The following is a 144179-nucleotide window of genomic DNA, read 5'->3' as shown; positions in this document are numbered from 1 at the left end:
AGGCACAGAAACTTTGAGGTAATAATCAGAGAAGAAACTTACAGGGAGGGAAGAACTTTGAGAAACAGTAGTTAAAGTCACAGGGAGTTAACTAAGAGAAAGAGTAGACTGACTTTGGCTTGTCACTGATGATTCTCTCGTGAGGTCACTGGGGTGACCACATGTTCATGAGTACCAGACAAATATGTGTTGAAGTAATAAATGGGTAGTGCTCAAAGAGCTTGATTTTAAAAATAAATTGATAGAAATAATATAAATGCTTTTCTATTTATACACTGAGGGAAAATGAAGAAACACTAACTTGAGAAAAAAGAGCAAGTGCTAAGCCATAGGGAAGAAGCTTAGGGATAGAAATGATTGAATAATTTGGTGATGGAGAAATGATTAATGTTTGCAATAGTTTCTCTGGGAAATGGGAGATGGAACTGCCCAGTGTGAGGTCTAAAGAACTCAGAGCTAATGAGGACCCAGCTGGGATCATGGATTCCATATTGCTAGTGACCACTTGACAGATTATGAAATTTCATGTCATAACATTGTGTAGTTCGGCTGTAGGAGTGGGGAAGGTGGATGGTTGGATTGTTCTAAAACCTGACTTTGCAGGAGATCAAGGAGGCACAGGAGTTAAGGATACTGGCAGAAAAGAGGTTATGTGAATGCATTGCATGTTTTAGTTTGAAGATGGATGACAGCCAAATGAGAAATGTTGATAGATTGAGAGGGGAAAACAAACAAGCAAACAAACAAACAAAGAGTTGAAGGACTGAAGAGCTTCTTCTAGCAGAAGAGGTGTAGTAGTAATAAGGAATTTAAGGATAAAAAATTCTGGTGAAAGAATGACATATGTAACAATATTTCAGATGAAGAACCTTTCCAGATGATGATTTTGTTGAGGAAATTGTCAATAGGAGTGGGTAATAGGAGTTTAGTGGAGAGTAATTGAGTTAGAATTTGAAAGTAAAAGATTTTGAGATGCTGTGTTGGATATGTTTCTACCAAGATGCTGAAAACTCCCAGGATTTAAACACACAATATGTATGCACCAAATAATCCCTTGAAAATGATAAAAAGACTTTCAAGTATTAAACTGCACAGATATTAAATGTTGTAGGAATGCACATTAGTCGCTATAAATGAAATGTTTGTGAACCTCCAGCATTCATATGTTGAAAACCTAATGCCCAAGGTGGGAGATAGTGACTTTGGGAGATGATTAGCTCATGAGGGTGGAGCCCTCATGAATGGGATTATTGCCCTTATAAAAAAGGCCCCAGAGAGCCCCCTGGAGTGAGGTGTTTTATTATAGCAGCCTGAATGAACTAAGGTACTAGTCCTAAGTATTCTAATATCAGTTGAAAAGGAAATATATGTATATATAAATCATAGAAAATATCTGTGTATAACCTTTCAAACTAGAGCAGGAAGAACAACTATTTCAAGAATTTAGTTGGAGTAATGTACATCTTTCCTACAATTATTAATTTATATAAAAATTCTGTAGACTGGTATTTCCCAGACTACTGAAGTTTTTTACCTATTTTAAGTGTAGAAGGTGATTTTAATTACATTTCTAATTTCACCTGAAATCAGTGGAGTTTTATTCAAGTTGCATGGACTATATTATGATTATATTGTATCTTTTCCATAAAGATGAAATATGTTCTGTCATTTTTTTTCACTCAGAGATATTCTAGGAAGATTGAAAAATTATTTTAAAAAATTTCAAAGCTTTTATAAATGCAAAGTTTACTCTATGTGCATTCTTTTCCAGCATTTTACATTTTGCATCTTTATATCCTTACATTTTACATTTTTCCTAATGCCTCTTAAAGCCATTTTACATTCATGCATATGCTGATCATTAAAATGTGTGTTACATTCTAATAACCATCCCTTGAATTTTTCAAATCAGAGGAATAGAATATTAAAATTAAAAGTTATATTACAGATGACAACATGTATTGCTATAAAAGTTTCAAGTATTTTTTTATTCAAGCTTATAATTATTTGACTTTTACCATTTAAATGACTATTGAGAAAGTGGAGTGGAAGATTAAAAATGATCTGATACATTTATACTGCTTAAACAACAAACAATTCATATCACCCAGTAGAAAATTACACCTGTCTTCTTCATAGCAGTCTAGGTTCATGAATTATTCAGATGACGGCCTCGATGCTGTCGTTGGATGGCCACAACCAGATAGAGCCATAGAGGGTAAAGGATCATATTCAATAAGGATACTATTATTAACAAAATAACATTCACCCTTCAACTTCTACTCCTTTACTTCCACTCTGACACACAAATTCATCACACCTTCCTTTATTTGTTAGATCGTGAGAATTTTAGTTCCAAGGATAATTTTTCAAATGTTATCAGTGATTGAAAACAAGTGGTTATAATGAAAGTAGATTTGCAATCTTCAGTGTAGCATTTACAGCTCTGAATGCTATAATTATGAAGCCATCCATGTGTGTGCTTTCATAATATATTATGACAGAAGATTAAATTCTAAGTAAAGATTATTCCCCAGTACAGTAGTGTAAAATATGACTTTTCTCCCTTTTTCTCTCCACAATATTCCAAATTAGAGTTTGGCCAAAAAGAAGTCAATGAGGACTTAAAAAAAAAAAAATCTCCATTCACTTAAAGTAGCTTGTTAGCATTTTCCTTTCTCCTGATGTGTTGCTCCATAACTTTAGGCATTTATAAAGATGTCTACTGTGGGGTAGATAGAGGCATGGTAGTGAGGTAAAGGTCAACACTCCCAACATAAATTCATCAAGCACCCACAACATGAATGCTACCGTAAAGGGGAATAGTTGTATTTTTGGGCCCTTTTACCCACCAGACATTTTAAAACATAGCATTTTTTTTTTAATCATTCCATTTCACATCTTTAATCTAGTAATAAGCACTGCCAAATGGAAAGTGTGGGAAGGCTGCCTTAGGGTTGTTAGAGAATTGTCATTTCACAGATGAGCCATGGTGGGGAGACTGGCTGGTGAGTAACTTCTTTCTCATTGAACTTTCATATGGTACATTGTCTTTTTAGTCACTCATAGGTTTAAAAGGGGAATTCAAAGACAAACTTAATCATGAAATCATTTGGTGTAGAGTGGATTAACTTTCAGATAGGTTTTGAAATGCCCATGTGCCCAAATGCTGGGAAACATCTTCTTCTTATTATTATTTTATTTTTATTTTTACTTATTTTTTTAATTTTTTTGGTGCTCCCTCTCTCCTTCAAAAAATATGGTAAAAATGCTCAGGGGCAGAATGAGGAGACAAACCATTTAAAAGAGAAAGAGAAAAAAAAGAAACTACATATTTCACTGAATAATAGTTCCATGTACTAGATTTTTGTAGCACAGATTTAGAGTTTTCTCTTTAAAATTCACCTTTTTTGATAATATTTTAACCTTGAGAATTTTCCAATTTTATTAAAGAAGATGTATTTGCAGTACCTGCCTCTCTGTCTCTGTGTTGTCATTGTTGTTCACTGTCCCTTGCAGTAATCCATACATTAATTGCTTCCAAACTTGTATTAATAAACAAATGAACCATGTGGTGGTAGGCTTGAAAGAACTCCAAAACTGAAGAAAGAAAACTTTGGTTAGAATCTTATCTCCACAATTGGGAAAACTCGCCTTCCCCTTTACCCACCACACACACTCTCTTCCAGGCTCTCCCCAGCACTCTCTGTCTTCTCTCTTTTCCCCCTTTTCCTCCTAAGGTCACTACACGTGCAAACCCAGCATGCTGAGTGTCCCTGGGTGGGCTGTACCATCTAGTGTCATTAAGAACAAGGAAGCACTGTTCATCCGGGAGTGCAATCAGACACTTTATGTTGCTGCAGCTGTCATCCCAGCACAATGGCTTGCTGCCATCATGGCTGCAGGGGCTAACTTTGGCTCTGGGAGGACTGGCATCTCTGGAAGAACATGGCACCTTGCATTACACAAACCCCTCCCACCCTCCCACCCCCCACCCCCGCCTTGCGCTGGACAGCTGGTTTCAACACTTGGCAGATGGATACAGATCACGATGAGGTATAGACAGTCGACGTTATTTCTCAGTTTGAGGGATTATGGTTCTTTAAATTTTGGAAACTTCACCAAAAGCTGTTTGATCTTCTTGTCTGTAATGAACTAAGACACGGATGAATCAGAGTTTCTAAGGTTCATTGTATGAGTGTTGGCCAGACCCATGTGAAAACTTCAGTTCTCCCCTGGACCCAGGGACTCCAAAGCCTGCTTGAGCTCTGGAGAGACCTGCTCTCTAAGGAGGGCCTAGAGATTTGGAAGACTCATAATCCCTTGGTTCCAGGTTTTCCTCAAATATATAAAATAAAGACGAGAGAGCAGGTATGGAAGTGTTGCTTAGGAAAAATAGATTTAAAGGTCCCACCACCTAGGCACTCATGGACACATGGGTTCCAAGAGAGCAGAGTGGAAACTTCCACAATGGATATTCTTTACGCCAGATGATACAATGTTTAAAAGATAAGACAGTTTCTTTGTCAAAATGATTTGTTAACAATGATAACTTTTACAGAGCTTTTCGCTTGTTATTGATTAAGAGATCCTAGCCTAATCTCTGTGACCTCACTTTAAAAAATAACATACAAGTGTTGGCTATCCCCACAGTCTTAGAATCCCTATGGAGTAATGGTACTTGTTCAAAGACTCTCAAGCTCCATGGGGCTCTTGCATGAGCTCTTCGAGTCCTCTCATTTCCATATAAGAATACTGTATTATTCTAGACTCCACAGGGATGATGTAACTATATAGGCCTTCAGAGAAGCAGTGATTACAAATGAGGCCATAGAGTCAGATGACACAGACACCGCATGCTAGATCAGTAAACTGTCCCCATTCCAGAATTATAGATTATTGCTAAGAAGGAATAAGAAATACATATCTGAGCATCACTACCTGTTTATATATAATGCTATTACATTTTGTGACTATCAGTTGTTTTATTTGCTGCTTATGAAGAGTTGACAGAGGTATATAAGATGAATAATATAAAAAATGTCAAATTGCTTTGTATATTAGGCAAATATATGAATTTTGTTGATTAGGTATAGTATATTTCTCTTCTGGGGTCAAATAATATGCATTTCATGTGATAGGGAAAACAGTTGATATTTCTTTATTTTCCACTTTTTAAAATGTGAAGCAATTGGGTGCCTGGGTGGCTCAGTTGTTAAGCATCTGCCTTCAGCTCAGGTCATGATCCCAGGGTCCTGGGATCGAGCCCCGCATCGGGCTCCCTGCTCCGTGGGAAGCCTGCCTCTCCCTGTCCTACTCCTCCTGCTTGTGTTCCCTCTCTCACTGTGTCTCTCTCTGTCAAATAAATAAAATCTTTAAAAAAAAATAAATAAAATGTGAAGCAATTAAGAGGAGGCTTAATTTGTTCGATAAGGCTAATTTCTGGCTATCTAATTTAAGGAAGCAGGATAATTTTCCTACAAATGACAAAGTAAGTAATTGGGGACAAATTTAATTTTTTTTTTTTACAATAAAACTGGATACTGAAAGAGGAAAAAAAAATCAGAAATGAAATCATTTTGATATTCCTAACATTTCTGACAAGTTACATTGTGGTTCTCTGGAGATGTTGGCTGCGGAGCATTCCAGCAGTTTTGACCCTTTTATTCAGCCTCAATGTTTGCTTTTCAACCAGAATGAATTATGTTAACATGTAGGTACTCTTCAACCAGAATGTCCAAAATGTACTTCCAGAGAATTTGAACCTCATAACTTATAGGTTCAATTTTCTGTCCTGTGGCATAGTGAAAAAAAACAGTGTGATTATGGATGCAAATAATACTTGTAAGTAAAAATTGTACATAAACCCAGCATTCACTATTTGTACCTTTCATTGGAAACTCAAAAATGACTTTCCTGTTCTAGTCAAACTTCCAGATGGATAGGGAGAATGTCTTCTACCAATAATTTTTTTAGAAAACAATGTATTTTATTCTTCCAGCTTTCTATACAGCAGAGGGTACAGCAAGCAAACAATCAGATTATTTTAATTTAGTAATTAAGGTATACATTGTTGGTTAAAGGAAAATTTGCTAAATGGAGATTAGTGTTCATTTGGATTCACATGTACTAATCAAAAAATTTCAAATTTTAAATCAGTGGCAGTAGCTTAAGCAAGACAAACAAGTGAATAAAATTTAAAAGATGCAATGTTTAAAAATTATGAGGCTACAAGGTGTCTCCTAAAACCTAAGTACAGAAATGCAGCCCAAACACAGCAGGAACGGGAGAATATCATCAGGAGGATAGGCAATGTTTTTTTTCCCTTTATTTTTCATCTCTTGCTCTGTCTCTCATCTGCTTTATTTTCCTTTCTTCTTATGGAACAAATTCCTCTGCTTCTCATTCTCCATGACAAGCAGAAGATCATCACCCTACTGTTTTTAATTTACTTCTCCTTTCTAGAAGCTGGGCCAGAATAAATTGGAATACCTTAGCTCAATTTAAAATTCCCCCGAGGAGGAAACTGAGAGGCGTGCTTGGATCAGAGATCCAACCCTGGTGGCTGAGTGGGAGGTGTATTCCTGGTACACTAACGAACCTGCTGGAGAAGGTTACAGGGAATTGGGCCACACCGTCCCCCTCCTCAAATGTCCTTTACTTAAAAGTCAAACATCCTTCCTTCCACTAGGTACAATTCATTTTATTAGCTAGAAAGGTGACTAATTCACACTCAAATTTATGTGAAGCCACTAATCTTAACTGACTTTCTCAGTTTGATCTAAATAAAATGGCAAGCAAACTCCAGTAGGGGGGCACCTGTGTGGCTCAGTCTGTTAAGCAGCTGCCTTCTGCTCAGGTCATGAGGCTGGGGTCCTGGGATCGACCCACATCGGACTCCGTACTCAGCAGGGAGCCTACTTCTCCCTCTGCCTCTCCCCTCGCTCATGTTCTTTCACTCAAATAAATAAATAAAATCTAAAGCAAAACAAAACCCAAACAACAACAACAAACAAGAAAATAGAAGTTAGCATTCTGGTCAACATCTTGTCTTTTTTTTAAACACATGACCCACAAATGGAAGCTTCTCATCATTAATCATTTCATGCATCATATTTTTTTTTTTTAGTTTTCCCATTTTAATTAATAAAGGACATATATAAATTTCAATGAGAAATTCTTAACATTATGAAAAAATTGAATACAATGAAATCTTAAGACTCAGTATAGAATTTCCACTGGGATCTTTGAAATATTGAAAATACTTCATAGATTATCACCATTATTCCCTTTGCAGTTAGTCTTTTTTTTTTTTAATTTTTTTATTGTTATGTTAATCCCCATACATTACATCATTAGTTTTAGATATAGTGTTCCATGATTCATTGTTTGTGCATAACACCCAGTGCTCCATGCAGAACGTGCCCTCCTCAATACCCATCACCAGGCTAACCCATCCTCCCACCCCCCTCCCCTCTAGAACCCTCAGTTTGTTTCTCAGAGTCCATCATCTCTTATGGTTCTTCTCCCCCTCTGATTTCCCCCCCTTCATTCTTCCCCTCCTGCTACATTCTTCTTCTTCTTTTTTTCTTTCTTAACATATATTGCATTATTTGTTTCAGAGGTACAGATCTGAGATTCAACCATCTTGCACAATTCACAGCGCTTACCAGAGCACATACCCTCCCCAGTGTCCATCACCCAGTCACCCCATCCCTCCCACCCCACCCCCCACTCCAGCAACCCTCAGTTTGTTTCCTGAGATTAAGAATTCCTCATATCAGTGAGGTCATATGATACATGTCTTTCTCTGTTTGACTTATTTCGCTCAGCATAATACCCTCCAGTTCCATCCACGTCGTTGCAAATGGCAAGATCTCATTCCTTTTGATGGCTGCATAATATTCCATTGTATATATATACCACATCTTCTTTATCCATTCATCTGTTGATGGACATGAACAGACATTTTTCCAAAGAAGACATCCAAACGGCCAACAGACACATGAAAAAGTGTTCAATATCGCTCGGCATCAGGGAAATCCAAATCAAAACCTCAATGAGATACCACCTCACACCAGTCAGAATGGCTAAAATTAACAAGTCAGGAAATGACAGATGTTGGCGGGGATGCGGAGAAAGGGGAACCCTCCTACACTGTTGGTGGGAATGCAAGCTGGTGCAGCCACTCTGGAAAACAGTATGGAGGTTCCTCAAAAAGTTGAAAATAGAGCTACCATATGATCCAGCAATTGCACTCCTGGGTATCTACCCCAAAGATACAAAAGTAGGGACCCGAAAGGGTACGTGCACCCCAATGTTTATAGCAGCAATGTCCACAATAGCCAAACTGTGGAAAGAGTCATGCATCATATTTTTAAAGTCAAGGTATCAGTCTCATTTAAATTTAACTTATCTTAAATAAAGATGTATACTTTTTTTCACTTTAGTGTCTATTGAATTATTGATAAAAAGCATATTTAGAAATCCATAATAGTATTTCCTACAGTAGTTGCTATGTGTGAAATTTAGACAAATTTCCCTTTATACCCCATTATACGTCTGTTTATTCTCTTGTCAAATAATTCATTGCACCTCAAATATCTCCGAGGCACAATGTGGGGGACTCAAAGTTTCAAAATGGACAAAACAAGACCACATCTACATGGAGTTTATTTTGCAGTGGAGGGTGATGACAATAAAAATAAAAAGTAGAATAGATTGAATAGATTAGTTGGTGATAAGCACTATGAAGAAGCATAAAGCAGGTTAGGGTCTTAGGGTAGCCATGGGGGTGAGAGGCCAGTGTTTAAGATGGTCAGGAACAGCCTCTCTAAAGAGGTGACCTCTGTGCACAGAGCTGAGGGAAGCTGGAAGGGGCAAATAGATCTTTGACATCAGCATGGACAAAGGCCCTAAAACAGGACAGTTTCTGTTGTTGAGAGGAACTGGGACCAGTGTGTGAGAGTCTAGGGAGTAAAGGGAGAGAAGAGCTATAAGAAATGAGGGTTGAGTGAGGACAGGAAGGGGGTCAGGGTCAGCTTTTTGGTACATTGAAAAGAAGCAATTTAGACAATTTCGAGCAGAAGGGATACAACATAACTACTGCTTGTAAAACAGCCTTTAGTGGGGCAAGATCGAATGATGGGTGACTAGCTAGGTCATTACACTAGTTCAGGTTTGCAGGTTCAAGGTGCTGATGGCTTGGAGTAAGTGGAAAGTATGGAGGTTGCTAGCCATTGTTAAGCTCAGATGGAAAACAGATCTGATAGGTTTGGTGTTGAGTGTGAGAGGAAGAGAGGACACGGGGATAGGACCAAGGAGTTTAGCCCGAGCAACTAATAGAACTGAAATTTTCTTACTGAGATAAACTGGGTAAAGAGCAGGTTTTGAAAAAGTGGGAAGCATGTTGGATCATAAGTGGCACTTAGATTTGAAGCAAGTACACACACACCAACTTACTTGACTTGAGAGTCAACTATCTACATTTGTAATAAAAATTTGTAGAAGACAAAATTCAGTACTATAAATAGTAGTTAGCATTAACAGCTATTAGAAAAATAATAACTATTATAATAAATAATAGGATAACTTTTTTTTAAGATTTAAAATGTTATCTGTAATGACACTGCTTAAAGGTGAAGTAGGCTTATGCAGAGTGAGGAAAGTAGTGATTTTATTATGGACCTAAGAAAATACTAATTTTTTAAAAGTTATTTGTTTTATTTTTATCTTTTGCCTTTTTATTCTAAAGGACCTCTCCTTCAGAGTGAACTCAGCCTCTCTTTGCTGATTCCTCCCAATGCCCCAGGCTTTAAACCCAAGTGGTTCTGGGGACAAGGCAGGGATGCCTACTGACAAGAACAGTTGAAGATCTTGAGAGGCAGGAGAGAGTGGTGGGGCATCTGGTGAACTGTAGGGAATTGAAAGGTGTAGTTGCTAGTCAGTTTTAACCCATTATTGCCAATTAGAAAATGAGAGGATGCATTCTAGCCAGTCCTTCTAAATTTAAAAGAGAAGAATAAACCTACATATTTTAAGAAAGCATATAAAATATCTCAATATTGAAATGTAAGCTGAATTTTTAAAACATGGTAAGATCTAAACCCAAAATGCTAAATACAATTTCTAAACGGTTTGTAGCATCTGTTGTAAATTGGTGCCCCTACTCCTTCATAGAACGTTGATTTTCTCAGTGTTATTAGTATCCACTGAACATTAGTTAAAAAGAAAACGATATGGATTAAACACATTCTCATTAATAGGCAGATGATTTATCCCTAAAGGAGAAACTGTGCCTGTTATCCTACGATGATAATGAAAGGAAAGAAATACATAACTAAATGGTTAGCCATTCATTGAACGATTTTATGTGTCAGGTACCACCACGCTAATCTTACCTATATTATCCCTTATAATCCTTAAAATTAATGAACCTAAAAATTAAATGGCTTTCCCAGGGATATAGGACTAGTAAGTAGTAGGGCTGGGCTTTGAGTAAAATTAGTTTATTTCCAAGCCCCACATATGTAACTACTATGCTGTATTGCCTCAAAGAGATTAATGATATACAGTTTCCATAGTATTTTCGCTAAGTTGTTTTACCTAATGTGTAATCCATTTTGAATTTTAACAATGACAATTTTATTATTAGATTATATATTGTTTTCCTGATAATAACTTTCCCCAACTATAGCACCTCCTAGTAATGTAGTAAGGAGTCGGTTTGCTATAACCAAAGGCTAACATGGTGGGGTGGTGAGTATCTTTAAAGGCTTGAAGAGGTTTCCGAACCAGCTGCTTTGATTTAGAGACTTCCAAGCAGCCGTTTTAATTCAATTATCACCTCAGAACCTATGATGTCATTAGAGTTAGGGTCCTAACTTAATGGGCCTTTCTCCTTTGCTTCCTTTTTTTGTAGGCAATAAATTCTACAGACCAAGTTCTTTGGCAGCTGGTGGTACTTGATTTTGTTTACAGGTAAGTAGCTCTGTTTTCACTCAGCTTTTGAATTTTGGCTTTTCCAGGCAAGTGAAATGTGGAACAAAAATGTGGAATTTTCCTTTAGGTAAGAATGTATTCTTCCACACAATTTTTATAGTTGTTTTGAAATGTATTATTATACCAAATACTACATAACAAATATATGTATGTTTAAAAGAATAGTTAAAATTTTCAATAAGCATAGATAGGTACCTACCACCTGGCTTAAGCACTGGAGGTTACTAGTACTTGGAATCCCCATGTGTGCTTAAATAATTTCATCTTTCTCTTTCCCAACTACCATACTCATCCCCCAAGAGATAACCACTATCCAGACCCTCATGTTAATCACTCCCTTACTCTTTATAGATCTACTTCATGTTAATCACTCCCTTACTCTTTACAGATTTACTGACTATGTAGATCTAAATAATACATCATTTACTTTTGCCTATTTTTGAAATTTATACAATGGAATTATTTTGCATTCATTCCCTTATGACTTGCCATTTACTCAATAGCAGTTTTGGAGATTTAGACATGTTGATGCATGTAGTTATACTTCATTTACCTTCATTATCTTATAATATTCCATTGTATGGACCTATTGATCGATTGTATTCTGGATGGACTTTGGGGTTATTTCCATTATTTTGCTACTGTGAACAATGCTGCTATGAGCATATATACACATATGTATGCATGTGTATATATGCATGCATATATATGTATGTAAGTGTGTATATATCCTGAACACATGTGTAAATTTCTCTACTTTATAGAATTGTCAAAATTTCTAGTTAATGGCATTCACAGAGTACATGGGCCATCTTCTACTCTTGCTAGCTATAGATACATTGCCCTACATTTTCACCAATATTAGATATTTGTTAATTTATTGGGTGTGAAATGATATCTTATTTTGGTGTTAGAGTTTTCTCTGGTTAATAATCAAAGTTGAAGATAGTTGGTGTTTTGTTTTGTTTTGTTTTAAGATTTATTTATTTATTTTAGAGAAAGCAAGCAAGCAAGCAGGGGGAGGAGCAGAAGGGGAGAGAATCCTGAAGCAGACTCCCTGCTGAGCGCAGAGCCCAACAACTGGGGCTCAATCCCAGAACGCTGAGATCATGACCTGAGCAGAAATCAAGAGTTGGCTGCTTAATGGACTGAGCTGCCCAGGCACCCCTGGAGATAGTTTTAAAACCATCCATCAAAAACCATTTTCTTCTACCTAAATTACATGGTTTAGAATTTGCTTTAGCAAGCATTTCAAGCATTCAAGCATTTTCAAGCAGGAATTTGCTTACAAAAGCATTTCATCCTTATTGGAAAATTATTCTGCTCTTGTTATTGAAGGATAATTTCATTGGGTATAGAATCCTGGGTTGAAATTATTTTCACTCAGTGTATGTCAGAAAGTTACTGTTTCAATCTTCCCTTTCCACTATTTTCAAGTCATTATTAACCTGATGGTGTTTCTCTGCATAGTCCATCCTTATGAATGTATTTTTAAGACAGTTTCCTCTTTTTTGACATTGTACATTTCCATCAACATGTGTACAGTGTGCACTTTTTATTATTATAATGATTGAATTTTTTGAGTTTTCTAATTTTGAATTTGCTATCAAAAATTCTGAAAATTTCTTTGCTAATTTCCTTAAATATTCTCGTTGCAGTTCTATGATCCAACTTCAGAACTTTAATTATTCATACATTAGAATGTATTAATCTACCTGTTTCCTAACCTTTATTTTATTAAAATCACTTTGTTTCTTATCTCTTTCTGCTCATTTTGAAGAATATTTTCCATCTGTGTTCTCGTCACTGCATCATCTCTTGGTTAATGTATTCATCATATTTTAATTGAAATTTTCATTTAAAAAATTGGGGTTTTTATTTAGCTCTTTTTCAAATCAAACTGGTTGCTTTTAGTAGTATTTTGATCCCTGCTTATATTTTCAAGGTTTTAAACATTTCTTTAAATTTACTAAATTTGTTATTTATTTATTTTTTTATGTTTGACAATGCCAATTATCTGTGGTATTTAAGGGCCTGAATGTGCTGTTAGTTGTTTCTACTGGTTTTTCTCTTATGGGGAATTATTGCCTTGCATGTTTTATGCTCTTTAATCATGAGCTGCTTGTTTTCCATGGACTTTATCTGCGTTGGTGTTGAATTTCTCTAGAGAAGATGTGCATTTGTTTCCACAATCACTTGATGCACTGCCTACCCAGGACCATTTTAAATTAAAGTAGGCTTGAAATTGTTTATTTCATGGTTAGTGGGGATTCACAATGTAAACCTTTAAGTGGACAGGCTTGTATATTCTCTTGGAGAGATGTTTTCTTCCTCCATCCAGAACCAAGATCAGGGTCTGAAGCAAGTTGAGGCAACCTCAGGTGCAAAATGTAAGAACTCAAAGAACTCTGAAACTAAATGCTTTCTTAAGAGAGGTGTCTTGCTTGCTTAGTCCCAACCCTGACCAAATCGATGCAGAAGTGTCACTCTAATGTCCCTTTTGTGTAGCACAGGTAAGCCTTAGGCTTTATTCTGTTTTCTGTGTCCTATACAGTCACTAACACAAATATTCAAAATCTCCAGAGTCATCTACAACCCTCCAGATGTAAGCTGGCTTTGAAAATTGCTTACTGTTCAAAAAAAAAAAAAAAATTGCTTACTGTTCAAAGTTACTCTTTTCACTTGCTCTGTTTGAAAATATTTTTTTAAATAATATTTTAACTGGCATTTTAGTTGTTTCATTTAAGATTGCCATTCAGGCCAACCAGGATGCCATACTCCCAGCAATAAAAATAACATTTTCCTCTATAAAAGTTGTGTTATAACTATATTTTTGAAGTTATTCTTAAAGGAAAACACTGACGAGATATATTACCATACACTTATCATAGGATTGAAAAAAAAAAAGTGAACTTTTTACATTAAAGGAATATACTGAACACTTTATTGTTTTTACCATGGTTTACCAAACCAAATCACTGTCCATATGAATAAGACTCAATCTGTGTTCTTAAAAGTAACAAAGTGGCTATGAAACACCAGTCTGCTCTATGATTAATGAAAATGATTCTTCCATTTACTCTTTCAGGGGGCTTAAATGCAATTAAAAATGAACTTGCAAACCAAAATAAATATTGGAAAAATATGTGAATATTTACTTGAAAAAATGTGAAAATGTGTTATGCATGAACTTAGACCAATTCCACGTGACCTAAATTTGGGGGCCATGTCTTTTGCATCCAGTGATATTGTAATTTACAAAAAGAAACATATATTTGGTCTTTGCTCTGTTTCTGGCACAGAGCTCCAAAAACCCTTGGAATTACTTAAGTGATGAGAACCACATTTGTTATGTTAATGAGGTAACTTTGGGAAGCACCTAGGTAACCTCCGGATGGGGGCTGGTTGCCAGGAAAAGTGACCAGATGATTACAGGATTGAACCTTTTAGTCCCAACTGTGACCTCCAGGGTTGACAGAGGGGCTAGAGTTTGAGTTTGATTGCTAGTGGCCAATGATTTGATCAATCATGCCTACATAATGAAGCCTCCATAAAAAACCAAGAAGGTCAAGGTTCAGAGAACTTCCAAATTGGTGACCACATGTTGGTGCTGGGAGAATGGTGCACTCAGGAAGCCTGGAAGCTCCTTGCCTTTTCCCCATTCCTTGTCCTATGTATTTCTTCCACCTGGCTGTTCCTGATTTATATCTTTTTATAATAAACTGGTAATCTAGTAAGTGAAAATGTTTCTCTGAGTTCTGAGCCATTCTAGCAAATTAATCAAACCCATAGAGGGGGTCTTTGGAACCTCCCATAGGTAGTCGGTGGTCAGAGGCCCAGTTGACAATCTATACTTGTGATTGCTGTCTGAGGTATGGGAGTGGGAGGCAGTCTTGTAGGACTGCAGTGAATCTTGTAGTGGAATCTGGTGCTATCTCTGGATAGTGTCAGAACTGAGTTGAATTGTATGACACCCAGCTGGTGTTGCAGAATTGCTTGTTACTGTGGAGGGAAAACCTCCACATTGGAATTGGAATTGGTGATCAGATTAATAGTTGTCCTCATGACTATTTTCTTGCCTCTTAAATTATTCTTGTTGAATTACCTGAATGAACAAATGCAGCTTTCATAAAGTAAATAATTCCTTCCGATCTTGGCGTTATTTTGCCAACAAGAGGCTAGTGTTCTAATGATCTTCTGACTATGGGCTAACAAATCTTACTCCACAATGTAAGTCTTACATTATTGATATGTTGATATTTAAAAGGAGCTAATGTTTCAGATATGGGAAAACCATGGTAAAAACAATAAATAATATTTAAAAGGAGCTAATGTTTCAGTTGGGACTAAAAGGTTCAATCCTGTAATCATCTGGTCACTTTTCCTGAAAGAGTAAATGGAAGAATCATTTTCATTAATCATAGAGCAGACTGGTGTTTCATAGCCACTTTGTTACTTTTAAGAACACAGATTGAGTCTTATTCATATGGACAGTGATTTGGTTTGGTAAACCATGGTAAAAACAATAAATAATATTTAAAAGGAGCTAATGCTTCAGTTGGGACTAAAAGGTTCAATCCTGTAATCATCTGGTCACTTTTACTGGCAACCAGCCCCCCTTTGTTTATCTAATTATAAAGAAGCTTACTGTATAAACTAATTATTTATTTTTTAAGACCAGCATGGTGACTCTTCATAGGGTCTAAATCGTTCCTTTCGGACTAGTAAATATTGACCTATCTTCAAAAGCGTACTAAACCACCAAAAAACATTGGCACTCAAAAAATCTGCTCCATGTTTTTCCAAATACAAGATACATGAAGACCCTGCATTTTTTCTCTTTACTGTAGATATTTTCCGCATATATGTGTGTTTAATTTGCTTAAAGAGTAAATAAACTTCTGTTTCCTTTAAAGACAGAATCATGATTTATACGACCATTCAAAAGTTCTCTTGACCACTGCCTAGGCACAAACTTCTCAAAAGCCAGATTGTCAAGACATCAGATCTAGTCCCAGCCAAGAATCAACACAGCTCATCTTGTGGCCTGTTTCACTAGGGCAAAGAGCAGGTGCAAGGCGACATTTCTGACTGCTTGTCACCTTGTTATTATTTTTATGAATAGTCAGTGCACAGGAAGTCTACAGGGATCCAAGCCTTTCCTTGAGCCCAATCAAAAGATTAGTGTGATTCAGGCCGAGATTGAATCTGCGTGGAAAATTGTCCATGCTGAGTTCTATTAGAAGGCGCTGCTGAGTGAGATTTGTTACTAATCACAAGGCAAAATTACAGTCTCTTGAAATAAGAATCCAGTAAACAAAATAATAAAAGTCATTTTAATTATTAAATGACAGTGTTACAAATTATATGCCATTTATCAGTGGCATAATGAAATACAGTAAATAGAAAAAAAATCCATATGGTCCACTCACTATAATTTAATTTTGCGTGATGTATTATTGTAATGATTTTTAAAAATGTGACTAATTAACAAATTGCTAATATCCTTCAGCAACCAATATCTATATTTTAATGAAGATGTACCACTTTTATTAACCAGTGCTTCATGCGGACTGAGGGACCCTGAAAACTCTGAAAGGTGTTCTTTACACAGTCCAAGTTATGGGTGCCTAATGATGCTAAGTGATGAATTGCTTCAATTTTAATGGAACAATCAGGGCTTAGCGTTTCCATTATCCTTTTCAACACACTTCCCATCCACGCTATTGTTGTGTTGATTAGCCAGCATTATTTGTAAAGACTTTGTAAATTGTAAGTCAGAGATAACAGGTGATTCTTTGTTGTTCTTTGAAAACCAAACATGTTTGATAATTTTTCAAGTTTGCAGAAACTATTTAAATGTCAATATCATTTTACTAAAAGAATGATGAGCTGTTCTATTCAGTAAAATTGGATGCAACAATGGCCTCTTTCCTAATACTCTTGAGAACTAAACAAGTATAAATATTACCCGGCAATTGTTATTTGTGGTTAAATCTATTTAGTTTAAAGTTTGATCTGTCTGTCTATATATCTGCCTATCCATCTATCTATCATCATCTATCTGTCTTGTTAGGCTCCTGAAATAAAAACTTTTGAGGTGTATATCCATTTTCAGGAAATAGATTGTAATTAAAAGCATAAAATGACCTATTAGTGATTAGTACTTGTTATATTCATGCTTTCTGTGGCAGATAGATGAAGGTCATTAAAAACATACCTCATGTTTCCAAAGCTTTAGTATTTAACCAAAACACCCCTTAAATTAAATACACCCTATTCTCCTCTTAACATTTTAGTAAACACATACTAAATGCCTACTACGTGCCACACTAAAGCCATTTCCCCAAGATAAAAATGTTCAATAATTACCCAGAAGGAATACTTCATACAACTGGAACATTCATTGTCCTAAAGAAAATAATTTTAGTAAGAAGTATTCTAACATTATTGCATTTTATTAGATAATCTCAGAGATTAATTCAGTACCTTCTCACTGCAGGATGTTTTAGAAAAGATATGCAGGGAAGAATGTCAAATGGTAACTGTTGCACACTCTTGAATCCCCCGAAAATGCAACATTTCACTGTCAATCTAAGACATCTATTTTTGGTGGGGATAATATTGCAGTGGTGTTGCTTAGTGTTAAGGCAGGCTGACAAGTAGAGGTTTTTTTTTTTTTTTTTTTTTCCTTTTGTGTTTCTATATCCTAAGTAGACAGCTGATGATTTTTTCTTCCCTCATCCTGTTGAAAACTCTTAGGAAAGTATGCTGAACAGAAGGGAGTTGAGCAGAATTAACTAATGGCAAAATGTTTATAAAGAAAGGAAACAGTATTACTGCCCCATCATTTAGAAAGTTCAAAGCACATTTTAGAGTTGTTTCAGTCTCCTTCTAACTGAGGCACATAATGGAATTAACATAGTGGATTCCCCAAATCAGATCCATCTTGTTTTTCTTTTACACAAGAAAGGGAAATAAAATGCTCTAGGCTGAGAAGCAATGCTGAGATAATACTGAAAGAAAGGGAGAGATTGAAGGGAGAAAATGGGATGGAAAACAGAAGGCTGAATACAGAAGGGGAAGGAGGAAAAAGATGACAGGATTACTATAGTTATGTATAAATTCCAATATAAAACTTCTGAAAATTGACATTTAGAAAAAATGTACAAGTTAAACACACTGGCAATGAAAACCTGGCAAGGCCTAGAAATATTGGCTGCTATTAGGTCATAATAAAAGATTTCATTTACTTATTTGAGAGAGAGTAGTGGGGGGTGGGGAGGGCAGAGAGAGAGGGAGAATCAGACTCTCCACTGAGCAGGCAGCCCACTGCAGGGCTGGATCCCAGGACCCAGGACCGTGACCAGAGCCGAAGGCAGATGGTCAGCTGACTGAGCCACCCAGGCGCCCTTATTCATTTCTTTTTTAAAAATCAACATTATCACTAGTTTTTTTATTTTCTGACTAGGCTATAATAGAATTCATCAAAATTGATTACTCAAATCATTCTGAAGATAATTTTAAATGTATTAGCTTATATTTTAGCTTTTATTTATTTAATTTTTTTAAAGACATTTATTTATTTATTTGAGAGAATGAGAGAGAGAGCATGAGATGGGGGAGGGTCAGAGGGAGAAGCGGACTCCTTGCCGAGCAGGGAGCCAGATGAGGGACTCCAACCTGGGATTCCAGGATCATGACCTGAGCTGAAGGCAGTCGCTTAACCAACTGAGCCACCCAGGCACCCATATTTTAGCTTTTAAAAATCATATCCAAACTACTATGACTTTAAATTCTTTTATTGCATTTTATATTTATGTAAATATAATGTACGTGGCTATGTATGAGCACACACCTTTGGATATTTTTCTCAAGAAGGCTTTTTTTTTAAATAAGTCTCTATCTTTTAAAAAATTTATTTTGCGATCTCCTTGTAACACCTAGAATAATGTTCTAAAGGAAGTATGGTATTTCAATTACTTGAAGTACAAACAACATAGATAATGGCAGGGAGCACTGAGATGGCCCCTAATATGAGCTCCAGTGTTCTAAGCACTGTACGTGAATTGCCCATAAGGTTATTGTCTTCCCATTTTGCAGACACCAAGAGATTAGATAACTTGTCCAGGTCTCATTGCTAGTAACTAGGAAAGCACTCTGGCACCAGGGTAGTTATTATTATCATTTTTTTTTTACAGATATATTAAAGTATAATTGACATATAATAGAAGACCAGATCAATAGGCTTATTAGAAGGATGAACTAAGGTATCTACCATGATTATTTTTGTAATATGGTCAGTTAATAAATGGCTACACTCAAATGGAAAAAAAAAATATAATTGACATATAATAAACTGCACATATTTAAAAGGTACATTTTTTTTTAAAAGATTTTATTTATTTATTTGACAGAGAGAGAGGTAGCGAGAGCAGGAACACAAGCAGGGGGAGTGGGAGAGGGAGAAGCAGGCCTTCCGCCGAGCAGGGAGCCCGATGTGGGACTTGATCCCAGGATCCTGGGATCATGACCTGAGCCGAAGGCAGACGCTTAACGACTGAGCCACCCAGGCGCCCTAAAAGGTACATTTTGATAAATTCTGACATATGAATGTATCTGGGAAGATATCACCACAATCAAGATAATGCTAGTATTCACCACTCCCCAAAGTTTCCACCTACCTGACTGTAATCCCTTCCTTCTACTCCTCATTAACCCGTGCCTCATCCCTGTGCCCAGATAATCTCATTTGCTTACTGTTAAAATAAATTTGCTTTCATTTTCTAGTCAACTCTACCTAAATGCAATCATACAGTATGCACCTTTTGTGTTGCTTCTTTTATTTAGCATAAGTATTTTGAGATTCTTCCATGAAGTTGTGGGTATTAATAGTTCATTTCTGGGCACCTGGGTGGCTCAGATGGTTAAGCGTCTGCCTTCGACTCAGGTCATGATCCCAGGGCCCTGGGATTGAGTCCTGCATCAGGCTCCCTGCTCAGTGCAGAGCCTGCTTCTCCCTCTCCCTCTGCCATTCCCTCTGCTTGTGCTCTTCTGTCTATCTCTCTGTCAAATAAATAAATAAAATCTTAAAAAAAAAAGTTCAGTTCTTTATACTTATGAGTAGTATTGCATTGTATGGCTAGTCCAGTGTTTGTTTACCCATTTGTTTGTTGATGGTATTTTGGAGATTCCAGTTCTTTTGCTACTGTAAATAAAACTGCTACAAACATTCATGTACAAGTCCTCTTTATGAACACATGATTTTATTTCTCTTAAGCAAATATCTAGGAGTGAATGGCTGGATCATATGGTAGGTACATGTTTAACATTCTAAGAATATGTCAAACTGTTTCCAAAAGTGGTTGTACCATTTGACTCTTCCCACCAGCATTACGTGAGAGTTCCAGTTCCTTTACTAACATTAGATATGGTAGTCTTCTTACTTTTAGCTAATCTAATAGGTATGTCATACTATCTCATTGTGGTTTTAAGAGCATTTAATCATGAGTAATCATGCTGTACATTGTTTCACATGCTTTTTGTCAATAGTATATCTTCTTTGGTGAAGTGCCCAAATCTTTGTCTTTTTTTATTTGTTCATTAGTTTGTATGTTTCTGTAATACTGAGTTTTGACAATTCGTTATAGATTCTGGCATCCAAATTCTTTCTCAAATATATGATTTTCAAATACTTTCTCCCAGTCACTATAGTTTTGATTTTCATTTTATTAACAGTGTGTTTCAAAGAGTAGACATTTTTCATTTCAATAAAGTCAATTTATCAATTAATTCTTTTATAGACTATTCTTTTGTGTCATATAAAAGAAGTCTTCATCTAAGCCAAGGTCCTAAGATTTTCTCATATGGTTTTATTTTAAAGTTTTATAGTTTCAGGTTTTACGTTTAGTTCTAAGACACATTTTGAACCAGTTTTTGTATGTGGCATAGTGGGTACCTAATTCTTTTAGCACCATTTGTTGAAAAGAATATTTTTTCTCAGCTGGATTTCCTTTGTATCTCTGTAGAAAATCAGTCGTTCATGTATATATTTCTGGATCCTCATTTGCATGTAACATTTGTCTTTCTTTACAATGATGTCACATTGTTTTGATTACTAGAGCTTTATAATAAATGTTTAAATCAAGTAGTGTTATTCTTCCAATTTTGTTCTCTTTCGAAGGCGTTTTGGCTATTCCAGGACCTTTTGCAGTTTTCATATCGATTTACAATATTTGTCACACATACACACAAAAAAAATCTACCTGGGTGTTTGATTTTTTTGCATATAATCTATAGAATAAATTGGGAAAAATTAATATCTTTACAATATTGAGTGTTCTGAACCATAAGCATGGCATATCTTTCACTTGTTTAGTTCTCTAATTTCTTTCAACAATGCTTTGCTGTTTTAAGTGTAAAGCTTTTTCACATTAGATTTATCCTATTTCATATATTTTGATATTATTGTGGATGACATTTCAAATTTAGATTTCTGATTGTTGTTACTAATTTTTAGAAATACCACTGATTAGTATATACTAATCATGTAGTCTGAAACCTTACTAAACTTACAAATTAGTGTTTGTAGATGTTTTTTGTAGCTTCCATCCCATTGTCTACATAGACAAACGTCACATGTGCAAATTAAGATAGTTGCACTTCTTTTTGTTTCTAATCTGGATGCCTTTATGTCTTTTTCCTTTCCTTATTGAACTGGCTAGAATCTCCAGTACAATGTTGATTAGAAGTGCTAAGAGTGGATATCTTTGTGTTGATCTTAAGGGTAAGGTATTCTATCTTTAAGCATTAAACGTTATGTTAGCTGTGCATTTATTATAAATAATTGGCTCATGTGGATTATGGAGGCTGGGAAGTCAAAATCTGCAGGGTGAGCCAGCAGACTGAAGACCCAAGAAAGCTAATACTGCAGTTCCAGTCCAAAAACTCGGTGGGCTGGTGATCCAGGAAAGCTAGGGTTTCCATTCAAGTCTGAAGGCAGTCTGCTGAAGAAGCAGGAAGAGCTGAGGTTGCAGGGAAGGTTTGAAGGGAGGCTGCTGGAGAAATCTCTTGCTGAAGGAAGCCAATTATTTTGTTCTATTCAGACCTTCAACTTATTGGATATGGCCTACCTGCATCATGAAGAACAATCTGCTTTACTCAAAATCCTTCAGCTTATTGGATATGGTCCTTCAACTTATTGGATATGGCCTACCTGCATCATAAAGAACAGTCTGCTTTACTCAAAGTCCACCTATATAAGTGTTAATTTTACCCAAAAATATTCTTACAGAAACACAGAACATATTATATTTGACCAAATATCTAAACACCCCATGGCCCAGCCAAATTGACACATAAAATTAATCATCAGAAAAGATCCAGAGTTAACGTTCTTAAGGGTTATGCAACACTGATCCCCTATTCCAGGAAGCATGTATATAAGGACACTTTGATTAACATTTAATAAAGTTTATATATTTCCTAAACAGCCCTGTCGACCCTTCAACATTGTTAGTTGATATATGCAAACTGTATAACTCTGTCATCTCCACTCTCCATTCTTCAGCTCCGTCTTCATGTTTCACGTAACTATTACTTTCTTTGTGACTTCCCTGTTGTGTTTTCCAGACTCTTTTTCTTAAAGATTTTATTTATTTTTGCAAGAGAGAGAGCGTGCGCAAACAAGCACAAGAGGGGAGAGGGGAAGAGGGAGGAGCAGACTCCCCTTGAGCAGATTCCTCGCTGAGCAGGGAGTCTGATGTGGGACTCGATTTCGGAACCCTGGGATCATGATCTGAGCCGAAGGCAGATGCTTAAGTGGCTGAGCCACCCACATGCCCTGTTTTCCAAACTCTTACCACTATGTTCCTTTCTGAGAAGACAGATGATGTGGATAGAAATCATTTAGGCAATCCAAGATGCTCCTCACAAGTTTGCACCATTAAAGGTATATATGGTTAGTGGGAAGGCCCTCAAAATCACTGATCATTTTTTGAATTGTTGAAAACTTTATTTTAAAAAGGATAAAATTTTTATTTACTCTTTTCATAGCTACTCCTTCAGAAATGTTTGAATGAACCTACCAACAATACTTTTGGAACTAGAATTTAACAAAAAAAAACTGAGTTAATCAGGAACTCTGCAGATACATTGTTTCTCAAAATTAGGTATTTGGAGGGGGATGATGTGGTGGCATATGCAACTTAATGGTCATGGAGAAATTTTACTATCTATAAAAATAATCATTTAGATCTTACAACAAGGGAAAAAGCAAATTCATCCTACCAAAAATAGGTTGCTCACTGTGATAACAAAACACGTTTATTTCCAAAATGGGAACTTATTTTCTGTCTTAGGCCAGATCACTGCTAGCAATGCTGATAGATGTACATTTACAAAACAAGCATACAAACATAGATATTCAAATTGTTATACTATAACTTACGCTTTGTGGAAAGAAATGAAAATTTAGGCCAAAACATATTTTAATGTTCAGAATATTTATATATAAAAAATGTCCTATTGGCTCTGTTTCTCTGGAGTACCTTGACAAATGAGAAGAAAAATATGTATACCATATACCGTTTTCCCTTTATTGTTTATATATATATATGAATATATTTATATATATATATATATATATATATATATAAATATTATAAGAAATTAGCTTATGTGGTTATTGAGGCTGTAAGTCCAAGATCTGCCAGTGACTTGGGAAGCTAGATATCCAGGAACATCGATGGTATAGTATTAGTCCAAAAGCCAGCAGGTTCAAGAACCAGGAAGAGCCGATATTTCAGTTCGAGTCTGCAGACACACAAAAGCTGATGTCTCAGTTTGAAGGCCATCAGGCAAGAATAATTTTCCCTTACTCAGGGAAAGATGAGCCTTTTTGTTCTATTCAGGCCTTAAACTGATAGATACTGTTCAGCCACATTCTGGAAGGCAATACGCTTTACTCAGTCTACCAATTTAAAGGTTGGTCTCATCCAAAAACACTCTCACAGAAGCACCCAGAATAATGTTTGATCTACAGGCATAACCTCAGGGATATTGTGGGTTTGGAACAAAAAGCGAATACCACAATAAAGTGAGTCAGATAGTTTTTTTGGTCTCCCAGTGCATATACAGGTTCTGTTTATACTATACTGTAGCCTACTACGTGTGCAGCAGCATTATGTCTAAAAAAACAATGTACATACCTCAGTTTAAAAATATTGCTAAAAATTGCTAGCTGCCATCTAAGCTTTCAGTGAGTCAGTCTTTTTGCTGGTGGAGGGTCTTGCCTCCATGTTGAAGGCTGCTGAGTAATCAGTGTGGAGGTTGCTGAAGGTCGGCCTGGCTGTGGCAGTTTCTTAAAATAAGACAACAGTAATGTTTGCTGCATTGATTGGCTCTTCCTTTCATGAACAATTTCGCTGTAGCATTGATGCTGTTTGATAGCATTTTACCCAGGGTAGAACCTCTTTCAAAATTGGAGTCAATCCTCTCAAACCCTGCCACTGCCCTATCAGCTAAGGTCATGTAATATTCTAAATCTATGTTATCATTTCAACAACCTTCATAGCATCTTCACCAGGCATAGATTTCATTTCAAGGAACCAACCTCTTTGTTTATCTGTAAGAAGCAACTCCTCATCTGTTCAAGTTTGATCATGACATCGTAATAATTCAGTCACATCTCCAGGCTTGCCTTCTCATTCAACTTCTCTTGCTGTTTCTACTACATCTACAGTTACTTCCTCCACTGAAGTCTTGGACCCCTCAAAGTCCTCCGTGAGGGTTAGAATCAGCTTTTTCCAAACTCCTGTTCATGTTGATATGTTGACCTCTCCCTATGAATCAGAAATGTTCTTAATGGTTCTAGAATGGTGAATCCTTTCCAGAAGGTTTTCAATTTACTTTGCCCAGATTCATCAGAGGAATCATTATGTATGACAGCTATAGCCTTATGAAATGGATTTCTTAAATAATAAGACTTGAAAGTTGAAATGACTCTTTGATCCATGGGCTACAGAATAGATTCTGTGTTAGCAGGCAGGAAAGCAACATGAATCTCATTGTACATCTCCATCAAAGCTCTTGGGTGATCAGGTGCATTGTCAATGAGCAGTAATATTTTAAAAGGAATCTTTTTTCTGAACAGTTAAGTCTCCACAGTGGGCTTAAAATATTCAGAAAACCATGTTGTAAACAGATGTGCTGTCATCCAGGTTTTATTGTTCCATTTATAGAGCATGGGGAGAATAGATTTAGCATCATTCCTAAAAGCCCTAGGATTTTCAGAGTGGCAAGTGAACATTGGCTTCAACTTAATGTCACCAGCTGCATTTGTCCCAAACAAAAGAGTCAGCCTGTCCTTTGAAGCTTTGAAGCCAGGCATTGACTATAGCTACGAAAGTCCTAGATGGCATCTCTTTCCAATGGAAGGCTGTTTCATCTACATTGAAAATCTGTTGTTTAGTGTAGCCACCTTCACTGGTTATTTGAGCTAGATTTTCTGAATACATCGGCACATACTGCTTTGCCTTGCGCTCTTATGTTATAGAGACGGCTTCTTTCCTCACACCTCATGAACCAATCTCGACCAGCCTCAAACTTTTCTTCTGCAGCGTCCTCACCTCTTTCATCCTTCACAGAACTGAAGAGACTTAGTGCTTTTCTCTGGATTACGTTTTGGCTGAAGGGAATGTTGGGACTGGTTTGATCTTCTATCCAGACCACTCAAACTTTTTCCATATCAGCACCAAGGCTGTTTAGCTTTCTTATCATTCGTGTATTCCCTGGAGTAACACTTTTCATGTCCTTCAAGAACTTTTCCTTTACATTCACAACTTGGCTAATGGGTGCAAGAGGACTAGCTTTGGGGCTATCTCGGTTTTTTGACATGCCTTCCTCACTCAGCTTAATTATTTCCAGCTTTTAATTTAAAGCGAAAGAGAGGAAAGTGTCTTCCTTTCACTGTAATTCTTACAGTCCTCAGAGGATTATTAATTAGCCTAATTTCAATATATTTGTGTCTCAGGGAATAGGGAGGCCTGAGGAGAAGGAGAGATATGGGAGGAGTGGCTAGTCGATGGAGCAGTCAGAACACACACAGCATCTATTGATTAAGTTCACTATCTTATTTGGGTGCCATTTATAGCACCCCAATAGTAACATCAAGGACCAATGATCACACATCACCATCATAAGTAAATAATAACGAAAAAGTTAGAAATATTGTAAGAATTACCGAAACGTGACACAGAGACACAAAGCGAGCAAATGGTGTTAGAAAAATGTCGCTGAGAGACTTTCCTGACACTGCGTTGCCACAAACCCTCAGTTTGTAAAAACTCAGTATCTGCTAAGCACAACAAAGCGATGAAGTGAAGGATGCATGTTGCCCAGCCCATCACACATTCTTTGTTCTGAGACTGTGCGATTCCGTTTCCTCATGAAAATGAAATTCTGGGCACTCAAATAACTAAGCACATAGGAAAAATTCTGAACTCAAATCAGAGTATCAGGATTTTAGTACTCTTGTGCTATTTACTACCTCTGTGACATAAATAGACCTCATCATTAGACTATATCCAGGGTCTTTCTACTTATCCGAGTGATAGGACACTTGAAAACTGTGTTGTAGCCTGAGAAAAATCATGCTTTGGAAATATATTAAATTTAATTCCACTAAATAGGAGCTCTTTTTTTCCCCAATGGACAACATGACTCTATTATAGGTTAGCAAGTTTAAGTCACCGCCACAAGCAAAGCACATCCCTGAGTCATCACAATATTGAAATACATATTCATTTTGGTAGAGTTGTATTATTATACAACTTGCTTGATCATTTATTGTTTACCAGTATTACTAAAAGGCACATGATAGCAGGCATTGAGTGTTTAAGCAAATAAAGATGGGAGAAAAGATAAAATCAAGACCACTTATTTATTAGCTCTTTTTCCTTTATATATTTGGAAAAGACTATTATTTGAAACAAGAGTATCTATTTTAGCCCAGCTCATTGACCACTTGGAACTTAGATTGGAGACAATAGAAAAGATGATTTGTAAGTTGTATTCTAGTTCTCTTTTGAATCAAGTGTCTAATAAAGTAGGGTGATAGAAAACATGAAGTAATTTTGCTTTATAGTCTGTTATGGACACAGTTTCTGAAGAAAAAATGTAGTTCTAATCAATGTAATGCAAAAAGAGAGCACTGAGAAACTCATGCTTTGAATATTCCCTAGAAATTGGTAACTCTAGCTTTACAAATATAAATATTCTATTTTCTCTTTACCCAGTTTCAGAAAGGGGGCTGTTGGGAACACAAAATGTTTAGGTCCAACTTTTTTTTTTTTAAAGATTTTATTTATTTGTTTGTTTGAGAGAGAGAGAGAGAACACGAGCAGGGGGGAGAGGGGCAGAGAGAGCGGGAGAAGCAGACGCCCTACTGAGCAGGGAGCGTGACTTGGGGTTCCATCCCAGGACCCTGAGATCAGGACCTGAGCCACCCAGGCTCCCCTAGGTCCAACTTTTATAGTTAAATGAATTAATTAAAATGTTCTTTACCCCAAATTTCCATTAATTCTTCCATTAACTCAAAGTACGTTTATTACTAGCAGGTGTTCAAATAGAAGGCACCAATAAAAATACAATTAATGTATTTAGTTCATTTATTTTCTCTCTGGTTTACATTCAAGGAGTAGATTTGGTCATTCTTAGATGAAAAATATCATCACACTGGAAGGTAGTTTCAGCTTCCTTATCAACATCACAGGCTACAACCACTTAAAGCGGAGGAGAAATGATCCTTATGTCTGTCGGACTTCCAATTATACCCAGTCCTATCCACTACGGATGTGCCTAATCCCCATGACATTGTCCATGGTCCATGAACATTGAGCAAGCACCATGAGGCTTCTAAGGATGCTCTATCCACTTATTCTCAGGGTGCTTGGAGCTCTTGAATTCTTTACAGCTTACCCATGAGTTTCCAGCACTTACACAGATCTTTTTGCAGCATCTGTTCTTCCTATGCAAAATATTTGTCTGCATCGAGCTCTCCCCATGATCTGTGATCCATCACACCCATCATTTTGACCATCGTTCCTCCTCCTACCTTTCATTTTGCCATTCAAGGGTAGACAGCATTTACTTTTAACTGGCTTGTTTTATTTTGTTTTGCTTTGCAAAAATATCTCTCTTTAAGAAAAAAAAAATTACTTAGCATTTTCTTTGGAAAGCAGCATTTAAATGATGAGTAGCTCAGAATTAAAATACACAAATGAGGGTCCAGCTGGTACAAATAACAAGTTCCTGATGGAGAAATAAATGTGGAAAACTGTGCACTCAATCCTCTCCTACTGGTGAACTAAATTAATAGCGCTCAGGTTTGCTGGCCCTTTTCATTCCTAAATCATTCTTTAAGAAACCCACAAATGGAGTTATAGCATCTTCACAGAAGTCCAGCGGAGCCAGCATGCTGTCTGAAGTAATGTTCTCACCTCTAGAGAAGGGAGTGGGCTTTTTGAAATTAGCAAGGTTGGCTTTGATATATTCTCCTGCCTGCCATGAAAGACTCCACTTCATCTGGCTTGTGTTCTTCCTGCCTGCCTCTGATTGATTTCATGTAATCCTGATGTGCTCTTTGTCATTGCATTTCATGAAGCCAATTTCCTGCAGGTGGTAGTTCATTGCTTTATCATAATACAATGATATCTCGTGGTACCTTTTTTTTTTCTCCAGTCAAGCTGAGGCATTATCTGCAGAGATAAAAATATATATATATATATATATTTTTTTTCCCCTAGATAACATTTTAGATATGTCACCTCATTAAACCTCTCTAAGCTCTTTTGATAGGTTGCAAATATTACCTTGTCCATTTGAAGAATTGAGAAATTGAGACTTTGTAAGTTATACAATTTGCCTCTAAATGGCAGAAAAAGTGTTGGGGTCTTGAAATGGTATCCTAGAATCAAATTCCAACTTTATTTCCCTTTTCCATTGGTCAAGGCCAGACCAATTTGTTCAGGAAATTAGTCATTCCTATATGACAGAAGACATTAAGTCAGCAAAATTTCCTAAATTCTGCCAACCTATATAGATTGCTTCTAACCTTATCATGACTCCAAGATATCATCTTTCATAGTAGCTTATTTAGGACTCTTGCTTACTGAGAACATAGGGAGCAGCCCATAACGGACATATACATATACACAAATTTGCTGTATAATTCACGTTATTATCTTACACTTGTAAAATGAGCATAAGCAGTGTGATATTGCTGTCATACCGTGCTAATATGTATGTCTGAGGTTGAAATTGTCCTGGTAATATGGTCAATATGGAGAAATTCTGTCTCCCCCCCCCAAATATCTAACACATGAAACAATATTACTAGTTTTGTAATATGCGTAAACCAACCCAGTCACTATGGGGGCGACTAGTTCACTTTGATACCCATTAGCTTCAGTTTTTCTGTTAAACTATATGACTATATGATTTCTTTTTTCCTACTACTTCTACTGAGTCAATGCTAGTAGAAAAGCAATAACTTATTCTTTTCATCAAAAGCAAACTACTTGTTCTGGGGCACCTGAGTGGCTCAGTCAGTTAAGTGTCTGCCTTTGGCTCAGGTCATGATCCCAGGGTTCTGGGATCAGGCCCCATGTCCATGTCAGGCTCCCCTGCTCAATGGGGAATCTGTTTCTCCCTCTTCCTCTGCCCCTCCCCCTGCTTGTCTCTCTCTCTCTCTCTCAAATAAATAAGTAAAACCCCCCAAAAAAGGCAAACTACTTGTTCCATTAGCTAGAATTTATAGAACTTAAATGGCTTTATTATAATATCATAGATTCTTTCTCCTAGAGCTCTAATATTCATAGGTACGGTATTCTATGAATTCATCCTATGAATTTATTTATCAGTACATACTTAGAAGCAAATTCTAGGTAATTTGGTGTATAATTGTAACAGTTGGCTATATTGATAGCAACCAAGAAAAAATAAAGATTTATATTTTTTGTTCTACACATTTCCATTGAACAAGTAAAAAAATCCTTAATTATTATTATATTTTACTCCAATATTAATGACTCTGTTATGAGTCGTCAAGACAAATCTTCAACTTCATAGAAAAATTTTGATTTGCCTCCAAAATATATTAGTTCTTGATAAGTGCAAAGATAATACAAATGAATATTGTTACTTCTCTCTTTCATGTCTTGTTTGGTTGGTTGTATGTTTTCCACTGGGTTTGATCTATTTTATTATTTCTTATAATTATGAGTACTCTTACATATTACCAAAGATCAATTAGCCAATCAGTCAGTGTAACATCACCTGATACAGTGGTATGTTTGGATATATTGGATTTTTTTTAAAAGATGAATTTGGGGGGTTATTATGCATTTGTTATTATTATGAATTATCACAAAAGTGTTACTATTAAGTGAAGATTTTGTTATTTTATATGTTAAAACTTCTTTATTTTGCTAGGTTTATTGCCCATTGTTAGAATATCTATTTCAAGAGAAGTTGAAAATGTACAAATTTCCATTTTTTAAAATTACAAGAATAAATAGAATCCCATTTTAGATTATGAGAGGATATTTTTAAAAGAAAATTTGGTGGAGGGAAGGAATCATGAATGCAAAGAAGGTAGAAGAAATGGGGAGAAGAGGAAAAAGGGAGGGAGGAGCTCTCCCAGAGGAGGTCCCTTTTCCCAGGTAGAAGGAAATAATTTATAAGATGAAGTAGCAGCGGGCGCCTGGGTGGCTCAGTTGGTTAAGCGACTGCCTTCGGCTCAGGTCATGATCCTGGAGTCCCAGGATCGAGTCCCGCATCGGGCTCCCTGCTCGGCAGGGAGCCTGCTTCACCCTCTGACCCTCCCCCCTCTCATGTGCTCTCTCTCTCTCATTCTCTCTGTCTTAAATAAATAAATAAAAAAATCTTTAAAAAAAAAAAAAAAGATGAAGTAGCAGCAACAATGAATAAAAAGGCCTAAGACGGCATCGGCCTGAAACTGGTGTGCGTTGGTTCTCTTGAATGTGAAAAAACTGTCCAAGGTCATTTAAGAATTAGAAAAGAAGGGAGAATTAATTTTAACAAGGTAGAGAAAAACTTTTATTTCCCACATTTGGGACAACCTGAAGGAGACAGAACAGAGGCAAGAAGGATGGCAGAGAGAGAGTTGCAAAAGGTCAAATAGAAAATGCTTGGCATTTTTACTGTGTATTAATAATAACAAATATGACCTAGATTCTCTGTGGTGTGATTTTATAATAAGATAGAGGTGAAGTATATGTTACTAACTCCAGGGGATGAAATAGCAAAGGTTATAATAAAAAGAAATATTGGTGGACCAAAAATGAAGAAATTTCTCCTTTTGTTCTATTTTGCTTGTTTGGAATATGTAGTATTGGATAGCTGCTAATTAGACTCAGCAGTTGATATCCATCTGCAAACATTCTCTCTACTAGTCCACTAGGATGTGGACCCGGAGATGAAGTGGAAGAGAAAACAGACATGAAAGATTCCAGAAGGATATATCTTTTCCAGTCTCTCCAGCTAAAATATCTATAACTTTGAAAGCATCAGTATTGATTACCCTTGATCTTCGGCCACTCTCAGCATAGAGGCTATCACGTTGAATTTCAAAGCCTCGCAAAGCTGGAGGAGCCGCAGTATTCCCTTTCCCACCATTTCAATGACTTGTACTTACAAGTCAATTATCAAAGGAAAACATGCTCTCAGACAAGCGCAGGGAAAAGGCACCCAAGTGACCAGGCAATTCCCCTATCTTTCTCTTTCAGTGTGAGATGTTAGCTCAGAGCTTGAGGAAGCCTCTGTCCTTTCTGAGAACACAGCTTCCCTATGTAAGTCATTTGTTTTCTGCCCTAGCCTAAGCAGACCCACCTCCAGCAACTTAACCCACTAAAAAGAAAAAAAGAAAAAAAAGAAAGAAAACAAATACAATCTGTACCTGGTTTTCATGTATCAATATTTTCACATGATCCCCAAACTTGATTCTAAACTGCTCATTATTCCCCTGCATGTTTGGTTAAAATCAATGTCAGGGGCTAACTGCTTAATGTTGATTGGCAAGGCTTGCATCCATTTTTTTGCTGCTTGAGGATAGATTAAATGAGCAGGAACAAGATGAAGAGAATCTTGTGGGGCCAGTCCTTCAATCCATCCAGTGTGTCAGTGGTAGAGAAAGGCCGCGAAGGATCTGACTGTCAATGCCCACTCAATTTTTTTAGTCTCCTCCTATTTCTAAATTATGCCACTCACTTCCTGAAAACTTGAGATCTTAACCCACAACTCAGCAGAAAAGTACTGTTTTGTCTTAATTGTTTTTAAATTGTTCCTACATCCCTTCTGGTTATTAAATTTTATGCCTCTAAATTTTTTTCCAGCTTCAAAATATGTCACCTAATTCTAGTATGTTGGGACTGGGCAGCTATGATCATGTTTAGTCTGTTCTAGCTAGTTTTTATAGTGCATTTTCATCATGGAATGGATGTCACACATTGGTTTGATATAACACAATGGTACTTTGTCACTTTCATTATGCTATTCTTGAGGAAAAATTAGCAAACCTATACATGGAATTTCTTATGTTGAAATATCAATTTTGTATATAAAGACAGAATAATGTGGTCTGCCGAATTTCTACTAAGCATTTTGAGAAATTCTTGTATTCGGCAGAAAAAGAAATGCCGCTGTGGATGAGCCATTCTATAATTAATTACTACTGGTAAGATACCAGCCAAAAGACCAATTATATTTCTACATTACCAGTTTTCTAAGTTCAAGCGTACAAATGTACCATTTTGGTTATCATGATTTCTATTTTGAAATATGATATGTAATGTATTTAGGTTAATTGCAACATCTATAACTTCGAAAGGCATATGAAAATAAGAATGTCTCTTTTTCTCTGTAACATTGATTTTTTTTTCTGCAGTAAATAAGAGATTTTCTTGAAAAGAACCTGTATTTTAAAGGGAAAGGGAGTAAGGTTTATAAACCTGCAATGGAAGACCTTATAGATTGATCTCTGAAGAGAGACGCATGCCCAATAAATACTTCTCTAACATAAAAGCAATTCTCTCATAAGAAAAATTCTGTATTTTTTTGCTAAAAGAGCTATTGTCTCTGCTCTTCATAATAAGAACACAGCCCATTATTTTTATCTTACAACCTTCTTTTCATCTCAGGTAGATGCAGGCTGATTTCATAAGCCATCATTTGAGTATGTGCATTAGAATCTTCAGCACTCTGATTTTATCCATTAAGAGTATGAAAAACCTGTGGGAAGGCTTTAAAATATTTTTTCTCCTTAAAAAAAATCTCTGAGTTCACAACTCAGCTTAATTAAAGAGCTTAATTAAAACCAATAGGGACATTTTTTTTAAAGATTTATTTATTTATTTGAGAGAGGGGTGGGGAGGGGCAGAGTGGGAGAGAATCTTCAAGCAGACTCTGTGGTGAGCATGGAGCTGCCATGGGGCTCAGTCTCACAACCCTGAGATCATGATCTGAGCCAAAATCAAGAGTTGGACGCTTAACCGACTGAGTCACCCAGGTGCCCCCTAATAGGGAAATCTTAAAAAAAATGTTTAATGAAAACTACCAGTTTTGTTTTTCTAAAGCATCTATTTCTTCATGCCCTTCTTTCCTTCCAAAAACACTTAGTGAGAGGATACTATATGACCGGCACAATATGAGGCAGTAAGTTGCATTATTGAGCAAGCAAAGATATTAGTCTAAAAATGATATTAAAATCAGGCAAAAGTGACCTGCCTTCTCAAGGCAAGTCCATACCAACAGGCCCGGGACCACGGCGCTCTTCTCGAGCTGGCCAATTTGAACCCAAGAGTGATTACTGAGGCTTTGTAACGGTTATTCCTTACAAGTTGTAAGTTTCCTTTCTCACGTCTCCACATGGTTCTTCATCTGCAGTGAAGCACTTATTTTATTACATCCATATTTGCCTCAAAAAAAAGCAGATGTTTTCAATACTATTATTGGATAAATTTTGGCTAAATGAAGTCAAAACAAATCCTGCCATTGATCTCTTTGAACTTCTGGGCCAGGGTTACAGTGCTCTGGGGCTTATCTTTGTGGTACAAGGGTATGAGCTCATCTTTCAGAGTGCGTTAACCTCCTTTAGGGGTGCAAAATACCATATGGGACACAGAGAAAGTGCTGAAGGAGCGACAGGTAGTGAATCAGCGTTTCTAAACCCTGTCTGATTTTAAAAGTCACTTGGGGAGACTTAAAAACACAGATTCCTAAGTCTCCCCCAGATCGTCACAACTTCATCTCCTGGGATGTGTCCACAAATCTGAATTTTTGCAAGCTCTCCAGAGGACTAGATTGATCAGGCATGCTTGTGAAGTACTAGTACAAGCAGACCTGAGAAGTTGTCTTAAATACTTTCTGAGGAAAGCATACTTTATAAATAAAAATTTTAAAGTTTGGGCACCTGGGTGGCTCTGTCGTTAAGCGTCTGCCTTCGGCTCAGGTCATGGTTCCAGGGTGCTGGGATCGAGCCCCCGCATCGGGCTCCCTGCTCGGCGGGAAGCCTGCTTCTCCCTCTCCCTCTCCCCCTGCTTGTGTTCCCTTTCTTGCTGTGTTTCTCTCTGTCAAATGAACGAATAAAATCTTTAAAAAAAATTTTTTTTCTTAAAGTTTGTTAGAACTGATGCACCTCAGACCGGAAAGATCAGATTAGGCTTTAAATGATCCCAGTAGAATTTTAGCAACTTGAAACTAAGGTCAAGGCTGTATCTTTTTGACGTTTCCAATGTAATAGGTAAGTAACAATCATTGTACTTTCACAGAAGCGGAGATCCAGAGCCATCCTCTTTCCCATCTCCACTAGGGAGGGAGGGTTGTAGGGTTGTGAGGGTTCCACAAATTAAATGGCTGTCCCCCACAAATTAAAAGAAAAGGCAATTAATTGAAATCTGATGAAAAGTCAAAATGCATCTCATCTGGTGCTGTGGGCTGGGTGAAATAAAGTCATCTCTGGTAAATATTGTGCTACTTTATTTTAGTAAAACAAAAATGATTTATAGTTTAGAAAAGGATTTTGCAAGATACGGGGGAAAACCCCATATCACATACTCAAATCCTGCCAGGAAGAATGTTTATTTCTATTAATATAGTTATGGTGTATTCCCTTTAATGGACATTATTTGGTCCCTTCCAGAGAGAAAAGTAAAGCAAAAGTCCCCAGTCCACTGTCTGGATAGAAAACTCAAAAAGTTTGTTAATCTGAGTATAGTTTGCTTATAAAATATGTACTTCCTTATAAATTCCTTTGAGATGGAAAATATCAATTTTAATAATTCGTTCTTTGAAAAAAGTTAATAATTGCCGAGATACAATACTTTCAGTTTTAGAATCATGTTCCATCATAGTTTGTTATACCCAAATGCATCAGATAAAAATTACTCTTTTTTCTGATACATTTTGAAAAATATTCATGGCTTTCTGTATGCACTTTATATTTCCCACTGTACAAGATTTTATAAAGTTTAATAACTTTGTTCCTATTGCTACTATCATAGACTATATTTTTTTATCCTTTTCACCTTCTTATTATTTTCCTAAGACTATATTAAATCTGCCAGTCTTCATTTCAATTCAAGAACTATTTACTGAGGTTGTGTTAAGTATCAAGACACTGTGCTAAGGTCTCAGGACACCATGATGAGTAAAACAAACCCTCAAAGTACTTTCTTGATGATGGTTCAAACTGAGAAAAATATTCCATGTTCAAAAGCTTTTGGCTTTACACACCTGAAAAACCTTGTCATGATAGGAGCTTAGCATTAAAAAGAACACTTTAAGATCAACACATGAAACCCACATCCACCCCTGAGCATTTGTCCAACCCAGGCTTGAAGAATTTCCTTCAATAGGGACTCCTCCTTTTAGAAAATCTCAGCTGTTACAAAATGACTTCTAATATGGAGCCATGATTGATTTCCCTAAAATGCTGACCATTGGTAATAGTCATTCATTTCAACTAGCATGGAACAAAACATCATCTGTCTTTGATAACCTTTCTGACTTCACAAGCATGTTCCATAAGCATCTCCTTTTGTCACTTACTGTATCAATGTATTATGATTTTTATTACATTTTACTTCTTTCTGTCACTTTATTCTGTTTACTGATTATTATACTTTTTCTTTCTCCTTCATTTCCTATTTTCTAGCATCTGTTGGAATGAATAATTATATTGTTATTACTCATTTTCCCCTTTACTGGTTTGAAAGTTTTATCTTTCAATTTTATCCCTTTAGTGGCTATATCTCTATATGTGTAAGCTCCATAAGGGAGGTAGAATATATCACTCCCAAAATCCACGATCCACCCTCCCTTTCCAGTAGCATTTTTCTTCTGCCTTATTTTGGAACTCCTACATCAAACTAAAAGCAAAGAAAACAATCAACAGGGTGAAAACGCAACCTATGGAATGGGAGAAAATATTTGCAAACCATATATCTGAGAAGGGATTAATTTCCAAAATATATAAGGAAATTTTAAACTTTAATAGTAAAAAATAAAAATAAATAACTCAATTAAGAAGTGGGTAAAGAACTTGAATAGATATTTCTCTGAAGGGAAATGTAAATCAACACCACAATGAGATGTCACATCACACCTTTAGTATGACTATATCAAAAAACCACAAAAGGTTAGCTTTGGTGGGGATAGAGGGGAATCAGAATCCTTTTGCATTGTTGGGAATGTAAAATTGTGCAACTGCTATGGAAAACTGTATGTAGGTTCCTAAAAAATTAAAAAGAAAACTTCCTTATGATTCTGAACTCCCATTTCTGGTATATACCGCCCCCCCAAAAAATTGAAAGTAGAGTCTTGCAGGGGTATCAGCACCCCTATGTTCATAGCAGCACTATTTACAATAGCCAAGACATGGAAGCAATCCAAATGTTTATTGCAGATGAATGGATAAAGAAAAAGTGGTATATACATACAATGAAATATCATTCAGCTTTAAAGTAGAGGGAAACCATGTAATATGTGACTCATGGATAAACCTGGGGGAAATAAGCCAGGCACTGTAGGACAAATACTGCATGACACCACTTATATGAAGTATATAAAATAGTCAAACTCATAAAAAAGCAAGTAAAATGGTGGTTGCCAGAACCTGGGAGAAGGGGACAATAGGGAGTTGTTATTCAAGGTGTGTGAAGTTTCAGCTGTATAAGATAAATTCTAGAGATCTGCTGAACAACATTGTGCCCATAGTTAATAAAATTTGTGCACTTCAAAATTTTAGAGGGAAGATCTTGTGTGAAGTATTCTTACCATAATATACATTGGTTAAGCGACTGCCTTCAGCTCAGGTCATGATCCTGGAGTCCCTGGATCGAGTCCCGCATCGGGCTCCCTGCTCAGTGGGGAGTCTGCTTCTCCCTCTGACCCTCTCCCCTCTCATGCGCTCATTCTCTCTCTCAAATAAATAAATAAAATCTTTAAAAAAAATAAAATAAAAACAACATAGGCATATTAGTATATATATTTTTTGTACTTAGGTGGCATTATCATAATTGGTGTGTGTGGGGGATTTCTGGGAATTTGCGATTAACTCATCACTTAAAAATCAGTTGATTAGATTATCTTTCATTTTCAATTCACATTATTATAATTAACTTGTACTTATAAGTACCGTTGGAATAGTGTAAGAGTATCAGAAGTTGCTTTCAATTATAAGCTTCATATTGTAGCTAAATTGGAAGTTTACTATTAAATTGAAAACACATATTATTAGGAACATCTCATTCTGATGAAGAAAACTGCAATGTGCCATTTATGCTAATCATGTGGAGGTGCAGATGATAAAGAGGAAAGAAATTGTTCTGATAGTTCATACCATGTGTCCTAGTAAGAATATCTTAGCTTGGACTTGCTTTAGATACAGTAACAGCTGCTGGGTCTCTGATTGGGTTTGAAGCTCTCACTCTGACTCCTGCTATGATAGTGCAAGCTGAATGAAGTCAGCAGAGCCACCAGACAAGCTCTCCTTTTAAATTGCTCCACAAGGCTTAGAGCTGAGTGATTGTGATATATATAAGATCTATCATTTATTTCTACCAAATTAACCCCCCACACCTGCTTCCTACCATTCAGTCTGTGCTTCTGTGGCCTTCTGATGGGTAAGTTTTAGCTTTCCTCTGACATTCAGCTTAGTGTCTTATATGGGTATGCTGGTACATATGTTTGTATTCAGAATTTATTGTATATCTTCTTTAATATTAGTAACATTATCTTTAAGTTGAATTGTTATAATTCAAAATAATTAATAAATGTTTGCTGTTCATTCAAATGGCATGAATGGTATAAATAGTATAGGTCTTAGTGGTCAACCTGACCACCAAAAGCTTTGACCTGATGATACCCTGAAAATAAACCATATACTTAGAACCAAGCCCCCTCAGATTTTACTTGAACTCTGTTTTAGCACTCCACAATCATAAATTATCAAGGAAAACCAGGAATTTAGAAGAAACCTAAGAAAATGCCATGAAAGGCCAACAAATTAGATCAAAGAAATTAGGCCTACTGGACAATTAGTGGACAAGAAATTAGGCCTACTGGACAATTCAACTAGCACAGGGAGCATGGTGGACTGGAAAGAGGTTGGTCACTGAAGTTATATCTATGCAGAAAATAGAGACAGAGAGCATGGATTAAATAAATAGAGAATATCAAGGATGTTTTGGAGGAGCTTCATCATTGTGGTTTTGTGATTTCAGTTTTAGTTTTGTGCATTTATTCCTTAAATAAATGGGTCTTGGTTACCTTGGTTTTTGGAAGACTAAGTTTCTGCCTCTACTGTCCCATTTAAAATAACCCCAAGTTTGCGGCGCCTGGGTGACTCAGTTGGTTAAGCGTCCAACTCTTGGTTTCAGCTCGGGTCATGATCTCAGGGTCTTGAGATCGAGCCCTGTGTCTGGCTCTGCACTGGGCATGGAGTTTGCTTAAGATTTTTTCTCTCCGCACCGCCCCCCCCCACTCTCTCTCTCAAAACAATAAATAAATAAAATAAAAAAATAAAATAAAATAAAACAAAATAACCCCAAGTCCCAGGATCAATGAAGTCTTGCTGTAAATTTGCTCTATATCCACAGAAAAACAGAACAAGTTTATTATAGTCAAGACCAACAGATTTAAAATACAATGAGCTCAACTTGAATCATGTTTCTGCCCCCTACAATCATGGGATCATGGGCAAATCACTCAATTTTTTAATTCTTTCATACATAAAATGGGTATGATAATAGATAATTTGTAGAACTCTTAGCAAATTGATGAGATAAGTGATGGTGCTTTATGAACTATAAAAATAGGTTTATAGTTTTATACACTTTATGAAATAGAAGGACAATCTATGGAATAAAATATTTAGTATTCTACAAAAAGAGGAAGTAAAAGGGTTGTTGCACATTGTCCACATGAATCTGCAGAAGCTTTGGAACCTTTATTCTCTGGAAGTCATGAACCATATGGCAAATCACCATCTGTTGGGGATGATAATGTGGCAAAGCTAGAAGGAAAGACTAGCTAATTTTTCAGATTCTTTTCCAGCTTTATATGTTTTTTATATATTTAATAGCATAAAGGTATTTTAATTTTTCCTCTTTGAAGGTAGTTATTATTAAAGGCTGTGAATTAATAAATACCTTAGTGGATGTGCCTTGGTAGAAATAATTTCTGGAATGTCATTTTTTTCCTTTTAAGTTGTTTTCAATATCTAAGTTTTACAAAAACACAAAAAGAATTATTTCCAAAATACTGAACTCTATAGATTGTTAGATAAGAGACATAATGAAAGAAATATACCTTTGTTTCCAACCAGTTAGGGTGGACAGACTCATTCTCATTGTGATCTCAAGCCAGAGCTATGCATTAGCCAAAGCTTCCCCCCGGCCATTACTGTGGATATAGAACTTCAATAAGATTTAGGTAACACAATGAGAGGAACAAACATGACCAAGTACCTGTCAGGGTCATGTTGAAATCCACAACTCCCCAAGACGCAAACTACAACTCTGCATAGTTTGTTTCCCACAAGAATACCAGCTTCAATATCTGGGGTGGGTGGTGGTGAGGAAAGGGACACCCATACTGTATCCAATATTATTGTTTACTAGTATGAATATTAAATGTCCTCAAAGGTCTTTAGCTTGAGTCCCAGTGTCCCAGGTCCCTGATAGGCATTATTTCTTCTCCCTTACAGGTTGCTTCCTCCCAACTGCCCTGATGCTGGCTACTGCATCATTTCTGCTACCACAGTGCCCCTACCATGAACACCTCTCTTTGTCAATTCCCAACCTGATTTGGGATCCCTAGTTAGGCATGCACCTTTCTCCAGGGTGGACAAGGTCTCCTGTCCAACTTCCTAGGAGTCCCATGATGTGGTTGGGTCTTTCCTGGGATTCTGAGTGTCCTGTTGGAGACAGCTCATGGAATTTTCTTGTTGAGCTTCTACCTTGTGCTTTTGCATAAACTCTTGGCCCAATAAGGTAAAATGTCTTTGGGAAAACAACCCCCAAATTTTAAACTCCTTTCCTATATTCTTTCCTCTGGGGGTGGGTATTGGTGGGATCCACTTCCCATTTAGTCCCCAGCATGGGTTAAGGCCTAGTTAAAGCCTATTGTCAAGCCTGTCCTGTCCATTACAGCTTTTCTCCACTGGGTCTTCATATTTGAATCCTTCCACCCCTAACCACCTCACTGCCTCTTGTGTTCAGAGTAACTCTCCTTACATATGTATCTATTTACTCTAAAAATTTATTGATTTATAATTCTACATTTGCTTGTTCAGAGATACCTTGTTTACCACCAACACATGATATCTAATTTATCATGCCCTAGTTTCTTCCCTGGAAAATTGATGCAAGACCCTACAGAAGGGGTGTTCCTTACTGACTTATTAGTTACTATCTCTGATCTAGCTTAAGAATCACTTTTAAATAACACAAATAAAAATTATTTTTGATCATATTGATTAATTTATTAATTTGATAGATATTAATTTAATACCTACCAAGTGCCAGGTGCTAATTTAGGAATAAAAAATTTTTAAGAAAGGACCTTGTTATCTTTCCATAATGTAATTTTATAAAATTAATGAATCCACAGTTCTGAATAAAATCTTTAGTCAATGGGGTTAATGTTCACAGTAAGTGTTCCCTCCCAGCCTCACCCCAGAGCACATATGTCTAGTTATAACTGATATTTTTAGGTCTCCATTGACATTATCAAAATACCTCTTACTTGGTATTTGTAATTACAATCTGATGAAGTTCTGGAGTTTCACCAACTTTTACCAAAGTTTTCAACAAGCGATTGACTGATTCCTTCCAACACTTATTTTTTTTTTGCCCCCAGATCTACTGCCCAGGATGGTAACAAAGCGGCAAAATAGAGTAGGGCAGAACTAAGCTAAGTGTCTGGGTAATACACACAGTTGGACAATTAGTCTTCATACGGTGTCAGACTGGGTTGTGATAATGCAGTTTTGTTGATGTCCCAGTTCTGTTGAAAGAATAGTGCCTGTATTGAACTTGAAAATCCTCCTTGTCTCTTTTCTTGCCAAAATACACACACAATATTAGGGGATATCTTCATTAACATTCACCTTAGCATATAAGACCCATTTCATTTTCATTTTTACTTTCTGACTTGCTTTTAAGTATTTAAAAGAATCAGAAGAATTTAGAAATAGTTTCTGTGCCCAGTTATTCTACATTATTTTGTTAGCTTTTCTCATTATAGTGTAACCTTTTTGGCCTTGCCCTGATAGTGGTGGCTATTCCAAATAACTCCATTTGCTTAGTATTACAGTTCTATAACTAAAGTTGCATGTGTTTTTCTTCTGACAACATTAAAAACATTTCTTTAGCAGACCAATATATGATATTTAAGAATTCTGAAAATTAGTTTCTATAAATCAGTTTTCATCAGTATGCCCTCTCTATCCTCTGTCTCTGGTTTAAGAAATCATGAATGTTTCAATATGTTTGCTTCTGATACCATGCTACAGTGTCATTTCCAATGAACAAAGGAATCAGGGTACTAGGCAGATTTGTTACATTTATTTAAAGAATGAATCAATTATTGACTTTTCTACAGAAGTATAAAATAAGGTTTCTGTGACTAATTTAATGACTAGGTACATACATATACACACAAGCATGCCCACCCCCTAACACACATCCCAAGAAAAGGCACCTAAGTCTTTACCTGAACACAGAAAGAATTAATACAGATCTCTGAAAGCAAAGAAGCTCATGGTGAACTCCATTACAAAAGCCACATTATTCTCACATAAAATAGAACTTGACATTTGGCCTAATTATACTTTTCAAATCTTTAATATTCTGCTTATCATTATGGATATTTAAATAAAGAAAACTACTCTGATACCTTTTGCCCTTTTTATGTTTCACAGTCTTCTTTGAATTAAAGAGGAAATTAAAGTTTTCTCAAGTAGAAGTTTTAATAGATAGATGAATAATATATAAAATTAATAATGCTAAACTTCCTCCTAATATTTTAGAGCCAGCACATTTTCTATTTTAAGAAAAGCATCTATTACTCTTTCTCAAATATCTTTTAAAGAGAATAGAGTAAAAAAATGAGTTATTATGATTCTAGGCAACTTTGAACTTTGACCTATTCAATCCTAATTACCTATAAAAATTCTAGAACTTTCTTCATCTTTTTCTAGATATGGCTTAGTATTATTTTAATGGATTTACACAAATCAGAGAGTAAAGTGCTTTCCAATGATTCATCTCATTGGACTTGGTTAAGTGCACAGGGAAATACTACATTTCAGACTGCCAGTTTGATTTATATAAGAGAACCTAGAGTCACTCACTTAGGTGTTATATTAACTAGACAGCCAACTGAGATCAATGAATTTGGCAGTGTAGAATTCTACAATGTTTCCAAATTTCTATAATTTGTTTTAGAGTTACTGAAATAAGATTTCTTTTATTCTTTTCCAGATTTCAGTTTTTAATTTTTTACCATATGATTTTATTATATACCAGAGCACCATTCTATAATATTTGCAATTTGGGTAATTTTTATAAAAAAATAATAATCTAGATATAACAAGATTAATTAATGAGTGGCTTATGTGATTAAATCATAACACATTTTCTTTAAATATGAAGAAATTATTACAGTGAATAAAAAGTTGGTAAACATTGATGGGCTCAACTAGGTAAGAGTGAAGAGTGATTTTTACCTCCGGGGTATAAACTAAATGTAACCATTTTAATTCACACTCTCTATAATTGGGCATTTATTAGTTTTAATACATAGAAACAATAGATTAGTATAATTTTTGCTTGATTCTCTTTTAAGGTAAAAACATAATTCTTGCCCTGGGGAACTCATTCTTTATCATGGTTTAATTATTTAGTTCTCTATTATGTGTGCCCATACTAATCATTAATTATTGATTATACTTTGATGATTTCTAATTTAACTTTTCTTATGAAAATTGTACCTTAAACTCAACACACCTACAATTATACTTACCATCCTCTCTTACACCTAAAGCAGTATCTTCTACTACCCTCATTGTATGCTTGATGCACCCTTTTGTTCCCATTCTCTATGGCTTGAAACTTTAGAATCAACATACCTCTCCTTCAGAATATCTAAAAATTTGCCAAGACTTACAAAATGTTTCTCTAATCCATCTCTCAAGTATATTTCCTCCATCCACCACTCTCCATTTTCACTGCTTCTTCTTTAGTTTCTCCTTTCTTTGACTACAACAAAGAAAATTAGGATCCCCAATATTGGTTTTACTTAATTATATCAATCCTATATTCTACTGTCAGATTAATATTTCTGAATCACAGTTCAGATGAGTAAATTTGGGTCTTTATGACTATGCCTGAATTTACACCCCTTCATGTGGCTTATACAATGTTTATCATAGTCCTTGCACATAGTAGGCTAATTAGTAAAAATACCTCAAATGAATACATGAATGAATGAATAATGGAATGAAATCTCTTCACAGTAATACATTTGACCATATCATAGCAATAAACATATGGCAGATACAATTATATAAATGCAGATATTATAGAACCCCTTAACGTTTTGGGTTGTTGTTGTTGTTTTTTTTTTTGGCCTTGTTCTCTGTTATGTGCCACCATTGAATATTAAATTCTTCATATTCTTCAAAGCTTAAATTAAATTTTACCTTCTCCTTGATGGTTTCTAAGATTATTGCAAGCAAAGTCAAACTTTGTACCTTTGTATTTTCCTTACCATGTACCTTATCACAGTCTTCCTTGAATAGTTATTTAGGTATGTAATCTGAGTGTTCTACTTGTACTAGTTTTATACATAGTCATATTGACAATAAATTTTGGATTCTACTTCTGAGCACTCACCTCACCACCACAAAAATGGGAACCTTCCTGCAAAATCACTACTACAAATGTATTTCTAGATGTCCCCAAAGATGTGCACACCAAGCTTATGAATGAATCTAGTACATTCCCATTCCCAGACAATATTCGATATGATCTGCCTTTGCTGGTTCAGCTTACACTTACTATCACTTGAAGAAGCCCACTGCTCATTGCCCATTTTGAAAATGATAGTGAGTATATATTTCAGCTTCTCAAGGCTCTCAAAGTTTCTGATCTCCAGGGGTCACATTAGTGGAGGGTCTGGAGCCAAAAATGGAAAGAATGGTTTCTCTCTAATTCTGGGCCTTGCTTACTTACATCTGAGCTTTAATAATGCAGAGATGTTCAAGTACAAAGCCTTTGGTGTAAAAATGCACTTTTTTCTTATAGCCTTAACCCACTCACACCAAGAGAACACTCACCCCGACAAAGGCAAGATCAGCTGAGCTTTTCCTAGACCAAATTATTTTCCAGGACAAACACCCCATGGTCTGGAACATGTCAGGGCTCATGCTATTCCATAGGGAAACCCAGAGCCTCCCGAAGCTCACCGAAACTTTGCCTCCCCTGATTTTCTTTGCAGAAGATGAGGTCCTTATCTCCTTCCCACAGTGTCAGGTTGTTTCAGGATATTTCTCACACTGACTTCACCAGTCAGTTACATCTAGGTAGAGTAATCCTTAACTTATTAACCCACTTCCCATTTCTCCTTATCTCAATGTGTTTTCTCTAGAGACTATGTATGAATAGATGACTATTTCTAAATTAATTTATCATTTCTTTGATCCATACTCTTTCCGTATTGTTCAATTCTGCTCAGCCCTAGTCCTTCCTAATTTCTCCTTTCACCATTTCACCAATGTTTTTTGTCTCTTATTATTCCTCAGTAGACAACATCTTCACCTACAATAGTCTCATCATTGCTTGAAACTTGAAAGGTAAGCACCTTTCTCCAGAGCTTTCATGAATGCTCTTTCTCTTGCCAGAAATGTTCTTCCTTCTTTCTCCACTTGACCCAGAATCTATTAATCCTTGTCCTGTATCAAGCATCATCTTCTCTGTTTTGCCTCTACTAAAGCCACTGCTTTTGATTTCTTACCATAATGCATATATTTTATATTCAGAATGAAAAAGGAAAGTGTGGCAGGGTTTACACTGCTTCTTTCATACTGACTGTGACTTACGATGTGATGATAAGTGCTCATTAAACCAAATGGGGTCAATCCATGATAAACTGACACCTGAGGTGGGAATAGGCCAGCTGCTGGTCTTTTTTCAATGCCTTTCCACCTAACTGTTCATTCATCTTGAATATACTTTCCCCATACTCTACTCTAGCTAATTACAAGAATGTTTGCCTTTTCCTCTCAAACAATCATAGAAATTTCTTCTGTGCTCTCAAGGCACCCTTGCATCTACCTACTGCACTTGCCAGTCTGCTTTACAACTATTTGCTTGTTTAACTCTCTTTCCCTAAGGTCTGATCTTTTTGACAGCAGGGACTGTGTTTTTTCCCCTTGAATTTCCCGGGAAGTAGCAACATATTTGGTAACATAGTCCATACAAGATATGCATCCATCCTTTGCCCAATGCTGAATGAAAATAAGGTATTTTCTAGTGCACAGTTGGATTATAGTATATGCACTGTATTAATATGCTGTACTGTAAATGCATTATTTTGCTTTTTTATTGTGGAGATAAATTTTCCACCTTCTATATCGAACTCAGAGGTGTGAATTTAATAAGTGAAACTTCATGAAAATATAGAAGGGAAAGTGGAGAGCAGATCATGGGGTTAAGGATAGCTCTGGGTAATTGTTTTCTTGTAATGTCCCTCAGGATGCTCCATGTCTTCACATAGCCTCTTCATTATACAATGGTTATCCAGGCAAGTTCCCAGATATAAACTTTAGCAATGATAACTAAACAGATTTCTGATATCTCTTATTTGGGAAGTTATTCTAGAATGGGGGTATTTACAGGTATGTAAATATCATATTTCATTTTGCCTAGACACTGGCAGCAGTACAGAATATAAGGGATGTGACCAGAGCCTGGGGAAGTAAGCTCAGGGGGAGTATTCCTGGCATCAGATGCTGAATTGGATGGCAGTTGGAAGGTCGTCAACAGTTTTAGCCAATAGTTGGTTGTAAGAGGCCTAGAATAATAGCAGGGTATGCCAACAGACAGGAAGAAAGGGAAAATATTGACCCCATGGCATGCAATTCTCAGAAGTCCTGAATGGAAAGAGGAAGTTCACTTCTAATACATGTGCTTAAAAATGATAATCTACCCCTCTTCTTCAAGTTTGAAAACCTATCAAATCAGAGGACTGGAGAGAAGAAATGATTAGAATTTTCATTTCCCTCACAGGCCCTAGAATCATATAGGACACTTAACTAAGAATATAGAAAAATGGCTTCTTTTGAGACAGAAAAGCCATAATTTTAAAATTTAAGTTCTTGGCAAGAAGTGTTTATTTGCATTTTAAGCGATTTTCTGTTAGATCACAAGGTGTCAATATAGTTATTAGGAATCAAATATACAACTTAGATGGACAAATGGGTTCGATTTTCATCCAAAAATTATTCCCTCAGGAGTTTGGAGAGCTCTTTCCATTGAGAAAAAGGTTACTGCCACTTTTAATTATATTTAACTTTGAATTAATATTTTAGAATTACTTTTGGCTTCTAGAGCCTATTCTACCTTAAAACATTTTGGGTAATTCTTATTTCATAGATAAAGTGGAAATCTTATAGTACCAAAGTTAAGGAAGAAAATAAAATCATGAAACTTAATAGCGTGGTCAAAATGTAGATTTACTTATTGTATTAGTTTCCTAAGGCTTCAGTGTCAAAGCCCCACAAACTAGGTGGCTGAAAACAACAGAAGTGTATTGCTTCACAGTTCAGGAGGCTCAAAGTCTGAAAGCAAGGTGTTGACAGAGCCGTGCTCTCTTTGAAACTATAGAGAAATACTTCCTTGCCTCTTCCTAACTTCTGGTGATTTCCTGGCAATCTTTGGCATTCCTTGGCTTGTAGGTGCATCACTCTTATCCTCCAACTTCACAGGACATTCTCCCCAAGTCTCTTTGTCTTCACATAGCCATCTTCTTATGAGGGTACTTATGACTTACGTTAAGTCAGCTTGGCTCAGGGACCTACCCTACTATAGTATGACCTCATCTAACTTAACTAATTGCATCTGCAACAACCCTATTTCCAAATAAGTTCACATGCTGAGGTACTGGGGATTAGGATTTCAGTATATCTTTTTTGGGTAGACAAAATTTAATTCACAATAGTGAAAAATCAGTGGAGCTGATTTTCTCACTGAATTTATAAAGCTCCAAGGTTAATAGTGATATGCATATTCAACACTTTCAGCTGCAGATACAAAGGCTGTAGCCCAGCAAAGGAGCCATATTGATGAAACTAAGGTTCTTTGGGATGAACAAGTTTTCATATTATAGAAAGTTTTTGAGGAATAGGAGGTTCTATATTTTACCTATCTCAGTGCTATAGAAGGAATACACATTCAGTAAATGATTATTTAAATAATATTTCTTTAGATTCATATTGACCATCTTTCTCGTATTTCTTTCAAGGTTTAAGAAAGAAGTGTTCATGCTGTAATTATGACATCTTCTGCCAGAAATAACTTCATATAAAATCTACATGACACCAAACAAGAGGTTACTGTGGGAAGGCAGGTCAAAATAATAAGATTCTCAATCTAAGAATAAATGAATAACGTCTATGCTGCTTTCATTACTTTTGTTCCCAGTGACAAAGATAAAATTAATTATTCAGAGATAGCAAAGAAGTCTGTTTATTGAATGTGACATGTTAGATGCAATTCTGGATTGCAGTATATAGTGATACAAAGATCAAGCAACTTTTGATCGGAATCAAATATAATTTTTAATTGAGTCAATTTATTGTACACGTGAGCTGTATTGAAAATTCTCTCAAATCAAAAACCCAGTAAAGATTATTGTAATTAAAAAGTGAATGTAATAAACTGAATCTTTTGGTTTTTTTTTTTTTTTTTGCTCAGACTTTCTTTAAATAAGTTACATTTTAAATCAGTTATGAATTACCTTTGTTAAAACTTAAAAATTGATTTAATATTAAATATGGCGTTTTTAAAAATAAATTTGTCCTCTTTTTTTTTTACCTCTAGTTTGTTTCACATTCTTCACCTTCATTAAAAAGAATTTATTGATACACTGTGTCTATGTGATGCCATGACATATGAATGAAAGATTTGGTATTTGTCAACCACATGCTTTGCCTTCTTGACACCATCTGGATATTTGGCCTTGTACTTACAAACCATCTGGGTCTGTTACTATACTTTCCACTTTTGATCCAGATGTTTTGGCATTGTGTGGACAAAGCATGTGGTATTGCCTATAAAATGTAATTGCATAAAAATAAATAACACTATGTAAGCAATTAAAGGAGCAACATTTTCCCTTGTATAAATCTGCACAATTTTTCCTTAGTAATATAGTTGTGGAAAGACAGATTTTCCTTGTTATATTTTAAAACTTTAAATTTCATTTCTGAGCAATAAAAAACAAGTATAAAATGTTCTATTTCCAATATTTTAATTTCTAACAGGAAAAATCACAGATTACAAATATATACAAAATATTAATACAAATATTTGTAACTTATAATTAACTTACTAACTGGAATTATGGTATATCTATGGAAATCTGAGTTTAAAAGTAATAACAAAATATTATTAAAGTCTTCCAAATTAAATTCAATGTTATAAGAAAATCATCTTAAGCCATATTTTACAAAAATCTGTTGTAGAAATCATTTATACACACATATATGTTTTCCCTAAACATCTGCTCAAATCTCTAATATAGATACTTATTTTCATTGTTCTAGTACCTATGTAGTTACCATTAGTACCTATGGCACCTACCATTTCTGATTAGATTTGCTTTCAAATATCTGTATTATTTAACACACGAAGGTTGTATATTATATAATAAACAAGCATTTTCAAAAAAGAACAAGATAAAACGTGGATAATCGAAATCTGATAAATATATCCTAGAAAGGTCCTGGAGTTATTTCCAAATTGTTTGTAAGCAAGTGAGAGTATATAATCTTATGAGTCCACAGTGCATTTTGGCCAAATCTTCCTAAGCATGTGGTATGAGAGTCTCATTCAACTGGCTCAGTTTATCCCAGGTGCAATAGATTTAACTCTGGGAAATATTTAGCATGGCAAAGACAAGATTTTTCAGGTCAAGGGAGAAGAGCAGAAAAATAATGAGAAAACTTTCTTCAAATACTTAAGGGTTATAAAAATTAAAAGATATTAGAAATTATATATGTATCCAAGGGCAGAACTAGAGTTAGAATTTTAAAAAAATAAAGTTTTTCTTCAAAACAATGGGAAAACTGCATGACTCACAGGAATGGGCTCAGAAACTCAATTGAAAGTTGGGAACTTGATCAGATGATTGCTCAGTTCTCCTTAGAAAATGTTTAATGTTTTCAGTGTCCAAAATATTGCCCAACACATAATTGATGGTTAGTACATATGTAATGAATAACTGAATGAATCCTAAAGTTATATTTCAGATACCACTGTTCTAATTGAGTCAAGCAGATTTATGATGTTCATCCTTTGGCCATTTGCACCCTCCAGGGCACTCTATTTAATTGAATGCAATCTGAAAGTTACTTTCCAGTTTGTACAAGCAGTGGGCCCTTCAAGAACCTAATTATCTAAGAAAGTCCAGGTAATATGATTTTATGTAGTGGTAAAATTTTGAAGTCTATGTGTAAGACAAAATTAAATAGGCTCACGATAAGCTAAGAAAATCCACCACGTTAAAGACCAAAGTATTGTCACTCAAAGTCCAAGGAGAATTTCTCCTCTGGCACTGAAGTAATCTGTTCAGTTGAGTAACGGATAGAGTAGCTGACTTCCATTTAGGGGACATTCTGAAAGAAAGACACTCATATTTTAAACTTTACAAAGGTACTCAGTTTAGCAAGATGTTCCCAGTCTAGGAGGGTCTTGAGAATGGAGACTGGTGGGTTGTGGTTAAGCACTATGTTCCCTACCGTTCCCATTCAGGAAAGATGCATAGCAAGTGGAAATGACCACATTATATAAACATGAATTGCTATTTCTCTATCTCCTGAACTATATAGTTGAGTAAGCTAAATACATGCATGATAAAATTTCACTCTACTTAGTCAACTTTAAAAAATGTAATTGCCTCAAAGCTATCTACAGCAACTGTACGTGTTGTTCCCAGTTTCAGACCCAAATAACTCCCATGCTCACACAGTCATATTGCTTCACTGGAGTCACCAGGCTACCATAATAAAGTTAGAGTAGTCTCATTTGCAGAAGATTTACAGACTTTATGACCCCTGATGCATTTGAGCTGCAAGGAGAAAGTTTTTCCAAGTCTCAAGCGCAGAAATAAACTTTTTCAAAGGATTACATTTCCAAAACTCCTCTCCCATTAAAATATTCCTTATAATCCATCCTATTTCACACAGACTCCCTCATAATTATAAAAAATCACATCCTGAAAAAAGCAGTAAAGCTATTATGAAAGGACATGCCATGAGGTCTCATCCGGTGTGCTTATTTTCATTTTTTTTTGATATGCTGAGATATTCAGCACCAGCCAATCATCCCTTAAAAGGCTGTCGTCTGGACCAGTGCCCTCTTTACATCTTGTCCCAGGATATATTCCTAAGAGTGGTATGAGTCCTTCCCATATGCATCATCAAAACATCAAAGGAAAGGCAAGCACTAAGCTTAAATAGATCTTACATCACACAGAGAAGTAAAGATTTCAATTCTAATTAACTATTTTCCAATTGCAAGAGAAAACTACAAAATGTTCTAAGATGAAAGGAAGTGCACTGGGCAATACTACAAATAAGAAAAGGCTCCATCCAGATGGGCAAATTGCCCTATTCAAAGAGAAGGAATGCAATCAATTCACTGAGACAGGAGTGAGATTTCCACTGCACAACTTTGCCCTGCAACCAGGGAGACAGACAGTAAAACACTCCAATCTTTTTTGAGTACTTAATTATTAAACTTTTTTATTAACCCATTTATTCAACTATTATTTTTGAAGTCCCTTATACATGTCAGGCACTTGGCAAGCACAGGGAAAACAGATTAAGTAAAATAGATTTGGTTCTAATTTGCAGCAGGCTTGAATAGTTCTAAGCTCTGATGGGGTTAAGTGAATTGGACCAGCTAGTGGTCCACTCCAGCAGACAAAGTCAATATCCTGCTTAGGCACCAAGAATCAATCTAAAAGGAGTACTGTCATTGCTTTTGGATGAGCTCTTTATTCTTCTCTAGAGAAATCCCAAGAGACACATGGATAATTGAAAGGAGCATCCCAAGAATAGGCTCAGGTTGACCTGCAAATATGGCTACCAGTGGAGGATCTCGTATATATTCTGACTGAGTTTATTAGGAGGTTGAATGAGATTGTTTAAGCATTTTTTCCAACGAAATTACAGAGATCTAATTTATATATAATTTTCAACATAATGGTTACTACCACTCACTGAAGAGAAAATTCTCAAATAAAGTATTACTATCATTGTATATGATACTCATCTATTTGAACTGAAACAATGTGCTTTTTTATTTAGGAGTTAAAACTTGGTGATGTAAGGCATGGTGCCCTCAAAGAAGGCACCAGAAGTGGTGTTAGCAGGATCACTGAGATTGGTAAAAAATTGCCTAGTTGGAGGCCATCCAATTACTGTTTGATAGTACAGAACTCTTTTGTATGCTACTTGGTCTGGCTTTGAATCAAGTTGAGTTTCAATTCAAAGTAAGACAAGTCCTTGGGCTGCCCAGATATCACAGAAGCTTATACCTTGACCAGATATTGTGAACATTCTGATAGAGTATTTTGAGGGAAGAGGCATCTTCTTCAGATGGGGAACTGTGATATAATGTTCAACACAAGGCAATGATAGGGAAAATAGAGTGTGTGCTTAGCTGTTGTCTCCACAACCTGACATTGGGCCACCAATGAGAAATAAAAATTACCAGAGTTATGATTCTCTGAAAAATGAAATCTTATCACAATACTGAAGGCCTGCCAAAAGAAAGAGAATAGAATGCTTGAGGACCGCTTCTACATTGCGGTAGGGATCTTGGAAGCTGAAGTTTCTTGGCTTCAAAAGGAATGTTTTTCTGGTGGAGGAAATAATAAAAAATATTGGATTCAAAGTAAAAGTTGACTGCCACCAGGGATGTGTTCCCCCTTGACACTTTCTTTAGGTGTTTCAGAGACTCCTAAAAGGGTGTCTGAATCTGTACATGACCAATGCAATTCTCCGCAGTTATTCATTTAACAAATATTTATAAAATACAGTATGTGTTCATACTGCATCAGGCACATAAATTTTAAGCAAAGAATAAAGCCCAGCCATGTGCATAGTGACTGCTCAAAATTTACTTATTGGTTTAATGTTTTCTGGGTCTAATCTTTCTCCTCTGTAATTTATGGATATCAGTGTTCATCTTACAGTGTAGCTTTTTAAGACCTTTCCTCCCATTGTTGAAGGACTAAGGTGACAGCGAGCACTTGCATAGTCCTCTTAAGCTATTTTAGCAATTTTATGAGAGAAGGTTTTAATTTTTAAAGCTTATTTCCTTTTTTGTTTATTATGTTTTCCCATAAAGAGAATCCATAAAGAAAACAAAAACGAAAAAACTAGAGAAAAAACAAAAATAAAATTTTTCTCCATTGTTCCATCCATAGCAGCTTACTTTTACATTTGTGAGTCCAAATTCCTTGACCCACTTGTAAGATGGGGATAATAATAGGTATCATGGCCCCCCCACTACAAAAATAGGTGTAAGAGAACATTGGGATAGTGTATATCACAGTACTTGAAATGTTATAAAACATTATAGAAAATTATAGAATATTATTGCTCATTTGAAATGCCACAGAAACAAGCAAATGCATGTCAGCGAATGATATGGAATCATCAGGCACTTGTAACCTTGTAACCTCTCTGCTTTCACTTCTGACTCTTCCTGCTTTGCCTATTTCCCATTGCCACCCTGTGCTTCTTTATACAGAAATCCCATACTCAATTTTCAGGTCTCAGTTGAGGTGTCCCCCTTCTTCAGGAAGCTTCCTCTGGGCTGCCTGTCTCTGATGCAGAAAGAACCTTCACTTACATTCCATGGGCAACAGTGCCCAGCTCTATCAGAACATATCAACCCTTAACTCATCATCACTTACCCTTCCCGGGCTCCCACTAGAACGAACGTCAAGTCCATTTTTATCCTCCTGGTGGTTTTGCAGTTACTTACCCAAAATGAGTATTTAGGTTTTTTTTTTTTCCTACTATGCTGCTCTTATTGTTTTTTTTTTTTTTTCAAGATTTTATTTATTTATTTGAGACAGAGAGAGAGAGACCAAGCACGTAATTTGCGGGGGAGAGAGGAGGGGCAATGGGGGAGGAGCAATAGGAGCCCGAGAAGCAGACTCCCTGCTGAGCAGGGAGTTTGACTCAGGGCTTGATCCCAGGACCTGGAGATCATGACCTGAGCTGAAGGCGGATGCTTAACTGACTGAGCCACCTAGGCGCCCCTCTGCTCTTATTGTTTTTAGGGATCCTTTCTTTAGCTGGTTAAAGTTTATGTGTAAATTAGAGTAAAACCAAGTTTAGGCAAGGAGAGAGAATAATGGAGTTTCTCTTACTTTTATAGTGCTTCTCAGTGGAAGAAACCATCATCATCATTACTGATAACTAAGTACATTTATAAAGCACAAGATAGTGTGCTATCTTGCTAAGTACAATACATTTCAAATTTCCATGTTTTCTACAGAAAAAAATTATCAAGAGAAAAGAAGGCAACAGGTTAACCTTAGGATGTTTACTATTTCTTCAAAGTCTTTATAAATCCTGAGAAAGCAACAAAACTCATGTTAATTATTTAACTAAAATTATAATACATTATTTTTATATGCTGTATGTATATTTTATTCTACATTTCTTCTTTTGTAAATCAGCAATGCAATCCTTTGAAACTATTTCTTAGAAGTAGAAACACGGTCTATTATATAGATCATTAACCTATATAACATGTAGATTGCTAATTAAATTTACTATTATGTTTATCCCATGATTATTTGGAAGGTAAATTCTTGAAAAGAAAAACAAATTCCCCAAAACTGCCTTGGTTGTCGCTGGGTAAATATGACTTTTATTTCAAATGCATACAGCTTTCCTAGGAAGGCACTACAATAGCAAATGAGCAATATACTAGCTGGTTTCTTTCATTGAATCATTTTTATGTCTTTCTGGCAGATTGAAGGCAACCAACATTTACTAAAAGGGTATTTTATTTTATTTAATTTTATTTTAAAGATTTTACTTATTTACTTGAGATAGAGAGAGCAAGACAGGGAGAGAACACGAGCAGGGTGCAGAGGGAGAGGGAGAAGCAGACTCACTGCTGAGCAGGGAGCCCTATGTGGGGCTGGATCCCAGGACTCCGAGATCATGACCTGAGCTAAAGGCAGATGCTTAACTGACTGAGCCACCCAGGCGCCCCTGAAAGAGTATTTTAAAAGTAGATAGACTAAAATTGGGTTGTAAAGGGAATTTTATGTCATGTTTACTGGGTCAAAGATTGCCCCCCCCCAAAAAAAAAATCATGTCTACCTGGGACCTCAGAATGTGACCTTATTTGGAAATGAGATCTTTGCAAAGGTAATTAAGATGACATCATAATGGATTAGGGTGAACCATGACAGGGAAATGATGGCCATGTGGAGATGGAATCAGAGAGTGGAGTTATGCTACCATAAGCCAAGGAAAACCTGGGACCACCAGAAGCTGGAAGGGACAAGGAAGGATTCTTTCCTAGAGACTTGTAAGGGAGCGTGACCCTGCCAGAAACTTAATTTCAGATTTCCAGACTCTAGAATTATGAGAATATATTTATTTTGTGTTAAGCCATCTGGTTTGTTTTAAGCCTCCTCTTCGTTATGGCAGCCCTAGGAAACTAATATACCCAACTAAAGAGTTGTGGAGACTTTGACTATGAGATTAGAACCATTATTAGTGTGACTGGCTGCACAAAATAAGTAAGTCAGTAAGTCCATAAATAAATAGGTAATAAATAAATACAGGTTATTTTAGAGAAAGGCTTATGCACCTGATCAAATGGAGAAGGAATGTCTTTCTGGATTCTAAGAAGCTAAATGGTGATGAGGTATTAAAAGAGGGGTACTACGGCTGTGAAGGAAAACCATATCTGTAATCCAGAAAGCAAAATTCAGCTAAGGATTAAATAGGAGCCTTTTGGGCAACAGGGACAAAATATAGCAAACAGAGAACACGGGACAAGTCTGTTACTTTAGTATGTGTGTGATTCTGTGGTGTTTTATAAGTTCAGTCATACATGCAGTGCAATGCTAGTCTTTCATCTCTACAGGCCCTTCCCTTCCTTGGCGAAATGTATTCTTAGGTATTTTATTCTTTTTGATGCAATTGTAAATGGGATTGTTCTCTTAATTTCTCTTTTTGATAGTTTTTTTTTATTAATGTATAGAAATATACCAATTATATATCCTGAAACTTTACTGAATTTATTAGCTCTTAAAACACATCTACATATCAGACATATAACATACAAACTTCCTTTAATCATTTTATCCATTTGTGTTATAAATGATACTTTGAATGATTTGTTTTCTAAGATTTATTACTTTCTCTTTCTATGGTCAAGTTAATATGAACATTTTGTGGGGTAGTTTGAAAATTAGCCCATCAGGATTTTTCCTTAATTCTAGTGTCTTTCAGGAGTATCATTTACTCTAGCATTCTTCCTTATCCTAGCCACTCATCACCCTCAACAATGAGTCTGGTCCATTGCTTGGTGGCACACAGTATGACTCAGAACATGTTTTTTAGCTTCCGATGTGGATCATGAGAAGACAGCCACAGCGTTCCCCAGTGTGTGTTGATTCATGATGACTCTGCTATAGGAAGGGCTAATAATATATTCAACATAGACCATGTCTTGTTTTCGACTCTATCCTCAATGACTACCACATTTGGCCTATTACTTATCAGGTTCTCAGTCAAGGAATGAGATAATTTAAGAGAAGAATTACAGGGTTGACTTTTGTAAAGAGAGAGGAGTGATCTAGGTTCTACTTAGAGTTTTTAGAAACATTATATATAGGGACAGGGGTTTGTGCTCCTCATCAAGATAATTATGTTTTAGCCTATTGGCCTGTGAGAACTAGGTTTGGAAATAGTGCTGAGCTTTGCAGTGTCACACTAGGTAGATATTTTTAACAATGGGATCTAGGCTTGTTTCAAAAACCCTGTGATGAAAAAAGTTATACACTACAGAGTTAGAGCAGAACTCAGTAGTTCCATATTTATCAGTAACTTTATAGTTTAACTCAAAGGTTCTCTTCAGGAACTTGACTGGGGCAGTTAGTTTGATTTTACACTGATAAATGAAAGGTGGTGTCCCAGAAATTCAATATCTACAAGGGGACCTCATCAGCAAGAACAGCAATGAATTAAATAACCCGAATTGAAATGATCTGGCATGGCAGGTATCTTCTATTTTCATTAACATATTTTAGGGCTTGCTATAAAGCACACACTACACTAGGCACTGAGATGCAAAGCCTTCAGGGACTTGGTGTTAAAGGAGGTGTGATGTGTGACAGAATTATAAACAGCAAATTACAGCAATGTGATCATTCATTCATCCATTCATGCATTTATGTCACAAATGCTCATTAACACCTTCTATGGGTCAGACATTTGTACCAGGCTTTGAGAGATGAAAAGACATGGTCCATGCCCTCAAGGAATTCATAGATAGTAAACAAATAATTACAAGTGCTCTAGACAACTACAAAGAAATGCTGCATGCCATAGAAATATTTAGTATGTGAACGAACTTTATCTTGGTGGCTGGGTAAGGTTACCTGGAAGGAAGGCTGCCTAAATTGCGACAGAAGAATACATAGGAATGAAATTTTAGGGAGAGTGTCCAAGGCATAAAGCATATCATGTAAAAGACCCAAGTTTAAGTCGTGTAAACTTATTGAACTGAAATATATTCTATTTGACTTAACTATATATTTTTTAAAGGAGAATGGTGAGAAAGGAGGCTAAGTAGGTAGTCAAATCATACATCTTAAGAAGTTGTTAAGATGTGTTCTAACCTTTAACTCTTGAGATCTTAATCCTAATAAGCAATAGGAAGCCATTACACCAAAGGGGTATAGAATGATCAGATGTACATTTTTAAAATGTCACTCAAGGTGCAGTGTAGAGTCTGAGTTCTAGGGACTTAAGAGTGGAAGGTGGACAACCAGTAATGAAGGTATCACAGGGTGCAGGAGGGAGATGATGGTTTGAACAAGGATAGTGGTGATAAGAAAGAACAGATGGTTTCAAGAGATATTTAAGAGTTAGAATTTAGAAGATTAGTGACAATAAATGTGACAGATGAAAGAGAGAGAGACTTTAGAACAATTCTCAAATGTCTGATGAACAATGGGTACCTGCTGTGTCACTTACTAAAAGAGGGCATATTGAAGGAGGGGACTTTATGGCCTGTTAAAATGCCGGTAAAACATCAGAGTCGTGATCTGAATAGGCTGCTCCGAGCCCACTGATGCAACACCAGTCAAAACTGCCTATAGGTGCAGAGGTAAATTTTCTACTTGTTGTGGAATTGAAGTCTTTCTATTGTTTCATTTCCATCCCTTTCTTCTGTGAAAGCATCTTTCTTCAATTTAGAAAATGTTGCCTTATCACCCCCAAAGCTGCAATGTTTACACTGACCTCACTTCTCTGGTCTAATAAAAAACACCTGGGATTTTTGAATGTGGGAGTAGTAGGTATGTAAGTCAATCCCTCTCTGGTGGAGGTGGACACAGATATGAACCCTGGAGCAGTCGGTCGCCATTGCTTTTGTGCAGAGGTAGATGGTCGGCTTAAGAGAGTGGGCCACGGGATGGGGAGATTACTACTCTCAGTGCAGAGTAGTAGCAGCTACTGGAGAAACCTAAAGGATTTACTGAAGGTTGTACAAGTATTAGTTAGAAAGAATATTAAAAATACAGAAACTGCTTATGGTCTGAAATGAATGAAACACCAAACTTTCTTTAGCCACATTTCCAGAAGAAGCAAAGGTAGACACTATTAATGTAACCACACTTCATGGACTGGCATTACTCGTTCTGTGCTCTATTGATGTCTCCTTGATATATCAAGAAAATGAAGAGCTCTATTCCTGTTCTTTGCTAGTTGAGAAAATTTTTCTCAGCCTGAAGCATTCTTTTATGTAGATCCTGATTTTCGTGGTAACCTGATCCATAACTCTTGAACATAAAAATGAATATGTACATTGTAGTTTTGGGGACTGTTTTACACTGAAAAGACCTCGAGTTGCACTCCAATCATTTCAAGATTCCCACAGACACGTTTTATTCATATATTGCTACTTTTAATAGTTTGGGCTACCCCTGGGCTGCCAGCCTTGCTGGGAATTATCTGCCTTAGAAAATTAGTGATTATTGAACCCAGCCTAGATCTCAGATGACCTATCCAAAAGTAGTAACAAAATCACTGGTTCTGCTCAGCACTAGTATTTATTTAGGCAGCAATGTTAACTGGAAACAAGATGTGCTCTAAGTTAAAGCACATCAGATTTCAGAGATTTAGTCTGAAAAATGAATGTAAAATAAATTATTATTTAGCTTCCAATATTGATTATATGTTAAAATAGCATTTTATATATATTGGGCTAAGTAAAATGCATTGTTAATGTTACACTATTTGTTTTACTGTTTTTAATGTAACTACTAGAAAGATTAAAATCTGTGTCTTAAATTTATGTATCACATTATATTTCTTATTGGACTGTGTAATCAAGTGGCTTTTAGCAAAGGATTAAGTGAAATCAACCACAGATTTTTAAGTATGTGTTGTGGGAAAGGGCGGTCATGAAAAGACTTGTTTTTGTTTTAGAAATTTAGTGATAGAAGCATCATTTAGATAAGGAAAATAACAGAAATAAAGAAATCAGTTACTTGAGTTTTATAAGAGTCCAAGCAAGAGATGACAGGGAACTGAACTGCATTCATGGCCTGGAAGAAAGATAATGGACTTAGGATGTATTTTAGGGTTAGGACTGGGAGCAGCTGTGGTTGAGTCAAATGTTTTGATTAGGGAAATTTGGGGAATTAAGAATGTTACCTCCAGTGTCTGAGTAGTTCAGTAGTATGATAATGTCTTTAATGGAGAGATAAAAGACAAAAAACAAAGTTTTTATATTCCCAAAGGGAGCAAAGGAACTGACTTGGAAGTATTAACAGCAATTAGTCAACTAAAAACCAACTGTCCTACAATAGCTTCAAGTAGTTCACCCCAATTTAAAATCCTAAATGGAGTGAAAAGATTTAGCAAACCATCTAATGAGTTTCTTCTTCCCAGAAGAAGTTTCTGGGAAGAAATTTGTAAAGCAGAAAATTTTCCCTAAGGCAAAATTTTTCTTTTCTTTCTTTCTTTTTTTAATAAAGAAATAACATAAGTATGATATTTAAACTAACTAAATATAATTGTATTATTGGACTTGTAACATCAAAATAGAACCATATAGGCCTATAATATAAAGAAGTTAAGCTCTCACAATGGGTAAGTTAGAAAGGTGAAATAGATAATATGTTCAAAAATAACTGCTTAAAGTCAAAAATTCAAATAATTTCAAGTAATCTTAACAGAATTATTAATTTTATAATTTGTTTCTACTCATTACTATGCTTATTGGTTGGAGCAAATACTATGTTGACACCCAAAATGTAATTTTTTTTTAAGATTTTATTTATTTATTCGACAGAGAGAGTGAGAGAGCACAAGCAGAGGGAGCAGTAGAGGGAGAGGAAGAAGCAGGCTTCCCACTGAGCAGGGAGCCTGACGTGGGGCTTGATCCCAGGACCCTGAGATCATGACCTGAGCCCAAGGCAGATGCTTAACCGACTGAGCCACCCAGGCACCCCCCAAAATGTAATACTGAAAGGAATATTAATTACCTCTTCCATTTATTTAACCAATATTTGTTCTATACCTACTACATGGGCTGAACTTTTGGAATATCATAGTGAGTTGAACAGACTTATTCTGTCTCATGCAGTTTGTAGTTTAAGCTGGGGAGGAAATTCTCTATTTATAGTATATTTTATAAGTGCAATAATGAAGTTGACGTTGCTATAGGTGCACTTAGAAGGGGCATGCAATCCAGAGTTGGAGAGTGTCTAGAAAGTCAGAATGTCCTCTCTAGAGAAAATAACATCTATATTGAGAATCAGAGGAATAGGATTAAGCTTGTTAAATTAGGCTAGTTACAGGTGGAGTAGAATGAGGGCAATGTACAAAGGTCACGAAGAAAGAGAGAACCTGACACATCCTGGATTCAGGAAATAGATGATTTGGTCAAAACATTGAGCTATAATGTTGGGTTGTCATTCACTTTGGTTGGGATAAATGGGAGTCACATTAGAAAGGTCCTTCTAAATCATAATAAGAGTGTCCTCTTAGTTAAAGTCTTCTATTTTCATGTTATGCCATTGGTACTGTTTATTTTTAAAGTACATATTACCTTTTTAATAATAAAATGTCTAGTAAGAAAAAAATTGTACAATTTCCAAACAATGGAGTATTATGTAGCAGCTTAATAAAAGAATAAGATAAATCACCATGTATTAAGTTGGACAGACTGGGGGGAGGGGTAGAGGGAGAGGGAGAGAATCCCAAGCTGACTCTCCGCTGAGTGTGGAGCTGAACACAACATGGGGGCTCGATCTCACCATCCTGAGATGATCACAACCTGAGCCAAAACCAAGAGTTGGGTGCTTAACCAACTGTGACACCAACTGTGGACTTATTTTTAAAGAAAACAACTGGTTGTACCACGATTTGTCTAAAATAAATTATGCTTGTGTGTTCAGAGAAAATTTAAGGAAGGTTATCTACAAACTGTTGGAATGACTACCTGTGGGGAGTGTATTGGGGTGATTTTGATGAAGGAAATATATGTAATCTATAACGATTGAAAGGGAACAGAAAAGAATAAAGAAATATTTATCAATCTTATAGTAAACAAGGAAAATATATAAAAACGCTTTAAAATATGGTAAAATCTTTTATATTATTATTAATGAAATATTAATGGATTAAATAAGCCCATTAAAGACTAAATTGCAAGAAAATTAGAATAGATTTGAAAAATCCAGCTAGCTCGTGTCTACAGGTGACACACGTAAAAAACAAAAACAAAAGTAAAAAGAAAGAATGTGAAAAAAATTTTGAATAGACCTCTAACAAATTTTTGAATTAATTTGCATTAGTAATGTACAGAACTTCTTATAAAGAATACCTCACTGGTGAAATCTACAAACACTTAAAGAACATTTAATTCCAACCCTTCACAAATTCTTCCAAAAAAAAAAAAAATAGAAAATACATTCCAACTCATTCTATGAGGCCAGCATTATCTTTTGTCAAAACCAGATAAAGATATCACATGAAAATAAAACTACACAATTCTATCCCTTATGAATATATATGCAAAAATTCTGGACATAATACTAGCATACTGAATCCAGCAACATATAAAAAGAATTATATACCATGACCAAGTAAGATTTATGCCGGGAATGCAAGTTTTGTTTAACACCCAAAAATTGATCAATATAATACACCATATCAATAGAACAAAGGACAAAAACCAATGATCTTTTCAATAAATGAGAAAAAAGTATTTTACAAAATTGGACACACTTTCATGATAAAAAGATTCAAAGAACTAGGATTTTTGATCTGATAAAAGGCATCTATGAAAAACCTACAGCTTACATCATACTCAATGGTGAAAAAATGAATGCTTTCCCCCAGGGAAAAAATACAATAAATAAATAAATAAATAAATAAAGGGTCTGTAATCATCATTTGTATCCAACATAGCACTGGAGTTCTTAGCCAAGGTAGTTAGACAAAAGTAATAAAACACATTCAGATTGGAAAAGAAGTAAAATTATCTTTATTTGCAGATAATATGATGTTGTATATAGAAAATCCTAAGGTATCCTCAAAATAACTATCAGAACTGATAAGTATACAAGATTGCAGTATGCAAGATCAATATAAAAAACTACAGAATGGGAAAAATATTTGCAAATCATATTTCTGATAAGTGACTCATACCAAGAATATATTCAGAACCCCTGCAGCTCAACAAGAAAAACACAAATAACCCAACTCAGAAATGGGCAAAGGATATGGATAGACATTTCTCCAAAAAAGATAAACAAATGGCCAATAAGCACATGAAAAGATGATTAACATCATTTGTCAATCGGGAAATGAAAATCAAAAATGCAATGAGATACCACTGCACACCCACTAAGGTAACTATAGTAAAAAAAAAAAAAAAAAAAAAGGGAAAAGGCAGATGGTAACAGGTGTTGACAAAGATGTGGATAAATCGGAACCCCCATACATGGCTGATGCGAATGTTAAATGAAGAAGCTGCTTTGGAAAACAACTTGGCAGTCCCTGAAATTTTTATTTTTTTTTCCCTGAAATTTTTAAACACAGAGTTACCATATAATCCAGCCATCTATTTCCAGATATATTCCTAAGAGAAATATAAGTGTGTGAAATATATACACACAAAAATTTATACATGAATGTTGATAATGCAGTGTTATTCATAATGGCCAAAATGTGGAAACAAACTAAATGCCTGTCAAGTCATGAATGAATAAACAAAAATGGTATGTCAATGCAATTAAATATTACTTGGCAATAAACAAATGAAGTACTGATATACACTAAAACATGGTTGAATTTTTAAATCATTTTGTTAAGTGAAAGATGCCAGTCACAAAAGACCACATAACATATTGTATGATTCCATTTATACGAAATGTCCAGAACAGGAAAATACATAGAGAAAGAAAGATGAGTGGTTGCGTAGAGCTAGAAATGGGGCTAGCAGGAGTGTCTGCTAATGTGTATGACTATTTGGATGAAGAAAATGCTCCTATGTTTAGAGAACTTCCTTAAGCCATTACTTCAAGATAAATTTGCTAGGTAGGATATGACTTCTAGTTTTTCTTTACCTGAGAGTGACTTGCTTTCCCCATTATTCATGAAGCGTAGTTTTTATCGGGTATAGGATTCTGTATTGTTTTTTATTATTATTGTGTTCAGTTAGCAAACTTTTGTAAATCATTAGTTTTTGATGTAGTGTTCAACGATTCATTAGTTATGTATAACACCCAGTGCTCATCACAACACGTGCCCTCCTTAATGCCCATCACCCGGTCACACCATCCCCCTACCCCCCTCCGTTCTGTAACCCTCAGTTTGTTTCCTGGATTCTGTACTGATAGTTCTTTTCTTTCAGCACTTGAAAAATATTGTGCCACCTTTTTTTGGCCTCTATAGTTTCTGGTGAGAAATTCACTGCTGTTTAAACAATGCCACTCCCACCCCCTTCCCCACCCCCATAGGTAAGGTGTCATTTCTCTCACTGTTTTCAAGATTTTTTTTTTTCTTTGTCTTTACTTTCAGAAGTCTGACTATGATGTTTTTTGGTTTGAGTTTCTTAGACATTATCTTGTTTGGGATTCACTCACCTTCTTCAATCTGTATGTTTATGTCTTTTGCCAAATTTGGAGAGTTTTCAGCACTATACACTCACTATACTTACCGTTATATTTAAAAGTGAAAGACTAACTTCTATTCTCCTAATAGTGGAAACTAGGTACAGATTTTCACTATAAGCACTCTTAGTTAACTTAGTGCTGGAAGTTCTAGCCAGTAAAATAAAGCAATAAAGCAAATAAAAGGCATATGAACCTGAAAGATTGAAATAAAACTAACTGCCCTCCGTCCTTGCAGATGACATGATTGATGATCATTTTTGTAGAGAATCTCAAGTAATATAGAAAACAAAAGAAAAACAACAAAAATCCCTCTTAGAATAAATAAACGAATTCAGCAAGGGTGTAGGGTACAAGACAAAGATACAAAAATCAAATGTATTTCAATATGCTAGCAATGAGCATATGAATAACCAGGTTAATACAATACCATTGACAGTTGCTTAAATAGAATGAAATGCATATAAAACTAACAATACATGTACAAGAGTTATATGTTGAAAACTAAAAAAAAGCTGATGAAGGAAATCAAATGGAGATTTGGAAAACAAATGGAGAAGCATACCATATTCATAAATTGGAAGACTCAGCATAGTAAAACTATCAATCATCCCCAAATTGATACACTGCTTTAATGCAATTTTTAAAAAAATTCCAATGTGATTTTTATGTGTGTGTGTAGATATAGACAAGATTATTCTAAACTTTATATGGAAAGGTAAAGAAACTAGATTAGCTAAAATAATTTTGAAAAGAAAAAAAAATGAAGTGAAAGAAATTGGTCTTCCTGATAGCAATACTTACTATATTAAGCCATAGTAATCAAGACTGTAGTATTGGCTGTGGGATAGACAAATCTGTCAATGGAACAGAATAGATACCCTGTAATACATCTACACAAACATGAACAAGTGATTTTTAACAAAGGCACAAAATCAGTTCAAAAGAAGAAAGGTAACCTTTTCCACAAATAGTGCTAGAATAATTAGATACCCACAGGCAATACATTCATACATATACCTTAATTTAAACTTCATACCATGTACAAAGTTACCTGAAATGGTTCCAAATTTGTCACATCCTCACAACTCTTTTTATCTTTTTTTTTTTTTTTTTTTTTTTTTTTAAGTAACAGCCATCCTAAAGATATCTTATGTGGTTTTTGATTTGTATTTCCCTGATGATTAGTGGGGTTGAGAATCTTTTTATATACCTATCAGCCATTTATATGTCTTCTTTGGAGAAATGTCTATTTGAGTCCTTTGCCCAGTATTTTTTTTTTTTAAAGATTTATTTATTTGAGAGAGAGGGAGAGAGAGAGGGAGAGAGAGAGAGCATGAGCACATGCAGGGGGGTGGAGGGGCAGAGGGAGAGGGAGAGAGAAAGAGAAAAACTTAAGCAGATTCTGCACAGCATAGAGCCCGCCCTGGGGTTCAATCTGATGACCCTGAGATCACGACCCTGAGATCAGGACCTGAACTGAAACCAAGAGTAGGACGCTTAACTGATGGAGCCACCCAGGCACCCCCTTTGCCCAGTATTTTAATCAGGTTATTAGATTGTAGGAGTTCCTTATATGTTTTGGAAATTAACTCCTTATCAGATATACTGCTCGCAAATATTTTCTCCTATTGTGCTGGTTGCCTTTTCCCTCTATTGGTTATTTCTTTTGCTGTGCAAAAGCTTTTCAGTTCCATGTAGTCCTGCTTGTACAATTTTGCTCTTCTTGCTTGTACTTTTGGTGTTATATTGGTATGCCAGTTTTATATATACTAATAAAGTTATCAACTGCCAAAACCTAAAGTCTTTTTTTCCCTCCATCCTTTTGCTCTCCAGCTTCTAACAAGTCTAGCAGGGGTGGCGGGGGGAAAAATAAGTCTACCAGGATAATCAGGAAGGACAGTTAAGAAAATCAGCAATTTTTTATTCCTTGATTGTTTTTACTTTTTGCTGCACATTCTCCTCAGTTTACTGATTACTGAAATAAACTGGGTAAGGTTTTTGTATTTAATAATTTGCCATTAAAAGTTTTTGCAAAGGATGCATGGGTGGCTCAGTCAGTTAAACGTTTACCTTTGCCTCGGGTCATGAACTCAGGGTCCTGAGATGGAGCCCTGAATTGGGTTCCCTGCTTAGCAGGGAACCTGCTTCTCCCTCTCCTTCTGCTCTGCCCTTTACTCATGTTCTCTCTCTTCTCTCTCTCTCTCAGATAAATAAAATTTTAAAGTTTTGTGATAAAGCTAATTTTTAAGAACTTATTAAGAAAATAATTTCAAAATATACATATGTTGAATATGTAAAATTCCATGAGACTTAAATGGGATGTTTTCCATATGGGATATATTTATAAATCACTTCTATAGTTTTAGATATTGTTTGTGGAGTGACTTTTTCTCTGTCCAATCCATAGATAAAATTTAGGAAAAATATCTTGACATGTTGGGTAATATTCTGTATTAGTTTACGGCATCTTTCATAACAAATACCACAGACTGGGTGGCTTAAACAATAGAAATTTATTTCTTCACCTTTCTGGAGGTCTAAGATCAAGGTGTCTCCAGAGTCTGGGATCTCTCTGGGATCTCTCTCTGCATGTCCTAATCTCCTATTTTTATAAGGACACGAGTCGTATTGGATCAGAACCCACCTTAATGGCTTATTTTTACTAAATCATCTATTTATAGGCCCTGCCTTCAAATATAGTCACATTATGAAGTACTGAAAGTTAGAATGTCAACATATAAACTTTGGGGGACACATTTAGCCCCTAACTTTCACATGCTCTGATACCTTTAGCTACTTTTCATAAGAAACACTGATTCGGAGTAGTAAAATTATTCCTGGTTTATAATAATAATCACATTTTCAAAATGAATCTGAAATCAAAGTATTACTTGCTCCTACAATTAGGGTTACAAGTGGCCTGACTTTTGAGTGTAGGAAAAGCTGGGGGTCAGGTCTATTTCTTGCTTTTCCCATCTTGAGTCCTACCCTTCTTCCCCATCTTCCTAACTCCAGCTTGTGATTTTCTCCAGGATTGTACTCACAATTTATAGTTCTCAAGGAGGAAACAGGTACCAAGCCATGTGTCTCTAAAATGTCAGGACACACATATCATGGTCTCTGAGTGATCTTTTAAAAGTTCATCTCTTGACTTGAGATGAATGCACTCCACACAACCCTGTCCATTGGAGGTGTTGTTGAGACTCACAGCACACTAATAGCTCTTTCTTTCTTTTTTTCTTTTATTATTTATTTATTTATGTAATATAAATTTTAGGTAGTTAATATATAGTGCAATATTGGTTTCTAGATTAGAATTCAGTGATTCATCATTTACATACAACACCCAGTGCTCATCATAACAAGTGCCCTCTTTAATACCCATCACCCATCTAGCCATCCCCCACCCTCCTTCCTCCATCAACCTTCAGTTTGTTCTCTATCATTAACCATCTCTTATGGCTCGTTTCCCTCTCTCCTTTTTTTTTTTCTTTTCTCCTTTCGCATATGTTCATCTGTTTTCTTTCTTAAATTCCATATATGAGTGAAATCATATGGTATTTGTCTTCCTCTGACTTACTTATTTCACTTAGTATAATACACTCTGGCTCCATCCATGTCATTGCAAATGGCAAGATTTCATTCTTTTTGATGGCTGAGTAATATTCCATTACCCACATCTTTAGCCATTTATCAGTTGATGGACATTCAGGCTCTCTCCATAGTTTGGTTATTGTTGATAATGCTGCTAAAAACATTGGGGTGCATGTATCCCTTTGAATCTGTATTTTTGTATCCTTTGGGTAAATACCTAGTAGTGCAATTGCTGGATTGCAGGGTGATCCTATTTCAAACATTGAGGAATCTCCATACTGTTCTCCAGAATGACCGCAGCTGTTTGCATTCCCACTAAGAGTGCAAGAGGGTTCCCCTTTCTCTGCATTCTTGCCAACAGCTCTTGTTTCCTGTGTTGTTAATTTTAGCCATCCTAACAGGTATGAGATGATATCTCATCGTGGTTTTGATTTGTATTTCCCTGATGATGAGTGATGTTGAGCATCTTTTCATGTGACTGTTAGTCATCTGAATGTATTCTTTAAAAAAATTGTCTATTCATGTCTTCTGCCCATTTCTTAACTGGGTTATTTGTTTTTTGGGTGTTGAGTTTGATAAGTTCTTTATAGATTTTGGATACTAACCCTTTATCAGATATGTCATTTACAAATATCTTCTCCCATTCCCTAGGCTGCCTTTTAGATATGTTCATTGTTTCCTTTGCTGTGCAGAAGCTTTTTATCTTGATGAAGTCCCACTGGGTTCATTTTTGTTTTTGTATCCCTTACCTCCTGACATATCTCTAGTAAGAAGTTGCTACAGGTGAGGTCGAAGAGATCTCTACCTCTGTTCTCCAGGATTTTGATGGATTCCTGTCTCACATTAAGGTCTTTCACCAATTTTGAATTTATTTTTGTATATGGTGTAAGAAAGTGGTCCATTTCCATTCTTCTGCATGTTGCTGTCCAGTTTTCCCAACACCATTTCTTAAAGTGCCTTTATTTTTTCCACTGGATATTCTTTCCTGCTCTATTGAAGATTAGTTGACCATATAGTTGTGAGTCCATTTCTGGGTTCTCTATTCTGTTCCATCGATCTATGTGTCTGTTTTTTGCCAGACCTTAAGTACATGGAGGTTAAAGGACATCTTACTAAAGAATGAATGGGTCGACCAGGAAATTAAAAAAGAATTAAAAAAATACATGGAAGCAAATGAAAATGAAAGCACAACAGCCCAAAACGTTTGGGCAGCAAAAGCTAAGAAGGAAGTGTTTTGCAGTACAGGCCTACCTTAAGAAACAAGAAAAGTCTCAAATACACAACCGAACCTTACACCTGAATGAGTTAAAAAGGGAACAACAAATAAAGCCTAAAGCCAGCAGAAGAAGAGAAATAATAAAGATTAGAGCAGAAATAAATGATATAGGAGACAACAACAACAAAAAAGTAGAACAGATTAATGAAACTAAGAGCTGGTTCTTCAAAAGAATTAATAAAATTGATAACCCCCCGAGCCAGACTTATCAAAAAGAAAAGAGAAAGGACAGATAAAAGCTATCAGATAGATAAAATAGATAAAATCTAATAGATAAAATCATGAATGAAAGAGGAGCGATCCCAACCAACACCACAGAAATACAAATAATTATAAAAGAATATTATGAAAAATTATATGCCTACAAACTGGGTAGCCTGGGAGAAATGGACAAATTCCTAGTAATTTACAAACTACCAACAGTGAAACAGGTAGATATAGAAAACTTGAACAGACCCATAACCAGCAAAGAAATTGAATCAGTAATCAAAAATCTCCCAACAAACAAAAGTCTAGTGACAGATGGCTTCCCAGGGGAATTCTACCAAATAGTTAAAGAAGAGTTAATACCTATTCTTCTCAAACTGTTCCAAAAAATAGAAATGGAAGGAAAACTTCCAAACTCTTTCTATGAGGCAAGCGTTACCTTGATTCTGAAACCAGACAAAGACCCCACTACAAAGGAGAATTACAGGCTAATATCCCTGATGAACATGGACACAAAATTCTCAATAAAATACTAGCAAATCAAATTCAGCAGTACAGTAAAAGAATTATTCACCACAATCAAGTAGGATTTATTCCTGGGCTTCAGGGGTGGTTCCATATTCACAAACCAATCAACGTGATACACCACATTAATAAAAGAAAGGATAAGAACCAATGATCCTCTCAATAGATGCAGAAAAAGCATTTGACAAAGTATAGCATCCTTTCCTAATAAAAACCCTCAGAGACGTAGGGATAGACAGGAACATACCTCAACATCATAAAAGCCATGTACAAAAGACCTACAGCTAATATCATCCTCAAGGGGAAAAAACTGAGAGCCTTTCCCCTATGGTCAGGAACAAGACAAGTATGCCCACTCTCACCATTGCTATTTAACACAGTACTACAAGTTCTAGCCTCAGCAATCAGGCAACAAAAGGAAATAAAAGGCATCCAGATTTGGAAGGAAGAAGTCAAATTTTCACTCCTTGCAGATGACATGATACTCTATGTAGAAAACCCAAAAGACTCCATAAAAAAAATTGCTAGAACTCATACATGAATTCAGAAAAGTCACAGGATATAAAATCAATGTGCAGAAATCTCTTGCATTTCTATAGACCAATAAAGAAATAGCAGAAAGAGGAATCAAGGAATTGATCCCATTTGCAATTGCACCAAAACAAGAAGATACCTAGGAATGAATCTAACTAAAGAAGTAAATAAAGGATCTGTACTCTGAAAACTATAGGATACTTAGGAAAGAAATTGAAGAGGAAACAAAGAAATAGAAAAGCATTCCATGCTCATGTACTGGATGAACAAACATTATTAAAATGTCTATACTACCCAAAGCAATCTACACATTTAATGCAATCCCCATCAAAATACCACCAGCATTTTTCACAGAGCTAGAACAAATAATCCTAAAGTTTGTATGAAACCACAAAAGACCCCAAATAGCCAAAACAAGTCTGAAAAAGAAAAACAAAACTGAAGGCATCACAATTCTGTATTTCAAGCTGCGTCAGAGCTGTAGTCATCAAGACTGTATGGTGGGCGGGGTGCGCCTGGGTGGCTCAGTCATTAAGCATCTGCCTTCGGCTCAGGTCGTGATCCCAGGGTCCTGGGATTGAGCCCCGTATTGGGCTCCATGCTCGGCGGGAAGCCTGCTTCTCCTTCTCCCACTCCCCCTGCTTGTGTTCCTGCTCTCGCTCTCTCTCTCTCTCTGTCAAATAAATACATAAAATCTTTAAAAAAAAAAAAAAAGATTCTTTAAAAAAAAAAAAGACTGTATGGTACTAATAGCTTTTTCTAAAGATCTTCTCCAGATGTCCAGTCCCTTTCAGTCTTTCCAGCCTCTTTTATAGACTGAAAGTAGTAGTCTGCTAAGTGGAAAAAACCCTAATATTCTTATGTCTCCTTTTTTACATCCTACATAGTGATCTCACACCTCAAATTAGAATGTGGAATATTTTGTCTTGGTTCTTCAATGTAATTGAAACATTAAAAGTTTCATTTTAAATATTTTGCTTCATAGACATTATGATGCCATAGGATTTGTGAATTTTTCCAAACTAAACATTTTTTTAAAAAGAATAAAATAAATAGGCCATACCCCTTCTCACTGCCATGCATTCATATGTCTAAGACAAATTTCCAAGTAATAAAATTAGTATGTCATAATTTAAAGTTATGGAGAAATTATTGGTTAAAATGGAACTAAAAGACTCAAAAAGACATATAATTCTTGAAATAAATTTTTGGAAAAATTTAAGAAAGATGGAAATTGCCACAAATTTACTAATGAGTGCAAAGATTTTATCTCTTCTAAGTCATTTAAGAATAGTAAGCATCCTGGAAGTAATTGGAAGCTTAGCTCATGAATAAAATGATGCTTTGATACTCAGTCTCCCTCTGGGATAAATTTAGAAAATATTCATATTTAGAATGCAAGTTAGCAGTTTCCAGGACCCATAAGCAGTGGCAGAAGTGGAAGGAGAAGCCATGGTCTTGCCCACTTTTTGTTAGTGAAGGCTGCGTGTCTATACAGAGTGGATCTTGCAATGCACAGATGGTTAATTGTTTGCAAGCGTTCTCCTTTATCTGGCAAAATGTCACTCAAATTCAAACTCAAAATGACACTCAAAAAATGATAAAATGACAATTTGGCAACCCAAGATATCTGTTATATATTCCTGTCATCAAAGAAAATGTAAGAGAGAAAGAGGGCCCATTTAATTAGTCATTCACTTACTCAATTCACAGGAAAGCGACTAAGCACCCATTGCATGCAAGGCAGGCATGAGACACTATAGTGTTACCCAGGAGCATGTTTAGATCTAGGTTATAAAGTAGTTTGTAAAAGACAGGTAAGTTGTTAGGCATTTGTCATGGATTTTCTTATTTAATTCTGTTTTTTTTTTTTTAAAGATTTTATTTATTTATTTGAGAGAGAGAGAATGAGAGAGAGAGAACACATGAGAGGGGATAGGGTCAGAGGACGAAGCAGACTCCCTGCCGAGCAGGGAGCCCGATGCGGGACTCGATCCAGGGACTCCAGGATCATGACCTGAGCCGAAGGCAGTCGCCCAACCAACTGAGCCACCCAGGCGCCCTTAATTCTGTTTTTGATATCTTCTACTCAGTCATCTAGAGTCACCAATACCTTTTATTTCTAGGTTCAGCATTGTTTTGCTTCTGGATTCTGACCAAGCAAGACCATATTCAGAAGTTCAACGGTGGAGGTGGTGGAGATGGTATTAAGAGTTATCATTATCATTATTAAGGCTGTTATTTTGGACATCAAGGAAAAAACTCTAGGCATCTCCATGGTCACTGAGCCATAACATTCCCTTCATATTTGCAATATTGCTTTACTCTGATAACTGGGCCTGTCTTGGTCTCCTGCTCATATTCCAGCTGCCTGTGTACATGGAATTTACTTTTTGGAGTTTACAGTCAAGTGGAAGAGAGAGTCATATCTTTGAAAATAACTGAAAAGATATGAAGATAGAAAGTTAAATAGATGATAGACTGATAAGAAGATAGATAAACAGATAATAGATAAATTACACAGAAGTTTCTATATTGCTCCATGGAACAAGAGTTAACTGTGTCTTGAATTCATCAATACTATAATCTTTATGGCTGCTGCTGTGATTGTTTTCTAAGAAGGAGAAATTGAAAAGGAAATAAAACTGCTAAAAAAGAGTGTGCTCTAGACAACCATGGAAAAATGTAAAGCATTTTATGATTAAATTACTTAATATTTTCTACTTAATTTCAGAATTCTATAGGGGCCATGGAACATATATTTAAAGGTTTTTGAGGGACACCATTCATTAAAAAACAGGAAAAAGTAGTGGAAACTTTATTAAAAATTGACTAATAGGCACGCCAGATAATTGAAATGACAGCTTGCTTTGACAGCTGCAAGCAAAAATCTACTTGTTCAAAACAGTGAGTGTAAATCTTTTTAATTTCCAGAAAGAAAAATGATGTACAGGTTTAACTTAATTCAGTCAGCTCATAAAGTGTAATAATAAAAGGTAACTCTTCACCTGACTAGTGAAATTCTGGTAATTGGAGGTCCTGCCAATCACTGCACAGTGGGGCTGGATGTGAAGACCTTTGAAGGCCCTCAAGTGGAAGAGTTAATTTCCTCCAAGATCTTCAAGGAAACGGAAATCAACCCAGGAGCAACCAAATATCCCCAGAATAACCTTTTAAAATACCACTTAGTATCAAATTTGGAGATCATGAAACACTTCCAAAGTGTTTTGTCACCCAAATCTCCTAACAAGTAGAAAGAAGTGGAAACACATTCATCATCAATGCCATGGCCCCCCTAGGTATTTTGTAATTATTCTGTAAATGCTAAAGAATGAAATTAAAAAAAAAAATGACAGAGGTAACTCTGTCAACAAAAACAAGTCAAATCTCAGATCAAGAAGTAATCTATGTAACATTAAAGTGCACCAGTTTTCCTTAATTAGGACATGGCTGCTTGATTTTATTACATTTATAGACATAAAGGAAATAAAAAGGGGAAACAAGGCAGCTGATGAATCAAATCATGGCTTTTCAAACTCACTTTATATCTGGTTAGAAAAGGAAAAGTGAAGCTTATGTGTCCAACCTCAGGATCTGAACTGCCTGCTCTCTGGATATTTTTATTTATTTAATTGAATTGAATTTTTATTTTATTTTATTTTAGTTTAGTTTAGTTTAGTTTTTGGATTTAGTCATCTTATATAAGACACAGCGAGCTAAGAATTTAAATTTCACTTTTATCAGTTTTGACTCTCCTTTTGTTAAGAGAGCACACAACTGAACCCACCAAAAACTAAAAACCAGTTCATGAAAGGGATGTGAATGTGTATTTTTAGATTTTATCTATACTCTATGTGGGAGAATTTGGTATAAAATACATTTGTTTAAAATGTTACAGAGCATAGAATTGCCAGGAACAATTTAAGCTCCATAAATGTTTCCTCTAAATTGAATCCAAGATGGCTGAGAATCCTATAACACTGTGGAATCTAATGCTTAGTTTTTAAATGAAGCAATTTCAAAAATTGGAGCACTGCCATCATTTACAGCCATCAGGATCACTGTCATACTAGAGAGCCTTGATTTCTCTTCATTCCTAGTTCATCCACACTGAAAGTTTTACTTGTAATCCACACCATGAAGCAGAAGACTGAAAAAGTATGTGATTTAGATCATCTCGGTAAATGGTCTTTTCTGTTCTGTTATTTAAGCTATAACTTTTTGACCTTAGAAGTGAATATATTTCGTTAGTTAAATTTCTCAGGTCGTTTTTAATCACTATGTATTCATTTCTTTGTTCATAGTTAAAGATTTACATTGTATATATTTAATATCTTATGTGTAAACAAGGGCCATAAATTATTGATTAGCTAATATGGTCCATGAATGAATGCATTTTTCTCAAAGTGGACTGATTTTATTATTAACAGAAGAGAACCAATCTAAATCCTTAATGTCTGTGAGGTGTTACACGGGAAAAATGCCTTTAAAATTTAATAACAACAAATGGGAATGCACATTAAGTTAGATTGTCCCTGGTGGAAGTGCATTCCGTTCAAAACTTTTATTAACACAAAGAATTGTCTTAACATATTAAATGGTATTAAAATGTACAGCCACATTAGATAGATAGGTATAGATAGATATTATAATACCTAGTTAGCCATTACTCTAATGATATAAATAAATTTTTAAAAGTTCAAAAGCTAATATTTATTTTAGAATGCAAAAAATGGAAACTAGGAGCAAAGAGTAGATGTAGACAAGTACATGTATAATACATAAAGATGAACTAAGGAGTTTAATTGGTGCCAAAGCCAATCTGGAAATTCCAGAATGCAGAAATTGACTGTTGCTTCAGATTCAAGATGACAGTTAAGATTAGATACAGAGACAAATGAACCCATGGAATGGGGAAACAGTGGTATTACTTAACTGTATACTATGTCTAATATGGGAAATGAGGACAGGAGATGGGTTTGCATTGATAGATAAAGTACACTGTAGCCTAAAAGTACAATCTGGGAAAGGACGGCGGCAAAGGCAAGAGACATTCTTCTAGTGGAAGGCTTGGACACACCAAAGGGCACAGTAGGGAAACTCAAATTCTAAACAAGTTTAGAGGTTGTGGCAGCAGCCGTCGTGATTATTGGGAACAGTGTTGACCATTCATAATTATCATTATTATTGAAAGAAACAGCTGGGCCAGTCAATCTTTCCTCCTGCTCTTCTCTTCCCCACTTTCACAGCCAATATAAAGAGTCAGGCAATAGAAACATTAAAGCTAAGTCTGGAGCACAGCTGTTGAAGACACGAGCAGCCCTTCCCTAGGGAGGTTTAGAGTGGGTGTACCTTCAAGGGAAGCAGTAAAGGGATTGACATAATTTTAAAACTCTCTACCAGACAAAAACAAAGAAAAGCAAGCAAAAACTAGTTCTTTACAAGAGAAAAAGATACTAAATATTTTTTATGCTAAAATAAAATTCGTCATTATGCTTCCACTTTTTTTTTTTTTTTTTTTTTTTAAAGATTTTATTTATTTATTTGACAGAGAGAGACACAGCGAGAGAGGGAACACAAGCAGGGGGAGTGGGAGAGGGAGAAGCAGGCTTCCCGCAGAGCAGGGAGCCCGATGCGGGGCTCGATCCCAGGACCCTGAGATCATGACCTGAGCCGAAGGCAGACGCTTAACGGCTGAGCCACCCAGGCGCCCCTATGCTTCCACTTTTAAGCTAAGGATTATTGAGTGCTTACTATGTGTGATATTGAGTGCTTACTATGTGTGAGATATTGGTCTAAATGTTTTGTATGTAACTCACAACAACCTTATGTTGAAGATTTTATTATTTATATTTTGCAGATAAGAGGCACAGACTTGTTTCCAGAGCCAATGTGCTTACCTCCAGCCCTCTGCTGCTTCTCATTTGTGATGCTGGGGGAGGGGCAAGTCCAAGACTGCCTTCCACTCTCCCTAACTTTACTTTCCAAAAATGAATTATGCACACAACAGCCACTTAACAGACCCCAAAATCACTTTGAACCTTCTTTTACAGGGAAGACAACTTTAGGAAGTAAACTTAAAACTCTGCTCAAGGACCCCTTTCTTCAGCTAACCCAGTCCATTTTATAGACATGAATGATGCAGAAAGCATCATTAACTGTTTAATGAAAACAACGCAAAAGAGAAGAACAATAGACCTAGTGAATATTCTCACAGGAAAGTGATTATTTAGTGTCAGAAGAAAAACATAAGAAAAACAAATTTTTATTCATATTCTCTCCAGATATATAAAAATTCAACAGACTATTTTATTCATAAATAGCTACTTCTATGGAAAAGATGCAAAAACAGAACAGACAAGGAGTTGTTGATGGAAATTTAAAATGTGACTGATAATTTTTTTTTAAGTCAGTAGTAATGAAAAATAAAATGGAAATTTCAGAAGGCCAAATAAGTAATCTGGAAGATCAAAATGTGGAGATTTTTCAGAACAGGGGAAAGGACAAATTTATAATGATTATTTTAAAAATTATGAAATGAGAAAAAACTTAAGAATCAAGGAAGGAAGGAACGATTAAGGATGTCGAACAACCACTTGGGAATTCCAAGAAAGATAACTGACCCTAACCCTAACAACAACAAAAAAAGTATTCATTACTATTCAGAAAGATTTCTATTACTATTTAAAACTCAACACTTAATGAATGAGATGAATGAATAAACACATATTCACTAGTTGGTAAAATTTAAAAATTTCAAGAATGAAGTTAAAAGCCTACTGAAAGAGAAAAACAAAATAAACAAATCACGTAAAAAGTAGAGAACCCATTGGCTTCAAATTAGCATTAAGAATGCCAGATATGAAAACACATTGGAGTAAGGCATTCAAAGGTCTGAAAGAAAAGTTTCTTGAAGGTAGGTTTTTCAACTGAATTTCTCATTAACGAAGAACAAAAAACGTTAAAACATTTTAATACATACACTTTAATATGTAACAAAAGCTTGTCATCCATATAGGATTTAATGAAAACATATCAAATATATACTACAGCATATTGTATGAATATTCTAAAGAAAAATGTAAAATATGTGAAACATTATTCCCATGAAAAGATATACAAAGAGGATGGCTGTACATAGTCCCAGGAAATATTATTGCTTAACTTAAAACAGGAAGTTGAAGGCTTCATGAATAATAAATATCTTTAATAAGAAAGTGGAATACATACAACAAATATTTTATTGAGGCTAGATCTTCATGTATCTTTTCTATCAACAACGAAAAGGCAGAATTGCAAATTAAAGCTAAAAAAATAAAACAATTATGACCTTAATAAAAAACAAACTAGAATATGATATGGCTCGTGAGCATTTGAAAGGAGAATGCATCTGACATTGACGCTTCGAAAATTCTTTGAAGAGCAAAGTTGAGGGTATAGATTATAAATCCTTTCCTAAGGATCCAGCTGTACTACTTGTTTTACAATAAAAAATATATTTGTATACTTATAAATGTTTAGTAGCTTTCACAATTCAGTTAATCAATAGGCAGAGTGCATTGAAGATTTAATTATAGGAAAATAAAAACAGCAAACGGATGCAACAATTCTGAAAACATCAGTGCGATAACACAAATGAGAGGAATAGGAAAATGAAGGAAGGAGGAGGGACGTACATCTACGCTGATTTCTTTATTTTACATACTATGAAGTCAACAGAAAATCTCTAAAGATCATGGGTTAAGGAAATAGAAGTGTAAAACAGAAAATGTAAGTTTACCAGTAAATTATTTAAAACAATAACAGATATTGAGAATCAGAGATGTTGTCTAATGTTGTTAAATCAAATGTGACAAAAACGTTAAATAAAGAAGAGAATATAATCATGAAAGAATTGAATTAGAAACCATAAAGGACTAGGGACAGGACTGTTGGTGGGCTTGGGGTGAGTCTTCTCATTTTATACACTGTTTCACTTTTTGAAATTTTAACTACAGTTGACCCTTGAACAACACAGGTTTGAAATGAGTGGGACCCCCTAATACCCAGATTTTTTTTCAATAAATACAGCAGGATATTATAAGTGTATTTTCTCTTCCTTGTGATTTTTCAAATAGCATTTTCTTTCTTTAGCTTACTTTTTTTGTAAGAAGGGGATTATGCTAAGTGAAATAAGTCAAGCAGAGAAAGACAATTTCATATGGTTTCACTCATAGGTAGAACATAAGGAATAGCACGGAGGACCACAGGGGAAGGGAGGGAAACTTGAATGGGAAGAAATCAGAGAGGGAGAGTAACCATGAGAGACTCTGGACTCCGGGAACCAAACTGACAGTTACAGAAGGGGGGGGGGGGGGGGGGGGGAACCCGGGGGGGGGGGGGGGGGGGGGGGGGGGGGGGATGAGGTAACCCGATGATGGGTATTAAGGAGGGCATGTGTGGTGATGAGAACTGAGTGTTATATGCAACTAATGAATCGTTGAACACTACATCAAAAACCAATGATGTACTATATGCTGGCTAACTGAACATAATAAAAAAAAAGAATGTAGTATATAAGACATATACAAAACATGTGATAATCGCCTGTTTACGTTATCACTAAAGCTTCTGGTCAGAAATAGGCTATTAGTAGGTAAGTTTCTGGGGAGTCAAAAGTTATATGTGGACAGGAGGTAGGGTCCTCTAACTCCTACATTGTTCAAGGCTTGGCTGTATATGGATGTACCTACACAGACATACTAGTGTACATAATATATATTTTTATAATTATCTATATAATTATTTGGATAATGAAATCCAGAACACTAGCCACTATAACTGCAAGAAAGAGAAATCTGTCTTATGAGTCACTACTCTTCTTCTGACATCGGTTCAGGGATAGAATAGACCCCCTTGTCATCCAGTATTATTTTCTTTTGCTTAAGCTAGTTGAATAAGTTTCTTGTTTTTGCAGTCAGTGTTGATTACATTATTGGAAGATGTTCTTGGCTCTTATAAGTTTGTAAAGGATTTGCCCTTTGGGGTAGAATATGAGATCCAATGAAATATTTGTCTGTTTCAGGACCTCTTGGGTTAAATTGTTTTTTAAAAAGTTAAAAATTAAAGGAAATAATTAAAAATGCTAACTCTGTGTACTGAGGTAAAAGTGACTCTTATTTCTTTATTTACTACATTATTTATATATTCTGCATTTTTAGGTTCAGAAAAAAATTATATTAGAATATCCTATAATGATTTTAAATATTTGTAAGCTGTAGAGAAATGAGTTATCAAGCCATGAAAAGACAGTGGAAGAAGTTTAAATTCGTATTACTAAGTGAAAAAAAGCCAATATGAAAAGGCTACATCATGTATGATCCCATCTATACGACATTCCAGAAAAGATAAAACTGTGGAGATACAAAAAAAGCAGTGGTTGCCAGAGGTTGGAGTTAGGGGAAGGATGAACAAGCAGAGCAGAAATGATTTTTAGGGGAGTGAAAATATTCTACATGATACCATAATGATGGTTACATGTCATTATGCATTTGTCCAAATGCATATAATGTACAGCACCGAGAGTGAATTCTAATGTAAACCATGGACTCTGGGTGATGATGATGTGTCAGTGTAGGTTCATCAATTGTAACAAATATACCAGTCTGGTGGGGGATGTTGATAAAGGAAAGGCTATACAAGTGTAGGGGCAAGGGGTATCAGAGAAATCTCTGTAGTTTCTTTTCAATCTTGCTGTGAACCTTAAACTACTCTAAAAAATTGTCTTAATAAGTACATAAATAAAAGGGGACAGGCAAGTGAATGCAAGTGACTTTTTACACCTCATCACCAATACAAGGGAAACATAGGCACATCATGTCCATCTGTAAGCAAAAAACACAAGCATGTCATTTTGACATATCAAAGAACAATGCATGGCAACATATTGTCTGGTGCTTTTCAGCAATTGGATTGGAGAGTTAGATATATCTAGTCTGAATTCTAGCTCTTTATTTGCTAGGGAATCTTAAACAAGTTACTTAAGTTTCTTTCTATTTTACTTTTTTTTTTTCCATCTGCAAAAGTAGATATGTAGGATTATCATGAAGATTTAGTAAGATAAAACATATAGGTTATACAATCTTAATTCAAAATAAGCTCTTAAAATGTTTGTTGTTCTAATTTTCATGAAGTGGAGTAAAAGGGTAAATTCACAATTTATTCCTAAGCAATATCCTTAATAGAAAAAAAATCCAAGAATAACCTACATCAGGTCATATTTGCCCCATACATATTATTTATGAGACCAAAAGAAAAGGCAAATTAATGTTTTGTGTTATGTGTCCTTATATTTGTAAATTCTAAGTTTTGAATTATAGCAAAGCATAGACAGTGTCAGGAGATGTGAGGATGGAGGAGGAAAACAGAATGAGAGAGAGAGAGGGAGAGAGATCCTGGACATCCTGAATAAGTCATTGTGAAGGCCTCATCCTGTAGAAGAAAAATAACCCTTAGCTTCTGGTTACACTGCAAATTTGACCTTTAATTTTGCCAGAGCAAAAAGGAACACTAAACATTTCTCTAATATATTAATTTCATTCTTTTTGACTCTGCGAAATCTCTCATAGTTTATCACTTGGATTGTTTCATTATTCCTTAGCATGTCTCCCCATACCCATTCTTGATTCTTCTAAGCCCTTCTCTGTAGCTACAGTGATCCCCAGATGGAAATGTAATCACCATCTCCCCTGCCTAAAAACCATTGCTTTAAGAATAAAGAACATTATCATTAAAATATAAGTCTCTGCATTATCTATCCCTGCTCTCCCTATTTCCTCCTCTTTTTTATGTTCAGAAACATAAATTGTTAAAATGTTCTACTAATTATTTTAATTATTTAGGGAGTCTAGTACTAATGACACTGTCAGCTTATCATAGTGTTATCCAGGGCACTAAACTCAAGGAAAGTTACCCAAGAAAATGTTGAAATTTGTTCCTTTATTTTTTATTTTTTTGTGTGTGTGTGTGTTTTTTTTTTTTTTTTTTTTTTTTTTTTTTTTTTGTGTGTTTGTGTTTTTTTTTTTTTTTTTTTTTGTTCCTTTATTTTAAGGGACATGCACCGCATGCCTTCCAGCTTCAAGGTTTTTGCACTCCAAATGAACACACTTATTTCTGAGCCCTCATTTAGTTAGAACAGCTTAATCACATTAATAAGCCAGACAGATCATCGGATCATCTTCCCCAAGAAGTCACTCACAGTCTCCGAGGACCCTCATTTCTAGTTTCTTATTTATCTCTCTGTGACACTGAGATCTATTAGATGAACTAGCCAAACAAAACAGAACAAGTAAGATTCAATCAGCTTGGTCAAGGGTTCAGTCTGATCCACACAGGAATCTGATGTTGAACTTTCTCCATTTTGAGATTTAAATGAAAATGTGAAAACCTCAGGAAAAAAATAAGCCTTAATTTAGTTACAAGAGATTATTTTTTAAGTTTCTAATATAATTCCAACCTAATGACTGGAAGTAGAAAACAAAATTTTAATATTGATAACATGAAGGAAAGTACAAAGCATAATAGAATATCCATTAAGTAAGATGGATTAAAGTGGGTAGCGATCTGACTATACATCTGGTGAAGGTGGAATTTTAAAAGTGGCTAGCATCAGATCATTATATATCTCAGGGTGTAATATCTTGAATGCAAATTTTGAATAACTCGGATATGTGGCCCAAACTAAAATAAGCATTTTTCTCTTTTGAAAGGCACAGCTGTGGTATTTAAAGATGAGTTATAGAACTCTTGTGTTCCAAAGTATGCAAGAATTACAGCCAACACAACTTCAAAACATAAACCAATATAAATATAAGGAAGGAATCAAACATTTATCCTGCTTTTCCTATATGAACTATAGAATTGGGTAACCAAGGAGCAGATGAATGAAAGTGTGTCATCATAAGAATATTTCAAAAAACACAGGAAGAAAGAATGACAGAATTGCAATTTCAACATTTTGCAAATTCTAATTAACTAAAGGATTCAGGGATTAAGGGCTTCTAATTTTATCAAAAGAGATAATTGGTCATTAAATACCTCCCATGATCCCTCATGAGGGACACAATACTGGCTATAAAGTAGATTTGGGGAAAAAAAAAAAAAAAGCTAGCCTGAGTTTGAGTAAGCCTTTAGATTCAATTACAAATTTGGTGAAAAAGTAGTAGAACACAGTAAACTATAGAGGAATGTAATCAACAAGATCCGGCTTGTGGAAAATTATAGGACAGATAACCTGGGATCATTAACAAATAGATTTCAGGAAAGAGAAGTGATGGAGGGAATCCTACAGATTAAAAAAAAATACTTAAAAGAAAAAAAAAACTAGACTAAACTTTGATGTCTATCAAAACACAGTTTGATGATAAAGTAAGGAGGTAGTTACAATAAAAGTCTAGAGAAGTAACTCAGTAGAGAGAGAAGGGGCTGTGATTGGGGGCTACTCAGGGACCCCTGGGGCAGCTGGTGAGGTTTTATTCCTTGACATGAATGGTGTTTGCAAGAATATTCACCTTTGATAATTTAGTAAATTACACATTTGTTTTATGAGGGTTTGTATATTTCTTATTTGAGAATAAGAATTATTTAAAAAAAATAGATACTAAGACCAGATAGAGGAAATAAGTTATTTTGATATACTCTAGAATTTGGGCTCGAATCATAGAATGAGTTAATCCCTTTAGTTCGCAAAATAACTGAGTACCCTGTCCCTAATCTATTTTGTTTCAAAGGTATAGGTTGGTGTTTACAAGATGTGACATAGCCCTACTTGTTTTAATGTGAAATTGCTTTGTGGTTTCTTCTTCCTTTGTTTTTTTAATTAAAATGAATATTCACTAGTTGAATTTTTAGAGTTTGGAAACCTCACTGGGATAGTTGCTGGTATTAGGGATTAGATTGGGATACATATATAGATTGGTCAGCAATTAAGATTTTTAATATATTCCACCTATTTCTATTGAGAATTATAAAAATTATCTCTAGATTTAATAATGTACCTTAACCTCTTTACAGAAAAGCAACATATAAGTGGGCAGTGAGCCATAACAATAACAATCATAACATATCCTGCTGCCCAAATAAAACCATGGTTTATTGACCAGTCTGTTGACCAAGACTAATGAATTTGTTTACAATGGGAAGACTGAGACAAATAGAAACCTAAAGGAAATAGTAGAAAGAATAAAAGGGAAGAAATTTACCACTTTAAATATCATAGAAGTTTAGGAAAGTTGAGAATAATGAGGTACGTTAAATGTTACTAATATTTACCCAAATGTTTTCCACCTAGCACCTGCATCACTTAAAGACACAAATGATCCCAAACATAGCTGGATTCAGTGACATGTTTATATAACAATTTCAAACCTGATATTTTATGCCAAAATTAAAAATAAAATATGAATGTCTTTTAAGCAGTTTGATTGATAAAAACTTCTTTCATGAGGAAAATATTTCATATTTAAAAACCATTCAAAGGAACCTAATAAATCTTTATTTTTCCTGTAGTCTCTCTTCTGAAAATTGTCTCAACTGAGGAACCCTTTAAAATATGTATATGGCTATACAGCAGCAAAATTCTCTAAAGACGCTTTTTATTTGATAAATACAAGCCCAATGCCTCTTAAACCAGAAATAACATATTTGGTCAGAACAAGCACAGGGGAAGAGAGAAGGAAGTTGGTTTATAATGCCCCTGTGTTACAAGCCCAGGGAGTGGATGGGTCAGGAGGAGGCTGCTCATATCCCACATCACATGACATCATCATCAATAGATCTCCCAAGCAGGTCTGGCTGTGCCCAGCAAGTAGGCTTCGATTTCTGAACACAGGGTCTCCATGACTCTTGATCTTTTCTTTTTTTTTAAGATTTTATTTATTTATTTGACAGAGAGAGACAGCGAGAGCAGGAACACAAGCAGGGGGAGTGGGAGAGGGAGAAGCAGGCTTCCCGCTGAGCAGGGAGCCCGATGCGGGGCTCGATCCCAGGACCCTGGGATCATGACCTGAGCCGAAGGCAGACGCTTAACGACTGAGCCACCCAAGCGCCCTCCATGACTCTTGATCTTATTGAGACCTTCAGAAAATGGCCTAGTTTTTCTTTTTTAATCTGGTCTTGGAAGGCACGATCTGCCTTAGGCAACATTTCAAAGGAAGTGTTTATGGCTCCTCTGGCATCCTTCTGTCCTTTCCAGACTCTCCTCTATCTTTGGAAAATCCCTTTTCTCAGCTTCTGTTTTCAAGAAACTCATGCTGACATGTTTTAGGATGAGAAAATTTCTTAGAAGAGAGGGAGCCACCCTGGTGAACCACACCAAATGAATCATCACTTATCTTTAAAAAAAGGCCCTTAAAGCCACGGTGTTAATAGACCAGATCATAGCTAACACATCTTAAGGAAGAAGGAAGGTTAAGGCGAAAAATCAAGATACTGGTCATGAATAGCTTTGAAGGTTGCCTTTCTTTTACTTAAAAATAATAGGTAATTATTAATTACTTACATTAATAAAGTAAAATTACTAATATCACTGGTATCAATGCTAAAGAAGAGAACTGCTATATCCTAGAAATCTTTTCTGAGATGACCAGAGCTGTAGAATTCCTATTCATTAAAGCTATTCATTAACTGGGTTTGTAGCTAGCAAATGTCGAGGTATTTAATAGCTGTGGATGTTTTGCGGCAAGTGTGCCTTTCATTTGCATGTTGCTCCATTCCCCACCCTTTTGCTCTGCTGGGTATTTTAGGAAAATGTTCTTTCCAGCTCCTTTGACAGCTGGGTTTTGACTAGTTCTGTAATGGGCATATGGGAAGAGAACTGGAGGGCAGGAGATAGCTTCTCAACATTGCTCTACCACACAGCCTGCTGAAGAAGCTCTACCTCCCTCATGGCCCAGATCCTACTTGAGCGGCCTAGCCACATGGCCTGGCTTCCAAATTCCGGCTACTCCACAGCCTCCCACTTTTCCTTTAACCATTGGGATATTCTAGCATCAGACTCTTGCTAGTCTCGGTTGCCTACTTGCTTTAAATTGTCCAGTTGAGGGGCACCTGGGTGGGTGGCACAGTTGGTTAAGCACCGAACTCTTGGTTTTGCCTCAGGTCGTGATCTCAGAGACATGAGATCGAGCCCCACATCAGGGTCCGTGCTCAGTGCAGAGTCTGCTTGAGATTCTCTCTCCCTTTCCCTCTGCCCCTCCCACTCATGCTCTCTCTCTCTGTGTCTCTCTCAAATAAATAAATCTTTAAAAAATAATAAATAAAAATAAATAAATTGTCCAATTGGATTCTCAGTTCTTTTTTTTTTTTCACTTGCATATCTAAATTATCCAAATTTTTCCTGAATTAAATTCTCTATAGTTTGACAGCCTATCATGTTTTCTGTTCTCCTGAACAGAGCAAAGGGATGCAGGAAGGATTAAAACACACGCACTACCTGCATTCAATGAGAAGAGGTCCAAGCATGCTCAGCTATCAAGACAACTTGGAAATCATTCAGCTTATTTTGTGTTCCCATCTTCCCAGTCCCGCTGCAACTCTGTGTCAGCAGAACCACAGCACCTAGCTGGGGAAGGAGCATAGGTAAAGTTACTCCGCACGGCTCTGCACTGTATGCTCACACATAAACCATGGGGGAAGATAGAATCCAGGCAGCAGTAAAGATTTGATGAAGGAATCTCCAGGCTCCTTTCTTTTTTTTTTTCCCAGCGGGGGGAAGGGGCAGGGGGAGAGTGAGAGAGAGAGAGAATCTCAAGCAGGCTCCACACCCAGTGTGGAACCCAAAGCAAGGGCTCAAACTCAGGACCCTGAGATCATGACCTGAGCCAAAATCAAGTTGGTTGCTTAACTGACTGAGCCACCCAGGTGCCCCCATTTTTGGTAAATATTTCTTTATGAGAGAAAGACAGACAGACAGAAAGAGAGAGGAAGGAAGGAAGGAAGGAAGGAAAGAAGGAAGGAAGGAAGGAAGGAAAGAAGGAAGGAAGGAAGGAAGGAAGGGGGAAGGAAGGAGATATATTTTGCCAGTGGTCAGGCAATCACTCTCAATGCCTCTTCCAGGTTTTCTCTGCAAACGGAGCAGGTAGCAGAGCAAGTTAATGAGATTTTGGATATGCAAAGTTCACTCAGAGTCAATGGGGGTATCAAGCTAAAGAAGAGTGACAGGAGGGCCTTGAAGGACACTGGGAGATCAGCAACATGGGTAGAAGAGAAGTGTCTGGGAGAATATCGGTAGTGGGATAGTAGGAGATTCTAAAACAGGGAGGTCAGTCTCATTCAAAGCTTTTCACTTTGCCCCAAAATCTAGATACAAATTCCTAATTTTGAAAAAAACTAAGTTAAGAAAGGGGAACTGGAATTTCAAACAAGAAGTGACCGGAAAACTTAAGCTCTCCCTTTCCACCTGGAAATTTGTAGGGATCTTGGTGAGGACTGCAGTTTGCCTTGAATGAGGGTTGAGTCCAGTTCATTCAATTCTCAAAGAACAAGGAATCTCACCAGATATGCCCTTATACAGAGATAAACAGATTTTATATGGGAAAGCACATGACAAACATTGCAACACTAGACAAATCTCATTGTTTGTAATGAATGTTTTCCTCAATTAATTTGTAATGGTGTTTTCAAAAGCTTTCCTTTGTTTAAACCTTGCATTAATGTTTCGATTTTTAATTCATAATCTTCAGGCTTCTATTCCATGTAACCATTTTAACACATAGATTACAGCATTAAACCCTTCCTCCATACTTGCTTCTTAAAGAACTAATCAAATAAAAGTACATGTAGGACATTGATGATGCCATAATCTAAGCATCAGGCAGTTTTCCACCATTACAGTTAATTGCATCTTAGTTTGACTGAGAGCCACTCAAGTTAGTATCCTTCAGATGTCATTTGCAGAGCAGATCCTGTTTTCATTCCCTGGCCTTGCATTGGGTAGGGGTTGTTCTGCAAGCAGTGTGCTTGACTCCACATCCCAGTGAAAGCCTGTTCCAGTAATTGCTTCATTAATGACAGATCGCTTGATATTAGATATCTTCATGGAGCTTTAAAAGTCTCCTAAAAGCAATAAGTTCCTTAGTGATACCAAATTTTACCATCATTGCACTTGTAATAGAAAACACATGTAAAACAATAGTGCCAATCCTATCTCTATATTAAAAATGCTTGTCTTAATTAATGTGTATTATTTTGAAGGAAAGCATCAGTTAATATATAGTTTGTTAAAATAAGTGTGCATTGCATTTAGATAAATTGTAACTCCATGAAAATGATACTTTGACTACAATGAGCACCACTGGAATTTAAATGAACGAAAATTTTTTTTCTTATTGATTTTTTTTTCCTTAAATACAGGCAAATATACAATGTGTTATCATATATTTCCCCAAGTAACTTTCTCTGATAATATTTTTTGAGGAAGATCAAGAAGCAAAACACAGATTATCATTACTGCATTTTCTATATTTCATGTGTTCTTTTTTGAATCATGGCTAAGGTAAAAACATGGTGATTTTCCCTGCCTAGTTAAAAGATACATCTAAGTATAGTGATATTTGGTATTTTAATATTTCTTATCAGCAATGCCATGCAACCAAGTAAGCCTGGTTAACTTTAAAACTGTTTCATGTTTAGAATCAGCAGATCATGGGTATTTTTTATTCTTTTGTTCATTTCATAGTGATATGAGTTGACAGCTATCCTTTTTTGATGGAGTAGTGGTTTTCCAGCAAGGTTAACTGTCATGGGCATTCTATAATGTGAATTTGGCCTTTAAGCTTCCATTTAAAAAATAGAAATAATTTCTATGACAGAAAACCTCCTTTAATAGAATGAAATATATTTATATTTCATTTTGGAAGGGATTAAGCCAGAGGTATGCTTGGGGCTACAGCATGCTAGAAATAATGCATTTAATGTACTTAATTAGAATGACACTTCATAACTTAACAGCAATTTTCTGTCTCCTCTCCCACCATCATCCCTTTCTCATTCTTCATGCCAGAATTTATTTTTCATCCCTTTATGAGGTTATGTCATTTGAAATGAGTAAATATTTGCACCTCTTTTATGATTGTCAAAGTACACAACACGTGTTTGTGCAGCAGTAATTAGCAAGGTACATGAATGTCTGTTAAGAAATACTGACATACTTTGAAAACTAAATCCGAGCAGCATATCACATCATCATAATGGGAGTTACCTTCTAATGGAACAGCTCCCCAGACTGCTAATGTTATAGCAAAATATAGAATTGGAATGCAAACCATTTTGCACTGTGGGTCCCCTTCTAGTATTTATTTAACTATGTGCTTTTCTATGCTAAATACATATTCTCCTCACATATTTGAAATTAATATCTTACGTATATAATCAGCAAAAAGGTTTTCATCAGAAAGAAAGTTATAAATGATAATATATCTTAACTTTCTCTTAGTACTAGAATTCAAATATTGTTCAGTAAGTCTACGTGTTTGTTCGGAAAGCTTCTATCCCAAGCTGGGCGTCTGCTTTCTAGTTATTGGCGACTTATCCTACATGCATACAGGTGTGTGTGCTTTGTAGTTTATTATAAACTCATATCAATGTAAAAGGTCAAAAACATCTCAACTTCTTATGATATATTTAAAAATTCAGTTTTTCTTAAGTATGTACCTCACTTCAGTAACTTTCTACTGGGAGAATCTCAACTCATGCCTTGAATATAATAAGACTCATTGAATTTCACATTTCTATTGGTCACACATTGATTTAAGCTGTATCTGTGAGCTGGTATGATCAATGGTACATTCCGGAGTTTTTGTTTGTTTCTTTGTTTACTTCTTAAAATTGATTTATTTTATTACAAAAACAGGGTCTCCAAAGTTCTTGCAGATAGAGTAATATAGCTACATAGTAAAAAACAGACATAGCAGAAGGAAAAATAATCTAAGAAGCACAGGGGATGAAAAATAGAATGTATTTGGTTGACATTTGAAATGGGAAAAAGAGTCATTGGGGCAGAGAGATTCAGAAAGTTACTTCCAGAAGTAGAGAAAGTTTTCACATTGACACTAGTAAGATTATGTCAAAAAACCAAGAGAAAGCATTAATATCATGCCTCAAAGGGGAACTGGCTACAAGGTCTAGAGAATGTAACTCCTACACATGTTCAGGCAAGTGTCTGGAATACTTTTTTTTTTTTAACTGAAGTATAATTGACATACACTATCCTATCAGTTTTAGATGTATATCAGAGTGATGTGATATTTTTATATATTATGAAATAATCCCCATGATAACACTGTTATCATTGGTCACCATACAAAATTATTACAGTATTTTTACTATATCCCCTATGCTGTACATTATAGTCCCATTACCTGTTTAACACTGGAAGTTTGTACCTTTTAATTTCCTTCACCTGTTTTGTCTCCTCCCAATCATAGAGCCTCACACCCTTCACAGCCATATGGAAAAGAAGATCCTTTATTTGAAGACTTTATCCTCGTTGAGATAGATGTGAGGGAGCTAAAAAAAAAAAAAAAAAAAAAAAGAAGAAGAAAAGAAAAAAGAGAAGGTTTTCTTTTTGGACCGGCAGTAGTTTTGGAGAACAAAATGAATCAAGTCAGTTTGTATTGTTTACTCACTACATCTCTGTAGCAGAGCTGGATACAGCTCTGGCATAGAGTTTCTTGGCATAGAGTTTACCTCTCAGAGGAAGCTCATTGGATGGCCATGTGTCTTTATTCCACAAGCCACTCCTGCCAAATTGAAGAATGGAGTCAGTTATTTTCACAAACAGCCTCCTTGAGCATGATTAAGGTCTTATGCATGTATCACAGATATGTGAACCAATCTGGGTTTCCTAGCGGGAAGGAGCAGATGCTCTAAATTAGCCCTGAAATGGAATTGGAATTTATGTTCATTATAAAGTAAAAGCATATCTAACTAATTAATTAAAACTCACAGAATGTTGGTGAAGGGGTCAGTGTTTAGGTATAATTTATAAGGTAGCTGATGCTCCTTGTTCTCAGATATATTCCTATTTTCATATTCACTGGTATAATTTCAAAGGTAATCTCTCCCGGGTTGAATTCCTTAATGTGACATTTTGAAATTTTCTAGAATCCTTTATTCTAAAGGTTACAGATGTATATGTGACAATTTCATGTAATAAACAGCATAGACAACACAGAGCTTCTCAGTTTTCAGGTGCACCTTAAAATCCATAATTTCCTTCCTGTTTTAAAGTTAAAATATATTTATACATCCTTAAAGTGTCAAAAGCTTATATTCCCCTTCTCACCATTATCCTCTAAATCACCTTTCCCTCTCTGTTTTTTCTTGTCATCGTGTGCTCCCCATGTATGGCAACATCAGTGTAATCTCTTTTTATCACTTTTTTTCTCCCTTCACTGCTCACTATCACTGTGGAGACCAAATACATCTTCATCTGTGTAAATTGTTCATCCTTAAATTTTGTTATTTCCTTTGCAAGTGTAGCCTGCCTTTGGTCAGTGAGGGGAATGAGTCTCTATCACCTTCTCTAACATAGTTTTAACATTATAGGGAAAAGAGTAGTTTAATTTTATGTCACTATCTCTTCACTGTAATATTTTGTCTATCATAATCATTTGTAGTTTGGATGTAAAAAAAAGCAAAAAGAAAAAAAGGTCAGATTTTTCTTATCCCTGTGATTCACTAATTCTGTAGTAGTAAAGACAATGTGGTAAGTTGTAGTATACTGATCAAGTAGGAAGTACTACATAATGTCAACTTTTACCCTTTCTTCCTTATATGATTTTAAAGAGCCAGATTTTATTTTATTATTTTATTTATTATTTTTTTAATTTTCCAAATTTTAATTTAAATTCCAGTTAGTTAACATACAGTGTAATATTAGTTTCAGGTGTAGAATTCAGTGATTCATCACTTACATACAACACCCAGTGCTCATCACAATAAGTACCCTCCTTAACCCAATATCTGTTAAACCCATCCCCCCACACACCTCCCCTGTGGTAACCATCAGTTTGTTCTCTACAGTTAAGAGTCAGCTTCTTGGTTTGCCTCTCTTCCCCCTGCCCCCCGTGTTCATTTGCTTTGTTTCTTAAATTTCACATACAAGTGAAATCATATGGTTTTTCTCTTTCTCTAGCTGACTTATTTTGCTTAGTGCAATACTCTCTAGAACCATCCACGATGTTGCAAATGGCAAGATTTCATTCTTTTTATGGCTGAGTAATACTCCATTGTACATACATACCACCTCTTCTTTATCCATTCATCAGTCGATGGACATTTGGGCTCTTTCCATAATTTGGCTATTGTTGATGATGCTGCTATAAACATTGGGATGCATATATCCCTTTGAATTAATATTTTTGTATCCTTTGGGTAAATACCATATTTAAAAAAAACACTTCCACTAAGACTCTAAATTACCAAATAGTCTTTTGTATCTGGCCTCTTTTACATAACATCTTTGAGGTTTATTAATGCTATAACATATATCCATATTTTATTATTTTAATCGCTGACTAGTATTCCCTACTATGGATATGCTACATTTGGATTATTCGTTTACCACTTAATGGATATTTGGATTTTTTTCCAGTTCTTGGTTGCTATAAATAATGTCGTGAACATTCACATACATATCTTTGTATGGACATACATTCTCATTCATTGGGTAGATTCCTAACAGTGCAATTGTTGGGTTGAATGCTAAGTTTATGTTTAACCTTTTAAGAACTGTCAATTGTTTTCCCAAATAGCTATACATCTTGTATTTCCACCAACAATGTATGAAGGTTCCAGTTTCTCTGTAACTTCTCCAATACTTGAGAGTTGAAGCGTAGAAATCCTACTGCCTCAAGATGTTTGACCACAATTTATGACCTATCATTGGTTAAACAATTAGTTATGCAGACATAAAGGTTACCCTTGGGAAGATGGGCTTAAAACTAAAATCAAGAGGGAGAAACCAAATAAACTCAGAGCAAAAAGATCAATAACCACACATTCTGGAGACATACTTCACAGATTTAATCCAGGCAAGTAAAGAAATAAACAAAAATACAATCAAACAGACAAAAAAACAGTAGATTGAGAAGTGCATTCAAAGGTCAGCATGTTTTTGAGGATCTATCTCACTTATTTACTGCAGAACCCCTTGTGTGTGTATGTTAGGTATCTTCAGCCAAGGATGTGTGGGTAACTTTGACCTACTTTGATCTCTGCAGTATATTAGACTAGGATCAACTTGAAATTGATAGGAAATTTATCAAGTCCCTTATCACACCTTCTGGAACTCCCAGTTAAATCACTCATTGGTTTGCAGGTCTGTTGTTCCCCCACACAATACTGCAAACTATAGCTAGCTGAGCTTTTGGCTTTCATTGTTGGCTTTTCCACTTTAAATGGTAAGACTCCAAATCAACTGAATACTCTCTTGTAATGGGGTTGAAGGTGCTGGTTTTCAAGACCTGTTCTACTTTGACTGAACTTCCTCACCAACAGAACTGGGGGGACATGGGGGAACAGGACAATGGTAACAGTCTCAGGGAAGGATACTATAGACTCCTGCTGCTCCTATGCCAAGTTTAACATTTTCATTTATAAACTCTCCTCAGTTTGTTGTATGCCTTTGATTTTCAGAGTGCCGAAATGGTTGTTTGGTTTTTCTTTTGTTTGTTTGTTTTTACTTATTTGACAGAGAGAGACACAGCGACAGAGGGAACACAAGCAGGGGGAGTGGGAGAGGGGGAAGCAGGCTTCCCGTGGAGCAGGGATCCCAATGCGGGGCTCGATCCCAGGACCCTGGGATCATGACCTGAGCCGAAGGCAGATGCTTAACGACTGAGCCACCCAGGCGCCCCTGTTTTTTGACAGTTTTGCCCACCTTCGTAGTTGCATTTTGGGAAGAGAATTTGTTGATGTCTTCACTCCATTGTGCCAGAAGTGAATCCTCTCAGTTACCTTTTATCTTTCCTAAAACACATCTCCTGAAATCATCTATGAAGACTGGATCCAAGTAAACTACAGTTAAATATGGTAGAAAAAATATGTTTACCTCTGTATCCTCTTTCCTCAGAAATGACATTAAAATAATTAAACATATCTAAAAGATTAAATAGAAAGAGAATGGGAGAGGAGATAACAGCAGATAAGTGATATCAAGGAAATATTGGAAGATGGCAGGTGTATGAACTCAGCAGGTAACAAAAACTGTCACACTAGACTCCAAGGCAGAAGTTAACAAGCAGCAGCTAATTTCTCTACAGAACCCAGAAGATACTCAGGAATTTGAGAGGCCAGATACTTGGAACCCAACTGCCTATCAACAAAAGAGTGGATGAATGGACTCTGATATGATCTCATAAATGAAATAGGCATCAAGCAAAATAAAGTAACTACAATAGATAAATATGGATACATTTTATTAATACGTACATGGAAAGAAGTAAGTATAAGAAGATTACATAGAGCTTAACATTCCTTATAAAATCAAAATAAACTTAAAAATATACATAGGATTATACATATACCATGGGTAGCAAATTATGGCTTGAGGACCAAATCTACCTGTTTTTCTATGGTTGTTCATTGAGCTAATAATGGTTTTTATACAGATAATGGTTGAAAAACCCACTTTAGTGTCCATAATACAGATTTATTGGAACACAGTCAAGCTCATTAGTTAGTATACGCTATACCCATGGCTGCTTTTGCAGCACAATAGCAGAGTGAATAGTTGGGACAAAAACCATATGGCCCACAAAGCTGTATTCAGCCTTTTACAGGAAAAGTTTGCCAAACTCTGGTGTATGTATATATATGTGTGTGTGTGTGTGTGTGTGTGTATATATATATATATATATATATATATATATTACACACACAAATATATACACACACATGTACCCAATACGTATGCATAAACACTCATATATACGCACATATAAGGATATTAAACTTAAACATAAATATACATATATTTATAATTGCATATACATATATTTACATGTATAAGTGTAAATGTTTTTGTTTATAAACATATAGACATTTATAATGGCTATAGATAAAATAATTATAAACATGGGAATCAAGGAAATAGTTGCCTCAGATGAGGGAATACCAGGAAATGGGTTGGCGGAGGGCCATACAGTTAGATGTAAGTTATTGTCAAAGGTTTGGGTTTTATGTTTGCGTGCTTATTCAAGATAGATGATAGATAGATAGATAGGTAGATAGATAGATAGATAGGTAAAAGGCCCATGCATGGACCAAAGATGACAGCATTTTGTAATAAAGGAATATGATTAACCCAATTATGTGCACCTGACAACCATTAAATTTTTTAAAATTTTCTTCATAATTAGCAATTAACCCTCTCAATATCCTTGCCCAACAACTTGTAAGTTACTACTCCCATCCAAGAAAAAGACTGAACTTTTACTCTGTGGATAAATGGAATGAGAAGTACTAGGTATGACTAATGTTAGGGAAGAGGAACCAAATGAAAGTGGAAGAAATAAAGGAACTGGTCTATTTTTTCTACTCATTTATCAAAACCTTTGCTCTCCAAACATTGAATTAATTACTCTCCAGCAAAAATTGATTAGCACTCCCCCACCCAACGACAAGAAATCCTGTAGATATGAACACTCAGTGGGAAGGGTAAAGTATTAATTTTCTGTTCTTACATAAAAAATTACCAGAAACTTAGTGGCTTAAAACAACATAAATTTAGTAAAATGGTGCAGCCACTATGGAAAACCAGATGGTGGTTCCCCCAAAATTAAACCTAGAACTACCATAATATCCTTCAAAGCCACTTCTGAGTATATACCAAAAGAAGTGAAAGCAAGGACTCAAGCAGATACCTGCACACCTATGTTCTTAGCAATATTATTCACAATAGGACTGAGGTCTACTTGTCTTGCTAGCTGTCAGCTGGAGACTGCTCTCAGCATCCAGAGGCCACTCAATTTTTTTCCACGTGGTCTATTACTTCTCAGCTTCTCCCCCTCATGCTTCAAATCTGACTCCTTTTTATGCCACAAGCTGGAGGAAATGGTCTGATTTTAAAGGGCTCATAAGATTAAGTTAGATCCACCTAGATAATTTCCCCATTTTACTTTTTCTAATTTCCCCATTTTAAAGTAATGGGTTTTTACTTTAATTACATCTGCAAAATCCTTTTTTGTTACATAATGTAATAAATAAATACAGGAATAACACCAAGCAGTAGAGATTCATGGAGGGCCATCCTATAATTCTGCCTGCTGCAAGGGGCATCTTGCAAAGAAAAGTCTATTTCTCTGTTTAGCTCACTAGTGGACAAGTTCTGCCCCATACATAGTACTTCCAATCAAATTTTTAATCCTCATACAAAGTGTCACTAAAGATTTGAAGAAGGAAAAAAAACAAAAGAAAAAAGAAAAAGATTTTTTTTAATGCATTTTAGAACACAGAGGCAGTGAACAAAACAGAAGGAAAAAAAAAACTAACTCATAGAAATAAAAGGAAGAAATTATTTAAGACAGATAAAGTTCTTAAAACCATAACTGGGACATTAAGTGTTCAATAGATTTTGGTTACTATTAAAATTACCATTTTATTACATTTATGAAATAAGTACATGACACCATAAAAAAAGGGACATTTATAGACCAACAGTGAATTCATATATAAATATATATGAATATATATATATATATACACTTCTCTAAGAACATAAGTATACACATGAAGTAGGTATATTTCTATCATGAATATATATACATATCTAGTATATATGTCTATGTTTATATATATGTGTATATATATACATATATCTAACATAGGTATATACAAAACATATTTAAAGAAGGCTTGGAAAAAAAAAGCTGAGGAAAAATTACATAAACATATATATAAAAAGTGACAACAACAACAACAAAACAAAATGGTGATAAAAAAACCAGAAGTTTAAAGATAAGGACATTAAAGAAACTGTCCAGGAGGTATAAACTTTAATAAGGATTCCAGTAATAGAGAAAAGAGAAAACCAAGAGGGAGAAATTATCAAAGAAATAATATATGACTATCATCCATATTGTTAAGGCATGGGTTTCTACATCAAAAGGTAACTGTATGTTATAATCAACATAGTAACAATTTAGGAGACCCATTAAAACACCCTACTTCATTAAAATTCAAAATTCCAGGAATATAAGAAAGATGCCAACATTTTCCAGGGAGGAGAAAAAGTGGGGCAGGCAAAGATTTGGGAAACATAGTAACATCCGATATATGAGATATAATACTGAAATCTGGAAGAAAATGGATTATGCTTTCAAGTTTTGGGGGAAAAAAATCTCTCACTTAAAATTCTATATTATGCCAAAAGATGAAACAAGAGTGTTAGCAGAAAGACATTCCATGCCTGCAAATTCTTAAAATTTTAACATTTTGTACATCTTTTTCCAGGAGGTTGCACAAGTTTTGTTTCATCGATATGATGGGAACAATTAAAACAGAAAATAATGTGGAATCAAGGGAGATTTTCCAGCACAGGACAGAAACAAAGGAAATTTCTATCCAAGGGTAATTTTAGGAAGACAGCTGGACTACTCTGCAGGTCAGTACCACAAGTTTTATGGGAGCCAGGGGATAGAGGGTATGAGGAGGAATATTTTCACTCCCGTGCCTTCCTTAAATATTGAAACTTAAAAAAATTTTGATGTGTTGATATAAAGTGGAATTTTTTAAAATTCTGAGTAATATTATTTTATATAAATACAAATCAAATTAACAAATGAATATATCTACTCATCTTTCCATTTTTTACCAAAAAGCCCACATTTTTAGTGTGTTTTATATTTCCTGACAAAACTCTTCTCATCTGTACTTACTGACCATGGACCATATCCTTCTTTGATACCTGAGTATTGCAGTGGTTGATTTGTCATTATTAATTAAAAGTAAGATATCGTAGGTGCAGATAAAGCTTCAATTAGTAATTTATGTTACCAGCTTTAAACAAATTAAACCTTTAAAAATCTCTAAGAAAAAAACCCATTCAATATAATTTTAATTAGTGAGAAAATTTAATTTAAATTAATCAAAATTTTCAGTTTTATTTAGCATAATGTTTATTGGTCTCTCTGAGCATTATTTTTTGTGAACTCTGCATCTTTTTGGATATTTTAAAAACGATTCTAATTCTAGCTTTTATAAGTAATTTACACATGCACATAAAAACTTAAATACCTCCCTGCATACCCCTTAATAACATATGTCTACTCAAATTCAAGGGCAAAAAGTTGGCATTTGGGAAACTTAGGGTGAATGTCCAGTTGACAATCTGGAAATATCATCAGGTACTCTCAAAGAATGTTTACCAAACAGTCGAATCTGTTTTCCACTTCTTTCCAAGTTGCTGGCACTTGTCTTCCTCCTCCAATAAAACTAAATCCTTTTTCCATTCACCTGGCTCAGTATTGCCTCACAACATTTTCTGTCCAGCTGCAAGAATTGTTGCCTCTCCCCATTGCCAATTATTTCCTCAGCCAACACATTTCCCACCATTGCTTCTTTATAATACTTTGCACTTATGTAATGCTTTCTTAACTAGGCTCTCAAAGTTCTTCCCAATATACTACCTCATTAGTCTTCTTGATAATTTTATAATGAATACAGGCATAGACAAATCCAAATTTGTCAATGAATTGGATTCTCAAAAGTCATTTGGATGTTGGTTGTTTGGAACCCAGAGACAAAATACTGAGTTTGGATCTCAGCGCAGCCTAAATATGCCTACCTGCATGTGTAACTGAAGTATAGTTCTATATGCATGATGCTACACGGATCACCTGGTCTGTTTCATGATGGTTCTGCAGGATTATGAATCAGAAAGTCCAACTGGGGATTCTGGAAAAACATTTTCTTCTGCTGACTTCCTGGCAACAGAGTTTGGAAATTCCGTATTCGAAACTACCCAGTCTTCATCTCTAACCCACACGACAGGAGAATTTGGAGAAGGACTGATCCAGGGTGTTGGCAGAATATGGAAAAGGAATGTGGAAGCAAAAAAGTAGCAGTGAGCTGCAGAAGTTCTGAAGCTAGGTTTTTAGCTTGTGAGTTCACATTTCTTTTCTTTTCTTTTCTTTTTTCTTTTTTTTTCTTTGCTTAACTTCTGATTTCCCAGGGTTTGGCCTTTATGTACTATTTTCACCTCCAACTACTTGACATTTCCATGAAGATTTCTCACTTTTTTGGTACATTGTGAATTAGAAAGCACGTACTTTCTTTCTATCTTCCTATTCATCCCCACAAAAAACACTGAAGATAATGCAGAATTTCCGAGTAAATATTTAAAACACTGAGGAGATAAAAACAAATTTCATGAAGGGGGATGCACAGCTGTATATTGGTGGTGATGATGGCTATGACATACATGAAATATTGGTATAAGCTTGTTCTATTCTTTAGGGAAATGCTCAGCCTAAATATTTCTCAAAATATTTTGGAGAAAAACTCAGCCTCTTTGTCACATTAGCACAAGAGACATGCAGATTCTGAAGCTATGAGAAAGGGAGAAATTTGTATTTATGGTGAGGGCAGGATGAGGTCAGTCATTCATGGATATGAGTTAAGAAGAGTTAGATACTGCAAATGAATCACCCCTAAGTAGTTTTAAAGAGAGAGTCTGAGAGGAGAGAGAGGAGAGGAAGAGAGAGTGAGGGAGAGAAGGAGAGGAATTTTGTATACACAAGTCACTAAGTAACTGTGTATGGAGAAGGGGTTCAAGGTAGAGGAAAAGAGTAAGGACTGAGGGTGGGGGACTTAAAAATATTTAGGAGGGCATATAGTAATATGGAAAAGGGGTAGTTGCTAGATATGATACTCACAGCTTCCTTATATTTCCATCTTATTGATAGTTTTCTGATTTTTCCCCATTGTCCCAGAAAAAATAGAATTTATGTCCTATGTTAGAATGACCTTATTTTTTATAATCTGCATAGCTGATTCCATACACTATCAAGTTTTGAGTTCTGAAAGTTTTAATTATTTTTATTTGCTTTAATTTTATTTCTGTGAAGCATTGTTTTGTGAGGCTGAGAACTGGGGACATTGTGTGCAGACATAGTGAAGCAAACTAACATACAAGAGGGGTGAAATATCATGGTGTGGGCAGTGTTGTTCACCACCTCTTCTTCTGACGCTATGTCACTAAGGGAAAAGAAACAGATGGCCTACGTCATTTCTTCATTTTTTCTCTTATAGCCATTGCCTTTACCAAACAATTCACTCTGTCATCTGGGATACCAAGTGAGAAACTATCTCTGGGTGTCTGGGGATTCCAAACACTCTGTCAATGTTTGTAGTAACAAGGATTGAAGAAGAGGAGAGAGATGAAGTAGGAATCTAGGCCTTTAGAGTTTGGGGAAGAGTTTCTGTGCCACTGATCTTTGGTGGTTGCTCCCAGGCTAAGTGTCAAATATTTTGAACTGGGAAGGTCTTAGGTATTACCTACTCTGATCTCTCATCTAAGGGCTGAACACAAATCAACTGTTTAACACATGGGAACAGCTTAGATATGGTTCTTAGAAACAAATACTAAAGGAAATGTTTTATCCAATAGCTTAATGGTCTTACCTAAAAAATAAACAAATTTGAAATGCAAAATCCTCTACAGAGAAAGTTCTTTCTCTAAATTCCATAAATTTATCGTTAAAGGTGACTGGAATCCTCAGTAGATATCAGGGCTTAAGCAGTAGTAACCAGAGGTATCATTAATAATTATATACTAATGCTCCAGTTGGTACATAAACACACGATTCCTGGTCAGTAGGTATAAATGAGGCCAAAACAAGCACATCTGGGAGGTACTGGATATATAGTAGGTTGATTGATTGATAATAAGTAATGGATCACATTTGGCCCTTTGAATTAATTTGGAAGAGAAGTCAGCTGTAAATAGATTATAAGGAGAATGCTTCAATATTAAGAGTAATTAATGAGTTAAGTTTCAACATAGTTTTTATAGTGGAGCTGGAGACTTTGTAGGCACTCAGAAAAACTGATTCTGCATGCAGATGTGGATATGCTAATGAATTAATTTATTATGTATACACAGCTAAATGCATTCTAGGAGAAGTACCATGTAAACTGTAAAAATAAAAATGATGTTACACACATCTGTTTTTTAGAGCATATTCATTTCGCAATATAGCTTCAAATATTTTTTAGCCTAATCACATTGCTTGAAGTCAAACAATGAAAACCCAGTCTCCTATAGTGATTTTTATGCTTTCTTTAAGAGAAAAATTTTGTATATGACATTTGATAAATTGAATAAATGCCCTAATTACAAAAAAAAAGAAGAAACTATTAATGAGTATCATCATCCACTCTCCTTTCCATATGAATCATTTGGTTAAAGAGTATTAGTATTAGTAAAGAGTATTTTGTGTCTCTTGTTCAGTTTTTTTTTTTTTTTTTAGGCCTTTTAGACAACATTACAAACTAGGAGCATAATATACCCTATAAACTGATGATGTGTTGGCTGTCATAGAATTGCTATGCATTTGGATTTTTGTGACCAGGTCACTGTCTATATTTCAGCATTGAATTTCAATGCACATTTATTCCACTTAAAAGTCTTTAGAGCATGGTGATAAGGTGCTGGGAGCATACATAGACTGTCTAAACATTATAAAAATAGAGAAGTAAAAAAATGTGATACGGGGCGCCTGGGTGGCTCAGTTGGTTAAGCGACTGCCTTCGGCTCAGGTCATGATCCTGGAGTCCCAGGATCGAGTCCCGCATCGGGCTCCCTGCTCGGCAGGGAGTCTGCTTCTCTCTCTGACCCTCCCCCCTCTCATGCTCTCTCTCTCTCATTCTCTCTCTCAAATAAATAAATAAAATCTTTAAAAAAAAAAAAAAAATGTGATACTTCACCCAATCCATTTACCTGCCAGTTCAATAATGTATCTCATATTTTGTTTTTATTTAAAATATGTAATAGTTTGAGGTTTCTGTAGGATGGATGCTATTTTTTTTTTTCCTGAATGGTACAATAGTACCTTCAATGAATCATTCGATGGTCACTCCATGGTTCATAATACCTACCTGAAATGGATTACAATACAGCATTTGTGATGTTTGGTTGCCTGGTGCTCTCTGATATGCCAGAGAGGTTGCCTTTAGCCTGTTTAACTTCCTGGTCTTTGCCAGCATCACATATAGCCTTATTAATATAGACCCATATCATTGCTTTTACATAAATTAACATTTTCCCTTCACAATAACCGCATACGGTAAATAATATTAGTCCAACTTGACAGATGCAGAAACCACAGCTCAGGGAGATTACACAAGCTGCTTCAATCAATTATTTGAACCTAGATCTTTTGACTCTACAGAATGTCTTATTTTCAAAATGCCATAGAGATTAATATGATATTTGGATTTGAATGTGAAGATGTTATTAATTGTGTTTTGAGTTATTTCTAGAGTCATTTCTTTTTTGTTTGTTACTTTCCTGCCAAGATGGAGTGAAAAATTTAACTGCTTTGAGAAAAGGAATTAGCAGGACAGTCTAAGTTTGCATCAATAAAATTCTTATGCAAAATCAAAGCAAACACAAAGCACTGTTATTATTAATATTTTCTAGTGATGTTTCTATGATGCATGATTTTTATAAAAAATCCTTGTCCCTGACTCTACCATGATTATAAAGTGTATATTTTATAGAATGTTAGTGTGCCTTAATTGATAGGTTGAATATTAAGCTAACACAGTACTACCAGATGCATATATTCTCTTTTGAGGAATGCTAAGTGTGATATCTAGATGGGGAAGTTGTATTTGGAATTCTCTGCATCTATATTCTCCCACTGTCAAATGGATCATTACATTTTCAGCACTTAGTTATCTTTTCACCTAAATTGTGTCTTATTTAATTTGATCATTTGAACTGTTAATGTGACTTTTTTATGTTCATCTTGTCTTTATATAAGTGAACAACTATTTTCTAACTTGACTGTGGCTTCACAAATGAAATCTGAAATTCATAAAGGAAAAAGGGAAAAGTAGACACTCTTCTTTTCTTTTGCAAATGAGAGTGGTTCTCAGTTACTTAGCCGCTAGACCTTGGCATATTCCTTGGACTAGGCATTGGGTCACTCCCATTTTTCATAGCTTGTCACACAATTAACTAAATCATTAAAATGGAGCTAGTCCATTGTGACAAACTGAAATGACTAAAAGCCTGCCTAAGGCGCTGTACTGCGCGGCTGTTTAAGAAAATTCCATCTCTTCTAAGTTAGTGATGGATAATGTGACAAAAATATTCTGATTAAATTCTAACTTTGGAATACTTAATAAATTAGTAACAGCATTAGAAGTGCCACTCTCATTCACCCGTCAAGGAGGAGCGCTGCGGTGCTGATCCTTTCACCCTCTCTGTCTGCCTTCACGAGAGCTGCTGACGGCTGAGGGGGTGCCATCTTACGAAGGTGCGAGACGACCGCGAGGTAAGAGAGGAGGTTCCTTTGTAATGCCTCTGCCTCTGTACTTATTCATTTCTTCCCTTCAGACTCGGAGTAACTGAGCAACATAATGCTTTCCTTTGACAGACTGAAGTCTAACATCTTTCTTCTTCATTTCCTAGTCCTTTCTTTTTTTTTTAATTTTGTATCATGGAAAAATTATTTACTTTTATTGTTTAAGAGCATTTCTCAGGGAGGTGTTTCTCTATGTAAAACAGATATGTAGTTTGAAGCAATGTTTAAGATGGAATTAAGCAAGATTTTAGTTTCTGGAATGGTCATTGAATGAAAGCTTACATTTTTGCAGGCGTATTCCCACTAGGGCTTTGTGGGAGATGCCAAGTATGAAATGGCACATTTATTTTTTTTTAACACAGATTAATTAAAACTAATTTTAATCATTGTTATAATTACTTTTTAGCATGGTTATTCATCTATTACTGTAGTTAGTATGTTTGCGTTCACAAGCACTTAAAACACTCATGTGTAAAGTAAGAATTTATTAGAAAAACATACCGTACTAGAAGTAACAAAACTGAGGTTTTAATCCTGGTCTCAACACTAGCTACATGTGTGACCCCCACCTGGCACTTTACCTCTCTGGATCTAGGTTATACGATTAGTAAAATAAGGGAATGGGCTGACCTTTAATATTGCTCCCCAGTTGGACCACTCACAAATATCAACACTACTGATGGATAATCAAAATACTGAATTACTAACTTGAAAGTGAATATCTAGATCTGTCATATATAATTTTTATTGTTTATATGTCTAAAATTGAAAATTGGTGTAGTTATATCAACTACTTTATGAAGTACTGTGACTAGCAAAAGTATCTGATTTGATTTCAGGAGAAGATCTGTTGAGACCTAGTGGGAAGGCAAATGGCTTTTCTTCCACAATGATGAGCCTCTATTTAAAGTTAGGGAGCGGGCGCCTGGGTGGCTCAGATGGTTAAGTGTCTGCCTTCGGCTCAGGTCATGATCCCAGGGTCCTGGGATCGAGTCCCACTTTGGGCTCCCTGCTCCTTGGGAGCCTGCTTCTCCCTCTGCCTCTCTCTCTCTCTCTCTCTGTTTGTCTCTCATGAATAAATAAAAATTAAAAAAATAATAAAATAAAGTTAGGGAGCAAATCACTGTTTCCTCTATTTTGCTGAATAATTTGTGCTTTTCTTTTGAATCTATCATTCTGATCTAGAGTGACTTCCCTGCTCTTCTCAACACTGGTCCTGGGTATTCTGATCTTGGCTTCCACAACCTCTATCTATTCTCACATGGGTCCAACATTGGCTTCATATCCAGACCCACTTACATTGGTCCTTGTTTTTCCTTTTTAGTTTGCTTTCTTGGTATGTTTTCTGTATCCCAACATGACTTCCATATTTCTGACCATAATGATAACTTGACAACAATTTTCCTGATTTCTACAATGGTTTAGGAGAGGAAACAACAACAACAACAACAACAACTAAGTTCTATCCTTGGATAATTCCAATTCTGGGTAATAATAATGATATTACTACTACTAATAAAAGTACTAATAATGGCAGTAATGGTCACAGAAATTGTTCACAACAGGTTAAATTTAGTATCCTTTTTCTGAATCACCATAGTACTTGCAGTAACCAGGTGAGGACCTTTTCTTCAACCAACTCATCAGGTAATGTAAGAGAGACTTCCAACAACACTGTATACCTATACTAAGTTACTAGGTTCAGAATAGAATGCTTAGTTGTGAAAAGAAGAGTATTGTGATTGTGTTCCAGAGAGGGAAAAATCTTCTGAGTAACTATTCAAGTCCTTAGGAGAAAAACATTTTTTTACCGTGAAGTGTTTCCAGACACTCACTCTCCAGGGAATTTATGACTCCTATTTGCATTGTCCATTTTATCACAATATAGTTAGCATCCAAGTTTCTTTATTTTTTATTGTTTTGTTTCTCTATAGTGTAAGTATAAAATGTGTTGTATTCATCTTTGTATTCGAGTCCCAATACAGGATTGGTCACATAATTGTTATTGTTAATGGCTGCTGAATGAATGAATCCACGTCGTTGGAAAGGCAGTCCAATCATCATTTTGAAATAAGGCTTCACACAATTGCTGAAAATTAATTATATTGGGGAATTGTTGTAATTTATGTTGAGACATGAATTCCCCAGCATAATGCAATCTACAAAGTAGGTGCATAATACATACACGTATTGAATGAATGTATAAATTAATGAATGGATCCATAAGCCATCCATAAAAAAAAATGTAACTACTAAAAAGATTCCAGCTGCCACAAAGATTAAAAAAAGAAAGAAAGAGAGGACGAAAAGAAATTGGAAAATAGGAAGGAGGGAGGAAGGGAGAGATGGAACAGAGAGAGAGATTGAGAATGTTGAAGTGTAGGCTTGGCAGTGAGCAGTGAAACTATTGAAATAGAATTTTATTAATGATTTTTTGAGTATATCAAAAACAAAATGCAGAGCATTAATAGCTTTTGAAATAAAATATGCATATAATTATAATACTTTATAATAAAAGAAAAAGGAAGAGGATGTCAAAGATAACCCGTTCTTCTAACTTTCTAAACTAGATTAAATGGTTATGCCATTCATGGAAATGGGAGCTTCTAGACAAGAGTCAGTTTTATGCAGAAGGATCATGAGTTTGATATTAGATGAAGTCTGAAGTACCTTTGAGACAGGCAAGTAGAAGAGTTAAATAGCCAAGGGAGAGGTGGAGAATGGAGAATGTAGGTTTGAGAGTTGTTGGCAATTAAATGATTATTAAAGCCATTGGTAGGGATGAACTGGAGTAAAAAAAGGACACATGTGGAGAAGTCCTTATCTCTTCATTTAACTGTATACCATTTTATGTTATGTATACAAAATTGTAAATGGATTATACCAGTTAAAAAGTCTCTGAATCATCAATGAGATTTTATAGACATCTTTTTTCCCCTCTGCTTTTTACTTCCTATTATTTATACTTGCTATTGTATAAATACCATGCATTCCCTCATACCTTTTCATACCCTCCCCAAAGCAGGGGTGTGTTTTTTTAAATGTTAAACTGATTTATTTCTGCATTCATGTAATTTGTTTCTTATGTAAATTCATGTTTTATATACATCAGTACCAGCTCTTGAAGGGGAATTATGGCATCACAACCAACTTGTTCTTATTCTAAAAAATGCTACTTTTTAAGGATATTAAAATTCATTGCTCCTAAACTAATAATTCCATTTGTTGTAAAACAAATTAAATTGGAGAAACATTAAGGCATCTGGAAAAACATTACTTAAGGTAACAAAATAACATTTTTTTAAAAGACTGAATTTCATGTCCAACAATCAAATGGAACAATAACCCCTTTATGTTTATCCAAAGTGGGAGCTTGTTCACTATATTTCACTCAGCACTAGCCTTTCCACATGTGTTCTATTTGGTCCTTGCATTCACTCTTTTAAATAGTCTCCTTAGAAAAGTAATTCTACTGATACAGAAAAATAACAAAGAGGAGCAAAATGTTTGAAAACAATTTCAAGGGTTGCTGTTGTCTACAACAATCACTGATAATAAACAATGGGATTTTTCCTTCCCTGAGAAGATTTTTTTTTTTTTTTCTGAAGCTTCTTCTTTCAGATTTTTAGATTTAAAGACAGTTTCTCAACCCAGTTGTAATGTGTGAGAGCTAGGCTAGCGACCCTTATCTTCAGAGAAACAAAGAATAGAGCAATACCTAAGTACACCGAACTGTGTCAGTATTTCACAATTTTCATGGCATGTTATCAGTGTGAGTTTTCTTCAATTCTCAAATTCTCTCATGCTTCTTTAGAAGATATTAATTCTTCCATAAGAAATCTTGTTATTTATATCTGTTCACAGTGCATTGAAAGTAGGTAAAACTAGTGAATAAAATTAACTATTCTATTTACCCTCTGTATCATCACTATATTGTCAAATTTCTGATAACTTCATTTTGTTTCATTTAGTCCAACTTTTTATTTTTTGGTTCTCTGCAGCAGGAGTCTGGCCTGAATTCCCCAGGTTTCAATTCCTGGAAATGAAACTTTATAGTCCCTTTCTGGTTTTTAATGTTGCTGGTTATCTCTGCTGCAATGGATAGTGCTGATTTTCTTATGAAAACTCTGTATTCATTTGACTTCCATGGCAATATTCTCTCCAGGTTTTCCATATGTCTCTGTACTATTTTCCTCTTGTTCTCTCCACTCTTATTATGAACATTGATACTCTCCCTTCCACTTGCTCTAAATATTGTTAATACTTTGGTTTTCTACCTTGGCTTTTAGCATTGCTTCTATGTATTCCCTATAGATGATTTCATGTCCCTCATAGTTTTAATTATTACCTATCTGGATAGAGATAACTTTTTTTAAAGAGAGAGACAGAGAGATTGTGTGTGTGGAGAGGCAGAGTGAGAGGGAGAGAGAGAATCTTAAGCAGTTTCTGTGCTGGTCGTGGAGCCCACTCGGTCTCACAACCCTGAGATCATGACCTGATTTGAAATCAAGAGTCAGACACTTAACCTACTGAGCCACCCAGGTGTCCCATGCATGTAGATAACTTTAAATATTTCTTGAGCTCTGCTTTTTCTGAGCTTTAGATCATAAGATGATTTGGATAGTCCAACTTCACTTTCACTTCAACATGCCCCAAGTCGCTCTTTCATCTGCATTAGTCACTTCCACATGCCTCATTCACCATGCCGGAATCACGGGAGCCACCCCAGAGTCCTGCATCTCACACCCTCCATGTAAACACAAATGATTACTTCGGGGAGGCTCTACACTTATATTTACTGCCTTAATGTAGGGCTTACCATTTTTTTCACTTTAAGTTTTCTAATAGCCCCTTATAGAAATCCTTGCTGAAGCACCCAGTTCTAATATCAAAACATTCCATGAATTACCATATCCACTTATCAGGCATAAAAAATGTATCTCATCATTAAAATAATACAAAGGTAAAGCAGTTTATGTTATACATCATTGAGAATAATTCTATACATTAATTCTAAGGTTATTATATTCAAGAAAGGTTAAAGAATCACATTTAATAAATTGTTCAAATTTTATAAGCTGGGAAACTTCATTCTAGCATAGAAAGTGTTATTTTTTGGGGTTCCAAAGTATCGTAGGTATATTTTGTGTGACAGTTTGGCAAAAAATATCAAAGCATCTCTTTCAGGAAACTTACTTTGAAGTTTCAGGTTTAGCTGAGCAGGCCCCCTGTCTAGCCCTCTTTCACACTCTGTCTATACCTATTTTAACACTTACCATACTATATGGAAATTTCCCATTTATGATTTATGTATTTTTCTTTCCAATTGTACTATAAAAAAAACTATCCATTTTCTTTTCCCTCTATTTAGTACTTGTCCAGTATGTATTAGGCACTAAGTAAATATTTATAAGCTCACATATTAAAATTAAATGTATATTGTTAAATAAAGACACGAGTTCCAAATTCTTAGAAAATCAAACGTGTTAATTTTGTTGATTTAATCTGTATGAATAGTTGTCATTACGTGATATGATATGTGTGTGTGTGTGTGTGTATGTGGTGTGAGAAAGCACTACTTTACATTTTTCATATGAATGAGGAAAAATACCATTATGTTAAGCCATGTTAGATCAAGGGTTAAAGCAAGAATTCAGTGTTTTGGCACATATTTGTTTATATCACATAAGGACACAGCACTAATATGCTTTGAAGTGATTACTGCTGTGATAAAACACTAAAAAAATTTATAATCCAATGTGACATGGGAGAGTGAAAATGTAAATGAAAGCAGAGCATGCATATTGTTTTTACGTTGTACCTGCCAGTCAAGCTAAAATTTTATGAAGAACTGAGAAGCAATTTTCACTCATGTACATTATATCATGTAGGTCATATTCTTTTATGTAAATCTCTTTCACTTGGGTGTTTAAATTTCAATATAAACATAGTTCTAAAAAAGTATGGCTTTTATTTCTTTCTCTCTTTAATTTATTCTGAGTTTTGGAAGGCAAATATGTTATGGGGCATGACACCTACAAGGGGCATTGCTTGAGTAGATGTGAGAACACAAGCTGCATGTTTGTTTGGAGGAACAGTAGTATTGCAGGGCACTCTCCTTGCCCTGTCATACTTTGTCCCACACACAGGGGAGAGGAAAATGAGACTCAGAAGGTAGGTATTAGTTCACAGGTGAAATTTTAAAAAGAAGATAAAAGTTGTACTTTATCCCTTGGAAGAGTCTACTCATCCATTAGGATTAAGCGTGTTTTGTTTTTCATTTTTGTAAAGTTGGTTGATAAATTCCACATTTTTGCATCCATTTTCCCCCAAACATCTAAAGCTTCACGTTGTGAAAATCTCTCTTTGTCAGTTAATTATAATCTTGGACCTAATCTTGTGTACATTAGCCTTTTCTCTTTTTTTAGGAATGTGATCAATAGCATTCCTAGACTCTGCCAGGACATGCCATTGTTGGCTTTCAGCCTGGGAAAGAAACAAAGTAAAGCAAAACATCCCAAATACACATGTGGTTTATCCATAATTGTTCTTAAGATAGTAGATCATGACTTGTGAATTAAACATGTGAAACTTCAGATCATTTACTATTTATGAAAGTTTCATGAAAGTAGTTTCATTAAAGTGTTATCTTCATTATCTGAAATTTGGTTAAGATAAATGCATGTAGCATACTGCTAATTAAATCTAGTGATTTTTTTTTTTTTTTTAGTACTGAAAATTCATTTATGCCAAAATATACACTTTAAAAGATTCTGGCATTAAGGACCAAGCAGGTGGAAGAGTTTGTATTACATTAATCAATTTTTCATTTCATAATTGTATCATTCATAGTTGTAACAGGAAACAGAACTATCAGACAAGGTAACTGAAAAGAGTTTCACAAAAGGGGCTTCACAAAAGTGGGGTCAGGGTTAAGTGATAGAAAGAGTGGGCAAAGCATCCCATTTCTAGCAACCTCACTCTACGTATAGGCTTTATCTTATCAAATCAAACAGAACATGTTTAAAACCAAACTAGTATTCTCTCCCCAAATGGGTTTCACTAGCAGCCTCTTTATCACAGCTGAAGCCAATTTTATATTTTAAGCTCTTCAAGCCCCAGATCATCGAATCATCCTTGATTCTTCTCTTTTGGCCACACTCTGCATCTAATCAATCAGGAAATCCTATTGACTCCACCTTCAAAATGGCCCCAGAATTCAAACACATTTTACCATTTCCACTGTTCCAATACCAAAGTCCAAGCCCGGATTGCTCCAACAGCCTCTTAGCTGCTTTCCCTAACTATACCCCTGCTTTCTAACAGACTGTTTTCAAAACTCTCACTGTAGTCATTTTAAAGGGTGACTTAGATCATGCCACCCCTCTTTCTGCTTCTTTGATAACAACTCTAATCTTAGGTTACTGACACTAACAATCCTTTCTCCACCTTCCCCAGAGTTTTATTGCAGTTCCTGTCCCCTGTTGATTTCCCTAACATGTTTTTTCAAACTCAACTGTGCATTTTAAAAAAAATATTTGTTATATATTCCAGTATTTGTAGGCTATATGGTCTTCCATATTAAGGTATTACAATGCACAAGACAGTCTATATACAATGTTCTCTGATTACAAAAATGAATAATAACTCATAGCCCAATTTATCTCCATATATCTTACATTTTTATCCACTAGGATTATTAGCTTTGTTCTAAGATTAAATGGTGTTTATTCAATGAAATCTAGTTAATATAGCAGACTCTTGTTTCCTGCCTTGTATTACCATTCTAGTTGAGTTCAAATATATCTGAACCTCTGTTTTTCATCAATAAAATAGGTATAATTCTGTGAGCTTCTAATTTTATAATTAGTTTAGACACATGATTAATATGTTTATAAAAAGGCCCTATGTTTCAAAATACAGTATATAAATATGCCACATAAACAATTCAAATTTCTCATTGACTTCTCATAGGAAAATAGTTTCTCCATATGCCTCCATATCAGCAAACAACATTGGTGAAAATTGTGAATACTTCAGACTGGACAAGAAGAGGCAAGCCAGTGTTTCTGTCCCCGCACGTGGCAGTGTACAAATCAGGGTATGATGTCAATCTAACGTCAAGTTTTAAACCAAACTAAGGTCTATAAAGGGTGTTAGTAGCAAACGTTTTTATTCTTTAGGGCATTGAGAAATAGGGCAACACTCATATAGAGCTTTTTGTCCACGTGTAGAGTGCCATTAAGAATATCACCTTTTGACTTGACCTACAAATATTGGGTCCCAACCAAGTTCAGGACCAGGTGTGACCGCATACCTGCTACAGAGGTTTTCAGTGTCCTCTACGTGTGAAACAGGCATGTTATAACAGATTATTCAAGTAGTTGTTCAAATTGTAGGACACGGGCTATAGCTAAGCATTATGAACAAAGACAAACCAACCTCCAAACAACTTGACTAGTGGGAAAATAATGTGGGCTTCCCACAGGATGACATCCCTAAAATGACCCTCTTGTCACAGCAGGCTCTTTCAATGGTTTTCCAGACAGTGATGGTGTGTGAACATAACTCCACTGTCCCTAAGGGACAGGCGTATGAAGGACAGCCCCAGGCCTTGCGGGGGAGAGGTTTTCTGTACAAAGCAATGGCCTGATTAAACCACCCCTCTGTGCCTTTAGATTATTGAGCATTTTGTTCTAACCAGCTAAACTGACACCATAATGATGCCTTAGGTAATGCTGCAGAGCTGAGCACTGCCAAGGAATAGTACTTGCCTATATAAAAAAGGTGGCAGCCAGCAGGTAAAATGTGGGCTGAATTAGGTAGCAGACAAGGCAAAGCTGAGCCAGAAACACAAAGAGCATTTATTCACAAACCTGGGCTATTCTTCTATAAAGGCATTGTGGACAAGACTGCTGTTCTCATGCTGATTTTCTCTGTTATCCCTTGACGTTCTGACAACAACACTGTCAGCTGAAGCTCCAGCCAACATGGGCACTTCTGTGCGCCTACCCCTTGCCTTGTTTTTGTAACCCTAACCTCTAACTGCTTCCCATTTCTTTCTGCTAAACAAATGTATGCAGAAGGAAATCGCCGGACAAATGTCTGGGTTTGTAAAAGGGCTAATATTCCATAATGGAGCTTCAGTATTGTTCCACGGCTTTACTGTCTTTTGTTCTTTGGTTTTGTTTATTTTCCATTGCATTTGGCATCTATGGTAAAGAGCCAAAATTCAGTAAGGTTACATTCCTTGGTATTTTACATTTACTGACTTAACAATGATGTGGATTCTTCTCGCCCATACACTTCAGAATATTAACATATGTGCATATTGTTCTCATTTTTGTCACGTGATGAAATGAACTACTATTTCATAGTGACAGTGTCCAGGTAACTCCGGAGAACAGAAGAAGTGATTTCACGTGCCTTAGTTCTGCCTTGCAAATAAGATTATAAGCTACTTCAGTGCAGAGGACGTCATCCTGCTATATCTTTTCCACACAGCCCTGGTTATTTGTGTGCTGGCATCTCTGCCCCTACACCCTCACGTTCATATCCAATCCCTCCTCCACGCCATCATTCCAAATACCACTTTTATCATGAACTCACCTGCTTTGAAACCTTCAATAGATCCTTGAAGCCTACAGGATAAAGCGTGCAATTCACGATCACATTTGTCATTTCAGGCTTGCTACCTCACTGCTCCACACCCGAACGTTAACGAGATTGTGTGCGCATTTGGTGGTCTCCCCATACTGGAAGTGGGTGGCAGGAGAGGGCTGGAGTCAGGGAGAGGAGAGTAAAGCTCAAACTGTGTCCAGGGACTGTCCATCCTGGCCCGCAGTGGTGTAAGAGTAGAGGCTGGGCCAGGGGCTGCGGAGCTGGAGGTGGACGCTTGTAAAGAAGAGCATCCTTGAGACGGAATACTCTGAAGGTAGATTGCTTCCGTTTCCCAAAGCTGGAAGTGGAATGTGAAAAGAAGGATAAAACAATACAAAGAACACTGTTGGATTATCTAAAATAGTGTAGAGGAAACAATTATAAATCCTATTTTATAAATTTCGTAGTAGCCCTGAAGCTCTGCTCTTTATTGCTCATTTAGGAGATTCTACTATTCACCTTTAGTGAGCTTGTGTGTATATGTATGTTCTTCTGAACAACAGCAGAACTAACTACTACTACTAACTACTAACTAACTACTAACTACTTAATATAGGTTTTTGAATGTTAAAATCAAGTAATTAATGCATTTTTCCAAATTTGAGGGATAGCATGGATATGAAAATAAAAATGTTACGTGTTGTGATGAGCACTGGGTGTTATATGCAACTAATGAACCGTTGAACACTACATCAAAAACTAATGATGTACTATATGTTGGCTAATTGAACCTAATAATAATAAAAAAATGTTAACCAAAATAATACTTTGATAAATGATTGGATATTTTTAATCTAAAATCAAAAGGAATTTAGGAAATTCTTATTATACTATTTTAATAAATACATGTTATTTTTGAATTTTAAAATAATATAGTCACCCTCACTATGGTATAAATTAACCCAATGAAATAGAAATTAATATAAACATAAAAAATTGTTGAAAGCTACTAAATTATAAGGTAAGACATGCATATAATCTTTAGAGACTAACAAATGTTTTCTTCATTAGAATCAAAAAATTAAATGTCACACTTGCCTGTTAAGAAGAAACACAGGTTTATTCTGATATAATTTGTTCACAAATGCACAGATCCCATACACCATTTCTGTGATTGGATTCCTGCTTTCCACTCTCTGGATTGTGTTGGCTATGTAGTACTGGCGTGACTCACTTCAGCTAATTGGTTCACAACAGCCCTGGTTTCTGCTCTTTAATCGCCTGTGCCTCCATGATTAGTGCTCCCTCTCTATTAGTCTGTCACTCGAGAATTCAAGATTTGTGTATCATGAAGTGATGATAATATAAAGACAGTTTCAAATACAAGAGGATTCCACAGAAATTAAAATGTTAAGTTTATGTCCCATTTTTTTCATTCTCTTGAGGAAGGGTACTTTACAATAAACATTTTTGCATTTGCTGCTTTGTTCGATACAAAAACAGACCGCATAAGCTATTTTCTCCTGAGTGTGTGATTAATGAATTATCCCCTTATCCCCTAATTGCCATATAGGGAATGGAGTTGCTTGGGGCAGATTAATAAAAAAAAATCCTTGAGTGAACAGTTAGTATGCCTGTCTAATATTTTGTGTGAGTTAGTTTTCAAACATGCAAATACCAGCCATGAAACACTAATGCATAGAACTGAGAAAAGGAGATATACTCAGGAGGCATTCTCCTTATCTGGCATGCAAGTGATTGTTTTGTGTGGGTAATAACAATCTGATGCTGATTGAAGGTGCTCCTTTTTGATCCTGATTGAAGGTGCTCCTTTTTTTTTTTCATGTGCCTCAAATCAGAACACAATTACGCAAAGGAATATATAACAAGCAAGCAGGTAAATGAAGATCTTCTCCATATTCTCAAAAAAAAAAAAAATCACAACTGCTGATGACAAGAAGAGAACATAATGGAGAGAAGGTTGGACCAGGAATCCTAATATGTAGGTTCCTTAACTGATCTTCCACTAAGCACATTAAGCATAGAATCTTCCAAGTTGGAATGTCACTTAGAAGTCATGTAGTTCAACTTTCATTCCATATAGGAATTCTTTAAAATATCTGTGAAGGAGGCCTTTCATTCTGGCTCACATCTTGGAAACTCATCACCCTACCAAGCAGCCCATTCATTGAAACAAGTAAAATCTATTCCCCATTTACTTTTCTAATGACTCTTGGTTCTGCCCCTTTAGATTCACATAGAGCAAATTAAAACCCTTTAGCTTTGCTGGAGGGGAAGGGGGTGGGGGGTTGGGGTGGCTGGGTGATGATCATTGGGGAAGATATGTGTGTGGTGAGCACTGTGTATTGTGTAAGACTGATGAATCACAGACCTGTACCCCTGAAACAAATAACACATTATATGTTAATAATAATTAAAAAAATAAAAACAAGAAAAAAATAAAATAAAATAAGGAAAAAAAAATAAAACCCTTTAGCAATTGCTGACCCTTCTAATATTTATAAACAGCTATCAGAGTAACTTGAATTCTCTTTTAAATGTTACACTAGTAACTTTAGAATTCCTTACCAAGCTCCAGATGTATTCTTTCTTATGACTATTATTTCTTTTTCTTGTGATACTATATTTAATTACTTTAGAACTCACCAATTAATATTCCATTAGTGACTGACTTGGTAGATTTTTTTCAAATGAATTCCATTGAATCTAGGTCTGCTCTATTGTTGAAAAGGTGTGCACCAAAATTGGCATGTTTGCTAAGAAAGCCAACCAAATTACATTACCCCAGGCAGTGAGGCTTCTCAGAGAAGTTACTACAGTTTGAGATCTTTAGTGTTCAACTTGGCATATTGAGAAAAACAATATTTTCAGTGCCGCAGAGTTGGTTGCACTCACATATTTATTAAATTCCAAAGATTGCTGTAACATACAAAGCACGACATTGAGAATGACATTTTCTGCATGTCCAGTGAATCATACATTTTTTTTGGAAGAAATTTAGAAGGTGCAGCTATGTCCACATTCTAATGAAGTCACCCACTTTACTGGTGTTTTGATAACAAGAACAGTGGAGTAGATATCAGAAAGTCTGCTCATGAGCTTAGATTTAGAGGACAGGTTGGAGGAAAGTTCTGACAGCTATTTCATCCAAGTCAAGAAGTCTAATGAGCAATCCCTGCTCAGTAATAGAGTTTATCTCCCAGGTTAATAGATTATCCTGTGTCCCAGATTCTCTCCTGTGTGAAGTAGTGAGTACACACCACCAAGTTTTGCCTCTCTAAACTCTGCTGATGATAGCAGTGTAGCTTTCACAGTTTAGTTTTCCTTATTAAATAGATTAGGTCGTTTTGTTTTGTTTTGGAAATATTTTAGATTTTGATGTAATATTGACTTTTTTTAGTCAAACTCTCAGAGTTCTTGGAATGATATTCTTTTTCCTCCTGATCATACTTCTGCTAGTTATCAGCTTTGATTAAAACTCAAGATTTGGGATGCCTGGGTGGCTCAGTCGTTGGGCGTCTGCCTTCAGCTCAGGTCATAATCCCAGTGTCCTGGGATCGAGTCCCGAATCGGACTCCTTGCTCTGCGGGAAGCCTGCTTCTCCCTCTCCCACTCCCCCTGCTTGTGTTCTCTCTCTTGCTGTGTCTCTCTATCAAATAAATAAAATCTTTAAATAAAATAAAATAAAACTAAAGATTTAACATGTGTCCATAGTTACTTCCATCTTCTGATATCATCCTCAAGTCTCATATTGAGGATTTTATCATCCAGTACAGTAGTGGACAGATTTGTACATTATTCATAATTTATAAGCGTATTCTCTGAACCTTAGATCAGTGTGGTCTATGAATGATCCTAGCTGTACCTTTTCTATTTCATTCGTTATTTTTCTTTATGTTGTGATAATGGGCCAACCACTTAATGTGAGGGACTCAATTTTCAAATCTAGTCATGGAACATCAAATTTGAATAATTTCAACTATAGTTCTCTATTGTGGAGTCTTTTCTTGTTTGGATAAATGTGCAGAGGCACTTAGAACAATGAGGGAAGATGGAGCATCCTGCTCATTAGCCAGATTTGCTCTAATTCAAGAAGCAATACTAGAAAAGTACAAAAACACAACTTAGGCAGACTTTCTAAACAAGTCATCAAACAAAGAGTAATATGAATAAAAAGGAAAATTTAAAATATGCAGGGAATGATCCCAATCTTTTGGTACCAGTTGAGACCTGATTTGTGACCTAAGATGTGATCTATTCTGGAGAATGTTCCATGGGCACTAGAGAAGAATGTGTATTCTCTTGCTTTGGGATGGAATGTTCTGAATATATCTGTGAAGTCCATCTGGTCCAGTGTGTCATTTAAAGTCTTTATTTCCTTGTTGATCTTTTGCTTAGATGATCTGTCCATTTCAGTGAGGGGGGTGTTAAAGTCCCCTACTATTATTGTATTGTTGTCTATGTGTTTCTTTGATTTTGTTATTAATTGGCTTATATAATTGGCTGCTCCCATGTTAGGGGCATAGATATTTACAGTTGTTAGATCTTCTTGTTGGATAGACCCTCTAAGTATGATATAGTGTCCTTCCACATCTCTTATTATAGTCTTTGGTTTAAAATCTAATTTGTCTGATATAAGGATTGCCACCCCAGTTTTCTTTTGGTGTCCATTAGCACAGTAAATGGTTTTCCACCCCCTCACTTTCAATCTGGGGGTGTCTTTGGGTCTAAAATGAGTCTCTTGCAGACCGCATATTGATGGGTCTTGTTTTTTTATCCAATCTGATACCCTGTGTCTTTTGATTGGGGCATTTAGCTCATTTACATTCAGGGTAACTATTGAAAGATAGGAATTTAGTGCCATTGTATTGCCTGTAAGGTGACTGTTACTGTATATGGTCTATGTTCCTTTCTGGTCTATGTTGCTTTTAGGCTCTCTCTTTGCTTAGAGGACCCCTTTCAATATTTCTTGTAGGGCTGGTTTCGTGTTTGCAAATTCCTTTAGTTTTTCTTTGTCCTGGAAGGTTTTTATCTCTCCTTCTATTTTCAATGACAGCCTAGCTGGATATAGTATTCTTGGCTGCATATTTTTCTCATTTAGTGCTCTGAATATATCATGGCAGTCCTTTCTGGCCTGCCAGGTCTCTGTGGATAGGTCTGTTGCCAATCTAATGTTTCTACCATTGTAGGTTACAGATCTCTTCTCCCGAGCTGCTTTCAGGATTTTCTCTTTGTCTCTGAGACTTGTAATATTTTCAGACCACAATGCTTTGAAACTAAAACTCAATCACAAGAGGAAAGTTGGAAAGAACTCAATACATGGAGGCTAAAGACCATCCTACTAAAGAATGAATGGGTCAACCAGGAAATTAAAGAAGAATTTAAAAAATTCATGGAAACAAATGAAAATGAAAACACAACTGTTCAAAATCTTTGGGATGCAGCAAAGGCAGTCCTAAGAGGAAAGTATATAGCAGTACAAGCCTTTCTCAAGAAACAAGAAAGGTCTCAAATACACAACCGAACCCTACACCTAAAGGAGCTGGAGAAAGAACAGCAAATAAAGGCTAAACACAGCAGGAGAAGAGAAATAATAAAAATCAGAGCAGAAATCAATGAAATAGAAACCAAAAGAACAGTGGAACAGATCAACAAAACAAGGAGCTGTTTCTTTGAAAGAATTAACAAGATTGATAAACCCCTGGCCAGACTTATCAAAAAGAAAAGAGAAATGACCCAAATAAACAAAATCATGAATGAAAGAGGAGAGATCACAACCAACACCAAAGAAATACAAACAATTATAAGAATATATTATGAGCAACTATATGCCAGCAAAGTAGATAATCTGGAAGAAATGGATGCATTCCTAGAGATGTATCAACTTCTGAAACTGAACCAGGAGAAATAGAAAACCTGAACAGACCTATAACCACTAAGGAAATTGAAGCAGTAATCCAAAATCTCCCAACAAACAAAAGCCCAGGGCCAGATGGCTTCCCAGGGGAATTCCACCAAACATTTAAAGAAGAATTAATACCTATTCTGAAACTGTTCCAAAAAATAGAAATGGAAGGAAACTTCCAAACTCGTTTTATGAGGCCACCATTACCTTGATCCCCAAACCAGAAAAAAGACCCCATCAAAAAGGAGAATTACAGACCAATATCCCTGATGAACATGGATGCAAAAATTCTCACCAAAATATTAGCCAACAGGATCCAACAGTACATTAAAAGGATTATGCACCATGACCAAGTGGGATTTATCCCTGGGCTGCAAGGTTGGTTCAATATCCACAAATCAATCAATGTGAGACAATACTTTAATAAAAGAAAGAACAAGAGCTATATGATCTTCTCAATAGATGCAGAAAAAGCATTTGACAAAGTACAGCATCCTTTCTTGATCAAAACTCTTCAGAGTATAGGGAAAGAGCGTACATACCTCAATATCATAAAAGCCATCTATGAAAAACCCACAGAGAATATCATTCTCAATGGGGCAAAACTGAGAGCTTTCCCCCTAAGGTCAGGAACACGGCAGGGATGTCCACTATCACCACTGCTATTCAACATAGTATTAGAAGTCCTAGCCACAGCAATCAGACAACAAAAAAAATAAGAGGCATCTGAATCGGCAAAGAAGAAGTCAAACTCTCACTCTTTGCAGATGATATGATACTTTATGTGGAAAACCCCAAAGACTCCACCCCAAAACTGCTAGAACTCATACAGGAATTCAGTAAAGTGGCAGGATATAAAATCAATGCACAGAAGTCAGTGGCATTCCTATACACCAACAGGAAGGCAGAAGAAAGAGAAATTAAGGAGTCGATCCCATTTACAATTGCACCCAAAACCATAAGATACCTAGGAATAAATCTAACCAAAAAGGCAAAGGATCTGTACTCAGAAAACTATAAAATACTCATGAAAGAAATTGAGGAAGACACAAAGAAATGGAAAAACGTTCCATGCTCATGGATTGGAAGAACAAAAAATGTGAAGATGTCAATGCTCCCCAGAGCAATCTACACATTCAATGCAATCCCCATCAAAATACCATCCCCTTTTTTCAAAGAAATGGAACAAATAATCCTAAAATTTGTATGGAACCAGAAAAGACCCCAAATAGCCAGAGGAATGTTGAAAAAGAAAAGCTAAACTGGTGGCATCACAATTCTGGACTTCAAGCTCTATTACAAAGCTGTCATCATCAAGACAGTATGGTACTGGCACAAAAACAGACACACAGATCAATGGAACAGAACAGAGAGCCCAGAAAGGAACCCTCAACTCTATGGTCAACTAATCTTTGACAAAGCAAGAAAGAATGTCCAATGGAAAAAAGACAGTCTCTTCAACAAATGGTGTTGGGAAAATTGGACAGCCACATGCAGAAGAATGAAACTGGACCATTTCCTTACACCACACACAAAAATAGACTCCAAATGGTTGAAAGACCTCAATGTGAGACAGGAGTCCAACAAAATCCTAAAGGAGAACACCAGCAGCAACCTCTTCGACCTTAGCCGCAGCAACTTCTTCCTAGAAACATCGCCAAAGGCAAGGGAAGCAAGGGCAAAAATGAACTATTGGGACTTCATCAAGATAAAAAGCTTTTGCACAGCAAAAGAAACAGTCAACAAAACCAAAAGACAACCGACAGAATGGGAGATGATATTTGCAAATGACATATCAGATAAAGGGCTAGTATCCAAAATCTATAAAGAACTTATCAAACTCAACACTCAAAGAACAAATGATCCAATCAAGAAATGGGCAGAAGACATGAACAGACATTTTCCCAAAGAAGACATCCAACAGACACACGAAAAAGTGCTCAACATCTCTTGGCATCAGGGAAATCCAAATCAAACCTCAATGAGATATCACCTCACACCAGTCAGAATGGCTAAAATGAACAAGTCAGGAAATGACAGATGTTGGCGGGGTTGCGGAGAAAGGGGAACCCTCCTACACTGTTGGTGGGAATGCAAGCTGGTGCAGCCACTCTGGAAAACAGTATGGAGGTTCCTCAAAAAGTTGAAAATAGAGCTACCATACGACCCAGCAATTGCACTGCTGGGTATATACCCCAAAGATACAAATGTAGGGATCCGAAGGGGTACATGCACCACGATGTTTATAGCAGCAATGTCCACAAAAATCAAATTATGGAAAGAGCCAAGATGTCCATTGACAGATGAATGGATAAAGAAGAGGTGGTATATATACTCAATAGAATATTATGCAGCCATCAAAAGGAATGAAATCTTGCCATTTGAAACGACGTGGATGGAACTGGAGGATATTATGCTGAGCGAAATAAGTCAATCAGAGAAAGACATGTATCATATGACCTCACTGATACAAGGAACTCTTAATCTCAGGAAACAAACTGAGGGTTGCTGGAGTGGTGGGGGATGGGAGGGATAGGGTGGCTGGGTGATAGACATTGGGGAGGGTGTGTGCTATGGTGGGCGCTGTGAATTGTGTAAGACTGTTGAATCACAGACCTGTACCTCTGAAACAAATAATGCATTATATGTTAAAAAAAAAAAGAAGAAGAAGAAGAAGATAGCAGGAAGGGAAAAATGAAGGGGGTATATCAGAGGTGGAGGCGAAAAATGAGAGACTATGGACTCTGAGAAACAAACTGAGGGTTCTAGAGGGGAGGTGGGTTGGGGGGGTTAGCGTGGTGATGGGTGTTAAAGAGGGCATGTTCTGCATGGAGCACTGGGTGTTATACACAAACAATGAATCATGGAACACTACATCAAAAACTAGTGATGTAATGTATGGTGATTAATATAACATAATAAAATAAAATAAAAAAAAAGAAAATTTAGATAAAAGTCAAAGTTACAAAGACTGGAGAAATCAGAGCAAAGACAAAGACTGTAAGAGTGGAGAGAACGATGTGAATTCCAGTGTCATTTCCTGAGTGGCCCTTTATGTGATTCTTTAGCTACAGATGGCATATACCCCGAGGGCTTTAAGTGATCATTTTAGACTTGACACTAAATCCTCTTTTGGGGACCCTCACCTCTGAAAGTTAATTTTTTCCTCTCTAACTTTTTTTTAAGACAAGTATGTCCCTACATATTCCTTGATTGAAAGATAGATTCTTGAAAGTTTGCTATAATCTGTATGTGCTAATCAATGGAGCAGGCACCAGAGATGGAGGTGGCACTGCTTAGCTCAACTATGTAACTAATTAGACTTTTTATTTTCCTAATCTTGAATTGGATTTATGTGTTTTCAGTGGTTCAGTCATGGCAAAGAGCAGTGTATGATGGAGGAGAATTGAAGTCATAAGGTGATACAGCTAGTATCTTATATAGTTCAGAAAAGTTTGAATTCCTCTGCCCTTCATTATGCATGGACAATTTATACAAATGTGAAGCAGAATGATGAAATATTTCTGGTTTGATTTCCTCTGCCAGGGGTGTTGACTAATACACTCTATGATCTGTTCCTTGGCAATCTGGAATGTGGCTAAAAGTTCTCCTTGGGTAGCTAGTAATTTCCTCAGGGATTGTGTTTCTGCTGAGTATCATTTTGAGAAAGAAGTAGCAAAGATATAAACCAAAGTTATAGTGAAAATAAATGTACTGAGTTATAAAGTCTTCTTGAAGATGAGGTAGACCAGTTCCCTCGACCTCATGGATATCATTACAGAAGTATCTTCAAATAACTGGTTGATATATTCCATGATTGCCCATTCATTGCTGGTGAGATTGTTGACAAGTATAAGCAAACTGGCAGAGATTTGAAGAACAAAAATAAACAACCCCCCCAACCCATTCTGAGAAACAAAAGAGAGACTATGATGCAACATGATATTATTTGAGATTTGAGAAGGTCAAAGAGTGGTGGTGGTGAGTGACTATTGTGAATGGAGATTGGAAGAGAGTTGCTGCCAGAATATAAGGCCCATGGCCATGTGAAGGAAATATGCTGCTGATAGAAATCTAAGTGGAGATAGAAGTCAGGAGAGCTTTAGTAAAACAACATTTCCTGTATGTATCAGCAATAGATGATACTATCTATTTTCAGTCTTACTAAATGCTGTATCAACAAAGGTTTTGCCTATTCCTTTCTATAGTCTGAGTGGCTGAAGTAGCACCTCAGGCAACCTGTTAGCCCAAAAAACTCCCTGGTCTGATTAGAGAGTTGCCAATTTCAAGAGAAAAAAATTAATGAATTCTGGGCCTCATGGGGCCTTCCTCCTTGGAGATGTCCCTGACCACTCCTTGTGCTGAATTAGTTCTCTTAGTTGCACTAGTGTCTTGGATTGGAAAATGTCCTAGGATTAGCTACTTATGTGGACAAAGAAATTGCCTGGGATAAAATTAAGAGTTAGGAGAAAGGTGAACAATGCCATCTGGGTGCTAGCTGTTGTTAGTGATGACAGAGGGATCTAGAAGTTGGAAGATCATGACCACTCAGCAGAGAAAAGGAGGAAATAACAATTGCATACAGAGAAGAGAGGTAATTCTTGTTGCTAGTGTGGCAGAAAATTCCTTTTGAAATATTATCTGATTTTCTCCATCCTGTTCTTCCCATTTCTCCAATTCTAGTAGGAAACCAGTTCTGTATTCACATATCAGAGGAGGAATGTAAAGGATAACAGAAGGAAGCTCAGATTTTTGGCTGGCTTTGGTTTTATACCATAATGAGGAGAGAATGAAGAGAGAAAAGGGGATGAACATGCTTAATAGTCCTTAGAGACAGGGCTAGAAGTGATGGGTCATACAGACATCTTGGTAAATGATCTCTTTGAAGGGTTTTGTTTCGGTTGTCAAAGCCATTTGGAAATTGAAGCATCATTTGCTACTGTTCACCCTGTGGCCAGACCTACATGGAATGTTCCCTTGATCAGGAGCTAGCTCTCAGATTAATGTCCACCCAGCAGGAGTGGGCCAATCTATATCTCTTCATTAAATGAAATTGTTCGTTGCCCCCATCTAGTTTATCTCTTGTGGAATTTTCCCATAATCTTAACTTTACAAGCCACCCATGAGCCTTAAGAAGAGGGTTCTATCCCTCATCACCTAGAAGGACTGTAGGAAGGAGAAGGTAGCACATCTGTATTTAGTGAGGGCTGAAAGCAGCCTGTGGTCACACAACAGCTAGACACGGCTCCCCTTTCTCTGGAGTTTGGGTAAGCATGAGTGATAATGGCATTTACTTAGAGAGGAGGAAGAATAGATTAAGGAAATGATGATGCTGTCTATTTTAAGCATTGATGTTGAGATATAGCCAGAACTTCTAAGCAGAGATCTGCCATAAGCAGTTGGATAAATGGATTGAAGTCTTAGCACAGTCTATGGTTTGGAAATGCATACTTGGGATTTAACAACTCTTTATTTCTGAAGAAAGTTGAATATTGGTATCTGTCTGAGATACAGTGACTAGAGAAAGGAATCAAAGTGTTGGGAATGCAGACATTTAGGTAGAAGGAGATAATGGTGTCACACAAGCAAAAAAGGATATGTGTCAGAATGTCACATACTGGGCCAGTGGGACAATGCCACAAATGTTCAGTGAAACCAGTCATTGACCTTAGTGTGTGATGTCTTTGGAGCAATGTGGTATGGATGTTTGACTGCTCTAAGCTGAAGAATAAGCAGGGAAGTGGAGACCATCTTGTCTTAAAAAGAAAGGATAATCATATTGTTAGTATACATAGAGTCAAAAGAAAATTTGTATTTTTATAATTAAAATTTTTAAGATGAGCAACTCTTGGAGGTATTTCTGTGTTGAGACAGAAAAAAACAGTAAAGAGGGAGAGTTTGAAAATGCATGTGAAATAGTATAAACCATATTACCCAAGCCAGGTTACCTTGCAAGATAAATTTATGTGTGTATCTATGGGCTTGAACTAAGCTTCTCTCTCTCTCTCTCTCTCTCTCTCTTTGCAAAGAAAAGAAGATTTTATAGGGATCAAACCTGTGGCTTCAGCATTGCTGGCAGGTGAACGAATTGCTCCGGTGAAGTACTCTCTCAAAGGTGCATTATCCATCGATGCCACCAGAATACCACTGGTCCTGCAGTGGGCTATGTGGAACTATAATAATCCCTAAATAGTGTGTGTGTTCTCAAATGCCAAATCTTAGGAGAATTGTAATCACCTGCCAGGTTAGTGACCATTATTCAGTCAGTGATCTTTGAAAACAGAGCTGAAAATAGGGTTTTCAATAACTACTCCATTTTAAAATCATGTCCCCCAAAGACCTCAAGTGCAGGCGTATATATGTGTAACCACAGATATCTTAAACTATTTTCTATTTTATTGTGTCAGTTTACAGTTACAAGTGATGTTATATGCAAGTAAAAATATGATGCCTTATTTTCTTTGCTGCCAAGTCTGAGCTACAATTTAGCCTGACAAATGGGCAAAGGTTTCCAAGTACCACATGGCTGGTATCTGTGTTTTGGAATATGATGAACCCATATTGTTTTTAAATCCATGGAGGTGCTAGTCAAAGGTGCCTCTGTGAATTTTGCAATGAAAGCCTGGGAATCACAGGCAGTATTACTCAGTTCATTTAGGAACAAATGTGGGATAGCAGACTGCAGATTCTAGAGAAGGCATTAATGAATCATCCCCAGATGATCTTCCAACGACCCAAAGGACTTCAAAATGAATCATATGACCTATTTTTTAATTAAAAAATGCATTTTAAATGAATTATTTATGAACAAGTACAGCTGTAACCTTGATAATATTAAACTGTTCTGGGCTGTTGAAAGGTATCTCATAGCAGTGACTATTCATAGTCAAACATGCAGAATGTATTAATATAGTCGGTGAAAAATAGGAAGTGGTCTCTGAAGAGGTGGAGATAAATGAGCCCATCAATTCATATTGCCTTCTTGCCATAGCCAGTCACCAAAGATTTGTGCAGAAATATTTTATTTTGGAGTTATTTGTAGTCTGCAAGTATCTATAATTCTGTCCTTCAAGTTTTATAATGTGACTATTAAACACACTATAAGTAATCAATGAAAGGAATATTGGCTATGCATCATATTTTCCTTAGGGATAGAATTAATGAACATGGCATTTTATTTAAGATCATTTTGGTTATCTCTCACATCTGAGATAAATTGAAAATTGCTCTGACACTGGGGAAACAGAGAAAATATTTTCCAAGTGCTAGCCAAAGCTATGTTGTTTTCAGACATAAGTGCTCAAAATACAGAATGAGGTTTCAGTCAGGAACTCAGGCTACTTGACCATCCAGATAAATTTTCCTAATCTAATTTCCACTGTCTAACTTAAACATTTCATTTTAAAGGTATAAGTTGAAGAAATTAAATTCTTATCTAATGTTTAAAATTTTTCATCAAAGTGTATGTTATGTGCATAGGAAAGCCAGGAAGAAGATCTAGAGTGGACAAAAGTTAGTGATGAGAGAAATAAAAGGAGTGAGCATAATTAGGCAAATTGAACTTGGTGGAGCCCAGAATACTTTTCTTGTTTTCTACTTTCAGTAAAAATTTCAAAATCTTGGGAGCTAGAAATGAGCTAAGATAAAGCACCATGTAATCAACTTAAATATATTGACATCTAATGCAAAACTGTTTGCAAAAATAATAGAAACTAATTAATTGTATTAATTGAATAAATACTAGAAGTTAACACGGTGAAAGTTGCTTTATACACACTATGTCCTTCATCCTTTATAACCAGCATGCAGGACAGTAGTATTATCCCATTTTACAAACATTAAGTTAAGCCTCCAAGAACTTACTTATCAATAATAAGAGTCTAAGCTAGTGCTAAGAAATAGCAGGGCAAAAATGAAAAATCAGGTCTGTCTGTGTGACCCCAGAGGCTCTCCTTTTCCCATTGTACTGCTTCTTATTAAGATTTGGAGTCAAAGATGCTCTGAGGAAGAACTTGTATCTCTTCTAGAAAAATAATATTTACACTTCTATGAGCAAATTCATCCTTTATTAAAATGGCATATGTGCACATGCAGTTGATGAATTACAGGCATATACAGACTTATGATTCTGTGGTATTCAATTTATAAGCTAAAAACAGGGAAGTTTCCCACAGCTGTTTTTTAATTTTTAATTTTCGGGTCATATCTGTCTAACATCTTTTTTTTTTAATCTTAATTTGCATGGGACATGTTCACATATGTTTGACATGATAAAGATTTTAAAAAAGTTGTTATTTTAGGATCTCCAAATCATGAAGCAAGATTTTGAAGGCAATATATTTAGATCTGCCAAACATTTTTTAAATTATACAGATTATCATGAGTTAGCTAGTGATGTTAATTTGAACCACATATTATTGTAATTTGTACAGGCATAAAATGGTTAAATTATCAACAATTTTATATAGTTCATCCATGTAATTTTTTTGTCATTTTAGTTGTTTTTAGGTAAACTCTATATTACTTACATTAATAATAATTATCAATGATCGTAATTTTTCACAAAATTGACACCAAAAATTCACATATTCAGATTGACAAAATATTAAGTCATTATTGCCAGGTGTCTTACGTAATATAACTAGATCATTAAATGTAGAAATTTTTTAAAAGTCCAAATACCTAATTTCATTTATGGAGAGAGAAAAATATAATAATGGGTATTTCACTAATGAACTATATCAAAGTCTCAGTTATCATGGACAGACTTATTGGTCAATTACAGTTGTTTTTCTCACCAAGATTTTAAATACTATATACATATATATATATATATATATATATATATATACATATATAAACACACACATATAGGCTAATATCCTATTGGTGTAGATTACTTTAGTGTTTTTAATATGTAAAACCCAATTTGAAAGACAGACATCTCTTAAAGTCTATGCAAAGATCATACATAATCATATATGATTAGTTTTGATCAAGCAAAGGTAAAATATTAAAAGACTAACCTCCCAGGTTTGCTGTCCTGCTGAATATTTTTTAACCCTCTTTTCCTCTCCTAATCTGTTCCTTGAGGTTCTGCTGCTGCAGTGCTGTTTTGCCTTCTTTTTTCCTTCTCAAATAGCTTACATTATTATTGCAATGGCAGATTGCAAAAACGATTACAAATTCTTTTTTTTTCATCAAGAGGTGGAGTCCATTTTTTTTTTTTTTTTTTTACTCCTTGATATTGGATAGGCCAAGTGAGTTTCTTTGGCTAATGGGATGTTAACAAATGTGAGTCAAATTAATCAGGGTTTCTTGACCTCGGCATTGTTGACATTTTGGACTGGATGATACTTTGTTGATGGGTTGTCCTGTTCATTGTAGGATATTTAATAACATCTTGCCCTCACCCCACTGGATGCCAGCAGCAACCCTTTGACTATGTCAATCAAAAATGTCTCTCCAAGACGATGGACTCTGAAAAACAAACTGAGGGTTCTAGAGGGGAGGGGGGTGGGAGGATGGGTTAGCCTGGTGATGGGTATTAAAGAGGGCACGTTCTGCATGGAGCACTGGGTGTTATGCACAAACAATGAATCATGGAACACTACATCTAAAACTAACGATGTAATGTATGGTGATTAACATAACAATAAAAATTTTTTTAAAAATAAATGGAGCAGAAACAAACAAACAAAAAAAATGTCTCTCCAGACATTGTGGAATATCTCCTTCAGGTAGGGTTGAGAACTACTGTTGTAGTGTCTTGATAAAAGCTTTCATATTGGGGTTTGCTCTCTCATGCCGTAATCCTGGATTCATGCTGGAATCCTTAAACTACCATGTGACCAAACCTGCACTAACCTGTTGGAGGATGGGAAACCACGTGCACGAGAATGAAGACACTCTGGCCAAGAGCCTGTCAGTTGCCAGATCTGTGAGTGTGGATAATCTAGACCATCTGGTTGAGGGTACTCCACAGAGATCAACTGAACTGATCCAGACCAGGAGAAGCACTCAGCTTACCCACAAAATCATGAGATAAATAAGCAGTTGTTCTAGGTCTTCTAAATTTTGAGGTGGTTAGTTATACAAATTTGTTAAACAAATTTGGTCTAAATCTTCTTAGCTAGGGGGGAAGGGTATGTGTTTATTTCCACTACTGATCTAGAGTTTAGAAGCTTAGATATGCATTTATCTTCTTCTTTGTAGACCACTGCTTTATAGTGTCATATTTGAGAATATATGTGACTTTTTGACTCTACATAAAATATATTGTTACGGTGGAAGTCTTTTTCATATTTATTTATGAATATTTATAAGCCCCAAACAATTACCAAACCTTAGTGTATCCAGTTCAAAGTTAATAAGAAAATTACACAGGAGTCTGGAAAGGATCCCTATCTCTGCTCTCACCCAAATATCACCCCAGGGTGATATTAATTATTCCAGATGTGATTACCCTGTAGATTCTACCATCTCTGGGCTCTGAAGCAGATATGGCTCCTAAGTAAGGAAAATCAAAAGGTGCATGTATTCATATATTAGGGGCTTGGGATCAGCTGAATCTTGTTGCTAGTTTTCATATTCTGTCTTACCCTCATACTTGAGTTGTGCCCTGGAAACTCCATTTGCTGAGACTGGGTGCTATTTTATGCTGTATGAAACTTCTGATCTCAATTTCTTCTCTGGCTCATTTTTTTTTTTTTTTTCCTGCTAATGGACTCCCTAGACCTGTTTCCTACATTGATATCCACCTGATATCAATCTCCTGACTTTATGTTTCTCCTGTTAATTCCTGCCCTGTTTACCTCCTGGATGCCCTCTCCTTGTATACCTCTGGGTCTTCTTGTCTCCTCCAGAACGTTTATCTGAAATTCTTATTTTTGTGTTGCCAGAACTTGTCATCTTAACCAGATCCAGTTCTGTTCATTTCTACAAATACTGGAGCATCTGTTATATTATCTCTAATTGTCACAACAACCCTTCACAACTCTTAAAACAAACAAACAAGTCATACAAAAGTGGTTGTTGAACTATAATTTAAATCCAAAAGGTGCCAGGACTCTAAATCAACTCTCTACTTGTTCTGTTTCCCTCCTATCACTCCCATTCTGTTTGACCTGCAAAACACAGACTCATATTGACAGTTTGAACCAAGCTGAATAACAAGCATTTATTTTTTAATTATTTGTATTATTTGGTAGATTATGGGGGATTGCTAAAGGTTGTTGAGCAGAAAAGAAATAGGATCAAAATTGTGTTCTGGAAAGATTAATTCAGAGTAGATTGAGGAGGAAGATAAGTTGAGGGTAGCAAGATATTATAACAGTTCAGATCAGAGGTAATAAGGTCCTGACACAATTCAACAAACCATTAGGAAGCCAAAAGAATAAAACAACTAACATTCAATGCTGGTGCCCTCTGGCATGAGTGAGAAGATAAGGAATGCCAATAGTAATTATGGGTTATCCCCAAATGATTATATTGTTGAAATCCATTAAAATATGCTGAGTTTAAGTTTTTATTTAGTACATAATATAATGAAATATCCATGCAAATTGTTTTAGGTGCTGGGAATAAATCTTTGGTAAAGGCATTAGGAGTTCAAGGTATTGCTGAATAATTAAAGACTCTAGGTAAGCATTTCTCTAGTTTTTTATTTTAATTATTTATTTATTTTTATGGCCCTATGGAATGCATGCTATGGTTGTCTAATTAGTTAAATACAGGACTCTAAGGTTGGTGAATCATTGCCATGAATGTTCATTTCTTTATATTTTTGCACAAATGTTTCCTATAATTTTGAATACCCTTGACTCCCCTCTTTTTTTTTCCATTGACTGCCTTATTGTACTGCAAGACACAACTCAAATGCCAACTCATCTATGAAATCCTCCCTGATGACCCCAACAGGGAAATCCTTCTTCGGTGATTTCATTGTATATAGAAAATTGGCTTATATTTTGCAGAAGGGAAAAAAAAATAATTTCCTTCTATCCTTCTGAATTCTTACAAGATATCCTATAATAAAGAATATACTAATGAGAAAAATAAAAAGAAGTTTATTAATATGTGTACCTAATTTATATATGAGAGGAAACCCCGGGGAAAATAGTAACTCAAAGGGGTAGCTTTAGAATTCAGGATTAAATACTACCTTAATAGGGAAAGGTGAAGGAGGACGTAGGCCTCTTAAGGGAGACTAAACTTTTTTAGGAAAGAGGAATGCACCTTTAGAAGAATAGGTGAAAGGTATGCATATGTTTGTGACAAAGGTTGTCTGGGTGCAGTGTTGACTTTTAGTTTCCTTTCCTGTGATAAGAGTCAATCTTCCCTGGTTGATGAAACTCCTTGGGATGGGATTTATGACAACTGAGTTTCTTTTGGAGGATCTGTCTTTAGGCAGATAAGAATTCATAGAAAGCCTCTCACTGTGTCTGCAGTTTCCAAGCGCCCAAAGCTCAAAACAATCAAAGTAGCATATTTTGGGATGGCATGTCCCGAACTCCAACAGTCATGTTCTGGGGAGACATATTCTGGTTACCCTTCAATTTCCATTATTGCTCCTGCCTGGTTATATTTTACTTGCTCTGTGTCTCCCCAGGAGGTTCAGTGATCTTTAAGAACATAGAAAGTGCTTTAGCTATCTTTATTTTTCACTTTGATTACCACTTATAAGCCTGAGGTCACCAATATGTCAGAGTAGAAGGTACAAAGAAAATGGAAGTGAAAAAGAGAACTAACATTTCTGAACCTCCTGCATACTAAATATTTTTGCAAGTAGCAAGCAATTTGTGGCCAGATTTTCTTCCTTAATATTTTGTGTAGCCAAGACAAATTCTGTGTTTGGATACCTTTGTCTAATGCAGGTGTCAAAAAGTCCCACAAATTCCTACTCTCTTATACTCATCTGGATTTGTTAATTTATGTGATCAACCTGGCTTCTAGGATTTTTTTGTTAGTGACCTGTGCTTTACATATATGCTATGATTTCACATACAGTCCTTAGAAACCTGCTTTATTATACCAACTTTATAGATGAAGAAACCGAGATTCCTAAATACCAAATAATTTTCCCAATATCGTTCTATTGATCTATCCAGTGGAGATGCCTTTTTAAAAATGAAATCACTAATTCCAGGAATTTTTAACTAAAAGTTGAAGATTAACTAAAGAAATGGAAGCTATTACCATAATAAATTTCATTCCGGTTGATTGACATGCACAGTTACATTTGAGCTATCAGCTCCAATGCTTAATTAAGCTTGCTACAAGGGAACCATGACCAGTGTCAAGATATGGAGATATTGCTTAGTTACATGCCTCAGCCTTATAAAGAAAATGAACAAGAATGGGTACATAAAAATAGTCTACACTCCATAGGTGGTTTATCAGTAGTCACTGCTTCACAACATCTGAGATGTGAATAGTGTCAGTTGTAGTGGCAATAGTTAGGTGTTCATGGAAAACATGATATTCTAAGAAACAACAGCATAATTAAAACATGGGGAAGGGTGAAGGGTGAATCAGATATCACTTAAAGGCAGATCATCTCTACTGACTGTCTTCATCTCAATAAGACAGGTTTGCTTCCAGAATCTACAGCTTTTCCTACAGCATTTAATTGAACTTAAAAATACCTGACAGGGACCAAGTCTTCCCAAAAGTAAGAGTCCTGTTGTGCTGCTTTCCCAGGGAGGATTTTGATATTGGTACTGAAGCTGGTATGTGAGCTCAATGGAATGGAGCTCAATGACAATGTAGGAAATGATGGCTGTTGCTATCCTTCAGGCTGAAAGTCAAAAGCAAGATAAAAGGAGAAATATAAACTACTACTATCTTTTTAGGCTCAACTTTTGTTTTAGCTAACCTAAATACAAAGTCTGTAGTGAAAGGTAAGCATATCTATAACCACGTCAATATTGATAATCAGGGTCTCTGACCATATGCAGTGAAGTATGGTAAAGTGTTTTGTTTTGTTTTTTAAATCTCTTCATAGTTATGTGTTTTGTTTTCAAGGATGGAAGTTTTCTTATTTAAGAATATAAGCCATTTTTTTTTAATGATGATGATAATAAGCCATTTGGGATAGAAGTTCAGATGCCTATGGAAATGAGTAGCCTAGAACTAAATATAAAAAAAAATCTATGAATTTTTCTGTATTAAAAAATTAATAGCAGTTTGGAGACAGAACAGAGTCATGAGGAAATGGGAAAGATGAGGGAATTGATTTCAGAGAAGTACAGTACTATGAATGCAGATGATTAATACTGTGGTTCTACTAGAATGTTTGCATTGTAAAGGAAATGTAGCTACTTCACACAAATGTCATGTAAGAGTGAAATATTTGAATTTCTACATTGAAATACTACATTACTATAGATACCCTTAAGAATAGAACTACCAAGTACTGGACAGCAATAATATCCATAAACTAAATCATTAAGCAGGAGCAGCAAGTCAAAGACAGAGAGGACCATAAGCCACAATCCTTTATTGCCTTGAGTATTTGCAGAAATTTTCAGAAGGTCATTGGAATTTTATAATGTGAAATGGCATTCCAATTATTACTATCTAGAACTTTGGTGATACGAAGTGAATCTGAGTAGGAAAGAAAAAAGAAAAAAAAAGTCTTAATTTTTGTTGAGAAACATTAGAGGATGGACTATGCTGGAAGAGGAAGATGATCCAGATTTCCTACTTACTTAGGAAAGGATATCAAAATAGATTGATTAATTTCAGTAAATTTTCTGAGATTTTCATTTAGAATTCTAAATTGGAACACAAAATGAATGATGATAAGTTAGCTGAAATGAAAATTTCTTTCAAATTGGAAATAGTTAACTGTAATCAGTTAAAGAATATATCAACAAATTAATTGATAGTCTAATCAGAAATGAGTAAAAACTTTGGAATAAGGGCAGAGGGCAAAATATGCATGAACAGACTAAAATACTGACCTCAAAATACATCAATGGATAAAAATAGAAAGTGTTTTATCTCCTCTGCTTCCTTTAATAACAAGGATCAGATCAAGCAAAAAGCTTTCTTTGCTCTTCGGCTCCTTAAATCAGAGACTTCAAAGAATTAAGTCTCTGCCTCACATCATTAAGTGATACAGGAGAAATCTAAGTGGGCTTCAGCTTCAGAGACTGAGTGTCCCTTCGTCCTTGATCAGCTGGTGAGTCCTAATACCATTTGTCTCTGTCAAGCCTGCACATCTCAGCACCTGCACTCCGGAGTCCTTGCTTGGTCCATGTTTCTGGGCTAAAGGGATGCTCTTCAGAGTATTGACTACTGTGAGCTTGACAAGTTTGCCCTTTTGACAAGGTGAGAGAGGTCATGATATCCACCAGTGGGATCCACAAAGCAATTCTTAAGGAGGTTTGAGCTAATATTTTTACAGTTGTACATCAAGGATATTTGAAACACAGACAAACTTTGTAAACAATACAGGAATTTTTAAAAAATTGTTTTTAAAATATAGCTATCAACAGTGTTTGTCTTTTTAATTGCCCACAGCACTAGGTCCGTAACACTAAATATGTGTTTTACTGATTTATATGAAAATGACAAAAATAATTACTGCATCTTAAGTGCAATTCTCAAGAGATATTCTGCTGAGAAATAGCATATATTAACAAAATGACTATTCACTGTCTAAGTTAACTCCTAAAACAGTTAAGAAATAGAAGCAGAACAAGGTAGAAATTTTTTTTCAGAACCATTCTCAGAATAAAATTAATTTTTCTCAATGATTATTGGAACATGCTAAATCTTTGAAATAAAAAAATTGAATCACTGGCCTGGTCTTGACCCTGACTAAAAGATTCATAGTGTAATGAGAGAAAGCAAAAAAGGGAGAGCAAAATTAAAATTATTTCATAATTCAATTTTAAATTATTAAAGGTATTTTGTTCTCTCTGTTGTCCCAAAAGTCAAGAGAATGCTTTAATTATCTTTTGTGGAAATCAAAGAACTATGTCACTGAAATAAATTTAACCAATTTGGTTTAAGATGTTTTACCATGATTCCAGGTGACTTGCATAATGCCAGCATTATTTTTCTAATATACATGTTTTAATACACAAACAGCAATGTTTTCTAATAAACAACCTGGCTCTTTGTAAGTTCCAGTGTTTCTTAAACTAGTCTTACCTGGTATGGTTGCATGGGAACTTTACATTTTTCAAAGCACAGCTGTAGTTTCATTAGTATTCCACAAAATTTGTGAAAAGTAACCAAACCCCCCCCCACCACCATTTTTTTCCACAGCAGGTTTGTAAATCCCTAGGGCACTTGCATTTGCCATGAAATATTGTAACAAGTGCTCCTAAAATAATTAAACTGGAATCCGAGAGAAATATTCTTTCCTGCAGTATTATGGGGAGGCCTGGAGGACTGTAGTCTACTGACTTATTTATTTGGAAGATAAAGGGAGAACGTCCAGTATATTTGCTGAATATATCTCCAACAGTGGAAAGCCTTAGGAGAACCCTTGGATAAGCAAATATGGAAATCCTTTCTGAGGTATTATTAAGTAAACTGTATTATTTCTTCTCTTCTCTCTCTCCTCCTCGTTTTCTTCTTTAAAAAGAAAGCTTTATTTATTTAAGAGAGAGAGCAAGTAGGGGGAGGATCAGAGGGAGAGAATCTTCAAGCAGACTCCCTCCTGAGCATGGAGCCCAACTCAGGGCTCAATCCCACAACCCATGAGATCATGAGTGAGTCGAAATCAAGAGCTGGACGCTTAACCGATTGAGCCACCCAGGTGCCCCTTCCTTGTTTTCTTTTTTCTCTTCCTCTTGCACTTCTCTCTTCTTCCTCCTTTCTTATGCTGTATCACCCTGGAAGCTATCAATGTACTGACTACAAACATCGTATGTTCACATGGAAATCAAAATTGGTCCCATACTCTAAAGGACAGATCATAATGAATCTAGAAGATCATAAAAGAAAAATTTAAACTCAACTCCATGATCTTTTACAATCATAACTCAGGCCTCTTCACAAAATTCATGTGGGTAACATAATATATTTTATTAAAGAGAATGTGTAATTCTGGAGTAAATACTTATTTTAAAATGACTTTTTTCTGGGACGCCTGGGTGGCTCAGTCGTTACGCGTCTGCCTTCGGCTCAGGTCATGATCCCGGGGTCCTGGGATCGAGCCCTGCATCGGGTTCCCTGTTCCGCAGGAAGTCTGCTTCTCCCTTTCCCACTCCCCCTGCTTGTGTTCCCTCTCTCACTGTGTCTCTCTCTGTCAAATAAGTAAATAAAAAATCTTCAAAAAAAAATGACTTCTTTTCTTTACAAAAGTGTCAAGGTCTTGGAAGACAAAGAAAGACATGGAATGATTCCACATTAAAGGTGATTATAGTGATATGATACTAAAGGGAACCTATAATCCCGGATTGGATCCTAAACCCCCCAAATAAATACTCTATAAAGGACGCTGTAGGGACAGACGGTGAAATTTGAATATACATGCTATAGGTTAAATGATAATTTTGTGTCACTATTAATTATATACTAATTAATTTTTATACTTTTTTATACTTTTATTGTTATGTAAGAGATGTTAGAGAATATCCTTATTTTTTTAAAAAAATATACACGAAACAGGATGAGCTGAAGATGGTGGAGTAGTAGGAGGACTCTAGTCTTGCCTGGTACCAGGAACTCAGCTAGATAAATGTCAAATCATTCTGAATACCCAAGAGATCAATCTGAGGACTGACAGAATAAACTGCACAACTAGAGGGAGAAAAGAGGCCACATCATGGAAAGTAGGAGTTGCAGAGATGTGATTGGGGGAGAAGTGGATTGTGGGTGCTGCAGAGAGGAGGGAGCCCTGGTTATGGAGAGAGGAGAGTGAGAGAGAGAGAGAGAGAGAGAGGAGCACACAGTGAATCACACAAGGAAAGCACTTCCTCAAAGTCATTGACTGGGAAAATGGGAGGTGCAGATTTTCATGAGTTTTTACAACCACAGGGCTCAAAGCCTGGAGTTCTAGACATGTGTGGCATGGCAGGTGTGGAGCCTGATAGGCGCTGTAGTACTCCTGTGGAGAAGAAGGGCAGATAGCCGAGGGGGGCAGACAGTGTGATCTGAGGACCCCCCGGGACACACTGGGAGAGATAAGTCCCCCTTCTGGGAGTGCGTCTGAGAGAGGTGGCATTGCTTCTTCAGAAACAAAGCAGCAAGCAGGCATCATTTCTCTCCCCTGCCCCTCAGCATAAACTAACTTCAGCAAGCAACACAGTGCCAACAGAGACATAAACCATTTACACCAAGCCTCACCGGTCTGTGCTTTGCAGGTGCCTGTTTCTCAGGCAAGTGTGCTTGAGAACTGGCACAGTGGGCCCCTCCCCCAGAAGACTAGCACAAACTGTCCCCCCAGCAGACACCACATCTACTGACCACAGAGTGCTGCAAAGCTTCAGCTCTAGTGGAAATAGGATCAGGTCTCTTTTAACAAGCAGACCAGAGCACACCAAGCTAAAACTCTCCACACTCTAGCCAAGGTCCAAACACTCACCACAGCAGGCAAGGAGAAACTCTGCAGACGACTGGCCTGAGGGGAAGAGCAGCCAAAACACAGCAGCAGAGTGAGCACAGCATACACCACAGACCCTTCCTGAAGTGCCAGGCCCTGGACAGTATATGACCTCTTCTCCATAAAGCCATTACTCTCAGGAGCAGGAAACATACCAGGCTTTCCTAACACACAGAAAAAGACACAGACCTAGACAAAATGCCAAGACAGAGGGATTCATCCCAAAAGAAAGAACAAGGAAAAGTCATGGCCAGGGATCTACTTGAAAGAGATATATGTGATATGCTTGATCCAAAATTTAAAGCAACAATTATAAGGATACTAACTGGGCTTGAGGAAAGCATAGAAGACACCAAGGAGTCCCTTACCACAGAGATAAAAGACCTAAAAACTAGTCAAGCTGAAATAAAAAATGCTATAACTGAGATGTGAAACCAACTGTATCTAATGACCACAGGGTGGAAGAAACAGAGAAATGAATAAGTGATATAGAAGATAAAATTATGGAAAATAATGAAGCTGAAAAGAAAAGGAACAGAAAATTATTGGATCATGAATGTAGACTTAAGGAACTCAGCGACTCCATAAAGTGTAATAACGTTTGTATCATAAGAGTCCCAGAAGAAGAGAAGGAAAATGGGGCAGAAGGTTTATTGGAGGAAATTATAGTTGAAAACTTCCCTAATCTGGGGAGGGAAACAGACATCCAAATCCAGGAGGCCAGAGAACTCCCATCAAAAACTCCCCCACTATAAAAGAGAATTACAGGTTAATATCCCTGATGAAGATGGACGTAAAAGTTCTCAATAAAAGACTCGCAAATTGAATCCAACAGTACATTAAAAGAATCATTCACCACGATCAAGTGTGATTTATTCCTGGGCTTCAAGTGTGGTTCAATATTTGCAAATAAATCAACATGATAACCACATTAATAAAAGAAAGGATAAGAACCATATGATCCTCTCAAAAGATGCAGAAAAGTCGTTTGACAAAGTTCAGCATCCATTCTTGATAAAAACCTTCAACAACAAGTAGGGATAGAAGGAACATATCTCAATCTCAACATCATAAAGACCATATACAAAAGACCTATGGCTAATATAATCCTCATTGGAAAAAACTGAGAACTTTTCCTCTATGCAGGAACAAGACAAGGATATCCACTCTCACCACTGTTATTCAACATAGTACTGGAAGTTCTAGCCTGAGCAATCAGGCAACAAAAAAAAATGAAAGGCATCCAAATCAGCAAGGAAGAAGTGAAACTTTCACTATTCACAAACAGCATGATACTCTATGTAGAAAACCTAAAATACTCCATGGAAAAACTGCTAGAACTGATACACAATCCAGTAAAGTCGCAGGATACCAGATCAATGTACAGAAATTTGTGGCACCTCTATACACCAGTAAAGAAACACCAGAAAGCAAAATCAAGGAATCCATCCCATTTGCAACTGTGCCCAAAACAATAAGATACCTAGGAATAAACCTAACTAAAAAGGTAAAAGATCTCTACTCTGAAAACTATAGAATATTTATGAAAGAAATTGAAGAGGACACAAAGAAATGGAAAAATATTCTGTGCTCATGGACTGGAAGAACAAATATTGTTAAAATATCTGTTACCTAAAGCAAACCACACATTTAATGCAATTCCTTTTTTATTTTTAATATATTTTTAAAGATTTTATTTATTTATTTATTTGAGAGAGAAAGAGACAGAGAGAGCACAAGCATGGGGAAGAGTAGAGGGAGAAGCAGACTCTCCACTGAGCAAAGAGCCCAATGTGGGACTCAATCCCATGATCCTGGGATCATGACCTGAACCAAAGGCAGATGCTTAACCAACTGAGCCACACAGGCACCCCACATTTAATGCAATTCCTATCAAAATACCACCAGCATTTTTCACAGAGCTAGAACAAATGATCCTAAAATTTCTATGGATCCACAAAAGACCCCAAATAGCAAAAGCAATCTTGAAAAAGAAAAGCAAATCTGGAGGCATCACAATTCCATACTTCAAGTTATATTACAAAGCTGTAGTGATTAAGACAGTATGGTGTTGGTGCAAAAATAGACACATAGATCATTGAAATGGCATAGAAAACCCAGAAATGGACCCTCAACTCTATGTCAACAAATCTTTGACAAAGCAGGAAAGAATATCCAATGAAAAAAAGACAGTCTCTTCAAGAAATGGTGCTGGGAAAACTGGACAGCAACATGCAGAAGAATGAAACTGGACCACTTTCTTACACCATACACAGAAATAAATTCAAAATGGATGGAAGACCTAAATGTGAGACAGAAACCATCAAAATCCTAGAAGAGAATACAGGCAGCAACCTCTTTGACCTTGGTTGTAACAACTTTTTAGATACGTCTCTGGAGGGAAGGGAAACAAAAGCAAAAATGAACAAATGGGACTTGATCAAGATAAGAAAGCTCTGCACAGTGAAGGAAACAATAAACAAAACTAAAAGGCAACCTATGGAATGGGAAAGGGTGTTTGCAAATGACATATCTAATAAAAGATTAGTATCCAAAGTCTCTAAAGAACTTATCAAACTTAACACCCCAAAAATAAATAACCCAGTTAAGAAATGGGCAGAAGACATGAATAGACATTTTTCCAAAGAATACATCCAGATGGCTAACAGACACATGAAAAAATGCTCATACCACTCATCATCTGGGAAATACAAATCAAAACTACAATGAGATATCACCTCACACCTGTCAGAATGGCTAAAATTAACAACACAGGAGACAACAGGTGTTGGCGAGGATGCTGAGAAAGAGGGAACCCTCTTAAACTACTGGTGGGAATGCAAACTTATGCAGCCACTCTGGAGAACAGTATGGAAGTTCCTCAAAAAATTAAAAATAGAACTACCCTACGATCCAGCAATTGCACTACTTGGTATTTACCCAAAGGATACAAAAATACTGATTCGAAGGGGCACATGCACCCTGATGTTTATAGCAGCATTATCAGCAATATCTAAATTGTGGAAAGAGCCCAAATGTCCATTGACTGATGAATGAATAAAGAAGAGATGGTATATGTATACAATGGAATATTACTTAGCCATTAAAATAACAAAATCTTGCCATTTGCAATGACGTGGACAGAGCTAGAGTGTATTATGCTAAGCAAAATGAATCAATTAGAGAAAGACAAACACCATAGGATTTCACTCACATGTGAAATTTAAGAAACGAAACAGATGAACATGGGGGGGGGGGAAAGAAACAAGCAAACCATAAAACAGACTCTTAATTATAGAGAACAAGCTGAGGGTTGCTGTAAAGGAAGTGGGCAGGGGCATGGGTTAAATGAGTGATGGGTATTTTTTTTAAGATTTTATTTATTCATCTGAGAGAGAGAGACAGAGAGAGCACAAGTAAGGGGAGAGGCAGAGGAAGAGGGAGAAGCAGACTCCCTGCCGAGCTGGGAGCCCAACATGGGGCTCGATCCCAGGACCTGGAGATCATGACCTGAGCCAAAGGCAAACGCTTAACCATCTGAGCCACCCAGGCGCCCCTGAGTGATGGGTATTAAGGAGGCCACTTGGAGTGATGGGTATTAAGGAGGCCAAAATTCTACTACTGAAACTATTTACACTATATGTTAACTGGAATTTAAATAGAAACCTAACATATATATATATATATATATATATATATATATATATATATGCACTAAAGTATTTGGGGTAAAGGGGAACCATTTTCCATTTAATTACTCTCAAATGGTCCAGGAGAAGGGCGATAAAAATAGATAGATGATAGATAGATGATAGATAGATAGATAGATGATAGATAGATAGATGATAGATAGATGATGATAGATAGATAGATGGATATATGATAGATAAAGATAGAATTTATTCTTCCTAAATAGTCTATTTCTAAAGGGACATAACATTAAAGAATCTATAAGGAAAGTCTCCTATATATCCAAACAGCACACACTTCCACATTCTGGAGGGAGGGTACTAGTTTTAATAATGGGATCCTCAATCAGTGGATAGAATTTGTAGAAATTGATTGTACATAGAATACAGGGTAACTTTGGGTTTATACAAAGAGGAAACTAAAAAATTCCACCTTTTAACTGTGGTGTCTCTGGCCTTTTAACCCTGGGTTGTTTCTTGGGTGGGAGTAGTAGTAGCCCAGATGGAAGCAGAAAGGCAGCAAAGAGTATGCACTGGGGAAAGTAGAACCACCTGAAGCTTCAAATGTGTATCTGAGGGTGAGAATGACCATGTAATTTATTATTCAAACATGCCATTATATGAGTGACAAAGAATGTTGAAAATAATTTAAATTTTATAATTTTGAAGTATTTGCTTAATGAAAATCCTGTAAAATAATTATAAATCAAAAACTATTTTCAAAACTAAAGTTATTTCTGAATATATCCATGTACAATAAAGCGGTTTTTAAAAGTTATGTTGACTAGATGAAATTAGTAATTAAAATAAACAAAATAATTTTAGCAAATATTCCACATAGTCTAACTGTATCTGTCTCTCATATGTCATTGATACATTTTGAAAAAAAAAAGCATTTTTCCAATAGAGTCTTTCCCATATAAAATCTTCAATCTTTTTCAAAGTTGCCTTTTATTAATAATAATTTAAAATTCTTGACAGCTCCATTGGACTTTTCTCTGTGGACAATAATATTTTTAAATGATAAATATCTATAGATATTTAGTTAAGAAGTATCTAGATACTGAGGTACTTCATAACCTGCTAAATAGAGGACATCTTAATTCTCTTTATTTCTCTGCAGAAACATGTGACTACTTCAACCCAAATGTTTTCACATGTACTGTCTTTTTTACTTCATTCAAAATGCTTTCCTTTGACAAATATTTTTCCATGACAAAACTCATCAAATGAATTGTCTCTATTTTGTGATTTGCCTGAATGCTTCACCAAATTCAGATGTTGTAAAATTGTATTCCCTGTCACTTCATTCTATTCCAATTTTGCGTGTAAATTCATCCAATTAAACATAGGATCGTCATCACAATTTTTTTCTTAAAAGTTGGGATTTCCAAAGTACAATTACACAATTTGAAAATCAAAACACTCATTTTTTAAAAAATTACCATTTCTGAGTGTTTCTTTATTTTTTCCCAGCTTTATTGAGATATAATTGAAATACAACATTGTGTAAGTTTTAAGATGTACCATGGTATTGATTTGATACACATATTTTGCAAAATGATTATTGCAATAGCTTTAGCTAACACCTTTATCATGTCGCATAATTAACATTTCTTTTTCACAGTAGGAACATTTAAGATCTACTCTTTCAGCAACTTTCTAGTATATGATACAGTATTAACTATAATCACCATAGTGTACATGAGATCCCCAGAACATATTCATCATATAATTGGGAATTTGTTTTCTTGACCAGCATCTTCCCATTCCCTTACTCCCCAGCGTCTGGTAACCATCATTCTAGTCTCTGGTTCTATGAGTTCACGCTTTCAAAATCCACATATCAGTGATACTATACAATTGAAAGTAGCCTAATATGCATGTAATTGGAATCCCTCCAGGGGAGAGGGCTGACAGAAAAATGTTTGAAGGACTAGTGGCCAAACATTTTCCAAATTTGATGAAACAATCATTTTGTGCATTATCACATTTTTTTGAAATGGAGATTCAAAATCCCAGATGGTTTATTGTGAAGTGATAAAATTATAATCAATAATAAAATAAATAAATGCAGATTTTAATTATATGTATGTGACAAGAAACTGTTCTTTGTAAGAGTTAAGACAGAACTTCTCAGCCTCTATTTTTTCCCCATACACATCACTTATGCTTTAACCTATCATTTTCCACTTTCCCTCTGACCTGGTTCACTGGCAGCCTGGCAGCTTTGGGCTCTCTTGGCAGGCACACCAGCCAAGGCACAATTGGCTGATTCATCAATGGCAGCTGGGTTAGCAGCATCACACATTCCTCCCACTTCCACTAGAGACCAGAAGGAGTAACGTCTCCCTAGCCACTCTTGAACGGATGCACTTTATTTTATCAGCAAGCACCTGGTATGACCATATTGCAACAGAAGAGGGTAAAAAAAAAAAAAGTATTAAAACGAAGCCTCTGTTCACTGTGTATGTGTCTTACACATTACTAGATGAGATTTAGTATAAGTGGAGACCTACTAAACTCATCCTGACCTATTGTAATGCAACAACTAACATAACAACAAAAACAATACTGGAGTGAAAAATGAAAAATCTTGAACAAATGTTAAGAAGCCTTGACCAATATTGCCACAGCCATTCTGGATTATATGATTACCCCATATTAAGAAGTAAGTTTGCAGTTAAAATCATTATTTTTAAGACACTGCTGTGTCTTTATATCTTAAAAATATTGAATTCTTTTTCCTGTTTATTATGTTATTTTTTAAGAAGTCTAGGCAGACGTAACTGCTTCACATTGCAAGATATCTTATATGAAATTTTCAGTCTTTTCTCCCAGGGATTGACAGATTTTTAAATAAAATTATTAGTTTCTTGTGGTTTTGAAATTTTGCTAATATGAATTTCTTCGTTTGTGACACAGTACTATGTGCTATTTCTTTTCATGGGGAAAATCTAGACAGGCACAAACTCTTATAAAATAAACATTTAATCTCAATTTTAAAATCAAAGATACAATTTTAATAAAATATTATAATATTAAATGACAAAAATAGGGGCACCTGGGTGGCTCAGTCGCTAAGTGTCTGCCTTCGGCTCAGGTCATTGTCCCAGGGTCCTGGGATCGAGCCCCGCATCGGGTTCCCTGCTCCACCAGAAGCCTGCTTCTCCCTCTCCCACTCCCCCTGCTTGTGTTCCCTCTCTCGCTGTGTCTCTCTCTGTCAAATAAATAAATAAAATCTTTAAAAAAAATAATAAATGACAAAAATAATTTTATAAAACTAAATGTAGATATTATCTTGTTTTTGCTAAAAAATATATCTATACTTATACCATGTTTTTATAGCTACAAATAAAGATGATATACTCAGAGTATTTCAGAGAAATAATCTATATAGGTTGGAAAATTTTGTGTGATATTG

The sequence above is a fragment of the Phoca vitulina genome, unplaced genomic scaffold, assembly GCF_004348235.1.
Source record: "Phoca vitulina isolate PV1807 unplaced genomic scaffold, GSC_HSeal_1.0 scaffold11, whole genome shotgun sequence".
Classification (NCBI taxonomy): domain Eukaryota; kingdom Metazoa; phylum Chordata; class Mammalia; order Carnivora; family Phocidae; genus Phoca; species Phoca vitulina.
This window is presented reverse-complemented; position numbering follows the sequence as displayed.